General features: G+C 47.5%; 2 protein-coding genes and 2 long non-coding RNA genes across 5 annotated transcripts; 3 read left to right on the forward strand and 1 right to left on the reverse strand.

The window, feature by feature from the left end:
- Positions 1 to 10730: 10730 nt before the first annotated feature.
- LOC135376052 (uncharacterized) lies at positions 10731 to 30849 on the reverse strand. 2 transcript variants are annotated; one of them, XR_010417507.1, is made up of 6 exons: positions 30687 to 30849; positions 30219 to 30362; positions 29791 to 29924; positions 27215 to 27374; positions 22538 to 22644; positions 10731 to 11025 (listed from the first exon to the last, which is right to left on the reverse strand). It is a non-coding gene; the product is annotated as an uncharacterized LOC135376052 (long non-coding RNA). The 2 variants fall into 2 exon arrangements; XR_010417508.1 differs by lacking the exon at positions 10731 to 11025 and adding an exon at positions 20852 to 20923.
- A 9498-nt stretch (positions 30850 to 40347) lies between these two features.
- LOC135376050 (uncharacterized) lies at positions 40348 to 46399 on the forward strand. Its single transcript, XM_064608652.1, has 4 exons — positions 40348 to 40738; positions 40784 to 41575; positions 41623 to 45120; positions 46296 to 46399. Exons 1-4 carry the CDS (start codon positions 40348 to 40350, stop codon positions 46397 to 46399), a joined length of 4785 nt encoding a protein of 1594 aa, XP_064464722.1.
- Positions 46400 to 69352: 22953 nt separating this feature from the next.
- On the forward strand, positions 69353 to 115561 carry LOC135376048 (uncharacterized). Its single transcript, XM_064608650.1, has 13 exons — positions 69353 to 69362; positions 71217 to 71296; positions 71684 to 71822; positions 71879 to 71964; positions 72575 to 72794; positions 99415 to 99651; positions 99772 to 99940; positions 100047 to 100185; positions 101262 to 101404; positions 107500 to 107629; positions 108596 to 108763; positions 110445 to 110591; positions 115289 to 115561. Exons 2-13 carry the CDS (start codon positions 71231 to 71233, stop codon positions 115472 to 115474), a joined length of 1830 nt encoding a protein of 609 aa, XP_064464720.1. The 5' UTR covers positions 69353 to 69362; positions 71217 to 71230; the 3' UTR covers positions 115475 to 115561.
- LOC135376047 (uncharacterized) lies at positions 92126 to 92918 on the forward strand. The gene is made up of 2 exons (XR_010417506.1): positions 92126 to 92214; positions 92738 to 92918. It is a non-coding gene; the product is annotated as an uncharacterized LOC135376047 (long non-coding RNA).
- Positions 115562 to 144179: the final 28618 nt, after the last annotated feature.

Raw genomic sequence — 144179 nt, forward strand, 5'->3', positions numbered from 1 at the left:
GGGAGATGAAACCCGACAGCCCTAGCGAGACGTAAAATCTGTCCAATCGGCTGTGGCGACCCCGGAAATCAACCCAGGTGAATTCATAGGCATTCCCGTTGACGCGCGACCAAGCATCAATGAAACCAACAGAATTCACTAAGCGCTTAAGTTCTCTATTCGCTTGTCTGCCGTGCTGTCGGTCTATCGTGCAGTTGAAGTCATATTGCCAACTATAGGATGGGACAAACGAAAGCTTGCCCACATCACATTTCAAAAATAGTACTGCTCTCGCCCAAAAACCGAAGAGCAGGATCAAGGATCAAGTTGAAGTCGCCCGCAAAGAGTATACTGTTAGAGAGTGTATTGGCGTCAAATACTGTTACTGCTGTTACGGCGGCAATCACCGCAAACACGAAATTCGAGTCTGGGAACGGCTACATACCATCGGCGGCAGTTATCCAAATTTGCTGGTGTGGCGGATGCGTTTAGAATAAAGATGTTCGTCACTGCCACTCCCCTCGCGGTAGGCGATGACGGCGACACTTGAGCTAAATGGTTCTGGTGGCAGCATTCAGTGAAATATTGTATCGAACCTCCCTTTGGCCCAAAGATGTTAGCCTTTTGGGAAGGTTACATACCAATAACATAAATTACCAATGACAGTAATTTGGTACAATCACCCGCCTATTTTAAACTTGGCGAAGCCATACTTTTTGAAGAAAATCTTATCAGTTTAGGTCTTATAGGTTTTTACTAGATTGGTATTACTAGTACATTCCTACCGAAAGTTCTGTCCAAACCATACATGGTCGATTTCTAATATGGTGCTTTCAATGCCAAAAGCAACGGTCTAGTAGCAAGTAGTCGCAAGCTTGGTGATCTCCCAAGGAAATTCGAGCGAAGACCCTCAGAGTGCAGAGGCGTTGAAACGGAGCTTTTTAGGTCGTCCTTTTCCGCAGTTGTTAATACGTTCCGAACTAATTGACTAAAAAATAGATCTGACTGACGTGCAGTGCGACCCACCGATAAGAACAAGGCCTACGAGACAGTCGAGTGCTGAAATACTTGCATTAACCGGCGCCACTGCAAAAAAGGAACGTTACAACGCCTAAAACAGTACTCTGCAGTTTCACGCATCCCACAAGGCGGGCAACCGTCATCAGAGCGGGAGATGTAAAACCGGCGTAGTTCGCTCGCGGAGAGGAAGACCGTCGTGGGCAAGCTTCCATTGAATACTCGAATGGCGCTGGCATCCAGAGAGTCAAACCGAACCCGAACCGAACACCGTAATTAACCGTTATTTTTGGCCTAACCGGAACTGAACCGAACCGAAAGAGTCGACGCCATCTTGGAGCTGAACCGGAACTAAACCGGTAAAAAATACCGGTTGCCGGTTCAAATAGCGGTTCAAACGGAATTAAGTGCGAAACGTTGGATGTTGTGCATGAATACAAAAACTATTTTTCGTATTTTTCTTCATTTACTAGTGTCGCGACGTGAAGAAAAGAGTCGAAGACAGGCAGCAGGAGGAATAGCCAGTTTACTGGGCAAGAGCGCGACTAGAATGAACGCGGGTGAAGATGATGCGTGCCGACGAGCTTGGCAGGTCACGAGGGCGTGGCCTAGCATCGTCGTCAGCTACAGTTACCCCCTCCCTGGACCGTATGCCGGCGAGGTATGAGACGGACAGAAGGTAGGCCGGGTGCCCAATGTACCGAACGTGACGGATGCACCGGTGAGGGCGGGCAGGGGGACGAGGCACGAGAAGGCTCGGGCACCGGGGTGATGGCAGGCAAAAAGGCAGGCTTGACACGATCCACCGAGACCACCTCGAGCCGGTTAGGAAGCCTAATAGTGATGGTCTTCGCTTGACGAGAGTGGACGGGAAAAGGGCCGTCGTACGGGGGTTGGAGAGGTTTACGAACCGCGTCGTGCCGCAGAAACACATGGGTTGCGGAATGAAGAGCCGGATGAATGAAGACGGGACGGGACGAAGAGGACTGTGTGGGCAGTGGTCGCAAGTCAGCACAGTAAGACTGCAGGCGAGTGGCGTAGTGACGAAGGTCAGGAGCGGGTTGGGCGAGAGTTGCATGGTCGAAGAATTCTCCTGGTAGTCTTAACGGCGCGCCATGCACGAGCTCAGCAGGTGAGACAGGGGCGTCTGTCTTGATGGCAGCCTTGACGCCAAGGAGAATTAGTGGCAGGCGTTCCACCCAGTGGGTGGGGTCGTCATGTGAGCGCAGGGCGGTCTTCAGAGTGCGGTGGAGCCGTTCTACGAGGCCGTTGGCGCAAGGGTGATAAGCCGTCGTCTCTCGATGTTGGGATCCGAGAAAACGGCACATCTCTGCGAACAGACGGGAGGTGAACTGGCGGCCTCTGTCGGTGGTAATCGTACCGGGCGAGCCGAAGCGGGCCACCCAAGTGTCGAGGAAAACGCGCACCACCATGTCAGCAGTTATGTCGGCGATGGGAATGGCTTCCGGCCAGCGGGTGAAGCGGTCAATGCAGGTGAAAAGGTAGGCTTTGCCGGCAGATGTCGGAAGGGGACCCACCAGGTCCAGATGAACATGACGGAAACGAGCATCGGGTGTAGGAAACGGTGATGGAGGCGAAAGTGTGTGGCGCTGGACTCTTGAGCGCTGACAGGCCAAACATAGGCGGGCCCAATCGCGGACGTCTCGGTTCAGCGAGGGCCAGGCAAAGCGACCCGCAATGAGCTTTTGAGTGGCCTTGATTCCTGGGTGGTGCAGGGAGTGTAGGGAGTGTGTCGTCGAAAATCTTGCGGAATGAGGGGTCGTGGGCTGCCGGTGGAAACGTCGCACAGCAAATGGTAAGGCGTTCCAGGGAAGGGAATTTTGTGGATGGACAGAGATTGTGGACAAGCAATGAGGTCTTGGATGGCAGCATCGTGGTCCTGAGCTTGCTCAATTGAAGCGTAGTCGACAGTGGTCGGAAACGTGAGGGCGGAAATCCGTGCCCGTGAGATAGCGTCCGCTGCGACGTTGCTGGTGCCAGGGAGGTGTCGAATATCTGTGGTGAATTCGGAGATGTACGCGAGATGGCGCAACTCCCAAGGCGAATGAGATGAGGAACCGGATGACATGGCATACGTAAGGGGCTTGTGGTCGGTGTAGACTCTGAAATTGCGTCCTTCGAGAAAGTGGTGGAAGTGCTTGATGGCGAGATATGTGGCAAGCAATTCACGGCCAAACGTACTATACCGGGCCTCCGCCGGCTTCAGAGGCTTTGAAAAGAAGGCGAGTGGCTGAAGCTGTTCGTCGGGGGTGACTTGATGGAGGGCACCACCAACAGCTTCAGAAGACGCGTCGACGGTAAGGATGATAGGGGCGTCAGGAATCGGGTGAGCGATGAGCGTAGCCTCGGCCAGGGCACGCTTGATGCTGTGGAAGGCTGTTTCGGCGGCAGCAGTCCACGCGAGCGGTTTGGAAGGTCCACCGGGCCCAGAAAGGAGGGAGCAGAGCGGGTGGATCAGCTGGGCACAATGGGGGACGAAACGGCGGTAAAAATTTATGAGTCCTAAAAATTCTCGGAGCTTGCGTCTGGTGGCAGGACGCGGAAAATTGTCGATGGCTTCTACTTTGCGGCGGAGTGGGGTGATTCCTGCGGCGTCTATGTGATGGCCAAGAAACTCGATGGTAGAGACGCCCAGTTCACATTTTGCAGGGTTGACGACGACGCCATACTCTTGTAAACGCTGGAAAAGCTGCCGGAGGTGACCTTCCTGGTTGGAGGGGCTGGAGCTGGCCACCAGGATGTCGTCGAGATAGCAGAAGCAAAAGTGGAGGCCGCGCGTGACTTCGTCAATAAATCTTTGAAAAGTCTGCGCCGCATTTCGCAAGCCGAAAGGCATCCGGATGTACTCGAACAATCCGAACGGCTCCTTATGGCAGTTTTTGGGATGTCGGCGGGCTCCACGGGAATTTGATGGTATGCCTTTATGAGATCAATTTTGGAGAAGGTAGTGGCTCCATGAAGGCGGGCGGCGAAGTCATGAATATGTGGCAATGGGTATCGGTCGGGAATGGTCACAGCGTTGAGAGCGCGATAGTCCCCGCATGGGCGCCAGTCCCCTGGGTCTTTTTTGGGAACCATATGAAGCGCAGACTCCCAGGGGCTGCTAGAGGGACGAATGTAGCCAAGCGCGAGAAGATGGTCAAATTCGCGTCTGGCGATGGCGAGACGCTCAGGTGGCTTCAGTTAGCAGCACTGAAGGCACTGTGCTGATGTAGTACCGGGATCGGCTTGATGCACATTTATCCTGCCCAAGGCATCGTAGATGACGACTAGGATATAACGTCGTGAGCAACGGTTCTGTTCTGGCAACTTATCCGAAGCTGAGAGCGACGATCCCGCACGGGTAGCATTCGTGTGTAGTTTTATTAATATATTCACAAATAAATCATAAAGAAATGTTGGAGATACTCTGTGTCCTTCCGCATTTGGTTCAATTTGGAACTGGCAGCGACAGTGTCTCCCATGTGTCTCATCACTGATGACCTCATCTCGTGGGTCGTCCTCCCGATTTTCCAGATCTTCCAACCGATCTTGCGGCGTTTCTCACTAGCGCGGAGTGATGCGAAAACTCGTCTTGCTGTAAAACTAACTAAAGAGCGAATTATAAAATGTTTAATGCCGATGACGCTAGTGCTGCCACACCCTTGATCTGGACGGGAGTAGGGCTAGAACGATTCTTAATAATTTCACGATTAAAATAGTTAAGAAAATAACCGTAAGGGAGGCAGATGTGGGGCTTTTAGAGGAGAAAAAATGATTACGATTCGATCATCTGCCTGTCCCTCGGGTGGAACGGATGTGGTAACTCTATCCCCGCTTCGTGTACGAGTATCGGTGGCGTTCACAACCAGCAGGGCGCTGGCTGTTATTGTTCCTGTCCGCCATTTTCTGTCTTTGGCAAAACCTGCCTCAGCCTCGAGATCAAGAGTATCACTGGCAGGATTCTTAATAATTTAACCACGGAATTAATAAATGTAATTAGTTCGAAAAGTACCCACTAGCGGGCAGATTCGTGACTCTATAGAGGAGAAAGAAGCATTATGATTTAGTTCTCTGGCATGGCTGTGTGTGTGTTGGCACGTATGTCTCGTTCTGTTTTCGTGACTGTTGCTGTGGTGGTATGATTTGTTGTGTGCTTAGCCCTTTTTGTTGTTAGCTTTTGATGGTGTCCTTTTTTAGCATATTTTACTGTTCCTTTCACCGCTTTTTGCATTCCTCTGTCCTGATTATACGTGTTTTTTCTCCTTATTCTGTTCTGAGCTGTCGTAACCTGTCCCGACATGCCATGATGATGTCGGACCTAACGTCCCGGGATGTACAAAACTGGTGGCCAAAAGATACGGTGTCGCCACATGGTTGTGATGCTTTGCAACTACGTAGTCACCTGTGTCTGTAACCAACGGCCAAGCGATGGTCAGCAGCCGTTCCGGACAGCTTTCTTCAAGATGGCGTTGTTGATCTTCAAATCCACCGCTTAAGTAACATAAACGTCTATACTATTCCGGAAAGCTTGCTCTTCACAGGGCACATGACACTGGCAGACTTCGTAGGAACTGCTAGCATACACAGAACTCCTGTTAAGGCAGCCAAACCGGTATTTTACTCTGTAACCTTGCCTCATTTAGTAACAACAACACAAAATAATTTTGTAACGCTGTGAACAAAAAGGATCGTCAATCAATAACTCTCACTGATGATAACAGCAAGGCTTTGCATCACTTTTCAGCTGCCGACGTCCTTAATGACTTCTTTGCAAGTGTATTCTCATCTGTAGGTAACAGTGTCCTCATTACACCAGCAGCGGTAAATTTTACAGCCATGGACTCCATCGTTCCAGAACAGCTTGGCGTAGTCAAGGTGATAGACACACTAAAAGTATCATCCCGTGCCTGCGTAGACAACTTCTTGACAAGCACTGAAAAGTATTCATCACTGATACTAACCAAATATTTGAGCAATCCTTGGAAGCGGGCGAGTTACCTGATGCATGGAAAATTTAAAAGATCATCCCGTTTCACAAATTAGGGAGTAAAAATCTTACGATAAACTACAGGGCGATATCACTTACCAGTATTCCGTGCAAAATGCTCGAGCATGTCAGTTAGTCACATCTTATCCACCATTTATAGACGAACTCATTCTGTTCATCTTTCCAGCATGCTTTTCATATATAATATTCATACGAGACACAGCTGGTATCTTTTGTTCATGACATTCGCCAGTTATTTGACAGGGGCATTAACGTTGACTGCATATTTCTGGATTTTCGCAAGGCTTTCGATAAGGTTTCGCACAGTCGCCTTATACACAAGTTATCTTTTCTTAACTTTCACCCTAATACTTTGTCCTGGATATAGTCTTTCTCCGAGTTAGTTGCCGCTCTAACTTTCACATTTTCTGGCGTGCTACGAGCCATCATTGCCATTGCTTTTGCCATCACTGAGGAAGGCTTTGAACATTTTTAATTGTAACTTTTTTTCAAATGAACTTCGAAAATTGCCAAGTGAACCTCACTTTTTTACAGAAATACGATGTCTCCACGGATCACCGTAGACCCAACAACAACTATGCACAGTATCAACAGAAATAGTCGAAAAATAGAAAAGTAGTGGAAATGACGCTTTAGCCCCGTCTGCTTGATTTTCGCAGAGAAGCGCGTGCGAAATCTGCCTCTAGACGAGAAAGTGACCCCGCCTTCAATTGCCTTGGCTTCTTTGTGATGAGATGGTTTTGTTTTCTTTTCGATAAGTCGGTTGTCACCAGCATCAAGGTGAACGCGGCGCAAAGAAAGGTGAAACAACCAAGGCAGCACACGACATCGGGCCGATATCGGCAGCAAGTTGGGCATGTCGGCCCAACATATCCCCGACACTGCCAACTTGTGACCGATGTACGACAGAAGTTGGCAATGTCGGCTCGATGTTGATGGAAAAACGCGACATCTAGCCGACACTGCCAACTTGGGACCGATATCGCGCTGAAGTTGGCAATGTCGGCTCGGTGTTGACCGAAATAAGCGACATGTAGCCGACAATGCCAACTTGCGACCGATATCACTTTGAAGTTGGCAATGTCGGCTTGATGTTGACCGACACCAGCGAGATGACGCTGAAATGTCAACTTACGATTAACACCCCACAGAGATTGACAATGTCGGCTTGATGATCATACAAACCAGAGACATGACGCCGAGATTGCCAACTTTCGACCAACATATATATCACACTGAAGTTGGCAATGTCGGCTCGATGTTGACCGAAGCCAACGACATGACGCTGACACTGGCTTTCCATGGACTTACTTGGTGTCTCGCGCGAAAAGCAAGTAGGAAACACATTCGTTACGTTGATGTCGAGTTAATATTCGAAGCAATTCCTCACTTGAGCCTTGTTTGTATGCTTTAGCGAATTAAACTGAGACACGTCACCTCCACCATTTTCATTCCGAGACGAGCAGGGCTCTCGAATTTGTGGAAGCTCGTAAGACATTAAATATATAGTATCTGTTTTCGCTTCGAAAGGAATGCCGGTACCTTTTGAAAGCTTCTTGCACTTCGTGGTCCTAGGAGCATTTAAACTTCTTTTCGTCTTGCTTTTTGTAACGCCGCGCTCATGCATTGCCCGCCATGGGAAATACGAGGAACAAAGGAAACCATCAGAAGATGAAACGAGTAAGAAACAATAGCAGAAATAAAACGTTATGTCCTCGCAAATAACCAGTCTAAAGTTGTTTTTGTAGTTACGATCGCGAACACGCGAATACAAATACAAAATTATGTTGGCGCAACATCAGTCACAAATCGGTAGCATGTCGGTAGCATATCGAAATGACATCGGCGGCATGTCCAAATGATATCGGACCAATATCTTGACCCGACATCGGCCCAACTCTGGGCGGTGTTGCAAAGTGTATGTTGGGCCGATATCTGGGGTGTCGGCAGGAGTACATCGGGCCGATGTCGGCCCGACATCGTGGTGCTGCTTGGGAAGATGCGGGAACGCTTCCCCCTCTCCCTGTAAACAACGTGCGCTTTTCTTTGCGACAATCAAGCAGGCAGGGCTAAAGCGAATTTTCACTGATTTCTTAGACCATTTCTGTTGAGATGCTGTGCATAGTTTCGGTTGGGTGAAATTGAAAAAAGTCCGACAATCCTCCGGCGAATACATAGCCAGTGAGAATTTTTTATCACCTTAGGTGAAACACCCTGTATATTAGCGACTTACCTGACTGCGTTGCCTGTCTATTCGACTCTGCGCTGATGATTCTATAATTGATCAAGCTATAACCAGTCCTACTGACGTCCGTTTCCTTCAGCCCGACCGCAACTCATTACAAGCATGGTGCTCGACGTGGTCAGTGGAACTGACATATGTAAACATTGAAGATCACGTTCTCTCTTTCACGTAACTCGTCGCTCCATCCGATGTAGATTATTAACAATGATGCTTTCGAGTCTACTGCATCTTACGTTCGCCATATATTTGTTTTGTATTACATTTGTTACACATTACTATATTACTTATTTGTGTAATAGTGCGTGTTATTCCAAATCGTACGATGAACTTGCCACGCATGTAATCGACTCAAGATATTTTTATTACTGTCTTGCTTATGTATGATGCCTTCCTGGCCCTGATGGCATATAAATATTTTAATAACAGAATTTAACAGAATTTCCTGAACCCACGTCCTAGAAGTATTTGTTGGCAGTGCGCGAAAAAAACTAAAAGCCGATAATTCGTCCTTTGAAAATATATTGAATGCCAAAATCGCTCTACCGTCAGACCTGCCATATTCTTCCGGATTTTTCTTTTTCGGGACCTGCGGCAACTAGAGAAGAAATACTTTATCTTCTATGCTCAAACTGAGTCAGGCTACAACATATAGTTTATTTTTTAATAAAAATCACTGATGGTGTCCGGACCACCTTGCCTACGTTGAGATGCAACACACACTTTAGACCGGCCTCATTTCACCACACAGAGAGCCTAGGCGCCCCCAGTCTACATGTCTACAGGGTGTTTCACGAAAATCCCTTTGCTGAATAATTCGGTAAAGACCCGTGGGACATCGGCTATGAACTGAGTAGTGAGCGGCTGATTTGCATACGCTCATTAATGAAATAAACATCATAACTTTTAAATTTCACTTCGCACGCTTACGGAACCCTTGTTTTACGCATCGGGACCTTCAGTGAAAAATATTTTGAAGCAATTAATTGGTTTCGGTTTACATATTTCTTGCGCGGAGCAGCGGACCAGTACGCTCTTTGAATCAGCTATCAGACTGTCAATTTCGTGTTTATTCGCCTGGAATGACACGATGGTGACGGAAGATAAGGAAAGGCCGCAAGAGAGGCTTCGGTATTCCTCCTTAAAGCGACTGGTGAACAGCACCGGAGATAACGTGCTCTTATCATTGACTATGACGAATGCCCCGCGAGCACTGAACTAGTTGGATACTGCACCAGACAGCATGCCTCTAGCCAACTATCCTCCTGAATGGCAACGATTTATCTAAAAGGGCAGGCAATAAACAAAACATTTGTTTATTTTTCCTTATGTACGGCATCATTTGTACAAAAACAAGAAAGGGAAGAAAAAAATACACGCCTCCCATATTCATCAAATCATGGGAGAGAACGTTGTCATCCGGGATGATGGTTGGCTAGGATTGTGCTATGTGGTGAATTTTCAAGAGTATAGAGAAGGAGAAGGAACACCACAGCATCTCCTGCTGGCTTGCGGCTGTTCCTTATCTTTCGTCACGCCGGTGTGTCAAACAGGCGGATGAATATGAAATTGACAGCCGGATAGCTGATCCAAAGAGCGCATTGGTGCGCTGCTCCACGCAAGAAATATATAAGCCGAAACCAATGAATTAATCGAAAAATCAACAAGTGTCGACGCGGCTTTTTTCTTGCAATATTTCTCGATACGTAAAACAGCGTAATGAGCGTATGCATATGACCCGCTCACTACTCAGTTCATAGCCGATGCCCTAAGGAGATTTACCAAAAAGAAATTTCTTCCATAACGCCACCTGTTCACGAATTATCCAGCCGGGGGATTTTCGTCAAACACCCTGTATAGAGTAAAGCTCACTGTATCGCCCAGGAGAAAATCTCTTCGTCTGAAAGGGCAGAAAGGAGAAACCTCTGTTCGCGGAAGTGTCGACCGATTGGTCGATACCGAAAACTATAAAATGTCGTTACTGCCCCACTCCGCTTTGGCTTGGGCTTGGGCTTTCTCATTTTATGTGACATCATGATTTGGGTCGTTCGCAGTATCGCATATATGCGAATTTTCGCCTTCTTTTGAATACCGAAGCGAATCATATCCAATACGGAATTCTCTATTCGAAATAATTTTGGATGTTTTAACCCCACCAGGATATGAAGTGAAACCTACCATGGTCCATTCATTCCCTGGCTCATTCATTTCCATAGCAAAATTGGGGTTCACGATTTTTAGGATAGAACGGCTTTTGCCCTACGGTATTGCAATATACGTACTGTCTACGAGAGGATATCCGCCTGGCCGTACTCATAACACAAATGCAAAGGAGACACTTCTCATAGCTTTATATTAGAGTCCATATTTATGGACTTCGGCTTTCCAGGTTTCGCTTAAGACTTTGGCTCAGCCATCACGCGAGGCAGCATAACACAGCCCCTACGCTGTCTAACACGGCAGGAATACTGCTGGCAGGAGTCATGGATGGAACATCATATATTGCATCATATCACATCAGATTGCTTCACGGCCATGTAAACAATACTCCGCATCCAAATGATAATCACATTCTTTGCCCATGAGCTTATCAGCAGAGCTTCTCGCAATGTAACCCGGCGTAGTTCTTGTGCATATTAACTTTTGCCCACTTCACAACGCCAAAGTCACCCTTGGAATCTACGAATGCTGGCGGTGCTGAACACAGGTAGTGGAAGTGGACGTCAAAGATGACGTAGCCGCCCGTGAAGCCATAGGTATTGAAAGGCAGACACATCTGTCAAGAGAAAAAATATGTTGTCAGCAGGTCGTAATGCTTCCTCGTAATTTGCTTCCTCATATTTGAGGGAATGAGTGAGTTTATACAAATTACGTCTCCGAAGAATACTCTTTCAGAGTCGGAACAATTCCGCGTCCACATTTTATATCCGGACTTTTCGCCAACCGACATCCATTCATGTTAACGAAACCCCTAGACGAGAGACAAGGGACACACACACACACACACAACTTCTCCCTTCAAGAACCCTTCTTTCCCCTTGTCTTGCCACCACACCATCATTCACAGGCACCCACCTCCCACTTTAGTGCTTGTAATTCTGGAAGGTCGAATATTCCGAATAGAAGGGAGGTATGCCAGTTATCTGAAGCAATCAGAACAGTCTTCGCCTTATAGCAGAGTTTGAAGTAACTCGTTACTGTAAGTATGTTCTTTTTTTTGGTAGCTTGTAACTTCCTTCGGTACTTTTGCGCCGTGGTAACTTTCAGAGGAACTCGTTCCTTTTTCAGGTAACTAAGTTAAGTTATCAGTTACCTTAACTCGTTTTTCACTCACGTCCACATATTTTCTTGCTTTCTCTCCGGTTCCTTTATCGCGTTTCTTTTTTGCCATAAAACGTGATATTCAATCAATTACATTTTATTCAGGAACTAAGTAACGCTGTCATTGAAATGAAGCTGAACCATTGTGCGCCCACCTGGGGTAAGACGCAAAGCGTTCGGATAGACCTCTAAGAAAAACGCCATCATGACATTGGTAGACAAAATTAGACCGAAACAAATCGGAAGGCGGGCTAGGTTCCACGAAGGGACACACGCTGCGTCCCACTGAAAGACAAGTAGGCCCGAGGGTCGCATCCCTTCAAGGGACCATGTCGTAGTTTCCTCAAGACCGTGGCTTTCGGGCGCGATCTTGTTCACCTTTAGCTTCGAGCGTGGTTGAATTCTACGGAATTTTGGCGCTGTCGAAGACTACGACGTAATTTGTTTACAAACAGGAAGAGGTCTATTGTTGGACATAAACGAAATAAACGTGTGTTGGACATAAACGTGTTGCACTCCTCCGCAGGCAACACAACGTCTGCACCTGCGCAATGTTATTTTGTGTCCGGAGTAACTTGGAAATAACTTGGAAGAAACTCAGTAACTGCGAATTCATTTCATGCTGAACTTCGTCATTAACTTAGTTTCATTTCGCACACGGAAACTTGTAACCAGTTCTTTTTGACGGGTAACTTCTCAATCTATACCTTATATATAGAGTCGCAGCAGGGTATAGGGACGCTATTCGGACAAAGTCAGACAGCTATACTGCTCAAGTGCAACTTCTATGTGTTTTCCTTAAGCGGTTCCTGCACGTGCAGAGGTAGGGCACCTGCACCTTTCCCCCCTATTTTCCTAACTCAATATTTGCTTTCGAAGCTCGGACAACACGGCTTCGGTTGGCTTCCCAGGAACAAATTTTGAGAGACTATCACATTACAGTTTTGAACGAGACTTTTGCTTTCCAGCAGCGTGTCTGGTATTTTGAGCCTAACTTAGTGGTGGTTAACCTAAGTTTGTGGTGTAGTATGTCAAACATAGGAACACAAAAAGCCACATAAGCGTATATCGTAGAAAAACACATAGGAACACCGATCTAGTCGTAGAAGTTCCAAAGTTTGTTCTCCCGTTCTCCCTCTTTCGAAGGCAGTGAGAAAATGATTTAGGCTTGTGGACACAATTCAGCAAACGCTACCAAAGTACGACGGTTACAGTGCGGCCATTAGAAGGTTGTGTCACCAAACTGTGGGATCGTACAGGAGATGTCGTCGAGGCACAGGTCAGTGATGAAACCAGGTTTATCGATAGCGCGCGCGAAAAATTTAAAAGTCGCCGCGAAGACGACGACGCTACGCGGCTGGCGGGCAACTGTGGTGATCTAGATGGACTGGTGTGCTATATACCGGCCTATTTAATCTATGGGAGCGCGTGGTCACGGAAATGACACCCGGTGACGTTTCATTGTTTACGTGTATGCGCTGACGCTCGCTGCGCGCGGAACGATTTTTGTGGGGCTGCGAGATGCTCTTCTGCTTCGACACACGTGTCTTCCTGTGAAAGGCAGAACCTTGCACCTCGTCGACTAATACCCAAAACGTACTGATGCAGGATGCTCATCGCAGCAATCATGATTAGGCAGCGATTGTGATATCCCCCAGGTATGGATACAGCGAGTCTCGGCGACAGAGATCAACAACGCAGACACTTTACACACTCGTCGGGATGATTACACACGAGGAGGGTTGGCGCAAGCGGAGTGGTTCGCCCTCGCCTTCTCGCTGCTCGCACTGATGCTTCCAGGTTGGCAAGATTGCAGCGATGATTGCGGCCCGCACTAAGAAAACAGACAAACGCTGAAACAGACGAAATCGCATTTGTATTAATGTAAATTTCTTTCAAGTAGACATCTTGGACCAGTGTTTTCTTTTAATTTCAAACTTCAGGGGTATTATGCATGGCACGGCGTGGCCAGCGGGATTTCGCCGACGAGGATCGCTGGCCTATCCATATCGTGTGCGACAGGGGGAAAGCAACTGGGCCGGTGGATGGCCTGTAGCGGCATCACGAGCCACGAAGTCTCGCGCAGTTTCACTTCGTTTTCGGTTGCTTTCGCTGTTTGATCCCTTTTGCATGATGTTTGGAACGTAAGATTACGAATACAGACGCATTATAACAGGCGCAAAATAAAGATGTTGGTGTGTACTGTTGGTGTCACACGCCTTTTTAGGTATCAGATACTCGACAATTTCAAACACTATGAACGTAATAGCATGTATCGCTTTGTGGGGGGCGCTGATAAACCGGCAACTTCCGACCGATAGCGCAGATAGCGCAAGAGATAAAAGAGCGAGCGCTCGGGAAAAGAAGATATTCGTGCGGCAAGCAGGCTGGCAGACGGTCACAGAAGCGAGGAGCGACGAAGCGGGCAGACGGCCAGCAGCTCTGATGTGAGGCAATAAAACTTTGTTTCTTTTGTTCACCTGCTGTGTCAGTGTTCTTCGGGGTTACGGCGGGGTCGAATACGGAACCACCCCGGGTTTGTGGGCCGAGGTTCCCACAAAATTGGCGCCCAACGTTGGTGTTTTCGACCCGTCGTACCGTTCCCCGGAGGGCACGGCATAGCTGCAGTTAGTGTGCATTTTTGTTTGTTTTTTTTCGTTCTGCCGCCGTCTGCGTTGGAACGCAGGTTCTTCGACCGGAGATGCCTCCCAGGAAGAAGCACGAACCAGACAGTGACGAGGACGAGCCTGCGCCAGTGGCTGAGGACTTGCTTCGACAGATAGCATCCCTCTATACGTTACTGAGGCAGCAGCTTGGTAGCAGCACGCCCGCCGCCCAGCCGTCCCCGGACACGCAGCTGCGCCTGAACTTGCCGGTACCGACATTTTCAGGCTACAGCGACTCCAAGTCGGCTGAAGATTGCCTCGCCGACTTGAGTGCTTACCAAACTGCCGTTGGAGCCACCGACGACTTCATTCTGCGTCGAGTACTTCCCGCAGCGCTGGTAAGCTCAGCTGCTTTGTGGCGTAGGTCCCAGCCCCCATTTCTCTCGATGAGCGTATTCAAGCAGCAGTTTCGGGACGAGTTCCTCCCCCCAGACTACATGATGCGTATGCGCGAAGAGCTTGAAGCCCGAACGCAGCATAGTGATGAGAGCCTTTTGGAATACATCCGGGCGATTCAGGAACTGTATCGGAGAGCGGACCCTCTCGTAGACGAAAAAGAGAAGGTGGCACGCGTTATCCGACAGTGCCACCCTCGGTTCAAGCCATATTTACGGGGTCGAAATTTTACTTCCCTGTCGGAGTTAGCTACAGAAGCGCGCAGCATTCAGGCCGACTTGCTAGCTGAGCTGCGTTACCGCCCACCTCCTAGACCGGAGGAGACTCTTGAGCCTAGTTGTGCATGGGGCGGATCGGTACAGGCAACGGAGCTGCATCCCCGTTGGCCTGCGGAACCGAATAGCGAAGCATTGGCAGGTCCTTCACACCGCTCACTCGATCCTTTTGCGCACGAGCAAAGGAACCGAGCGAGGCTTGTTGAGGAGACTTCGAGGAGCGCAGGACAGACCGGTAGCGAACGTCGCCGAACGTCAGGATACCGGAGTAACGACAGGATTGAGGGATCAACCCCACCGCGCTCTAACGGACTAAACGTTGGGAGACCACGTTGTTACGGTTGCGGGCAACACGGACACATCCGTCGGGACTGCCCACATCGTACTTCGGCCACCCCCGAAAGAACCCCCCAGGGAAACTCGGAACGCCGATGGCGGTAACCGCAGATTACGAATTCCCGTCGTCGGCCGGAGCGAACATTGATAAGAGGCAAGTTACTTCTAACCGTGCTATCTTTTCTGATAATACAGTGGCCTTGGTCCCGCTTGCGTGCCGATTGCAAGATGACATCTGCAACATCGGACCTTTCATCGTGGTGCGCGTTCTGGGCAAAGACGTTGCAGGTTTGGTGGACACCGGAGCAGCTGTTTCCCTGATCGGCGACACCATCCACGACTGGTGCCGGGAGCGGAACATCTCGGTACGGACGACCAGGACTCTCCTAAGGCTCGCCTCTGATGCGGTTGTACCTGCCGGTGGCGCGGTGCGCCTTACCTTGACTGTCGATGGACATCGGGTCAGACAACGCTTTGTTTACCTTCCTGGGCTGGCAGGAGCAATGATCCTGGGACGCGACTTCATTATCCGGATGGGACTTGTCCTGGACTTGCGTCGCGGAGGTTCCAGCATGCATGCAGCAGTGCCTTCTACCCATTCCTGGAGTGGACAACCCCTGGAGCGGACCAACGCCGGACTGGCGAGAGAGCCCAGGACGACTGCTCAAAGCGAAACCGGGAACCGACTGGCAACAGCGATGAACCTAGGCAGCAAGCCGCTGAGTACTTCGCGGCGCTGCAAGCATTGCAAGCATTGCTACCCTTTTCCCGGATGTTTACGGAAAAACCCGGCTTGACCGAAGTCTTGGAACACGGCATAGACACCGGCGACGCAAGGCCTTGGAGATGCAACCCGCGGCCGCTTAGCGTCCACAAGCGCAAGCTGCTCGATGCTGCGCTGAACGAAATGATCGAGACGGGTGCCTGTGAGACCCTCGCGCAGCCCGTGGGCCTTTCCGGTGGTACTCGCTCCGAAGAAAGATGGAACCGCATGGTTATGCGTGGACTACCGCCGGTTGAACGAGGTGACGGTGAGAGATTCGTATCCATTTCCCTCTATAGACTCGATCATGTACACGTTGGGATGAGCCCGCGTGTTTACAATCTTGGACTGCAAGTCGAGGATTCCTGCAGATACCGATAGCACCTAATGATGTCGAAAAGACAGCCTTTACCTGTCATAGGGGACTGTTTGAGTTCGTCCGGCTTCCCTTCCGACTGTCCAATTCCCCGGCTAGTTTTCAGCGTATGATGGACGAGGTGCTCGGCGATGCGAAGTACTACTTCGCTATGGCTTATATGAATGACGTAGTAATTTTTTCACGTTTATTCCAGGAACACCTTTCACACCTGAAAGTGGTGTTGGGGACGTATGCAAGCTGCTGGGTTGACGGTCAATCCTCGAAAGATGCAGTTGGCGACTAACCGCATCGACCTGCTCGGGTTTACATTGGAGTCCGGCACGGTCAGGCCGAACGAGGACAAGCTGAAGGCTATCCTAGACTACCCTCGCCCGCAGGACGTAAAGAGCTTGCAGCGCTTCCTTGGTATGATTGGATTTTATAGACAATTCATACCGCGGTGTTCCGACATGACGCAGCCACTAACCTGGCTACTGCGGAAAGGTGCGCGCTGGTCATGGGGAGAAGCACAGGAGAATGCATTCTCCGCCCTGACGGAAGCGATAGCGCAGATCACCTGTCTGTATCTCCCAGATCTTAATCGCCCATTTGTAATGCAGACAGACGCGAGCGATTATGGACTGGGCGCAGTGTTGTTACAACAGCACGAAGGTGAACTTCGGCCGGTGGCATTTGCAAGCCGCACGCTGACATCACCTGAACGAAATTACACCGTGACAGAGAAAGAGTGCCTGGCTATCATGTTCGCACTGAATAAGTTTGACATGTACCTGGATGGTGCGAAATTTGCAATCGAGACTGACCATCAGGCACTCGCCTGGCTGAGTAGATTGAAAAATCCCGCCGGAAGACTTACACGTTGGAGTCTGACGTTGCAACGGTACGACTTCTCGATCGAATATCGGAGGGGGACCTCTAACAAAGTGGCAGATGCGCTGTCTCGAGCACCTCTGCCCCTGGAGGACGTCGTTACCACGCAGGAGCTCGTAGCCGCGGTTGGACAAGCCGGAACGGACAGAGAGCAGGCGTGGGGACACATCGTGAGCCGGAAGGACATCGTGGAAGCCCAGAGGACGGACGGACTCTGTCAGCGTGTAGTAAGGTGGCTGGAGACAACGGGCCCAGCGGACGCCGGAGACGCTGAAGAGAGGTTCGACTCCTATCAGCTGAGCGAGGATGGTCTTCTGGTGAGGTATATCCCCCAGGCGGACGACGAGGAGATCGGCGGGAACCCTTTCAGGATCGTAGTACCACGAAAGCTACGTAAGTTATTCCTCAGATATTTCCATGACTCTGCGTTGGCAGGTCACGGTAGCGGCAGCAAGACTTATTCTAAGTTATGTCGTATCGCGACGTGGCCAGGCATGAGACAGGATGTTTTGCGGTTTACTCGCAGCTGTCCAGTGTGTCAGAAGTCGAAACCTAGGGGCGGACAGCCGCCGGGATTGCTACAACCGATTGTCAGTCAAGGGCCTTGGCAGATAGTCGCATGTGACGTAATGGGGCCATACCGCAGAAGTCCCCGTGGTAACCAATACCTGTTAGTCATTACAGATCACTTCACGAAGTGGGTTGAGCTCTATCCCCTGCGGAAATTGGTGTCAGCTCGGATCTGGGATCGACTGCTGGATGTCTTTTCGCGGTTTGGATTCCCTGACCAGCTTATCACGGATAACGCCTCGTACTTTACAAGTAAGGGTGTTTGCCGACACATGCTCGGCATTGAGTATTCGACATAAGAAGACGTCCCCTTATCACCCTCAGGAAAACATAACAGAGCGGGTCAATAGAAATATCAAAATGATGATGGTAAACACTTACCAGCAGGCATAAGGATTGGGACGCGCGTCTAACGGAGATTGGCTTCGCCACTCGTACGACGGAAAATAGGTCTACTGGGTTCACCCCTGCCTATTTGAGTTTTGGACGGGAAATAGTATTCCCACTCGAAAACACGCTACGAACACTGAGGGAACAACCCCTTCGCCCGTATGCACGATATGCGGAAGACATTCGCAACCGTCTCTCAACTGCAGTTCGTTGTGCACGTGAGAATCTTGAGGTCGCACGACTGGAACAAGCATCCCAGTACAACAAGGGTCGACGCCAGGTAACATACCGCGTAGGAGACTTAGTCTGAGGCGGACCGCATCCACTTAGCGACGCGGCGAAGGCTTCGCAGCTTCTCTCGCGGACCGATGGGACGGGCCTTACCGGGTAAGTGCGCAACTTACACCCGTAACTTATAGGCTTGAACGTTGCAGTACAAGCCAGGAGTCCGGCTCAGTCCACATCACAGACCTCAAGGAGTTCATCGATCGCATCTTGGAGCAAGATGAAGGGCAAGAGGACTCCGGCACAAGTTCGTCGCAATCCCAACCCTTCCGGCGGCCCCATCTACACGGAGTCGCAGCCCGCTGAAGATGGGACAGTCGGGGGCGGTTACCGGGGTCTCCTCGTTATTAGCCTCCGCCTACTAGACCTCCAAGGTGATGCTTTTTCATTTTTTTTCCCTGCAAATGCCACGACCACCTGCAGCAAGAAGCCGTTCTCGACCCCAACCACGTGCACCGAGCCCTCAGCGATTCCCTGGGAACTCTCCTGCTCGGAGGCCTTCCCCGTCACCCAGATCCCCAAAACAGATCAAACAGACACCCCACCGAGCCTCCAGCGGTGTACACGGAACAAGAAAGAAGCGCCCTCTGCCCCTTCTGCGGTGTTCCACTGATCCACCCTCCGACCCATAATGCGGGAGCCCTTTACCTGCCATCGTATCCAACAATGCCGCACAGCCGAGGGACAGCAGCTAACAACGTGGCCTCCGCTCCTGCACGTCGGACAGTAGTCGCTGCAGTGAACCTACTTCGGCAGCTGGCCCCCAAGTTCTCGCTCGGCCATCCTTCTCACCGGACCCTGAGGATATAATCCTCGACCTCCCCCCAACTTCCGGACATTTGCCTCAAGGGGGGAGAGTGTGGGGGCGCTGATACCCGGCAACTTCCGCGCGATAGCGCAGATAGCGCAAGAGATAAAAGAGCGAGCGCTCGGGAAAGAAGATATTCGTGCGGCAGGCAGGCTGGCAGACGGTCACAGAGCGAGGAGCGTCGAAGCGGGCAGACGGCCAGCAGCTCTGATGTGAGGCAATAAACTTTGTTTCTTTTGTTCACCTGCTGTGTCAGTGTTCTTCGGGGTTACGGCGGGGTCGAATACGGAACCACCCCGGGTTTGTGGGCCGAGGTTCCCACACGCTATGTTTTCGAAAATGGTTTTCGAAGTTAAAGACAGGTGTTTAAGCATGGAGTACACTATGCGATCAGGTCCAGGTGCCGAGTTTTTAGGGGATGACAGAGCCCTTTTTAGCTCCGCCATTGAAAAAGGTGAGTTGTAACCACATCTCTCATCTGACCCACTGTCAATTGCTTGCCTTTCAGCAGATGATTTAATTTTTAGGAAATCTCTGCTGTAATGGGATGAACTTGAAATTTGTTGGAAATGTTCCCCGAGGGCCTGCTCCTCCATACTTTGACACACTGTACCATTTATTTCTAACAATGGCACACAGAAGCTTGTATAGTCGCTATTAGTTATTTTTGATGGAGTGTTATTCTTTAAGGATGATACGAAATTTCTCCAAGACTCTTTCTTTGCTTGCCTTCGCGTCCAACGTGCTTTCGCTCGAGCTCTCCTGAAAGCAATGAGATTTGTTGTTAGTGGGGTGCCGTCGAAAGACACCCCACGCCCGGTTTTGTTCTTTGCGTGTGCTTCCACAATCGCTCGTCCACCATGGCTTGGAGCGCTTGGGGAGTCGGCCAGATGTTTGCGGAATTGACTGTTCAGCGGCATTTATAATTGTATGAGTGATCAACTTATTTGCCTCCTCAACATTCAAACCCTGAAAAGCAGAAGACAGGAATTTGCTTCTCTTTCAAATATGTCCCAATTCGCCTCGTGTAATTTCCACCGTGGTGGACGAGTTTTTATGTTGTTAGTGTAACCATGCAATTTAATAATGACCGGAAAATGATCGCTACCTCGGGGATTCTGTTCAACTCTCCAGTCCATGCACTGGAAAAGAGAAGAACTGCACAAGGAGATGTCTATAGCGGAAAAAGACCTTGATGTACAGTTTACATATGTTGGCAATCCCGTATTTAGTAAGCAGACAGGCCTTGCAAGGAGGACTCGTTCCAACATTCTCCCACGACTATCGGTTTTTTGGCTACCCCACAAGATGTTGTGTGCATTGAAATCTCCAAGCAGAATGAACGGTGGGGGAAGTTGGTCCAAAATATCTTCTATTTGTTTCTGTTCAACAGCTATCGAAGGTGGAAGATAAAGAGAACATACAGTTATTACATTATCGAGACAAATGTGAATAGCAACAGCCTCAAGTGTTGTGTTTAGTGGAATGTACCTTGCAGGAGGTGTTTTCGTGTGAGAACGACACCTCCAGAAGCCCGTGCTGTGTTGGATCGGTCCTTTTTAAAGAGATTCCATTGTCTGAGTGGATTAGGGTTACAGGGGTTCAGGTAAGTTTCCTGCAAGCAAATACAGGCGGCAGTGTGTCTTTCACAAACAACGTGAACATTATCTATATTTGCGAGCAGGCCTCGGCAATTCCACTGAAGGATATTGCTAGGATTCATTAAGATAATTAGGAGGAGGAAAAGGAACACCTGCATTATGTAGTGTGTGTATTTTGTGTTGTCTCTGCATGGCTATATGGAGCTTGTATTCTTGGTGGGGGTATTTTCTGCTGCTCCTTATGCTTTCCTCTATCTCTACCACCTGACTTCTCCCGCTTGTCCTTCGCCTGAGAAGAACCAGCTGGAAGACTCGACGACGACCTCTGTGATGAACGGTCGTCGTCGTCAACTTCCATTGTTATGGCTTGGGACGGATAGCTTGTAATCTCGTCCCAAACAGAAGGGGAGCCAGCAACCTCTGATGAGGTTGTTGCCGCCCCGTTTGGGCTGGCACTTTGGCCAGCCTTAGGGGACATTTCCGTGGCCCTCTCTTTTCTTTGGGGAGTGTGGAGTGGAGGTCCAGGAGTCTGGGTCTCCACAGATACTCCGAGTGGTGCAACTCCCCTGCGCACCACTTCGGAGAAAGTGCCTTTTTTTGTGAAATTCCAGTTGTGTCTTAGCTGCTTTGTATGCGATGTTTTGCTCTGTCTTTATTTTTAAGATTTGTTTTCTTCTTGAAATCGAGGGCACGACCTGGAGTAGACGGGGTGCTCGTCACGACAGTTTACGCATTTTACGTTGCTTTGGCAAGGCTCTGGCGTGTGGTCTTTCTCAGCGCATTTTGGGCATGTTGCATGTCCCCTGCAGGTCTGCGAGCTGTGGTGTTGGCATTTAAAGCAGCGCCTAGGGCTAGGAACATATGCTCTTATTTGACAGTTGATGTATCCTGCCTTCAAGGAAGAAGGAAGTGTATGGAGCTGAAAGGACAGGACTACATGCTTAGTTGGTATTTCCTTGCCTTCCCTGCGCATTACAATTCTTCTTGCGAGCACGACTCCCTGATCTTGTAAGCCTTCTTCTATTTCGGTATCTGAGCATGGGAGCAATTCATTCACAGAAATCACACCTTTTAAAATGTTCAGAGTGCGATGTGCTGTGACAGATACAGTTGCATCGCCAATTTTCTTTAGTGATTGGAGGGCTGCGCTCTGTTGTTTTTACGCGCGGTTCAGCTAAAACGTATTTTTTTTTTCATGGCCTTCCTGCTTCACCAACGTGCAGAGTTTCTGGAGCTTTTCTGGAGAGGTGGCCACCGCTGCCGGTTTAAATATGACCACCACTCTGCCAATATTACACAAGATCCTGTGGGTCACCACTCCCTCGTTATTTGCAACTCTCACTGGGGTCCTTCCACCCCTTTCGTATTTATAAGAGAGCCGGTGTATTAAAATAGTCCCTCCGTCCAGTTCTCCTACCCTATCTCGTATTTACCCAAACATCATGTCACGAACATAAAACATAAGTAATTCAACTAATCACTCGCAAGAATTTTGCAGTTACACACTCGGCCCGACAGCTGCATAACCCTGCTGTGAATACCGCATCTAGGTAGCACTAATCAGTTTTGTTGTAAAAAAATATGCCGAAGATAAAAACACATAGTAGTATATCCTTCAGCACACTCACATCATAAAGGAACTTTGCATCGGGCTTCTTGTGAAAGTCGTCGATCATTCGAGCACAAACTTTAAAGATCTGGTGCGTGGATCGTCCAATCGCTGTGTGAAACATCGCTGCGAAACAAGTACAGAAAAGAAGAGTGTCACGAACGCCTTTGTTATGTTTTTTGTTCGTCACTGAATGTAGTGAGCAACACAAATAAATTGTTCAGTACAACGTCATGAGAGCACACATGTGCGAAAACATGAAACATGGGTCACATGCACAACGTCCGGCAACAGTGTGTGCTTCAGCCACCGAGGGCGTTACTCTTCCTCCTCCGCCTCTCATCCTGGAGAATGGGGCGAGCGGGAAGTGTTGCCACTTTTGCTCTGAATGTATCGCTAAATTTGGTCTAAAAATTTGATAAACCTGGCCGAGCCTGGACAAAAAGTAGCAAAAAGTCGTCAATCTTAAGATACTCGCGTAATTATACCATCAAGTGCTGTCATTGGAAGCTTTAGAGAACTAAGCAGCTCACTGGTTTATCCAGAATTCCGAGCACGGAGAGGTGTTGGGGAAAAAAATGGGGGGGGTGGCATTATTATAGTTACGCCATTACACCTTAAGGTATCATTACCGACATATGTCTAAAGTTGAACTGGCAAGGGCGGGCACCCCGTGTAGGGAGTACACAGGTCAAAAAGTTAGGGGGTGTCTCTGAACATTTTTGGGTGTCTTAGAGGGACTCTGGATAAATCACTGGACTACCTTTCCAACTATCTTTCTTACAACTGTTCTTTGGGGCGGAGGGGAGCCTTTCTGGTTGCATGCGATATTCTGCAGAACCAGTTAACAACAATTTGGCATTACGGTTATTGGCGTGCGCATCACAAAATACGTGCTCTAGGCGCACTGCACTCTGCACTGGCTTTGGAACTTCACACTAGGTCGAGTAATGTGAAGCTATGAAACATATTCTAATTTGTTTCCGACCGTGATATCGGGGAAAAGAAAACTTTATTTACTTCCGCGCTGAGTACTGAATGGAGAAACTGCACGGACGGACGGCTTTAAAAGGCAACAATAGAGTAAAAGGTATATTAGATTAGATTAGATGAGAGCAAAAGAAAGGGTGATGATGAATTCAACAAGACTCAAAAGGGGATTATAAGCACGTAAGAAAGAGCTATGTGACGGCAAGAATAGAGTTACTACATAGGGGTACAGAGTATCTCATTCCTTTTTCGCGCCGGAGCCGCCGTTCGATGTCCGCGATTGGGCTGATCGTGTCACGCGGTTTCTCATTTCAAGAACACGCTGCCCATGTTGAGTCCCCTGAGTCCAAAACCGGTTTCTCCGGTTGCGAGCTGACTAGACTGCGTGCTGTTCCCCAGGGCGGAAGGGGGAGATTGGCGTCTCATTGCTAGTCGACGCAGCCGCGCCGGACCCAAGATGGCGCTGTCGCTCCCCGGCGTGTCTCAGTATCGCTACTCTGCTTTCTATTTAGTGACTCTAGGAATAACTGGAAGCTCGTTACCAAACACACCTTCGCCTCTTTCTGGCTGTCATATATGCATAACACCTAATACCCCTGCCACACGTGCACTCTTCAATCATCATCGAAACCAATCGTCATTGAACACGCGCGTGGCGCCACGAAGCGTGTAACGTGTTAACTTCGCAAAAAGCATTGGATCCAATGCTCCCTGAAAGGTTGACACGTTACTCCCTAGATGGCGCCGCACGCGTGTTCAATGACGATTGCTTTCAATGATCATTGAAGAGTGCACGTGCGGCAGGTGTATTACATAAATGAATTCGACAGAAAACAACAACAACAAAACACCAGCACTTATGCAGCATGTGGAATTTGGTGCAGAGCGGGCTATTAGGGACTTGTAATGACTAGAATTGGGGATGCATACCGAGAAACAGTCTCTTAGCACCATTTGACTAGTCCTTCCACTCACATTATCTCGCTGGTTCAGAGTAATCGAGCTTATGTTCGATACGCACCTCGACGCGCGCTGGTTACAAGCACACCATATACCACATTAACTGAGCGTCTTGCCATTGCACTGTTGGTCGAATTTCCTGTTCCTCTCAGGTCGTCACCGCATGCGCACGGGTAGGCTCAGGGTGCACTGTCATATCTCTCAGTGGTCCACGCCAACGCACCGTTACTCATTCGGAGGAGACACTGATAACTGGCCTCCTGGCGGAGCGCACAACAAAATTGCTAGCTTTAGCGCTTTCAAGTAGCATACGAACCAGAAGCAATTCCCGTCGTTTCTTACTTCTACGTTCTATCAGACTGACGCAGTCGAGTCTTCAATGCTGCACGAACCGATTTTTTACCCGCGTTTTTGCATTTTCACTGCGTTTAAAAACCTCATGATCTGCTGGAGGAAGTCGCTAAAAGAGCCGCTAAATCCAGCCTACAAAAGAAAAAGTCGCTAAGCAGAGCAAAAAGTAGCGACAAAGGCGATAAAGTGTCAGCGCCGGAGCGGGAGCACGCACGTCGACTTTTGGGTGCGTTCTTTTTTTTTTTTTTTTCATCGAAAAATATATAATCGGGGATTTCTTTCGTGTTTTTTGGTATTGCTCTCATATCTTCTTTCGTATAAAAATATAGCTTAAAAAGATAACGTAGAAAGAAAGGGAAACAAAACAGCCGCGAGAACTCAGGGTCGAGGGTGGAAAGAATGGATGTACACACAGCAAGAACTGCTGCCTCCTGTAACACTGCAAATAATCCACGGCTAGGGAGGTGATCGAGGAAGGCCGTATTTAGAGTTGGCAATCCCGAGGCCTTTTCACGATTGGGGATTTAAAAATTCTAATCCCGGAATCCAGGACGGGTCCAGAATTTTCAGCAGCGGGTTTCATATTGCTATTTCCAGGGGTCATTACAAATGGCAGACACTGTCTAAGGCTGAAAAAACAGGAGGGGTTTATTATATTATCTTATTGCCTGCTTTGGTTTTCGACGTTTTAAAGGTTCAACAAACAAACCTTTCCCGCGCAAACAACGCGACCTTATCAGTTGTAAGCCCTGTCTCTGTCCCAATCACAACCACCACGTTGCTCAAAATAACCTCAGGAAAGACAGATCGTCGAAAGAACTGTCGTCAAGGCGTGATCGAACTTTTGTGCAAAGGTTTCGTGCCGACCTGAAACATATTTCCGATCCCACGCGGGTCGGAACAATTGATTGCAGGCAGATATTTGCTTCTATAAGTCTTTATCGCACCTCTTACATTTCGCCGACTGTCCATCTACTGCACGCGAGTAGTAGTACCACGCACTGCTACTATCATTACGTTTTGGCTCAACTTCGAAGTCGAGAACGGCGGAGATTGTCACGCTTCGACCATTTACTGGTGATGGAAGCACAACATGGGGACGCTGGGCTTGCGTCGGCGAGGCAGTCGGACGCCGGAATGGCTGCTTCCTCCGGCTAAAGAGAGAAAATCAAGCGATGGCCGGTCCCTCCCCGGCAACAACTGTAAGCTCTTGCGTTGCGCTGGCAAGTTTTTGCCGACGGAAGCTGTGCAGCTCCTGCACAGCTCATGCAAGTTGAAGTCATAGGGGGTGCTTTCGATATCCCGGAATTTCGGGATCCAAAAATCGTGGGGGATCCCGGATTCCCAACTCTAGCTGTATTATTCTCACATTCGTAAAGTGCAGCCGCCGTGTTAGATGTGTCGGGCGCATAGTAAGCACTGGATCATCACCCATAACGCATATGGGGTATTTCTGCAAGAAAACGCAGAAATGTCCAAAACCATTGTTATCCTTTGCGAACCATGTTGTATAGAGAAACGAAACAACTCATTTTTTTTGCCCGAGAGGCTAGAATGTACTCAAACGCGTGTTTCGTTTCAATAACATGGAACCACAAAGGTGTCTAACTAATTGTGCCTCAGACCTCCCGGGGAGAACAGTCCAAGTTCTGCGATACACATCGAAAGAAGAGTGCACAATGACGCTGTGGGGACATCCTGAGGGGAACGTGTGCGTTCATGGCTAAAACTGAATGGACTTTACCTACCCTGAAGCTGTCGACCCACAGCTCGTACGTACCTTTAACTCGTCACCCATGGCCAATTAAAAACCATGTCAATGGTGAGGACGGTGCCCACAAGATGATTCTCTGTTGGAAATATCGCAGGTCCAGTCATGAGGCATTTCCCTTATACTTCCTTAGAAATAGATTGGAGTTTCTATCCTTCTACATTTGGACATCAGGATTGTGTTCTGCAATGCTTTTAAGTTAAGTTGCGTTTTCTTCAGTTTTTCATGTCTGTGCCTCAACTGTATTGTCATCTAGCAGACGAGTTACCTACGGAGGTAGTGCTGCAAATCAGCGCAAACAGCGCCTGTTGCAACTAGTTCGATGTCTATTGTACCCCGTTTAAGCGTTTTTCGGATTATGCAGTCCAGAATGGACTGAATGAATGATCGTGTCCGTAAACAGCAGTTTTACACTGGAAGAAGCCTAGTGAACTTATCCTGCATCTCCGTGAATGTAACAATTGTAAACCCCTTCTCTGTAAAACCGGTATTTTGTACAAAGAAAATACCACTTGGCAGGCAATCCTCGAGGAAACTACAGCGACGACCAGTTTTCATCTACATTCATTACCATCATGTCGCAGCGCGACTTGAACGGCCGCTTGCACACGGAAAAGCGCTTACCAGCAATGTTCTTTGTGCATCTCCTCCCGACTCAGAACTCTAGGTTGTAGGTCTGCACGACGTTTCCAACCTGTTGGTTCGTGTGCTTCTTTATATCTTTGCTCGCAAATGAGCCTGGCGTCTGATAAGATTTTATCATTGCACTGTAGTGGAGGGACGCCTGAAAACGAAAGATGTGGTATAAGCATAGCGCCCCAACAAACATGCGTCAAGGATTTAGAAGAGATTGTGCTCCATAGGATTGTACTCTGTCCCAAATGTCAGTGGCCCTCTTCGTCTTCCTTTAAAGGGACGGTCTCGTACTCCCTGCCCCTTTCATAAAGTGTACCATTCGATTGCCCTTTGTTGAAAATGGAATACTGCTAATTTACCCGACAAAACACGCCACAGTTATTAAATAACCGAATTAAATTTATAAAGATTGCAGAGCATGCCGCGAACTGTGTTGGCAACAATAAGAACGGCCACGTCGCCCTGCGGGTAAGTCCGTGATAGGATACAGAAATCGTCTGCTCTGCGCGCGTAAGTGCATCGGCGTGAGCAGACGGTTTTCAGAAGTTACTGGGCACCGCGGCAACTCTCTACATTTTCTTTCAGTTCTCAGGTGAAAAACACGCATTCTAAGTAGTGGCAAGTATGGTGGTTCAGAACAACTATGTTAACCCTCAGAGACAAATTAAAAGTCGCAGAACAACCCCATCCACAATCACAAATTTGAAGTCGCTGGCCATCGGCGCGCGCAGTCGCATTACAGCTCCGACCAAAAATATATTACGCGCGCTTTCATTACACTCCCCGTTGTACACTGATCATGCTTCGAAATGAAGTGTCGCTGACGACGTACATGGAGAAGGAGTGCGTGTTTATTTAAAACCGCATTAAATACTCGCGGAAAGAAACACGTGACCTAGCTTCCACGTATCGGATTATGCGCCACATTATCGGAGACTCCACAGTCAATGCTCGGACTACATTCTCCACTCGCGGAGGTATATGCCTGACTGTCCCCATTTCGAGAGCAAAGGGTGCTTCTGCAAGCTACAATTACCATGACAAACGACGACGCACCCGCAGGCCGACGTCATACGTGACGTATGCACACCGCAACCTAAAACACCTGGGACACCGCAACCTAAAAGTGCAAATACCGAAGTGGGTAACACAAACAACATAGACAGGCAGCGAATCGAACTTGTTTTTTACCCACGAACGACAGGCTTAGAAAACATGACAAACTACATCTCTCTGCTTCAAAGTCCACAGGCCAATACGTATGGGACTTTTTCCCCCTAGCGAAACGACGAACACACGCGAGGGACGCCAAGCGTGTGCAGCGTTTGCGACTGTTCGAAACGCATGGAAAGTCTCTAGAACGTGCGATCTCGCGTGCGACGCCGTACCCGATTTTATTTCTTTAAACCCATGTTGCAGCGATACGGATGTCGCCTGGTCGCCTGAAGAATGAATATTTCATTGCCTCGAGTGTCCTTAGAGTCACTAAATAAGCATGGCTTCAGAGAATCGACACTAAGGTCCAAGGGAGAGCAGCAGCGCCATCTTGTTTCCGCACCACACCTGTACCATCCCCAGTTGAAGATATAAGACGACTAACATAATCCTCACTGTGCGATAGAAAGCGTGTATGATTATTGTGCGATAATCCATGTGTTGTCAACCAGAGCGTCCCGAGGGTGTCAAGGAGAGCTCGGGGGCCTTCAACCTTGATGAGCTGCTTTAAAGAGAAAGGGAACATTTAACCTGCGTACGATACATGGCATCGTGCACTAAAGTGCGCGTGCGCTTGGCTACCGTGGCGTGGAAACAAGATGGCGCGTGCTAGCTCTTGGAACTCAAGTGTCGATACTGTGAAACGAAGGTTATCTAGTGGCTCTAAGTGTCCTAGTGTCATTGCAATTCTTCTGTAAGCACTTGACGGGTGTGCGCGCCAGGAATAGCAAAGTAAAACAAATTGAAGCCGGGAAGTGAGGGAGAGAGGATGACTGAGGGACATCCTCGGGGACGTCATTTCATATGCCAAAATTGCAGAATGATGATGCTCTGAGGATCAGATTTTCACACCACAGGGATACCATCCCTGTCCCCATCCGACGACCTTAGAGTAACCCTGGGATGATTGTTTTCCTGGGGTGCTGTAGGGTTCTGGGCAGTTCCGGGCTTCGAGGCCGAGTGAACTGAACTGTTGAACTAATGTGTTGCTTGTCGGTGAACTTGTTCGTTCAGTTCGCTCGAATAAATAGTTCAATTGGAAGGGTTCGTTCAAGAACGAGACGTCAGTGCGCCCAAACACTCCCCCCCAAATGTCAGTGACACCCCCTTTTTCACCTCTGTACCCCCAACAGGATTGTCCTAGCAATTTCTGCTTTAGGGGTGGGTAATGGGGAGGGGATGTGGGTAATGACATGTTAAGCTCAAATGACGTAAATATAATACTTACCCCCAATTTTTTCAACACCCCTCCATGCTTGGTATTCCGGATAAACCACTGCTCGCAATTGAGCCACGGAGGCCGGTAAAAATGGCAAAGTTTTCGGAACCATCCCTTCTGTAATACTCACACTTCGGTTTGGACGATGGACAAGTTGTTTTCATTCTCGTCTCTATCGCCGTACCAGAATGTAGAACAGCGTCGGGGTGGCAGCCTTTTTCTTCTAGGAGTTTCGGAACGCAATACTTGTTGTATTTTAACATACTGGAAAAGATAGCATTTACACAGCCCTTAAATGACAGAGACCTTCTGATGGGCAACGTAGCCTGACATAGCCTTCGATCGGGTGTATTTAAGGTGACCTACCACAGATGAAGCAACAAACAAGATTATCGGGGTTTCCGTCTAGGGATGCTACATTTACATTAGAGTGGATTTCTGTTCGCTTATTGTGACCTTCCATTAGCGTGGCCTTCACTTCCTGCGATGGGTAATACTTTGTTTCCTTTTGATGGCACCGCTCTAAGACCATGGCCTGAACCCTGAAACAGCGCTTACCAGCAGAGTAGTTCCACATCCCCACTTGGTTCAAGTGGGTCACTAGGCTTTCGAGTATCGACGCCGTGTTCCTGGTTATATGTTTGTAGCAATCAGTGTTCGCGTCGGATATTATTGGGGCGTCGCACTTTGCTTCAAGAAGGCCTGAAAACGAACAATATGATATGCGAACACACAGGATACAAAGCAGACCTCCGCATAGATCTACAGTGGAAAGGTGTAATTGCTAATACTGTCATCACTCATCAAAGGCGTATCGATTTTCTTAATCGAATCTCAGGGCCTAAGGTTTATTCCTCGTCTGAAGTTCGGTTTGAACCAGTCGATCTTTTTTTTTTTCATGAAGTAGACTGACACCAGTCATGTACTACACTGATTCTAAAATGTGGATCTTCATCACCGACGTCACAGAGACTCTATGAAGGACAGATTATGCGTCAAGCAGTCTTGTAGCACGGTTGTACTCACAGTTCCAGTTTGATGGTTCACATGCAGCCTCTATTAGCTTGCCCCACATCTTATTTAAACGCGCAATATTCCACTGATCGCATCCTTTTTCTGAGAGCCGTAAGGGAATGCAAGCCTTGCCGTAAATCAGCATACTGGAAGAGATGTATACAAACGAATTGTATTGTTTACCGTTATTTACTGTTGGGCTGTAGCGCCACGAAGCCGTATATGCTGTGAGTAAGAAGTACTCAATACTTCGAATGAATGTAAACGCAAGGACACGTAAATCCCCAATGAATAAGTCATACAGTGCACATCGGAACGATCAAAATTAAACGCGATTTACTAAAGGAAATTAATTCTGCCGACACGAATTAACGTTGGTAATTATCACTGTTGAAAGAATGACAAGAAGTCTGGCGAGGGGCGTCGCGCTGTGCTGCTTTTTGCGGCAGATGTCCAAAACAACGCACATAACACACCAATGATTCTAGAAAAGGATTGCTTCAGCACCTAATTCTGCGTCGCGCGAGAGCTGCTTGATCGGTTAAATTCAATCCGGTTACGGCGGGCTCCGCTGGACGCTGAACGTGTAACCCTATGTCCTCACGTGCAGCCACGGTCATTCTGTTCATTTCTCTGTTTGTTAACTGTACTTGCTAGCTTTGCACTGCGGCTAATACCTCGGGACGTTGATGTCACCCCGAGAGTCACTGTTGGTATCGAGCCTAAAGCGTGTCACATCCCAACGCTGTGTCGATAAGAGCCAGCAAATACGAAAGAGGAACTGACTGTGATGATCCATGCTTACATAATGCAAGAAATGTACAAGTCATTGCTCATAAGTTTGCACCCACAGTTGCCGATTCCCAAAGTAGTAATATTTCCTAAAAGGTTTTCAGCTTCCTTTCGCACATTCGCTGCACACCGTATTTTGGAGACGAAGAACTGCAAAAAGGTATCTTCTCAAACTAGATGATAAGTAAATGTAAAACCCAGCAGCGGTTGCCAATGCTAGTAACAGACGGTTAGGTGGTCTGTGCAAAAGAAAAACAGTGCGAAATTGTGTGTTGAGAATGACAACCCAGGAAGCACACCAATATTAGCCGAATATCGGGCCAACGCGGGCTGCGCAGTTCGCCATATAGGTCCCATATGGGTTGCCAATATTGGTCCCGCGTAAAAAGTGTAACCGTAGGCTCTCGCCATTGGGCCAATATGGGCTGCCCATATTGGCAAATCCATTCTGCCCGTATTGTGCCAATTCTGCCGTGATAATATCGATATGAGCCGGCGTAATAATAATGCTTTTCTTTTTTTCGGTATTATATCCAGAAGTAAAAGTGACGTTACTTATATCGTCGTTCTTTTATTTGTTTCGTGCTGATCTTCTATCTGAACCACGTTGCATCGCATTAGAAAATAATGCCTCGTCGTAAGAACGAAGAATAGGCACAGTGCCAGTCTCGCTCAATGACCCAGGTAATCCAGCAGAAGTAGGGTCATGGAGAACATGCTTCGCCATCATGCAGAACATCCCTCAGAAGCCTGCGTTCTGATCGAAATATCGTGACTAGACTGTGGACTTCCATGCACATGCATGTTTTTCGTTTATATATGCTTTCCTACGTTTACAATGAAAAGCAGTCTTTGTCCAGGTTTCGAACTGATTAGAAGGATGCTATATGCTACATAAGAACGAATATTTTGAACGCATAGTTTGTATCAAAAAACACGAATACTGATTGTTTTTTTTTTTTTTCATAATTCGGTAGAGACAGATGTCAGAGAACCAGCTTATCCAGAGTCTTGCTCTGGTGTCCCATTGTCGTGGAATGTTTTGCTTCCCGACTTCTTTGGCTAAATCGGGTTGGAATCCAGTATTTTCGACGCTTCAGAAATATTGTTGTTTCAGTTGCATTGTCTCCACTGCCCACTTTGCCTTCCCAGTGCCGTGTTCAGTAAACTTTTTCCCCCACCCTATAGGTGTATTTTGTCCCACTGCTTCAAATAGCTTCTTTAGCACGAGTCGCATGTAATGAAGAAGTAGCACGACAGTGGGGAAGCACAACAGATGCTTGTTTATACCCATACTATAGCATGTGTGATTTTGCAGCACGTTCGCTGACAGAATGCTAAAAATGCAGATCGCTATTTACAAGAGCAAGGAAAAACATCGCGTACTCTGAGCGCTTTCACTACAAGTTCTGGAGATTTTTAGTTTGCAGTTTGATGTATATTTGAGGGTTTTCAGTGTACACTCATCCGTGCTCTAGTGATAACTATTGCTTTGTACTCGTTGAAATGTGCGATGTTACAGACTGCAATGCCTCAGATATTCTCCCCACAATGTTAATACTCTCCAATTCGATGGACGTGCCGTTTCTGCTTTGGTCGACACTGGTGCTTCTCTCTGCTGTATCCGTTGGAGGAGCTATACAAATTGGCAACTCCTTTCACCAGCCGCTAATAAATATTTTCATAGGGGAACCCGTTTTGCCAATCGCAGTGCACACCACCAGGCTTAAAACTAAAGTCGTCTACTACCCGGCTAAGTTCCTACTTCTTCCTATGCTTGTCATTACGACGTATTTCTCACTTCAGACTGTCTGTGCAATGACAACGTATTCGTCGACTGTACCCACAGCGAGGTGCGTTCATCTGCTATGCCGAACTACAGCGATCTTGCACGACCTGGTGATTTATTTTAGCTCTCTCAAAGGCACTTTGAAAGAGGTCGCCGTTATGGGCCGAGATGGACAACATCACAAATAAGGCACCGGGGAATATGCGTCCTAGGCAGACTTCTAAGGAAACGGAATTCTAAGGGAACTGTGCCGACGTATGTCCGACAGCGTCTGAGGAAAACCGTGCAAACACAGCAGGCACCAGGGCTGAAACCCTGGTGCCTACATGTCCCGACGTGACATGGACAGCACGTCTACCACTCAGCCCCGTGAACTTGTCGTCTCTTGCGCCACCTCCTGTGGGGCTGAAATACAAACGCAATCGTCCGGTTATTGCGATCGTCCCCTCGCTGTCCTGTCGCGCCCAAGAAGTTACGTCCTGTGCTATTTCACAGTCGTTTTGCGCGCTGCTACGCGGGCCAAGCGATTAGCCGTACTGCTCTGCACATAACTGTGGCGCTGTGTATCACAATGCTGCTTCGGAGCCCCTGTCTAAATATGGAACAATACTTGCCAGCATCTCGTGATGTGAAACAAATCTGAGGGTTTTCTAGTACCGAGACCGTGTTCCTGTCTATATCTTGCATCGCACTCAGCCTTGGCTTCAGATAACGACTCCAGCATATCTTTTGCGCACTCTGCTGCAGTGAAATCTGGAAATATTATATCGGGATACATCGGGATACAGAAATAGAAAGCAGTGCTTGGCATTTCCGTACAAGAATCAGTTTTAGGAGTCTGCTAATGCCCTCCTAGGGATTGCCCTTCAGCATATGCTATATTGCAATTGATTTCATCTAGAGAAAGTAATAGATACATTTTTTTAAAATATGGTCACATTTAGCTGGGACACCCTATATATAATTATTTATATAAATATACAAGCTGACAACGAAGGTGTAGGAAGTAAGGAAAATTTATTTATTTAAAGCTGGAAACTGAAGGAGCTACATTAACGTTGCGGCGGAAGCCTCGGCTGGATATGTACTAAGGATCTACCTTGGGACATACTAAGGATCTACACGGATCGATAGCATCAGGATACATTTGGTACGTGGTACATAGTACAACATACACTCTGTACTAGTGCACGCGGTACTTGTTAAGAATTGACACAACGCGGGGTTTCTGCATAAAGGTGCCAATTGGTCATTGAATGTAGGCTGCATCATCAGGCGGCAAGCGCGTTACTCTCATCTCACAAGGACACGCACTCAGACTCTTATCCATTTAAGAGGAACGCTTAATAATCGCCCGAAGTAGGCGAAGATGCAAAGCATGTACAGTCAAAAAGCTCCGGCTATTGAAAGGTTTTTACTGGACTCACCTGAGAAACAGAGTGATACAAGAGCAAGGATAACTAGCTTCATTTTAGAATAACTTGCTTCGTCCAGCACTGACCCAGCATGTGTAGTGTACTGTTCAATCAGCACATGCAATGTTCCATACCCGCACGTGCCTATACGTACAGTCATACGTGCCGACAATCATAGCAGTAATGATAATGATGATTGGGCTTTATATAGCTGATAACCAACAGAGAAACTGAGACTATAGTGTGCCAACACTATCATAAGCCATAGTGTGGTTCATAGCGGGTTACTTATAAAGCACCATAATCATCATATCTGCCATGGAATTTTGCAGAGGCAAAGTTCCCTTCCAACAGTATCCTGACCTCGCAAATGGCTATGCGATACCCGGTTTTGTGAAGTACGCATGTCCTTCCATACTTCCTCGTTTTACTTGCAGTGCACATTTGCCTCAAAACCACGTCTCCGCATCTCAGCTGTGCTCTGCGGCCGCCGAGTTCGCAGTTTTTCAGAACTGCAACAGGGCAAACACACGCTCAAAGTCGTGTGCGCATACGACAGGCCTGACAGATGAGATATGATTTTACTAAGAGGTTTTCCGAAGGGGACCAGAGAAACACATCTGGCTCCACTCCGAACTACGTGTGACCTCATCGCCCATTACCTACAGTGGCGATGGAGCAAGGGCCAGCGCAGTGAACTCGTTGTGGGGTATTCCTATGACGGTGACCTTCTAGTTGCAAACACTGGAGAACATGCGTAGCAGAATCCGTCCCACACAAATTTTAATTGGAGACACTTGACATTAATTGATTAATTAACATTGATTAATGGCAGACACCTGTGTATCTGGTTCACTCCACGTCGCTTTTCTGATTGACGTTTTCTTTATTGCTTCATTTTATCCGGATGCCGACACTGCTCTTTCTTAATTTTGTTGCCGTTCTGTAGACTTTCTACAAAAAGGTGCATACCGGGTATAGACAAGAAATAGAGTTCATATTGAGTCTTTTGGACGGCAATCTACCACTTCATTTTGCCTCTGTATGACTGTTTGGTGCAGGTTGTCCATGGAGGTTCCTTTAATGGAAAAGTTGTACACCGTTTGTCCTTTGCGATTCTACATGTAACAGTCCCGTAATCTGTAATCCGATTACTGACCACGTGGCTCACTCCGGGCAGAAACCCATACTCCAAGGAGAAGTTCCAGAATCGTGACACGCGATCTACACGAGCCACTCACAGCGCTAACGAATGGCCAGCGCGGCAAAAATGTCCGGTAAATTGCGCATGCGCAGACCGATCTTTCTTAACCTCCCCTCCGTTTTTGTTCGTGCTCCCCCCCCCCTCCTCCAGCTTCGCATATTCTTTTCGGCTGTTGGTTATCAGTAGACCTGCGGTTAGGAGCACATGTCCCACATGAGTCGACAGCACAGTTGACACTTGAGCCTTCTGTTCTTTTTTTTTTGTCTTTTTCAAATAATAACCATGTTCAAGCATTTTGTCCGGCTTTCAAAGCGTATTGTTCTTTGAGACCGCCTCTTCTGAGATGCTCCATCATATCCATCTGTGCACAATCCGCAGTAAGTGTCTTATTGAGATTTAAATCATTGAGAGATAGTGTTCTTCCGAAACGCTTCTATTCGGTGTTCCTGATGTCAGCAGCACAGTCGACACGGAGTGCTTCTCAGACGATATGCTTCTTCAAACCCATTGTCCGCGCACAATATCGCTTCATTTTCAGGAGGTCGGCTGCTCTGTGTTGTTCTGTTACGTGAGCTCACAGTACAATGTAGTATGCTAAGGGTGGCTGCTTTTCTGTGACACTATGCTTATTGAAGCATATATGTTTTGCGAGGCGTACCGTTGTGTACTGTTGAAAGCGTTTGACATGTAAACAAAACACGGGATATTGTTTGCAAGCTTACCCAAGCAGCAAGCCAATATTGGTCCAATATTGGACCAATATGGGCTGCCCATATTGCAAAGCCCATTTTGCGCCAACATCGCCAATATTTCTGTGATAACACCAACGGGAAGGCCGTGTAATAATAAAGCATTATTCGAATTAATATCCACCACTGACATTACTTCACTCTTCTGTTTGCCTTCTGATTTTTGCAGATCTCATTTATCCATGTAGCATACAATTAAAGGAAAACACTGCATCGCCCCAAAGACGAAGAACGGATGGTACGCCCGTATTGCTGACGGACACAAGCAGTCCCACGCTGCGCAGGCAGGCAGCGTTTGAGCGGATGGCGTCAGAAGGTTACGTAACACGTGATTCCTCCCGGCAGGGTGAGCTAACTGACCACTGAGAGCCCAGTGCAACGCCAGTTATGTATACTAGAGAAAAAATAGCCGGAGCTCTTTGGCCGCACGTATAGCACATGTTTTAACTCAAACGTCGCCATGCCAGTACTGGACAGCTGTTTCGGCCTTCTTGGGCCTCATCAGCAGTACGCAGGCTGGCAGCGTTTGAGCGGATGGCGCCAGAAGGCTACGTAACACGTGATTCCTCCCGGCAGGGTGAGCTAACTGACCACTGAGAGCCCAGTGCAACGCCAGTTATGTATACTAGAGAAAAAATAGCCGGAGCTCTTTGGCCGCACGTATAGCACATGTTTGTAACTCAAATGTCGCCATGCCAGTACTGGACAGCTGTTTCGGCCTTCTTGGGCCTCATCAGCAGTACGCACGCAGGCAGCGTTTGTGCGGTTGGTGTCAGAAGGTTACGTAACACGTGATTCCTCCGTTAGTGTGAGCTAACTCACCACTGAAAGCCCAGTGCAAAGTCAGAGAAGTATACTAGGGAAAAATAGCCGGAGCTCTTTGGCCGCACGTATACCATATGTTTGTAACTCAAACCTCGCCATTCCAGTACTGGACAGCTGTTTCGGCCTTCTTGGGCCTCATCCGCAGTACGCAGGCAGGCAGCGTTTGAGCGGATGGCGCCGGAAGGTTACGTAACACGTGATTCCTCCCGTTAGTGTGAGCTAACTCGCAACTGAAAGCCCATTGCAAAGTCAGAGAAGTATACAAGAGAAAAATAGGCGGAGTTCTTTGGCCGCACGTATAGCATATGTTCGTAACTCAAATGTCGCCATGCCAGTACCGGGGAGCTGTTACGGCCTTCTTCGGCCTCATCAGCAGTACGCAGGCAGGCAGCGTTTGAGGGGATGGCTTCAGAAGGTTACGTAACACGTGATTCCTCCCGTCAGGCTGAGCAAACTCACCACTGAAAGCCCAGTGCAAAGTTAGAGAAGTATACTATGGAAAACAATAGCCGGAACTCTTTGACTGCACGTATATCATATATTCGTAACTCAAACGTTGCCATTCGTATATGCAGTATATGCAGTATATATACTCATTGATCGATGCGACAGCACCAGAGGACACGTGTTTCGCCGTGTTCGCGGCTCGTCGGCCCTGGGTAGCTGCGCATCGTTCGGGATTGGCAAACCAGGGGTCACTCAGGGGTCAGGGGTCACTCGCTCGCTGAGTGACCCCTGGTTTGCCAATCCCGAACGATGCGCAGCTACCCAGGGCCGACGAGCCGCAAACACGGCGAAACACGTGTCCTCTGGTGCTGTCGCATCGTTCAATGAGTATCTGTTTCTCTACGTGCAGCCATAGAAGCCATCTTAACTGTAAGTTTGAATTTCAAACACGTCTAGCATCATTTACCTATTTTTTTAATGGCTTTCCCCCCTCTTTATATATATATATATATATATATATATATATATATATATATATATAAGTGAAAAAAAAGAAGCATATGCTCTTTGGCTGCACGTTGAAGGTATGTTTATAAGTCCCAAACGACGCCACACCAGCATTGGACAGCTGTTTCGGCCTTATAGGCACTTAATCAGCAATGCGTAGGTGGGCGACGTTTGAGCGAGTGGCGTCGGAAGGCCACGTGGAACGTGATGTTCTCCCGTCAGGGTGAAAAACTCACCTCTGAAAGCCCAGTGCGAAGCCAGTAAAGTATTAAGCGAAAAAAAAAGCATAGGCTCTTTGGATGCAGGCTGAACATATGTTTATAAGTCCCAAACGTCGCCACACCAGCATTGGACAGCTGTTTCGGCCTTATTGGGCCTTCATCAGCGATACGTAGGCGGGAGACGTTTGAGCGAGTGGCGTCGGAAGGTCACGTGGAACGTGATGTCCTCCCGTCAGGGTGAGAAACTGTGAAAGAAGTGAAAAAAAAAGCATAGGGTTATAAACATATGTTCAACGTGCAGCCAAAGAGCCTATGTTTTTTTTTTTATTTAATACTTTACTGGCTTCGCACTGGGCTTTCAGTGGTGAGTTTCTCACCCTGACAGGAGGACATCACGTTCCACGAGACCTTCCGACGCCACTCTCTCAAACGTCGCCCACCTACGCAGTCATTATTTGGGTCTGTGGAGTGCGGTCGCCGCTGGCTTACAGCGACTCGGCGTTCTGATCATGATCAAGGTGAGAGGCATATCAAGTTCTAGTAAGCCCACTAGGACTGTACTGCTCCCTCGTAGCGACTCTTCTGGAGTTTCAGGATTGTTCGCAGGGTGTGGCCCGTACAAAAAGCAATCTCCCTTTTGAGCGTTGTTATCTGGTATGTAAGGTAGAGTTTGTGTAAAACAGGCTACCTCCATAGGTAGTTATATTGCTTGATGACAATACACACATACATTTAATACATGCCAATACATATATCTAAATAATCTCCCAAACACGTAATCAAGTCATTCTGTTCTGTGTAGTATAGCCTTCCTCATGTGCTGTTGTTGGTGGGATTGTGGCAGTGTGTAACTCCCACATTACCGAAGCTGTCGGTGACGAGGATGAGAGTATGTTGTGTCCTCAGACTCCGAGCGCTTGGTGATCGATGAGGACCATAAGAGAGCGCAAGAGGGTGATAGGGATATTCGCGCTTTTGTCGCTAAATGGACGGTCCTCAAGTTAAATTCGCTGTATTTTGTTTTCTTTCAATGTCTATGTTCAGTCTTGCAAGCTTAAACATCCGGGGGTTTAGCAGAGAGGCCAAGCAGGTGAGGTTGTCGATTGGGCAAAGTTGGCTGGTATGGAGAATCTCCTTCTTCAAGAGACTGGTTGCCTTTCCGGGCGCATGATCAAGACCCTTGAAGATTCACATAGGCTAAGAGCTTTCTTCAGTCTTGGCTCGCCACACAGGGCAGGCGCGGGTACTCTAGTGTTCTCGTCGTTCCGGGGTACCGTCCGATGGTGCGACACAGACACCGAAGGTGAGGTGACGGCTCAATTTTAACTGATCCCGCTAACATTCAGGAAGCAAAGCGTGAGCGGTGCACGGTACTGGAATCACCTCGCGACGAAGCTGTTGTCAGCCGAGAGTGTCCATTGCACGCGAAACAAAAGGAGCATGTTGTGGTTTTATTTGGTTTGCGGACTAAGAGTTGATGAGGAAAACGACGTGAGCTTATTCGTCTTTGTGTACGCCTGCTTACGGTTCGATTTTTGTTTTGTTTTTTTTACTGTTGGACGATGTTCTACGGAGTCCATTAAAGATAGTCTTATAGAGCAGTGCTGCCAGTCATTCTTTTTCTGAGTGGAAGCTTAGGTTTTCACAACACATCTGGTGCCGAAACCCGGGAGACTGACGGCACTGCATTCTAGACTTCAGTTTTCGTTTAGAAGACAGTCAGCATGGAACGTCTGAAGCATAAGAGGGCTGCACGGCGTGCACAAGTAACCAAGCTGGTGAAGGAGGTCGTCGAACTACGCAGCGACCAAACAGTTAGTACAACTTCGCTTAAAGGATTACTGGCCAGACTGTTAGCTAACGAAGGCGACCTGAAGAAGATTGAACCTCTGATCAAGGAAGATGATTTCGCTGCCGAATATGAAGCAGTTATCGACTACGAGGAACAATCGGCGAATGCCATTGGAGAAGTCCAGGCCCGATTGGATGAACTTCTGCTGACGGAGAGGCCCTCTACAGCCGCCACGCCACTTCAAGCTGCGCCTTCTACTACAGCGAGCCAGCCCAGCCATGGTGGCATAAAGTTGCCGAAGCTACAACTTGACACTTTCACAGGCGAGTTGACAAAGTGGTTGACTTTCTGGGAATAGTTCCGAACAGCTGTTCACGAGAATGGAAGGCTGTCGAAAATAGAGAAATTTCAGTATCTGAGGACACTGTTGAAAGGAGATGCTGCATCGGTGATTCGAGGTCTGCAAGCCACTGAGTCGTGTTACGACGACGCAGTGGACATCCTGAAGCAGCGTTTCGGAGATACCGCACGAATCGAGAGGGAATACCTGACCAGGCTGAGGAAGCTACCCTTGGTGAAGTCGACGTGTGATCTATTGGGGCTTCGACTTCTCTATGACCACGTTCAGGCGAACATGAGAGGACTTAGTGCGTTAGGCGTGCCAATTACAAGCTATGCCTCCATGATGGTTGACATCCTTTTGTCATCACTACCCACAGATATGGTTGTGGAATACCAGCGGATGGCAAAATACGGCACAAAAATACTTGAAGACAACGGAGTCGATCAAGACGGATCAGCACTGGATCGCTCTGAATCTAACACAGGGATCGAGGCAAAGGAGCAGAAGGAGCTCTCAAGGGTGCTGCGTTTCATTCGTGTGGAAATAGAAAGCCGAGAGCTCTCTGGACTCAAAGCCCGGTATGATTCTCAAACTGGTCAACGCAACCCGATAGGATCGAGAAACCGAAAGGTACCAACTGGAGCGGTTCTTCATGCAGCGGTGGGAGTCGATACCAAGTGTGTCTTCTGCGGAGCTGGCGACCACGAGACCGCAACGTGTCCAGCGGATTTTCCAATGCCGGAAAAGTTGGAGAAACTGACACGTCAAATGCGTTGTTTCCGCTGCACAAAGAGAGGACATCGCTCTAAAGACTGCCGTATGAAAAAGCCGTGCACCATTGCGGGCGACGACACGCACCGTCAGTCTGTGGCACTTCGAAGGAAACTACGCCCAAGACGACAGTCAACGAGGTGGTGACCACGACAAACGTCACGGCAGCGAACGGCGTGCCAAAGAAACAAAATACGGAAGTGCTACTTCAGACATTCCGAGCGTGGGCGTCATCAGATAAGGAGGGTGCACTTGTCCGAGGCATTATCGACGGTGGAAGTCAGAGGACTTTCATACGCGACGACATAGCCAGGAAATTGAAGCTAAGAGTTATTAGGGAAACTACACTGCAGCTCAACACCTTTGCCAACGAAACCGCGTCGAAACGCGTACGCAGATGCAAAGTAGTCGAGGTTCGACTCAGGAGTCAGCATCACCCGAAAGAATACGTCGTTCAAGCCACCACAATTGACTTCATCTGCGAAGATCTCGCTGAGACTCCCGCGAACGACGACTTCGTGAAGGCTATTCGCCACACTGGAAGTTTTATCGCTGACGACATGCTAGTTCCGGGTGTGAAACATGAAGGTGGTATTGGACTGCTAATTGGCTGCGACGAGTTGTGGAAGTTGCTGACCGGTGATGTCAGAAGATGCGAGAACAACGAGAAATTAGTTGCCATCGAAACCGTTTTCGGATGGACCTTTCAAGGGCCGTCTTCAGTATCAGGCTACTGCGCCGAGCGGTCGACGACAGCCGTCTGCGTGTTGAGAGCTGGAGTTGGAACGCTGACAGAAGACGACATTCTGACGAAGTTTTGGGAGTTAGAAAGTCTAGGCATCACGGGCGACGCCTCCAGCAAGACAGATCACGACACGGCGGTTTTGGAGGAATTTGAGCGCAACATTCAGATGACGGACGGCCGCTATGAAGTAGCTTTGCCCTGGAAGGCACACATGTCAGCCCTAGAGAACAACTATGAGATAGCGAAGGACAGACTATGGAGCCTAGTCAGACGGCTAGATAGAGACGGCTTCAGGGCGCAGTACGACGAAGCGATCAGAAGCTACATCAATAAGGGGCATGCAGAAAAGGTGACTGAAGACGATAATAGCTTCAACACTCGGTACGACATGCCTCACAGGGCCGTAATAAGAAACACTTCAGAAACTACGAAAGTCCGGATAGTTTTTGATGCGTCGTCCCATAGCAAAGGGATGACGTCTCTGAATGATCATCTGGAGAAAGGGCCGAAGTTGAACGCCGACCTGGTAGGCGTTCTATTGCGGTTTAGAAGACACAAGATTGCGTTAACGGCAGACATAGAGAAGGCCTTTCTACAGGTAGAAATTCGTAAGAACGACAGGGATGCACTGAGGTTTTTGTGGTTTTCCGAAACTCCAAGACCGAATGAACAATGCCCAGACGTGGAATGCTGGAGGATGAAGCGAGTGCCATTCGGGACCACAGCAAGCCCCTTTCTTTTGGGTGCTACACTGCAGCACCACTTCAAATGCCTTTTGACATCTGACAGGGAGCTGGCCAGCTTACTATTGGAGTCGTTCTACGTGGACGACCTCCTTACTGGTGCCCCCACAGTGAAAGAAGCCCTGGAGATCGTCCAGAAATCTCAGGACGTGCTGAGACAAGCGGGCATGAATTTGACAAAATGGACATCTAACGCCGAAGATTTACAATCAATGTTCGATCGTAAGAGCGGTGCCTTAATCACCGAAAAGGAAAAGCCGTTTGCAGAACCGGCTCAAAGTAAGGTTCTGGGAGTGGTGTGGACCCGAAGCGATGATCAACTGAGGTTTTCCGCAAATCAACTTCTAAATGTCATCGCTGGCATGCAAGAAACTAAGAGGTCCGTGCTGCAGGCCTCGGCAAGAGTCTTCGACCCGCTAGGCTTTCTTTCACCGTATACCATTCGCGTCAAGCTCCTGTTTCAGGAGCTGTGGAAGACAAGGTTGGATTGGGACGACCCACTCCCGAGCGATCTGGCAAACTCTTGGCGCTTATGGTGTTCCGAGCTGCCCAAGCTGTGTAACGTCGCTGTGGACCGGTGTGTGCTGCCGAAGACAGGTACACGATACTGCTGCGAGCTTCACATATTCACGGACGCATCGCCACACGCGTATGGAGCATGTGCATATCTGAGAACTGTGAGCGACACGGAAGAAACTAAGGTGCGGCTGGTCTTCGCTAAGTCACGTGTCGCGCCGCTTAAACAGCTCACCCTTCCCCGCCTGGAGTTGATGGGAGCTTTGATAGGTGTACGCATTTCTAAACTGCTACAGTCGTCGTTGAAACTGGCCAAGTGTAATATCAACTTCTGGACTGACTCCACGGTCACGCTGAACTGGATCAGAGGCGACGCGAACAGATGGAAGCCCTTCGTTCGCAACAGAGTTATTGAAATTCAAGAAGGCTGCAACAAGTCTCAGTGGAGGCACTGTCCAGGGAGCGACAATCCGGCAGACTTGCTAACGAGAGGATTGCCCGTCACAGCATTAATGGGGGACAAACAGTGGTTCGAGGGTCCGCCATGGCTTTCTAAAAGTGAGGAATTTTGGCCAATATCTACTGAAAATGGCTGTGGTGACCTCAGCCACATCGAAGAAGAAAGGAAACGTGGAGCTATACTGACGACGTACGTCCAAGCAACTGTTCCTGCACTGCTTGACCTCGGAAAGTACAGCGATTATCAACGCATAATACGGATCACAGCGTGGATACTGAGATTCATAGAGAACAGCCGTGCGACGTCGAAGGTTACGGGCCCGCTGACAGCTATGGAAGTTGAGAAGGCTGAGATGTTCTGGATTCGGCGGGCGCAAAATGAATCATATCCGGAGGAGTTCCTCGCTCTCCGACAGAGAAGAGAGATCGCACAGGGATCAAAGATTGCACGATTACGACCGTACCTAGACGGAAAGGGTGTGATGCGTCTATCGGGAAGACTTCAGTACTCGGATAACCCCGAAGAGGTGAAGCATCCTATACTGATGGCAAAAGAGCACCCACTATCAGCACTACTGGTCGACAGCGTCCATCGACGCGGACTACACAGCGGAGTCCAGACAACATTGATGATACTGAGAGAGCGATGGTGGATAACTCAAGCGAGGCAGCTAGTCAAATCTACCCTCTACCGCTGCAAGGTATGCAGGAGACTCCGTGCGACTAAGGCAACAGCCCCTATAGCTCCATTGCCCGTTGAGCGCCTCAACCCAACTCACCCTTTCGACACCACCGGCATCGACTTTGCTGGGCCTCTGTATCTCAAGACTAGTTCGGGTTCGGCGAAAGCGTACATTGCGCTGTTCACTTGCGCCACAACAAGAGCTGTGCACCTCGAACTAGTTACACACTTGACAACCAACTCTTTTGTCATGGCCTTTCGGAGATTTATTTCAAGACGCGGGGCACCTTCTACAATTTACAGTGATAACGCGCTCACTTTCAAGAAGGCGGCCCAGGACATCAAAAAACTGTGGACTGTTGTTAGAAGTACGGATGCACAAGACTTCGCCGCAAAGAATCGCATCAGCTGGAAATTCATTGTCGAAAGAGCTGCCTGGTGGGGCGGTATGTGGGAAAGGTTGGTGCGATCGGTGCAAACTTGCTTGAGAAGAGTACTCGGACGTCAATGTTTGACATCCGAAGAAATGACTACATTACTTCACGAAGTGGAAGCAGTGGTCAATTCACGACCACTTACCTATCTACACTCTACGCCTGACGAGCCGAGCGCTTTAACGCCTGCACATCTACTGATCGGGAGAAACTTGTCAGCGCTTCATGAAGTCTCTGCCACAACTGTGGTCCCTCGATCAAATTCTACGGTAGTCAGTAGAAGATGAACACATCGACAAAAGTTGGCTGACCAATTTTGGAAGAGATGGAAGCATGAGTATCTCCTGGAATTGTGGTCAGCTCATCAGTCGGACCCCAAAAGCAACACAACGAGACTGTCTCAAGGAGATGTTGTGCTAGTACAATAGGATAAAGTTCCGCGGCACATGTGGAGACTGGCCCGGATAACCCAGCTTTTCAGAGGACGAGACGACCTAGTGCGGTCTTGCGAACTGCGACTTGTATCTGGAAGGCTGACTCGACGACCCGTCCAGCTACTGTACCCGTTAGAAACAGCAGAAAAATGAGCGACGAACTTTGGCTCATTTTTGGGGGGAGGATGTTGTGGTTTTATTTGGTTTGCGGACTAAGAGTTGATGAGGAAAACGACGTGAGCTTCTTCGTCTTTGTGTACGCCTGCTTACGGTTGGATTTTTGTTTTGTTTTTTTACTGTTGGACGATGTTCTACGGAGTCCATTAAAGATAGTCTTATAGAGCAGTGCTGCCAGTCATTCTTTTTCTGAGTGGAAGCTTAGGTTTTCACAACAGAGCATATGGACTCAGGGCCGCACACGCAAAATGACGTTTGTGCGTCTGTCTCCTCAATGACGAGGGCAAAGTGTCTCAGCATTGAAGTCCTCCCGGTTGAGTTCTACAAGCGCTTCGTGAGCGTAATTGGTTCTTGCATGCCTCGGGTTTTTAACATCTACTTATCCCAGGGGTTGCTATCCCCTAGTACGCAGAGTGTTGGTGTTGTTCTGTGTAAACACAAGCTTCGGAAACTGGAGATGCTTATATTTTACAGACCAGCGATTATAAAATAATAGTTAAAATTCTTCTGTTACGCGTTTCAGCTCTGTTGAGAGAAGGTGCTATATCCTTACCAATCATGTTCTGTCCCCGGCAGGTCCTCAGCCCTTCATAGAGTCGCTCTTCGCGATGCCATCCACTGGATTAAAAGTGGTCATCCCCCGCTGTGGTGGCATCCTTCGATCAATCCAAGGCGTTTGATTGTGCGCGACACAAATACCTATTCTCTCTGCTACGGCATACGGGCTCGCCATTGCTTGGGTGAGGTATGTGGAAACGTTGTAATAGGGGCGCTAGGAGCGTTGTCTCTCTCGCTGGCCGCCTGTCGTCCCCCTTTTATGTAACTTGTGGGGTCTGTCATGGATGACCTCTCTGTCCCGCCTTGTACGCCATCGCCATCAACCTTCTACACAAGAGACCGTGCTGGCTTCCTGTTACACTGGCACTGCCCAATGGATGCCCTCTACCTGTTTTTGCGTTCGGGGATGAAATCTGTGTGATCCTTCGCCGCGAGTGTTCCCTAGGGCCTGTTTTGAAGGCGTTTGAAGATTACGGAGCTGTTTCAGGCGCAAGACTGAATAGATCAAAAAGTGCAGCACTGTTTTTGAACCTCCAGCCTTCCTGCAGAGCTCCTGTCCTTGTTCCAGTGAGGCAAGACGTCAAAACTCTTGGTGTGACTTTCGATTGCACAGGCATATCTAGCGTAAATTGACCACGCGTGTTTTATCGTTGCAGAGCTGTCCTGCGGCAGCTTAAGGTCGTTGATTTGCCCATCAGTTTTCGCGCTCACCTGCTAGTGACCTGTACTACAGTTGCTTGTGGTTCCTAGGAGTCGTTGCCACGCCGCCACCACTAATCGGTACTGCCGTCACTAGGCACGCGTTCCGTTTTTCTCGCGTCGCGATATTCCGCTTGCACCGTGCACGTGTCCAGGGCGTTTAGCGTTGTCGGTGGTGCTCGCCAAGTACCTTGCACCTCAATCGTGCATTTATTTCGAGGCATGGCCTGATGTGGATGACTGCCTGATGATTGTCTGATGTTTATGATTGGTGAGGCAGTCCTGCCTCACCAATACAGTGACTCCGTTGATGTTGTAAGACATTTACGACTCAAGGTTCCTGACGCTGACATCCAGTTATGGGCTATCAGCGATTTTTATACGGCTATAAGGAAGTTGCAGTCCTGTCCCGCAGCCCCTGCGGTGGCGACGAAGCTGCCTTGGCGTCGATTCACTGCGGGCTAGCTAAATGCCCGCCGCGCCTGTCCTCAGTGGAAGATAACCCACGATGTTCTTCGTCTTCGCGAGCGATTGCGCCGTTTTCATATTTCTCGTACTCACAGTTGCCCCTCTTGCGGAATGTGTGAAACGGTCGAGCACTCTTTTGGGCGTTGTCACGTTCCTGTTTTTCCACGACGCGCGTTAACACAAGTACTTCTGCTCTCGACTGTTCCCTGGGCCACCGTGCGGCTCGTAGAACGGTTGCCGGTTCCGCGCACTCAGCGTAAAGAATTTTCTTTATTAATTAAGGAGATAAAAAGAAACAGATATTAAGAAACAGGAACAAGGGCGGACACAGAAGACACGCTAACTTTCAACCAGGTTTATTACAATAGATGTGGAAGATCTTCATAGGCACATGCATCATCCGGTTATCCAATGGCAGCGTTATACATACCAGGTTTTTGAGTTGATAAGGCCAAGTTGCTTATCTGTGAGAAGCGCTGTTGATTCGACTACGTGGCGTGTGTGCAGGTCCTTTGGAAATTTGATTGTTTTCGTGTCTTTATACAACGGCTCACATCCACACACACCAACGTGATGTGCCAATTGGGAGCCAAAACCGGTATGGATAACGCTGCCATTGGATAACCGGACGATACATGTGCCTATGAAGGTCTTCCACGTCAGTTGTAATAAACCTGGTTGAAACTTAGCGCGTCTTCTGTGTCCGTCCTTCTTCCTGTTTCGTTGCATCGAGGGAATAGAATATATTACCTGCCGGGGTCGTCAAGGCAATATCGCTCGTGGTTCTGTTTCGGAAAATTTTCTGAATAGAGGCTGAATACTCTAACATAGTTGACTGCAGAGACCGCTGCACTGTCAAAACCAACTCTCAGGATTTTAACCTGAGGTCTTACAGGGATTCAAACGGTGCACCGTAGGTTGGACAAGCTTTTAAAATAAGAGCGACACTCTTGGATCTGTTCAAGCTTGCTCCGGAATCTGTACCGTAGTCTTCAAATGCTTGCAACACTTGCTCTAGGGAACTCTCCCGCGGAGTCTGATGGAGACATCGTCAACGGTGGACATTTATTAGGCAGCCTTACGATAACTGGGACAGAACGCAGTCTCTCAAGGAGGGGGTTGGTTGCAAGGGCATACAACGCGGGGGAGAGAAGGCATCCTTGTGAGACACTACACGTTACGTCAAACGAAGACTACATACCACCAGCTACGGAAACGACACTTTTTTGCACCTTTGTATAGTACCTCAACAAAGTGCTCAAAACCATCGGCGATACCCGACGATCCTGACGTCACTTGACTATCTATTAATTGTATGTTTGTGCTCTTATTATGTTCTTTTTGTTTCCTTGCTTTGCAAGCGAGCCAAACGACTGGATGCTACCGACTGGGCGAAACCACCCGGTGGTTTGACAACGATACGGATGGGAGAGTAGCATCTTGGAGCTTGAGCTTGACGACAAATGATTTCGAATTGTACATGTTTACGCGCGGCTACGTCGTATTGAGCGATCGGACTTCTTCCGTCGATTCACTTTGGAACCAATACTTGATACCTGCAGGCATTTTTAATTTGCTCGATCGACCGCCAACACGGTAGGCTGGCGTGCAGAGAACTCGAACGCCTTGTGAACGCCATTGACTTAAAGGGACCGAAAAGTGAAAAATAACCCCCATATTTTTGCCCACTGTCGTGCACAACATCGTTGTTTGATAAGATACAGAAAGCATTACTTCTCAATTCGGCATATTTTTTATGTATAAATATTTTGAAGATGGCCGGAACATGGACGGTGCTGCCAGCGAACGGCGAAAAAGAGCAACTTGGGTTTCAGGTCCAAGGTTCCCAGGGATTGGTCAACCCTTACCACGTGAGAGTTAATTTTGTAAAGAACAAAGCTGACGCACATTATCTTACAGCTAAACGCCATTTTAAAAATGACGCTCACTTCCATAGTCTTTACGTTAATAAAGCATTCAGCTACTTCGCCGCTACGAGCTACGATCCGCCGCGCCATCTGCAAGGCCGTCTGTGTTATCGCGTTTATTGTTTACGTCGTGGGTGGTCGTGTTGGTTGCGCGAAGAGAAGTGAATGACATGTTCGTCGTGGTTGTGTCAATTATTCGAGAGACCTACATATGCCTGGTGTAGTTTTGGTGTTCCGGGATGCAAAAATCATGTTTGTTCACCATCGGCGGCGGGAGTTTTCTACCACAAGATTTAACAGGAGAGTGCGCGAAAGCGAATGTGGTTCGAAACACTCGGTTATTAGATGTAGCAGTCGTGTCGTGTGTGCTGTTCTCATTTTGCTGCCGATGACTACGAAGATGCCGTAGAAGGCGAATTGCGAAGACGTCCGAAGCACACTGATGCTCAGTACCCAGTGATTTTGCTTCACCGAGGTGACGAGTTCAACACAACGTCTTAGGTATGTACCATTCGTCACACATGTATAAATTATAATATAGCGACGACGTATTCCATTTCACTTATGTTATCCTACTTGTCCCGTACTCAACATTGTCAACATCAACAAATTTAATTTTAGGGGCCTTCCAGTGTTGAAGTGGCGCAAGACTGCTTCGTGTGTGTGTGATCCAGGCACTGAAGTTGACATGACAGAAATAGCTGAAAGGAGGTACGCAAAGTCCACAGATGGAACCACTAGATTTGTTACGTGTTGCAGACTTTGCGACATTTTTTTAGTCTTTGGACAGGTGCAGAACATTAGTGTGACGTCAACAAGGGGAGAAGAAACCGATAAGAACTACTAGCTTGTTTGAAGGGTATAAGAATACTTCCTGTTGAGATGTAGTTATGACTTTATGACTAAGGAACGCTAATTAATTTTCTAGAGATGCATCCTCTACACTTGAATGCCCAGTGAAACAGCAAACGTTCGTTGTCTTTGAAGCCCCACTACTGGAATTGTTCAATGTGTGTCAGAGCTGCAGTGAGCCATGCAAGGTTACCACATCATATTGGTCCTAAATTTGCAGAGTTCCCCTATCTAGGACGCAACTGTCATTTCTCTTTATTGCTTTTCCGATCCTACCTTTTCGGAGATTAATGTGATTCACCATACACTGCATGGCACTGCCTTTCTCTATACTCATGCTTTCGGTTTCTTGTTCTGTTGAATAAATCTTCACTTGAGTTTGCAGCCATCACGCTGTCTACTGTGTTTGCCCCTCGTCAACATTGATGTGCTGTAACGGTATAGCACATCAACATGCCAACAACTTACCAACAATTACCAAACAACCTTGCCTAGTCCTACTTTTGGATGGAAACTACACGATGTGGTAACATCCACATATATAAAGTTTTAGTCGACGGAGATTTGCTGTTTTTGTACAACCTTCATTGTACATTTCTTTTGTCTCACTTAGCATGCCTGAAGAAATGTTCTGATCCTCATCAAGATGACAGGTCATTCTTTGATCTGCAGCATTATTGTTCCTGTAATCTTTTCACCAACAGAGAATACAAAAGTGAACAAATGGTAAAATATAACTAGCTCGTTAAATTCAAAAGGGAAAGACGAAACTGTTTATACTTCTCGTTTATTTTGTTGCAGGTTTTACAACTCTATCAAGTATGTCTAAACATCAGAGGGCAGGAAGTCCAACTCTGTTTCCTAAGTCCCTGGACAATAAAAAAGAAAGATATAGTTTGAGTTGTGACAAAATGTTGCTTCTGCTCTTATATTATATTTCAATTAAATGTTACGATGCATTTGTAGTGTACACTGAAGCCAGTTTCAATTTGCAGGGCTGTCAAAAGTACTTTACAAATGTACATCTGAATTACAGTAACAGAAAACTTATGCAATAAATTATTTAGCCATTTTGGAGCACTATGCACACCAATGGTGCATGGTTAACTTTGAACCCAGATCAAGAGTTAATAATACTTGGAAGTCAGCCCTCAAGTCCTTCTTTACAAATGTTAGTTGGTGACGTGATAATGAATCAGTTACAAGTACTCCGTTTCGCAAAGTTAAGTGTTAAATCCTGGTTCAATTATTAGTTGACATTTGGAAACGTGGTCACTAAGAAGTATACTAAAAGGTTATGAACACAGTTCAGCTGAATGACACTGATGAAAATTGTCTTACTTACTCCTCACATATACAATTGAGACATGAGTATAACCTACAAATACATCTATGCCCACAGGTTATTTAACCCTCCAGGAACAAACTAGTAATTATAATATGCTGTGACAGCAAACAAAAAGCAATGAGAAAAACTTGCAGCAAACAAGAAATGAAAATCTGCTGATAACGTTTTCTACAGGTCAACGCACTGATGGGAAAGCATCCCTAATAGCATGCATGACGCAGATCGAGATCCAGTGGAGTACTTTCTATTGTATTTTCTCAGAGCACCCCCATATCCTTCTTGTGAATGGCCGACAGGTGGTATAACGGAATTTCCTGCGGAAATAAGGGTTTTCCGTCCAGTTTGCCGTTCAAGTAGCGCGTAAAGACCACACGGCGCTGCCGTGTATGTTGCTATGCTCTTCGGTTTCTCGGATGTATGTAAAAGACACTTGCAGTACTTCGGTGTCAAGGCACAGTGTTTCGAAATATTCGTTAGTTCTGATGCAATCGTCTGTTCTTTTCACACGCATTCTCTGCCTCTCGGTAGCAAAAACCGTATTATCCATCCGTAGTATCCGTCGGTTTGCATTTCACACATGAACACCAGCACGACGAAAAACCAGCGCTTGTTTCGGCTTGCACAAGTGCTTCTCCCTGATACATGGAATTTTCACAAAGCAGTCCATGTTCACGGCACGGTGAGCTACTGCTGAGGACGAATGTGACTCCGATTGATCTCTGGACGAGGAATCTTCTGCTGCGAAGAACACACTTTCCAGCACGCTAACGCACGAACAACAGTACTGTGTGCGCGACAGTTCTCGAATGTGAAATTCATGCGCACTCATGTTCAAGAGGCTCGACATTCTCGACGTAGAAAGTGGCCACGAATGCCCACTGCCATTTTCGTTTTCGCCGGATAAGCGCCCGGAAGTGCGCGTATTACATGCGTCCTCGACAGATGGCGCGGGGTCATGCAATTGTTGACAGACTGCACGGTTTCCTACTAGGTCCCTGGACATGCAATTATGGAAAATTCGATTACAGAAAAACTACAGCGACTTCAGCGGAGTTCTTTGATATTCGAACTTTTGAAGGTTCAAGCTTTTCGCTGAACATAAAGTTTCGATAGGTTTATATTCACTTTTCGGTCCCTTTAAACTGATGCCAGCTCTCATGTTCATGGCGACAGATACGAATTCACTTCGTTCAACTGCCGTCGCCATCACAGTAGCCTGTCTCGCTTCTATGTGTCTCCTGGAGTGCTGATGGTTTTCACGTTTCTGATTCCTATTCTGATCTTTCTTGCTCAGGTATAAGCACTCAAGTCATATCCACATCAGAAAAGCATCTGCATGGGCAAGCAACTCTGAGCGGTTGAAGGACCTTGATCTAACGACATACCAGATGCCATAAGTCCCTCTGTGACGGGTCAAGAGGCGCCTACGCAAGCAGAAAAGAGATATGGACCTGTTCTCTATCATGCTGCATCTGTCAGTGGGTCCACCTGTGCAGTCAATATACGGTTGCTCTACTGTGAAATCTTACACTTGAGACATCAGCTATGAGTGAACAGAAAGTTGCTTCGCCATAGCACTCGAACTTCAGAAACGATGTTAATCTCATATGCGTGTGTGGCTGGCCTACAGCAAACTCCATATTTGTAACTTAAAAATGCCTATCCCCCTCCCCCCCCCCAAAAAAAAGAAAGCTTATTGTGTGACAGGAACAAACTTCCTCGTTTTCTTATTGATTTCACTCGACAGGAACGAAAGACGACACCGGCAAACCAGCGGAGCGCGGAGGGGGAGAGGGCAAGTGAGAAATGGAAAGCCTTGCCAGCGTCACACGTACGTCGCCCAGGGAGACAACATAAAGCAAAGCGAAAAGCTACTCAACCGTCGTCCAACGATTACCACGACGCTAGGGGTCGCGTGAGTTTTTCGCAACAATAGAATTATCCTTCCGTTTTGATCCGGCTGTCAGGGAGTTGCAGTCGGGTCCCGCAGCCCGCGCCAGTACTCAATGGTCCACGAAGGTATTCTTCTCCGCGAGAGAACTACGCCGGTCTCACATCTCTCGCTCTGACGGTTGCCCGCCCTGCGGGACATGTGAAACAGCAGAGTACTGTTTTACGTTCGTTTTTATGCTGTTGCGCCTGTTAACACAAGTATTTCAGCTGTCGACTGTCTGCCTTGTTCTTATCAGTGGGTCGCACTGGAGGTCAGTCAGTTCAATTTCTTAGTCTATTCGGCAGGAACTTATTAACAACTGCTGGTAAGAACGCGCCAAAAATCTCCGTTTCAAGTCCCCTGGACTCTGAGGATCCTCACTCGAATTTCCTTGGGAGGTTACCAAACCTGCGACTCAACTAGACCGTTGCTTTTGGCATTGAAGGCACCATATTACAAATCGACCATGTAGGGTTTGCACGGAACTTTCGGTGGGAATGTACTAGTAATACCAATGCAGTAAAAACCAGACGCAAGGGCAGCTTTAGAGAGTCACCAGTGAAGACGAAGAAAGCAACAGATGGACGGACAGGGAACGTGGAACTTTCAACCAATTTTCATGTGTAAAGATTGGTAATGATCAAAGGTTGAAAGTTTCACATTCGCTGTCTGCGTTTGTGTTACCTTTGTCGTCTTCGCTGCAAATTGTCATGTGCCAACAACCCACCTCCCACCCCGCGGGGTTCCGAAAGCCTCCTTTGTAGAACTTAGGAGTTAGGAACTATATTTATTGAATAAGCGTAGCTGATGAGTCACTCTTTGCTTAATACTGGACCGATGTCTCAAGAATGCTCACTGAAGAGAAAACCCTTGAATAGCGCCACCTGTGTACGAACTAGGTAGCCGAGAGTCATTCGTGAGACACCCGGTATGTTTAAGCTCAAAGCGGCATTTCGGAAGTCTTTTTTTCTCCCGATATCGTCAACCAGATTAAAACAGTGCGTTTGAAACCTTGGCACAAAGCTGTACGTATATATTGTTTCGGGTAACAGCTGCATTTCACGAAAGCAAAATGTAACAACACACGCACACATACGTAGGATGATGAGGACGAGGGCGATTCACCGCCGCTGAGGCGGTACACTGCCCTATTGCGCGTCCTGAGCGGATATAACGGAAATGTAACAAGAATATGCTAACTCTCTGCAAAGTCTGCTCCAGATATCCCGTTCTTTCGTTGAATACGACAATAGGTGGAGTTGACAACGGCAAGCTTATTTCCGTCGTGTCCATTCTTATAACCAGTCAATTACGCGAAACTTATTGTCTGCGTTTTTTCATTGAATTTTGTGAGTACTATTTACATCTTCACTGAGACATGGTGACGAGTATTTTGTCAAAGTGTGTCAGTTTATAGGGCGTCAGCTACCCTATTATCTTGTGGTTTCGCTATTCTGCTCTGTACACATTCAGCCTATATGTCGACTCTCATGCCGCTTAACTCAGAAACTGTTTCAAAATCATCGTCTTACTATACTTCCACGACGATAGTTCATACTATGGCACACTAGAGATTCAGCACCCCTCATACCGCTATAATCAACATTGGTATTTCACTTTTCGAAACTCAAGTGTCGTCGTCACTACATACCGCTACGGTGGTGCCAGAGGCGAAGTCCCTGTGCGAGAGTTTGTACACAGTATGTGTTTGAAACGAAGCGTCGAACCGAAACATTTTTCGGTTTGTTTCGGCTTCGGCTTCGGCCATAAAGGTTCGGTTCCGGTTCAGCTCCGGAGCTGAATCGGAGAGCTCACATATATCGATTCGATTAACCGGCTCAGAGGCTCTACACCGGTTGCGACCCTGTTCGAGGTTCTGATATGCAACAAAATTATAGGACCATATTCATCCTTTCCACGAGCAACGGGCAGCCAATCTAAGCAGACAGACTGCTCGAATCCCCCCCCCCCCCCTCCTTCACCCTCCCACACGAAACCGATCCCGTAACCGAAGTTTTTATATTGGTTCGGATCTGGCTCAGCTCCAAGGTGGCGCAGTAATTAAGCTTCGATTCCGGTTGAGTTCCAGCTAAAAATTACGGTTAATTCCGATTTTCGGTTTCGGTTTCGTTCGACGCTCTGGTTTGAACAACGCTGAGATGCCACAGGAAGCCTGCCCATGAAGTTGGCCATTCTTTTTTTTTAACAAATACACATGTTTTCGGGGTTTCCTTTGGATCTTACCGGGAAGATTTCTGAAAAACCATTTTCTTAAAAAGTGTCGTTTCGCCAGGCTTAAAATAGGCACGTGATTATACCAAATTGCTGTCATTGGTAATTTATGTTATTGGTTATCTTATCCTCCCAACAAGTTTAACGTTTTCGGGGCAAAGGGAGCTTTTTCGCTCGATACAATATTTCACAGAATGCTGCCACCAGAACCATTTAACTCAAGTGTCGTCGTGATCGCGTACCGCGAGGGGAGTGGCAGTGACGAACATTTTTATTCTAAACGCATCCGCCACACCAGCAAAGTTGGATAACTGGCACTGATGGTATGTAGCAGTAGCTAGACTCGAATTTCGCGTTTGCGGTGATTGCCGCCGTAATTCTACACGATTATGGATCGTCGTTCAGGGAGAGGCCGGGTCAGGGCGCGTGGGAGGTTCGGAGACTCCGTGGTTTCCTAGTGATTCGTCGCTGGAGAGCATGGAAAGCGCAGTTAGTGCGGACAATGCAGCGGTAGAGTCCCGCCACGGTGTTAAGAGGAGGGTGTCCGATTCTGTGGTTGCCCTCGGTTCTGATGCGATGAGTGGTGTAACGGGCTCAGGGGCTTTGCGCTCGCCCAGTGGCTTGCAACCAGGAAGTGTTGACAATGATGGTCGGGGCGTGAAAATGTCTCGCACCGCAGTCAAGCGCCGGGCGTCTCTCCCTGTGGCATCTGGGGCACTGTTGCCAGTTGCTTCTTTAATGCTACAATGAGTTATTTCTTCTTTTGCCTTTGGTTTTTGATGGCCTGCTCTCTGGCAACGCTCAATTGCAGGGGCTTTCGCAGCGGCCGAAAGCAGTTTTCCGTTATTCAGTGGGCACGTAGTTTAGGTGTTGATGTCCTCTTGCTTCAGGAGACCCGCGTGTTATCGGCATGGACTATTAGGCACTTAGTAACAGACTATGGGGTGCGCCCTTTCTTCAGCCACGGATCTCCGCATCAGTCTGGTGTTGCAATTTTATTATTTCCTTCATTTCGAGGCGACGTACGCTGGTATGATCGTGATAATGATGGGCGTGTCATTTCTGTTGAATTACAACTCGGCGGGTCATCCCTTCGAGTTGTTAATTTGTATGCCCCAGCTCGGCGGGCTGAACGGGCCGAGTTCTTTCGAAGTCTCGACTGCTTCTTTCTTGGCAATTCCAATCTAATTGTTGCGGGAGACTTCAACTGCTGCATTGACGGCCATGGTAGTGGTCGTCGCCCTATAAACGCGGAGTTGTCTCAGTTGGTCCGGGATTTAAGTCTTGTGGACGCTTTCACGCACTTGCAGCCGGGGCAGTACCAGTATACCTGGTCCAACTCTCGTGGTGCACATAGTCGTATTGACCGTTTCTACGTGTCTCCCGCACTTGTGTCGCGCATGAGTGTGTGTGCTGTTGTTCCGTCTGGGGATCTGTCGGATCATCAGGGGGTTTCTCTCGTCCTTCATGGCTTCTGCAATTATCGCGCAGGATCAGGATGTTGGAGGCTGCCTGTCACGCTATTGGAAGACTCTGAAATTCGCAATGATGTGAAATCATGGCTTGAGGCTCGTTGTGCGTCCCCTCCTTTCACGCCAGGCTGGTGGGAGGAGACGAAGATCGGGGCCGCGAGGCTTTTTCGTCAGTGGCGGGCGAGACGTGCGCGTGAGGGTCGGCAGCTAATGCAGCATCTACGGCAGGTGCTATCTATACTGCGCCATCCGGGGTCTAGGAGCCCTGGAAATGACGAGGCCATACAGGAAGTCCTGCGAAGGATTTCTGCCTTGCAAATGCAGGCCTGGGATCGCTTTGCCTCGCTCCAGTCAGTTGAGCGTTGGTCACGGGAATCATGCTGTTCCCGCCTCCTCCTTGGCCGTTACTATCGCCGCCCTCAGAGTGTCATTGGGGAGCTGTCGGCGTCTGACGGGTCTGTCTGTGGGCAGCCCGATGGCATTAGGTCGCTCTTTCGAGAACATTTTGCGACCCTATACGACGCTGCGATCCTGCCCACTGAGGAGGCCCGCTCTTTCTTGCCTTGTGCAAAGCACTTTGCTCTCAGTGCCGACCCTTTTACGCGAGCTGAATACTCGGCTGCAGTCAAGGCCCTGCACACTGGGAAGTCTCCCGGCTCTGATGGACTTCCTGCCGAATTTTATAAATGCTTCTGGTCGACTTTGTCCCGTGCTTTGACAATCCTTTTCAATAGCTGCTTGGCGGGCGGTCTCTTGTGTCCTTCCATGCGCGACAGCGTTATTATCTTGCTCTGCAAAGACGAGTCTCGCAGGCTCGACCGGAACGCTTATAGGCCCGTGTCTCTATTGAATACGGACTATAAGATTATTTCTAACGCGCTATTGCAACGAATTTCTCCTGTTTTGGGCCTTGTTATTCCTCCTTGGCAGGCCTGCGCTGTCCCCGGACGGTCCCTCCAGCTCCACGCTTCTGCGTTGCGTGATGCCCTTTATTGGGCTCATAGTCGCATCCAACCTGCAGTTTTGGCCTCTTTTGACCAAGAGAAGGCTTTCGACAGGGTGCACCACGGGTACATGTACCAGGTCCTGCACGCTTTTGGTTTCCCTGTTACGGTTATTGACTGGGTCAGAACTCTGTACGCCGGAGCTTCAGCTACGATTGGGCTAAATGGGGCTCTGTCTGACCGTTTTCCAATAAAGTCCGGTGTGCGGCAAGGTTGCCCTTTGTCTCCTGCTCTCTACGCCATGGTCTTTAGTCCACTTTTGGAGTCTCTTGCAACTTTCCTCCCTTCACGTATGCTCAAACTACCTGGCTCTACAGCTCTTCCGCTTTTTGCGTACGCGGATGATCTATCTCTAATACTTAGAGATGAAGCTTCTGTTGCCGCTGTCCTAGGTGTTCTAGATGCCTATGGCAACGTATCAAATGCGCGCATTAATCGGGCGAAGAGTGTTTTGCTCTTCCTTAATGCTACCCCTTCGTGCCCTGCGCCCTTTGGCATTCCTGTTAAAGACGATGTTCGCATACTAGGATATAACTTTAATAGTTGCGGACTGTCGCCGTCCTCATGGCTGAGGGTGCACCAGCGCAGTGTCCCCGTTCTCGCTGATCTCAGAGGTTTGGTGCTCCCTATCACGTGTCGAGCCCGTCTTGCCGCCTCATGGTTTTTCAGTAAGTACTGGTACCATGGCAGTGTCGTTATTCCCCCTCGTCAGATCTTGGTAACTGCTACTCGCACAGCTTTTCGTTTCATCTGGGGTGGCAGCGTGGAATGGGTGTCACGCGCCCGCATGTGCCTGCAGCGGGAGTTAGGTGGTCTATGGGTTCCACATATGAAGACCAAGTGTCTCGCCCTTGGTCTTAAAGGTATTTTCGATGCGCTCATGGAGCCCTGCCACCCTGCCCATGATCTGTTACAGTTCCTCCTGGGTCCTGATGTCAGGTTTTTTTCGGCTTTTTCGCTGAGTAGGCCTCGGTCTGAGTTTGTTGCACCTCACCTCAGGGAGTATGCCTCCTCCATGCGGCGCCTGTGCGAGTCCTACCCAGGTGAACGCATTTCTACCTGGACTGTGAAGCGACTGTACAAATCTCTCTTGGAGCTTCTTGCCATGCCTCCGCCGGCTGTGGGCCTTGGTGTGCCCCGGCAGGTTGCTTGGCGTCTTGTCACCGCGGGCTGGTTCGACGCACGTCGGGCTAGCCTGCAATGGCGCTTGGCACACGGCGTTTTACCGCTTCGGGACCGTCTGGCTCGGTACGGAGTCACCACTCCTTTCTGTCCATTCTGTGCTTGTCACGAAACTGCGGAACACGCGTTTCATCAGTGCCTTGTGCCCGATACTCTATGGCACAAAGTTGAAGTCCTGTTCGGTGTGTCACACATTCGGTGGGCTGTCATTCAAACGCTCTTTCAGCCTCCCGTCCCGCATCGCGATAGGAAACAGTTCCTCCTTCTGGCAGTTGAGATTAACTACCAGGTGTGGATTTCTCGCTGCATTGCAGCACAGGGTGGCCGCATCCGTAGTGTAGCAGAAGTGCTAAATCTTGTTCGAGCAGGGGTTCGTCGCGCTCTTCGTAGAGAGAGAGCTGTGCTGGGAGCTGTGCACTTTGCAAGACGGTGGCAGACATCTTCGGTCCTCTTTGAAGATGATAGAGGTACGTATATGCTTCACTTTTAGGTGGCCAAGTACAGTGTGCCGTTGTCACGTTCGCAGCTTTCCGCGAGTCTTCGTTCGTTGCATGGTGACGTCCAGCACACATATTAATCTAGAGATCATATTGCTCTAGAGTTGGCATCTACGTAGCCTTACTTTAGTCCGTGTGAAACGTTAGAGGGAGCCAGTCTGTGTGGCTGGTCTTCCGCTCCGATGCCAATACAGATGGAATTTTTTAGGGGACTTGATTATTTCATGGTGGGTAACCCGAACCTTGTGATTGCGGGAGACGGTCATGGGAGTGGAAACAGGCCTGTAAACTAGGGCCTGTTGCAATTAGTTGGCGGCCTAGGACTCATAGATGCATTTTCGCATATAAATCCTGGAGTTTACCAGTACACGTGGTGCAATGCTCAGGGTGCACATAGCCGACTTGACCGTTTGTTCGCTTCTCCTTGTTTGGGTAGGCATGGTTTGAAATGTGATGTGCTTGCCCCTGGAGATCTTTCTGACCATGAGGGTGTGCATCTCTCGCTCACTGGGTTGCGAGGTTCTCGCTGCGGATCCGGCTGTTGGAGGCTTTGTGCCGAGCTACTGCGAGACACAGAACTTCGCAACGACGTCAAAGCGTTCCTTGTTGATCGGAATGGTGGGAAGAGAACAAATTAGGAGCCGCGAGACTTTTTCGTCAATGGAGAGCTAGGCGTGCAAGGGAGTGCCGGGAGGAATTTGTGCACCTCCGGCAAGTGCTGTCTATTTCACGCCATCCTGGGTAGCGAGGCCCAGGCAATGATCAAGCCATACAGGACGTGCTAGGGAGGCTAGCCTCTCTGAGGTTACGTTTCTGGGACCAGTTTGCGGCAGCACAGACTGTCGAGCGCTGGTCGCGAGAAGCATATTGCTCTCGCCTTTTACTTGGCCGTTACCTCCGTCGGCCTCCCAGTGTCATCGAGCAACTTGTTGCAACCGACGGTTCGGTTCAGGAGCACCCTGATGGAGTTCGATCACTGCTGCGTGATCATTTTATGGCGCTTTTTGACTCCGTGCAGCCTGCCGACGTCGAGGGTCGAGCTTTTTTGCCGGACGCACGACGTATCGAGCTCACTGCAGCTCCGTTCTCTGTGGACGAATATACTGCCGCCGTCAAAGCTCTTCACAGAGGAAAGTCTCCCGATTCCGATGGCCTCCCAGGTGAATTTTATAAATGCTTCTGGTCCACTCTTCGGAGGTCTTTGACAGTTCTGTTGAATCAGTGCTTGGCACGACGTCTCCTCTGTCTATCCATCTATCTGTCTGTCCATGCGTGAGAGCATTGTCACATTGTTGTGCAAGGATGCTTCCAAAAAACAAGACCCAAATGCCTATCATCCTGTTTCACTGCTTAATACTGACTACAAAATTTTATCAAAATCGATTTTGCAACGCATCTCTCCAGTTCTTGGTACAGTCATTCCTCCTTTCCAGGCCTGTGCTGTCCCTGAGCGGTCCATCACGCTTCATACGCAGGCTTTAAGAGACGCCTTGTACTGGGCACATAGTCGGCGGCTACCTTGTGTTTTAGTGTCCTTTGACCAACGGAAGGCCTTTGATCGTGTGCTTCATGAATACATGTACCGTGTGTTGGAGGCGAGTGGGTTTGATCGCGAGATCATAGCGTGGTTCCGAGCACTGTATGCTGGTGCGTCAGCTTTCATTGGTGTCAATGGGGGTACCTCTGCTAACTTCCCCATAAAGGTTGGCGTCCGCCAGGGCTGCCCCCTGTCACCGGCACTGTATGCCCTAGTGTTTGGTCCGCTTTCAGAGTCCCTCGCATCCTCGGTTGCATCCCGGATGCTTGCCCTCCCGGGCACATCCGCGTTACCGCTTTTTGCGTATGCAGACGACCTATCTCTCATCCTGACCGACGAGGAAGCTATCGGGAATGTTCTCCAGGTAATTGCAAGCTACGCTAGGGTTTCTAATGCACAGATCAATAGAGATAAAAGCGCACTACTTTTCGTCAACCTCATCCCGTCGTGCTCCGCACCCTTTGGTATTCCTGTGAAGAATGCCATGCGCGTTCTTGGGTATGATTTCCTGCCTTCAGGAATATCTCCCAGTACCTGGGCACGTGTCCATATGAGTAATATTCCTGTGCTCCGGGACTTGAAAGAGCTCGTGCTCCCCATTACCTGCAGAGCGCGCCTTGCTGCGTCTTGGTTTCTGAGTAAATATTGGTATTTAGCCAATATATCCATCCCTCCGCGGACTATTCTTCAGGCCGCTACACGTGCGGCGCTTCAGTTTATCTGGGGCGGTTCTGTATAATGGGTATCAAGAGGTCGTATGTATCGGCCTCGCGTAGATGGCGGCCTTCTGGTGCCCGATTTCAAAGTGAAGTGCCTTGCCTTAGGTCTGCGCGCGAACTTTCAGGGTCTCCTAGAGCAGCGGCATCCTGCTCAGGGTCTGCTAACTTTTCTGTTAGGACCCGACATTCGTTTTTTTTTTTTTTTTTGTCTGAGCTGACACACACTCGCCCGCGCTCAGAGTGCGTGGCTCCCCACCTGAAGGCATACGTTGTGGCAATGCGCAGCCTGCGAGCTTCTTTCCCTGTTGATGACATAACATCATGGCCTGTGCGGCGCCTTTACATGGCACTTCTTGCGCTTAATCGGCCACCCCCGAACTCGGCGCGTATTCAGCACCACATAGCGTGGCGTACGTCCCTTCCTGCCTGGTGCCGTGGATAGTCCTTCCGGAAGCGCTTGGCGACGTATCACGGCTGGCAGGTTGGACGCTCGTCGAGCGAATCTCCAGTGGAAGCTGGCTCATGGTGTCCTCCCGCTACGTGAACGTTTACACCGCTTCCATATTTGTCGCACGGATAAGTGCGCGTCTTGTGGCATCTCGGAGTCACCAGAGCACTGCTTCCTTCAGTGCCAGATTCCGCTGCTCCTGTGGAGCAGAGCGCCTGTTGTTTTTGACCTTCCAAGAGTCGAATGGTCCACTGTAAGATTCATGGAACCGTTGCCGGTGGCAGCAAGGGATCGGAAACATTTGGCGCGTTTGATTGCGGAAATACATTTCCAAATTTGGATACGCCGGTGCAGGTTGTCCTTCGGTGACCCCGATTGTGGGAGCGTAGGTTTGTTTCAGGCAGTTCGCACTAGACTACGGGCGCTGATCACCAGGGAACAGGCAGTGCTCGGCTCAGTCGAGTGATCCCGTCGCTGGCTCTGCTCCACTCGCATCTTTCGCTATCATCAAGGTGAGTGGCATATTCTGTCCTAGCCAGTTTGCTAGACTTGTACTGTCCTCCGTCGCGACTCTCATGTATATCATAGATTGTTCGCGTGGTATGGCCCGTAGAAGCAGCAATCTCCCCGAAGAGCGTTATATTCTGCCTTTCAGCATAGCGCGCGTCTAGTGTGAAGGAGCCTACCTCCATAGGCAGCTCTCCTGCTTGATGACAATACATGTTCCAGTTGCAGTTCTTCGTTTTGAGGGCGAAAGGGCTAATATTTTTTAAATGTGATGTGGGCAAGCTTTCGCTTGTCCTATCCTACGGTTACCGATCGATCGTGCAATTAAAATCACCAGCAAATATCAGGTTTTGGCTGCTCTCTAGGCAATCAAAACCTGATACTTGCTGGTGATTTTAGTTTGATGGTCGACCGCCAACACTTGAGGCAGGCGTGCAGAGAACTGCAACGCCTATTAAGCGACATTGGCTTAACTGACGCCTGGTCTCACGTTCATGGTGACAGATACGAATTCACTTGGGTTAACTCCCGTGGCCATCACACTCGGCTGGATCGCTTCTATGTGCTTCCAGGAATGCTGAGTTCTTTCTGTGGGTGGAACACGAATCCGGGCCGGGGACCTCACTGATCATCATGGGGTCGTTTTATCTCTGTCAGGGCTGAGGAGTTTTCGCTCCAGTCCCTCCATTTGGCGATTGAAGGTGTCTTTGCTAGACGACCACGAGATTAAAGAAGGCATGCAACATTGGCTGTCGGAAAAATGTTTCGTACCCGATTTTGGGTCCGATCACTGGGAGGCTTTGAAGCTGGGAGCCGCCGATCGCTTTTGGTGTTGGGGTACACGGCGCGCGCGTGAACACAGGGAATGTAGAGACGCACTCAGGCAGGTCTTAGCTATTCTACGCCACCCTGGCTCTTGCAGCCATGACACTGCATCTGATATCGCGGATGTGCATAGGCGCCTGATGGCTGTAGTGTTATCTGCTTGCACTATCACCGAGCCTACGAGCGAGCTATCGCTATCATATCTTTGTGCCCTTGACAGCTGGTGTTCGTATGTTTGGAAGAGCGAAAAAGGCTGCGCACGGGGAAATAAAGATTGATTCTTGGTCTGGCACTCATGTGGGCTGTTACCCTGCTTTCCCGTCCTCGAGACGTTAACGCGACATGATGTCAGAAGTGGCTGGGTCAGCATTCCACCTAACATACCACAATGGCAAAACAGTCAACGGCACCGACAGTTAGCTGTGCACCTTTCGCCGCACGGCAGCCGGAAGCATTCAGTTTTGACAATGCAGTGGAATGGGAAAGTTGGATCCAAGAATTTGACAATTATCGCTAGGCCTCGGGACTTAGTGAACGGACGAGCGAAGCACAGGTTCGCACACTTCTCTACACCATGGGACGCCAGGCAAGAAAGATTTTCAGTAAATTTCAACTGTCGGAAGCTGACGCCAAGGACTACGAAAAGGTCAAAGAGAAATTCGACAAGCACATCCTCAAAGTAGAAAATGTCGTCTACGAAAGCTCTTGTTTCCATCGCCGTTCCCAAGAGCCGACGGAAACAGTTGACCAGTGCATGACTTGTGTTCATACGATGGCGGACAGATGCAAGTTCGGCGACTTGAAGGAGAGGATGCCAAGAGATAGATTTACTTTGGGCCCATCTCTTCAGATGGACTCGGAAGCGACCGAGTCGTCAGCGCTGGCAAAAGCTCGACTAAGCGAAAGCATCCTTAAGCAGCAGCATGACCTACCCAGCGCAAACACAAGGAAGAAGTCTTCAGCCGATGCAAGGCGTCGACAACGTCCACAAAAGGAAGTCTGCACGAGCTTCGCACAGGCGGAAGCCGAGTCAAGACAGGAGCTTCAAAACTGCCTGCATACGGTGTGGAGGACCAGCTCATGCTGGAGTATTGTGTCCTGGAAGATCGGCGACAAAGTTCAGTTGCTCTAAACGTGGGCACTTCGCCAGAGCCTACAAGAAGAAGACTTCAGAAAGTCGTAAGCTGATGGTTTCGACAGTTGCAAAGAATCCCGACACGTACGTTGTTGGAAGCCTGTCGCAAGTGTCACGAAAAGTGCCCGCAAAGTTTGTACAAGTTCTCATCAATGGCGTTGCGATAGAAGCAAAAGTGTTCTCTGGCGCCGAAGTATGTGCAGTACCTGCTTCCTTTCAAGGGATTCCACAGCACCTTGTGGTGTCAAGAAAAGTGCTGAAAGGCCCGTCAGACCAGATATCGCCGGTGATTGGGAAGTTCACGGCCGAGATAGCCTGGAAAGACAAGAAGTCTGAGCAATATGTGTACGTGATTGACCTTTGCACGTGCCATGGTTGGGACTACCAGCACAAGAAGCTTTGGGGTATCGTCAAGTTCGTAGAGTCTATAACGCCAGACAACGTGGAAAAGAAATACCCAGAACTATTTCATGGCCTTCGGACCGTAGAAGGGGAGCATACCATTCGCCTCAAGGAAGGTGCGACCCCGTATGCCCTGTACGCAGCAAGGAGGATACCCATGCCCTTGAGAGCTACACTAAGACGAGAACTGGACAAGATGAAAAAAAAAAAAATGGAGCCACCCGACCAGTAGAAGGGCCGACTGCTTGGTGTGCCGGGATTGTTTCGGTTGTAAAGCCATCGGGGGACGTCGAATCGGTGTCGAGCTGACGACACTCAGCGCTAGTGTTCTACGCGAACGGTACACGCTTCCAACGGTAGAAGAAACCCTAGGGCTACTCGGAAACGCAAGCGTATTTTCCAAGTTGGACGCCAACTCAGGCTTCTACCAGGTCAAGCTATCGCCAGAAAGTCAGGAGCTGACTATGTTTATAACTCCCTTTGGGAGGTACTGTTTCACGCGGATGCATTTTCGCATAACGTCGGCTCCAGAATACTTTCAGAAGAAGAGGACCGAAGTGCTCAGTGGATTGCCGGGAGTCGTCGACATGATGGTCTACGGCAACGACGCTGAGAAACATGACAGAAATTTGCACAAGGTACTGCAACGAATCGCAGCAGCGGGAGTGACCTCAACGAAACAAAATGCATGTTGAAGACGAAAGAAATCTCGTTTTTTGGATACGTCGTAAACGAAAATCTTCATCGTAATCGAAAAACTTTACTTTGATCCGGGCATCGGCCCGGATCAAAGTAAAGTTGAAGCGATACCGAAGCTTCCACCGCCAACAAGATGTTTGCGGCGTCCGGAGAGTTCTTGGGATGGTCACATATATGAGCAGGTTCCTGCCTCACCTTGCTGAAAGAACTATGCCTTTGAGAGCACTCCTCCGTTACAAAAATGAACTTTGACTTTCTACAGACTTCTTGTGTATGTTTTGTTTCCTAATTTGACAGGCTGTTGACTTTGACTTTTTGTTGAGTAAGGCAACAGACATTCCTGTTAACTGTGAATGTACAACCTGTTGAATGCATTTCTGTGTACTTCCTAGAAATGTAGTCCACATGTGTCTGTGTTGAAATTTTGTTGACATGCCAAATTCTTTGATTACGTGCAATATTTTCAACTGGGCTCCTCCGTAGTGGCAGTAATGTTGAAATATGTTGTCACCTTGATACTCCAATAAGTTTACAGTATTTGAGAATGAGACAGTAGGAAGCAGAATAATGCAGTATGAAGCAAAATTTAATGTTGACAGAGTTATATATGTGTTTACGTTGCTTGGCTTTAGCAATAATGCACTCAAAAATTTGTCATGCAAGACATCGCATAAATGGTGAATAGAGCAGCATAATGAAACTTGTGAAAGGTGCATGGTCAGGTAGCCTCAACAACAAGATTATCATGCAACGCACACAAGTATATTGACCTGTCAATGGCCAAGGCAATGCATTTTTCGGCTTGTGACGCATCAATCACGATAACTTCTTCAGATTGTTCGACACATGCAAAGCTGTCTATGCAGAAGTCATTGTGCAGAACATGAAGGAATGTTTGCTTTGTCCGGAAAACTTGCAATTTTAACATTACTGGAGCCGTTCTTGCTTCTACCGGAGCCGCACCTCTTTCCTCACAAACGTATATTTCCAAAATCTGTCCAAACCTCTCTCCAGCTCTGACATAAGAATTCGATCGCCGTGATTTATCCAATCGAGGAACACAAAAGGTGAACGGGCCACGAGTGAACTTTCTATAAAATAGCTTTCCATAGAGTACAATATTACTAGTAGCACGAATTTTCTTGTGGGGATTGTATGCCTTCAGTAACTCATCAAGCAGAGGCTTGGCACAACTTGAGTCATGGTGCACTGGGATGTTCGACAACTTTCTTGATATGTTTTGCATAAACAAATATCTTTGAGCAATTTGTTCCGCGGCGTAGCGTGTTCCATGCACCAGATTAAGCAGCCGGCCGTTCATGTTCTCGAACGTGAATGTGGAGTAGTCCCACAAAGCTCCCCAGTCCTTCACACACTGCACTAAATGGATCATTAGGTGTGTGTTGTATTTCATGTGCTTTTTACCATACAACTTTTGGTATTCCGTCAAGAAGGATACCATGTGTTTTTGCAGGTCGGCCAGCTGTCCAAGAGGTACATCCTTTCTAAGTAGATGATGCATGATACACACAAAACGGAGCCAGTTCTTGTAATACTTTCGGGGTAAAATGCCCTTCGGTACCAGTGGTGAAAAGTAAAACAGAAAACTGCGCCAGCCCGACGCTTTCCGATATTTCCACTTCTTGACTGACTGAGGTAGACGCGATGGTTCCCATACTGACTTCAAGCTCCTAAGTCTGCCGTCAATTTCATCTAGTCTTCCCCCCAAGTGGTACGGATGTCTTGCTTTGTTGCTGAACCATATGGATGCCGTGCTTCGAACAAAACCAGCACAGACGGCGTGCATGTAGTCCACAACACACCCTGTCACAACGTCGAAGAAGGTTAGCAGGAACAGGATGTTGTGCCCCTTGATGCCATGAAAAGGCTGCCTGTTTGCCTCTGCAATTTCAGCGCTGTGCATGACACTTTCCTGCGTCCTTGGTCGAGGCAGATAATTTGTAATAGGGTAAACCCTCGCATGGCCGCTCTGAACCTCTACCACTTCTCCTTTGTCCTCACATCACAAGCAGCCATACTTTCCATTGAACTGGGCCATGTTTAAAACCTGGTACCGTGCCACACTATCGACTGTGCAGGGACCAGGGAAGACTCTTGTTGTGTGTTGACCACCAGATTTGCTGGTCCAAGTGAACCCAGATGATGAACGGTTGTTCATTGTGTCAACAAAACGTCTTAGAAAGCACTGCAGATGCGTTTTGCCACTTCGAAACCAGAGGCCCGCCAGTAGCACATTCTGAGGCCGCAGTCTATACGGGAGCTCGTTCACTTGCACAAGTAACGGCCATATGGAGTATTGTGATGATTCGAAAACTTGGCCACCATCTGTGTTGCACGTTATGGAAATATCATTTTCTGATATGGGTAGCATGGGTACCATATGAAGTGCTGTTGGTGATGCCTCCAACGTCGTGTTGTGAGGAGTTACGTGACAGCAACACAAACTCATTTGTATTCATCTGGTACGCCAGTTGAGCCTGCAGCTCAATGGGGGGGGGGGATATGTTTAATGCAAAGTAAGAAAAAAGAAAGGGAAAGGTTAGCCACGGTGTGGGCTTGCTATTCCCTAATGCTTTCAAGCAAACAAATGAAGCCACAAACAGCTGGGATACAGAAAATTATCAAAAAATACAGAAGAAACAGCTCCTTCACTAATGCGTCTCAGCTGCCCTCGCCACTCTACGACGTCACCGTCCTGACCTACTGAGGGAAACGGGAACCTCTCCCCTCATGCGCCCGCAGGTGCCTACCACCTTCCCAACACCCGGCTCCTCCGTACCTCGAGGCCCGGCTGGCGATCACATGGACGATACGGTTCTCGACATGCCTGATGAAACTGTAACGATGTGAGCTGCTGGGGATGTGTGACATTTTTTTCGTTTTAAACTATCAGAGTTGCATTTGTATGCAATTACTTGTTAACGTATTGACTTTGTATTTTCTTCATGTATTTTTTCTAAACATTCTAAAGTTTCAACATTCAAGTTTCAACATTTCAAGTTTCAAGTTTGTATTCAACGTTTTGCGGTGGGGGAAGTGTGGGGCGAAGTAGAGGAAGAAGTATGGACGTTGCGGGACGACGAGGAAGTGAGAGACTTGGGGATAAAAAGTAGAACGACGAGGGGTTTGTGTGGTCAGTGTGGACTTGGAAGCGGAGAAGAAAGGACACTGTAAGATGTGAGTCATTAAAGCAGCGGTTGTTAAGTATATCTTGTATTTGCATTTGTGCCAGCTCAATGGTTATGAAGTACTGTCCATTCCGGAGCTTCTCCCGAGAGTCACATGGCTCGTTGCATATAGAACAATTAAGTACACGGTCTGGGCCACTGCAGTCCTCTTCCTTCCCCACGTATGCTCCACATGCAGCACACCAAAAGTTTGCAGATATTGAACTTTTTGCATCATCAAATTCTTTGAAGAACAGATACTTTGTCAACGGCAAGGTGGTAGTGATTGGCAGACGTGCTTCTAATACCTTCAGGATGCTTTCTGTTGCCTAGTTCAATAACAGGTACCGAAGCGAATGTGCCATGATGAGGAGTAGACTTTCACTGCGGGAAATCCGTGCGCCATCATAAAGCAATTCATCCTGCAAGAACAACAATGAAGAAATTAACCAGTGTTTGCCCAGGGGGGGGGGGGGTATATATATATTGAATGGAAGGCCCAGGTTGTGCTCGTGCACTGCACTTGCCGTGACGCCCTTCGCCCCAAGTAACATTAAATCGCTGACTGCCTCGGGAGAAGTTGATGTACATGCGTGTTCGAAATTCAGCTAGTTCTTACACTGGCACTTACATTGCTTGGTGTTTCCCTATCAGGCTGTTGTGTTTCGTCGTCACTGTCAGTGAAGTCGGAGCTGTCGACATCGGAATCTGTCTCACTTGAAGTGTTCGGGGTCTGTGCAAAACCTCGACGTTCTCTTTCTTCGCAACTGTCCAAGAAACTTGTTTCCGCAGAGTCACCGCCGCAATTGCTGCTAACACCATCATTACAGAAACGCCCATCATCGTCACTTCTCGGCTCCGTGGTAGCAGCTGCAGCCTCCTGCTGACGAAAACTCTGACTTTCTTCTCGCAACTGTAGTCTATAGTTGGTTGTTCGCGGGAGACTTACGCTCGTGTCGTACAGATACTTGCATCTCTTCGGCTGCGACGCCATGCCGGCGCACTTGTAATATCTTAGTTCGGGACGGGAAGCACACACAGCCCCAGTGCACAAGCTGCTCACATCACCCGAGATCCCGCTGCTGCTAAGTTGATGTCGTCGTTTCGAGATTCGAGCTGCTTGAACTACATAGTATCTGTGTACAATGTTCACTCACGCAAGAGAAAGAGACAACAGTGGAAATCGCTAATGGCACAAGCTTGCAGAAACAGGAAACCGAAACTACAAAAAATATTCGGAATCACACACAGACTCTATTCATAACCATCATTTCCTCTTAGTTTTAAACGCTTGAATCTTTCATCAAATTTGGCTGATAATGGATAACAACAAAATATTTGTTCTGAATTGTCGTTGCAACAGCAGATCGCTATGCGTCGCTTCGTACGCGCCCCGATTTTCCCGCCGTGAAGCTGTCATTTGGCGTGGTTGCTATTTTCGGCTATTTTGTTCTCTCGGTTCTGTTCGTTTTGTCTATAGAGTGAGCTTTCAAGATGGTGCACGTGATTGTGATGTGGCCGGACACCACACTGTTTGACGTGTACCCTATCAGCGCACTTTGCGACGCTGAGACCTGAGACCTCAAGAGAATCTCAAAAGCGTTTCTGAACTGAAAGGGCAGTTGGTTGAAATCAAGTGGCATGCAAAGAGGCACCCGTCGTCTCGTTACATATTAACTGCAGGCAAGTGCTTACTTCTATCTTGAAAGCTCTCTGCCGACAGCGTTTTTTCTGTCCTGTTTATGACCAAATTCATGTGCGACGCCTCTTTGTCTTACTAATAGACACTGATTATCAACGATCGCGGCGTCATGCTTGTGTAGTCTATGTTTTACTTTAGAAAGGTCGCACTTATTCCATGCAGGTTCACAAATCGAAATGGAAAGAAAACGGGATCGGTATGCGAAGGCACTGCAAGTGGCAAGGGAAATCAGTTCCATGACTGTTAGTTTCACTCAGTTCGAACTAAACAAAACTGCGTGGCCTTCTGTTGACAGGCAGCGAGCCTACTCTTCTGAGACGTCACTAGATTGATACATATCAATCTAGTTAGGGTGTTCGTGCCGCAGCTTAGTTACTGTTGGGGTTGTCGTTACTGTTACAAATTTGCGTTCGTATTTTTACCGTGTTGGTAATGGGTGAGCGCGATTCGAAACAGAAATTAAGAGGAAGCCCGTACTGTTTTGTGATCAATTTCATGGTTTTGACATGCGGAGAAGGCTCGTTTCACCCTGCCCTGTTTGCAAAATTCCAGTACTCCCAGGTTTATCTTGGGAAAGCTTCCCCCTCCACCTAGAGTTATTGTGTCAGTGATTGCTTGACTCGTTCTAGCATGAAGCTAAGAGGGATAGCTGCCAGGACTGTGAAGAACTGAAAAGACAGCTGAAGGGCGCAGAGGAGGGGCAAAAGGCAAATGCAGAGGAACGTGACCAGCTGAGAAGAAAATTGGAGGACTCAGAGGAAAAATACGGTATTGTATGGGGGGGGGGGGGGCATCCAACCTGTTCCTGACTATTGATTTTCTAGAATTGGGACGGATGCTAAGACTCATGAAGAAGATTGTGAGCCAGATTGAGCAGCTCTTGCCCAATCCGACAGCAGAAGCCAGCAAGGTGAAAAATTGCTTATCCTTGTTGTTGTTTTTTCAATGCCATAAACAGAACACTGTAGTCATAAGGGACGCATATACAGTGGCGTAGTCAGACCTCCAAGGTAGGGGGACTATGTACCAAAACTCCCCCCCCCCCCGCTGATCCTGTATGCGACACACACAGAAACCTGTGCACACTGCAAAGTGCGGATGAACAAAAAAACGTTGATTTGGACGTTCGCAATACGATTACATGTAAGGCTGCCATGGTGGTGTCACGAGATTGGAAATATTTTGAAAAGCTCATACATTGAAAACCATTCAAGAGTGCTGCTAAGCTAGACGACATGATGTGAGAGGACTTTTGCGATCGTCACACTACCCCCCCCCCCCCTGTATTACGTTCTTCTCGGATTTGCACATTTGCATAGGTCGGTCCGTGGCAGGTTGGGGGGGGGGGGGGCTCGAGCCCCCCCCCCCCCCCTGGCCCTCCCGTGGCTATGCCACTGCGCATATGTGTGATACCATGGCTCTTGGTGCAGATATCGCGATAATGATTACTGTCCGCTCCTGTACTTATCATAGGAACACGTGAGGAGATCAATAACTCATTGAGGCGCATCCACTTTCAGGTTGACATCGGATATGGAGTGCTTGTGGAGGCAACCACTCTTGCAAGAATCGAGTCTCAATGTGCAAACCCTGCCAACACATATGCACGGGTGCTATTGAGCAATGTCTTTGGACGGGAGAACCTTATTGGGAAGTCGCTCTACGGAGTGCAATCGAATGCCAACAAGGGCAGTGATGCGAAGCCGCCATTGGACCGTGAAAAGCTGGATGCTGTTCTTGGTACGTAGACTCACTTCTGTGAGGCCTACAATGGTGAGCCGATTCTGTCATTACCTCGCCCTATGCCCAGTACGTAACCTAGGGTAGTAGACCTCCTCTGACACAAGTTAAGAAACGATAAAAAAAGATGGGATAACGAAGTAGCCCATAATGCGACGATCCGAGGTGGTCAGTGTCCAGACTGGTCGGGTTCCGAGTACCTGTGGTTAGGTTAAAATGGGACGTGGTCAAGCGAAGAGTCACGATGTTTAGTAAAGACAACAATTTGCATGTTTATCCAAGACAGGATTCTATTCCAAAGTCAGAATAGTATAGACAAAGCCCAGCAACCTTGCTTAAAAGGGTTCCAAACGGGGGTATCACATGGTCACACAATATCCGCTTACAACATAAGGTGAACAGAATAAGCCACCCATAGTTAAATAAAGAACCCAAACTCACTTTAAAAATGATGAAAGATTAAAGTCACTGAAAAGGTTAGCCAGCTGTAGGATTCGAACCCACATCTTTTGTATTACCCGTCCAGGGCTCTACCAATTGAGCTAAGCTAACACGCCTTCTCGCGACTTCCAGGGTGCGTCATCTGAAGGGACAAACCAGTCACTCTCTCTCACTCATCCTCCTTTCACTCTTACATTTTTGCACACTCATACGACAGGGATCGACGCAAGCGGCAAATGTTGAACAAAAATGTAAGAGTGAAAGGAGGATGAGTGAGAGAGAGTGACTGATTTGTCCCTTCAGATGACGCACCCTGGAAGTCGTTGAGAAGGCATGTTAGCTTAGCTCAATTGGTAGAGCCCTGGACCGGTAATCCAGAATACGTGGGTTCGAATCCTACAGCTGGCTAGCCTTTTCAGTGACTTTCATCTTTCATCGTTAATTTCTTAGGCAACTTGAGGCCTTGTATGTGATTGTCCTTTGAATGTTGTTCCAGCCTCAGAACATCAGTTCTCTCTTGTTCACTTTAAAAAATGATGACAGACAAGCAGACCAATGGCCGTCTTTTTCCCATTTTCCACATGTGGTCATCCAGATCTCAAATAACGGCTAGGGGAAACAAGTGTGACAAAATAGTCTGAGCACAGCTGACCATTCCTGACCGATCCTGACTTACACAAGATACTGAGAAACACCGTCACACCCTGCAAACACTGACAAATGGCTTCGGAGGATTCAACCCACCATTTGTCGAACAGCCATTTACACGAATCAAAAATAATATATCACAACATGATAGAAGCGTTGGTGCCTCAACGAGCCACGCTGAGTGCGAGACATAAACAGTCGTAGCTTGGAGCACCTTCAGTGCTAAATGTAATAACTGGGCCATTTTTTCAGCAACTGAATACTTCATTGATGTCATTGAGATTCTAGGCCATTGGGTAGGGTACCAGGGGTAGCCTTGTCTAAATGGAATTGAGCCGGTTAGTAAACTTCTAGAGTAAAAAAAAAAAAGCTGTGACCGGTATGCCCAACACGCTGCACAATGACCTGCCTCACCCGGTTCTCCTACCCTGTGTTGTACTGAACAGCATAAAATAGTTGTACCACTTAACAGCAGATACATAAATTACAAGATACACTGTACTGTTTTTATGAACCCCATAAAATAGTTGTACCACTTAACGGCAGATACATAAATTACGAGATACACTGTACTGTTTTCATTTTTGTTGTGTATGTTATAACACTGGCCTCGCACATTAATTGTACCTGTTACATTTGTGCTTCTTTTTGCTAGCACAGCACATGTAAGTAGAGTGACAGCTTCCAAATACTTACATGGCTTCGGTGACAGCTAGAGACTCCTTCCTAGAGACTCTTCGAATGGAATGCGTACTTCTTGCAACTTCTTTTTGTTTCTTCTTCTTTTTCATGTTTACTTCCACACTTCAACATGGTTAAGTGACACATTGCAGTGCTATTGTTGTCATTTAACATTCACTAATGCCTTATTCTTTGCAGGTTACACATGCCAGAAGTTCCGCCAGCTTGTGGGGCCGATCAAGAACAGCCTAGCAGCGATGCTTAGTAAACTGTCGAGGCCACAGAACTGAGAACGGAATGTTTCCCCCACTTCATCTCAAGTCAAGTGCACCAACATCCAACATATGTGTGATAATGCTGTGATAACGCCATCAATATAGTCATTTTGCTCGTTTGGAGTCCACTGTTTTCCTTTTAGCTGCATGCATGATACACAACACAATTGCAGTTGGTTTTATTGAGCAATGCACGTGTGCATGGCAAATGCTATGTGCAGCGGCAGCTGAGTCAACAAGTAGTCAACAGAGAAATTGAAAACATATATGTGAAGGTCACAGGAAACTTGTGGAAAGGGTATGCAAAGTCTACAGAAAAACTTGTTACCTTCCTGGGAAAAATTGTCTACAATACTTAAAGTTCCATAAGTCAATATAAAATCAATATCTGATGTAAACATGACTTCAATGGAAAGTCTACTGAATGTCTGTGTTCTCTGTTGACTGAGTTCTGTAGAATGGAAACAAAAAGTTAACAGCCATTTTTGTAAGGGCTACGGAAAAACGCTGTTTGGACCTGAGGTCCGAACCAAGAAACTGCGTTCAACGAGGTTAAAAGCTTAATTTCATCAGCTTGCTGCACCGCCCGGTATCACCCTAGGTTTCCCACTATTCTATCAGCGGATGCATCGTCTTGCGACATCGGGGCAGTTCTGGCACAAGTTCAGCCAAGCGGAGGAAAAGGACCAGTAGCGTCTGCACCAAGGTCGCTGACGCCGACGGAAATGCGCTACGCGCAGATAGAAAAAGAAGCATTGGCTCTGACATGGGCAGCTGAAAGGTTTCATGAGTACCTTTGTGGACTGACTGAAACGTTTGAAACAGATCATCAACCGTTGGTCACTCTTCTTGGAAAATCTGCGCTCGACGCACTGCCACCAAGCATACAACGTTTTCGAATGAGACTGATGCGCTTCAACTTTGACATTGTGTACGTGCACGGGAAAGAGTTCATCACACCAGACTCATTGTCCAGGTCGCCAATCACCGCTCTTGACAAGCAGCGGCAGAGCCTCTCGGTGCACAAATAGAAGAATTCGTCATTGTGTCCATCAGCGGTCTGCGTTCCGATATTCAAGTGGACAGGATAAAGGCAGCGCAACACTCTGACGACATATGTAAGCTGCTAAAACTTTATTGCGACACTCAGTGGCCAACAAAGCTGTTCCTCTCAAGCTATCACGTTACTGGCAGGAACGTGGTTCCGTCACCTGCTGCGACGGACTACTTCTCAAAGGAACCCGTTCGATCATACCAGAAGCGCTGAAGGCTGACATTTTACGTTTTCTTCACGATGGGCACCAAGGCACCGCTAGAACACGAGCCAAAGCTCAAGAATCCGTGTGGTGGCCGGGGCTGAGCAAGCAGCTGTCAACGTTGATAAGCAACTGCGACACGTGTTCGCAATTTCGTTCACAATCCGCCGAGCCGCTGATATCTTCGGAAACTCCCAGTTACCCTTAGGAGAAAGTGGGAGCAGATCTTTTTGATCTCGGCGGAAGAACTTATCTTCTTGTTGTTGATTATTTGTCGCGCTTCCCGGAGATAGCACTACTCTCGAACACAACGTCATCGTCTGTGATCCGAGCGATAAAAAGTATTTTCGCCCGCCACGGCGTAGCAGGACTTGTTATCCCTAATAACGGACCACAATTTGCGAGCAGACTTCGCACTTTCGCAAACTTCGCCACGTAATATGATTGTCGTCACCAAACATCAAGCACACGTTATCCACAAGCGAATGGTGAGGCTGAACGAATGGTACAGACGGTCAAGAAACTATTGCAAAAACCCGAAGATCCATATTTCGCACTCCTAGCTTACAGAGATACGGTTGACAACGAGATTACAGAGATACCCCGGGACCTGCTGGAACGAGTCTAGCGGAAATTTCCATTGGTAGAAGGCTTCGGACGAGAGTTCCTGTGTATGGAAATCTCCTTCAACCAAGACATCGAGCCTTCGCAAAATTCCGAGAGGAAGACAAAAGAGTTCATCAGAAACAACGGCAACACTATAACAGGAGGCACGCTGTCAAGGAACTTCGTCTGCTAGAGCCCGGTGAGAAGGTGTGGGTGAAGGACCTGAAGAAAAGTGCAACGGTCGAACAGTATGCAGGGACACCTCGCTTGTACTTGGTTCGAACTGTGAGTGGGTGCTTCAGAAGGAACCGAAGATACCTGGTGCCGCTAGGTTCCACTCCGTCGGACTCTACGAGGACTCTGCTTCACCTTCCTGTTCTACCTTGCACAAGTCCGGTCGTCAACGTAGGAGAGCGTCGTACTCCGGGTTTGGAAACCCCAAGAGCCGAACGTCCCACTCCTGTCAATCAGGGCGACAGAACGCCCGTAGCAGTAACAATATACGGACGTAAAGTGTACCAGCCGGTAAGATTAGGAATTGAAAAGTGAACTGTACGTGATGTGCCTACGCCGCCTGTGTTATTTTTGCAGTTAACTTTCCCATGTGCTTTGAACGCTTGGACAGTTCCCCAGGTTGTTTATCGGAATTCGCCAGTGCGACAACTTATTCATTTTGTTAGTTTGTTCGCTCTGAAGAAAATTGAGATGTGGTGTTATCTGCTTGCACTGTCACCGAGCCAACGAGCGAGCTATCGCTATCATATCTTTGTGTCCTTGACAGCTTGTGTTCGTATGTTTGGAAGAGCGTAAAAGGCTGCGCACGGGTAAATAAAGATTGATTCTTGGTCTGGCACTCATGTGGGCTGTTACCCTGCTTTCCCGTCCTCGAGACGTTAGTAGTAAGTACTGACCACGTTTATCCGGAAACGCACATCTTCATCTGGACGCCATTAATTAGCAATTAGAGCTAATTGGGACCCCCCACATTAATCAGCACCCTCCAGGGAGCCATCACACTAATTGGGAAATGTCTATCTCGCGTCCAGACCAGTTGTGCGTTTCCGGATAATCGTGGTCATAGAAAATAAAAAAATAGGCAGAAAATAAAATAAAAAGATAGAAATAGAGTGGAGAGAAACAATTTATTCGAAAATCAACGATGCCGCGGCGAAGAAGCCGCTCCGCAACTCCCGAGTGACCAGCGTCCGCCATGTTGGTAGTTTGCACCCAGCAGTTGCAGAGATCGACGACAGGTGGCCACTTAGTTGCAAGGCATCACACCAGATGGCGCCACCATCATAGCTCTAGACGAGAAAGACAGAACAAGATACTAGCGGCAGGTAAAAATGACAGCACTGCTAAGCAAGTCTAGGCATGCGAGAGAAAAGGTCTAACCGCTACTGCTAAAACAGAAAACAGTACACATCGGGGAAAAAGGCTTACGGGGACGATCGCTTAGGCCTAACCTCAACACTATGCAGCTAACACAAGGCGGGAACCACACATCGCTAAACATGCGTCAACACGAACAAAAGGCTTGCTCACCGCAAAACAAGTCTAAACATGCGAGAAAAGGCTTAACACGAGCGCGGTCACCGCTAAACACGGCAAACATACGAGGAAAGAGGCTTACGGGGGGCGATCGCTTAGGCCTAATCCCAACACTACGCAGCTAACACAAGGCGGGAACCACACATCGCTAAACATGCGTCAACAGGCTTGGACACCGCAAAACAAGTCTAAACATGCGAGAAAAGGCTTAACACGAGCGCGGTCACCGCTAAACACGGCAAACATACGAGAAAAGGAGCACGTCAAATCACTCACGTTTTCCCCCGCGGCAACTTCCAGGCAGAAACTGAGCGAGCGCGGAGAACATACGTCTGCTCTCTACGAGATCCAGCCAGAAAGTGAGCGAGCGCGCGGAGCGCACGTCCGTCTTCCGCGACGGTCCGAGAGAAACTGAGAGAGGCGACGCGCAGCGGCCGCTATGGATGCGCGCGCGCCCTCTGCTCCACCCGTCCGCGCATGCGCGCGCGCGCTGCTAGCTCCCTCTGCGCCGGCCGCGGGTGTTTTCGGTTTCGGCTCTCTGCTGCGCGCGCGCTCCTAGCGGCGACGGGTGGCTTTTCAGTTTCGCTTTCATTCTCCGTTCTTTGCGCGCGCGCGTTTATCTCTATAAAGGCAGCGCGCACCGCGCTCGCGTCATCACTACGTGAAGATGTTCAGCTACCACTCTTTACAAAATTGTTCCCGTACCCACGCTTCTTGGGAAGAAGTGGAGAAGGAATGTTTCAACGGCGAAAGTCCCCGCAACGAGCTCGTCATCACTGCTTTTCGCTACGTGATAGACATGGTAGGCTTTGGCAATATAGGAGAGATCTCGCCGGGGCCGCTGCAGGAGATGGTGCGTCGGATCTACGCCCGTTACAAGAACGTCTGCATAACGGTTCCTGACGGACCCCTGGGACTGATGAGTGAATTTGTGAGCTTGGCCAACGCAGAATTCAACTACATCGCTGCAGACATCGTGGACCTTCTCGCTCGTGCCATCGCTCATATTAAGCACGCCCTGCGGAAGCAGCGACATTTGCAAGCAGTTTACATCGCCAATTTGGTCATTGATTTATTGAAATACCGATTGGTTATTGACATGCAACGCATTAAACAGTCCGAATAACTTTGACGAGACTCTGCGTGTTCTTTCACTGAAACATCTTTATTGAATACATACAAAAGAGTTGGTCAACAGATGCCTGCACCCTCCCTCCCTTGTCTGATCATCTCGTAATGCTGCGTTCGTGAGATCAGACGTGCCAGAAAAGGGGAATCTTCATCGCAGCGCCGTCATTGCGCGGGTCACTGCGTCAGCATGATGACGGAATGGTAATTCTTTTCGTACACCCATTCCGCTACCACACTGCCACGATGTCCCGTGCTTCTCCTGTCTGCGAGAGAGAGAGAGAGAGAGAAGGATGTCTCGACTAGAACTTTTATTCTCGATTACATGCGCGTGCAGCTCTTTGTTCCGCGGTTACTCGATGCCTGACGTCGACGGTCTCGGGCTCTCTTCCGGGTTTTCCGGTGCTGCACAAAGAGGGAGTACTATCGTAATGCGATACGCGTCAAAACACTAGGAAAGCTTACCGTATTCGCAGCTCCCATAAGGGAAGGAGTGTACGGCATCCACGAGATAGCGTTTGTCGTCGTAGGGGACCAAGCTCTTCTTGAGTCTCGAAATGGTGTACATCGTTTGCTTTATACTCTGGATGGTGCACTGCTTCTGAGAGACCGCCTTTTCATTGAACAGAGAATCTCGGTACACTTCGTGCAATAAATGTTTCCTCACCACGTCTTTCTTAACTCCTTTGGCTCTCGCGATCTGTTTGTGTGTCCCAGCCAAGAGAATGCTGTACATTTTCGCTCGGATGGCTACGACTTCCTGAATAACTCCGCCCCCCGTCTCGTCTTTGAAGTACCCCATCTGATTCGCGTGCTCGTCGTTGAAAAGTGGGTGGTCCGGCGGATAGGAAGACAGATCTAACTCACTCTCAATCTTCATCAGCTGCTCTTCCAGGCTTTCACACGTGAGAGAAAAAATTACGCTGTCCGTGTCGCTATAGATCAATTGCACTGGACATGTCAAGCGAGAAAAGAGCGACTCGTAGATGAAGCTGTACATTCGGACTTTGGATATTTCAAGAATGGCAAAGCCCACGTAAAGGGGGTGCGTGCATTTGATGCGGCGTTGCTTCATCTCGTATAAGATGCACTTATCACTCAGAATGTGAAAATGCTGACTGTCGACGGAGCTAGCTTTTCGGAGCGCGCTTTCTTTGTCGTAGGCTAGGGCATACTTTTTCATCCGTCTCACATTTTGTATCGACTTACCGAACGTGCTGTTCGACATGGTTTTGTACAGAAGTCGCTCGAATTTCGTGGTCGCGGCATTCCTCAACGCGACGTTTCTCTGCACGAAGGTTCGCAAAAAGTTGTCTTGGTGAAACGAGAGGATGCTGTGAACACGTTTTATTTTCATGCCCAACCTCACGTACAGAGCGAGCAATGCATAATGAATGACATAGCGTTCTTTGTCGTAGCACGTCAGCAAGAGTTTCTTGGTGGAAGGGGCGTTCAGCGCCAACGCATCTTTCGGGTGGCGTTGGTAGGGGGAGAGTTCGTTCTCGTCCACGCACCTGTGTTCGGGTGCCAGGGGAAAATCCCTGGTGAGCGCGTGCAGTTCTTCTGGATATGACAAGTCTACCACGTACACGTAACCCACTTCCGAATCGTGAGGAATGTTGAGAAAATCGATCTCGCTCCACCTCGAAGGATCCACCCACTCAAAACCTCCTGTTGGGAGATGAAAAGTCATCGCGTATGGGTACAAACTGTTCACGTCGAGGTACTGGATAAAAGTCTTTTCTTGCTGGGGATCGTAATCGTCACACCCCTCGTGATTAGCCCTACAGTATCTGTGGAAGCTGTTACAAATGCCTCCCCTGATCCCCTTCTCGATCGTTTCATACATCTCGCGATCGCTCATGAGCTCGAGTTTGACATTGGTGAGCTTCAGAGCGCTGCTCCACGCGTAACTGGCGAGGGACACTGTGCGTAGGATATCCATCCCATCCGTCTCTAGCGCAATCTTCCTGAAATACAGTACGACGTCGCAGAGCTGACAGGCGTCGAGCGTGACGTAGAGACGCGTGTAACCGCCGAGGTTCTTACATTCGAACAATTCGAAAATCTCGAGGGCGTACTGATAGTCCTCGTCCGTGATCTCTTGGTCGTTCAGGTCGCTTTTGAAAGCTTCCTTTGGCGGTAGTGCGGGCAAATTGTACGCTTCGAAACTGTCGACGAAGGTGTACGGGTAAATGCCCTTCCTGAGGAGGCGTCGGAAACGGTCACCAAACATTTGACGGGTACAATGAAACGCGCTTTCACCACCGCTGGCGAGCAGGGTTTCCACCAGGTTCGACAAGGAGAGGTTGAAAAACTGCGTGGTATCGCGGAAATGGAGATCGCCAATGTTGAACCCTCTTATCTTTTCCGAGCTCGAAGCTAAGATCCACGGCTCGCCCAGATTTAGAACGTGCATGTGGTGGAGAAGGGAGCTCAAATCGTACTGCAGGTTGTGCACGCACACGACGAGTTCTTTTGTATTACGACACGTAAGGTTACACGTATCACACAGCGTCGCGACAAAATTCGAAGAACCGGACTCTACGAAGCGGGTGTGGTCGTGATGCGATACCTTCCGCGTATGTCGGTTAAATTCGATTCCACAAAATTCGCAGTGTGTAGCGCTCGCGTGCCGAAAGTGGTCTTCCATACTCATGACCAACGGCGCGGGACAACTGTTCAACCTATCGATTTGATCACTAAATCGCTTGAGCGAGAGCAAGCATTTCTCTGCCGCGTTGGGTCCCAAATAGCCATCTACGTCCATTATTTTCGCATCACAACTTCTCACTAGCACAATGCTGTACGAGCTCATCCTGTGCACACTCGAGGCGTCCTTCACGAGCGCGTTTTTTTCCAAAACGCTCTCCGTGTCCAACACCGCGAAATAGGGGTAGGGATGCATGTACTGTATCTTGTTGAAGGAGACACACTCCCCCGCTTTTGGCATTTCGAGAATCACTTCGTTTACGTCTCGACACAGACGTTCGTGTTGCTGCAATGCCTCTCTCGTTCCGTAACCGGACGTGCATTTCTCGCAATAAAAGTAGTCACTTCGTCCCATGAAAGTGCTAAATTTTCGGATCCCATAGAAATGCTCCCTAACCTCGAGCAGGTGGACTTTATCCTTATAGAGCGTGCAGGGAACCCGTCCGGTAGATATCGAACTCGTCTGCTCGTCGAACACGTAGATGTAGACGGAGATTTTGTTTTTTCTCTCACACAGGGTAATGTCTTCGTAAGTGACTGGGAAGCAGGGCGGCCAGTACGTTACGCGCGTCTCCGGATGGGAAGGATTCATGTACTTGTGGTATCTTACATGCAGGTTTGGTTTGCTCCTCAAAGGATGTAAGAGTGCCAGCACGCTATACTTGAAACACTCGTTTTCGTGATTTGGCGGAAGTTTGACGTTTGTGAGAGTCTTTGTTTTTCTCTTTAGCAGCTCGGGAAGCTCGATCGTGCATCCTATCCGCTTCGGTTTTAAGCGCGTTAGTTTTAAGTCGACACATTGGACGTCGTTCGAGGTGAAACCAGACCCTTCTCTCGCATAGTTTTCAACGCGTTGCGAGGACTCTGCGATGGCAGCATTTATCGCGCCTTCGATTTCTTGGCGGTTATGAACGACTCTCATGTGAAGGCTCACGTGAAGGAGATGCGAAGTCAACCCGTCGGCTCCGTCCTTAACCATGAGCGCCTTCGAGCACAGACAAAATTTGAAAGGCATGGGATAAGCTTCGAGGACGCGCGTGATTACTGGAGCTATGCTCGGTAGATAGAGTCGCAAATCGTCGACGTTGTCGTCGTGCGGGGAACAGAGAAGCGTGTACCTAGTAGCCGTTCCGTCAAATGCCTCGTCTGTGACAAAAAAAGGAAGGAATCGTCTCTCTGTGACGGAGGGATGATTCTCTACGACGTGTTCTCTCAATTCAACGATTCTACGACCCTGGACAGGCTCAGCTTCGTTTCGAAATTCTGGGCTTGCATCTGGTGATTCATCTCGAACCCTACCAGACAGAGGAATGAAATCTGCATACGACTGATCCCCTTCCCACATGAGCAATTCGTCGTCGTCGTCCGTTTCAGGTATTACGAAAGGCGAACTACTGACTCTGTCGTCGTCGTCATCTGAAAGGACGACTGGGCTATTACCGAGATTCTCTATTCTAGCTTCGTCCTCTCTTTCTACGGCCACGAGCATGGCATCGATGGGGTCGTACTGACATACGAGACAGCGCGGCACTGCGGTCAAACAAAATCAGTACGAGATTCCCCCTCACGAAACAATGCTCACTTTTCCCTTCAGTTGAGGAACGCTTGAGATTGATGATGATGAGAGAGGATGGGATGAGTCCCTGTGGTCAGTGTCATGCGGTGACAGCGGCTATCGGTTCCTGAAAAACAATGTCATACATGGAATACACTCTCACAGCAGAGACGGTCAACTTACATTTTGGTCCACGAAACGCCTCGTGTCGTGGATGGATGCCCCTCGTGGGCTTCCTGTCAATCGTCGTAGAACCAGCGCACCTTTTATAGTCGCTACACCGCTCTCCTCCTCCTCGCATTGCGACGGTGTCGTCTGTACTTTGGCCACCCCGCCTTCCGTCTTTCGCGCCTTTTTGCGATGTCGCATATGACAATGATGTCATCGACGTTGAATAAAACATTACACTAATTTCTAGCTAACACTCTGGGACGACTTGTACATGACGACAAGAAGACCCAGAGTGGGATTCGAACCCAGGATCCTTCTACACTGGGCGCGACACACTAACCACCAATCTAATTCGTACTGCGTGACGTTTTTCGTATGGCGGGGTTCGTGTCTACACACGTCACAACATGTTCAAACATGTTCAAACATGTTCAAACACGTTCAATGACGTCATAGAGAGGAAGAGAGAGGAACGAGTGTGTCCAGGGGCGACTTCGACGCCTGTGTCTAAACATGTTCAAACACGTCCAAACATGTTCAGACACGTTCAATGACATCATAGAGAGGGTGAGAGAGGAACGAGTGTGTCCAGGGGCGACTTCGCCGCCCGTGTCCAAACATGTTCAAACACGTCTTAACATGTTCAAACACGTTCAATGACGTCATAGAGAGTGAGAGGCAAAGCTTTACTATAAATGTCGAAGCGAATGGTCGATCGTCATTCCATCATGATCAGCTTGGTAGATCCTCGTAAGTAATACCCATGACGTCATCATCATCGTCGAAATGTTTGAAGAGTTTCGTTTCCAGTGTACAACACTTTTGCTGCGCGTGAAGTCGGTTTTTTCCCGCCTCACATATTTCGGGAGATTGGCAGCGCCCGCTTCTTCTGCACCAATTGCGGTGGATTGTGGTCCAAAGGTACGCTTCCTCGTTATTTTTTTTTAATACGTTCTATAACCGTTCACATTTTTTTCAGAGCAAAAGCATTGGACGGACCGATTGATTCGCCCGTTTCTCGGCTGTCGGACGGTACCGTTCGACGTACGTTGCGAAGGACTTCGACTATTGAAGGAAGATGGAGAAGATGGACCATCAGTGTCACTCTGTGACTGAAGAAGATTGTACGTGTGTGTGTGTTTGAGTTAAAAAAAAAACACGCGTTTCTCACACTCCTTTCGTTGCAGATTACGAATGGCTACTGACGGGAGATCTACCCCTGGTCCTAACCTTCAAGCCTCCTCCAAAGACCTTCTTTTTGCGAATCGGCGATCAACTGACTACCTGTCGCTGCGGTGGACTCTGGTCGAGAAACCCCAGCCATTGGTTAGACTCGAGCCTTCGTCCGTATTTGGGCTGGCTTCCCGGCTACGAAACCAAAGCTGGAGCCTAATTCATGTGTAACGAGAAATAAAAAAAGGTTGTCTACTCTCATTCCGTCTCAGTCATGATGACGCCCGAGCAGAGGTTTGCCACCTTTGTGCAAACGCGAATGTATCGGGACTTGCTGCGATTACGCGATTATATTCACGGCGATAGCTGCGAGGGAGACTTTCGCTCGATTCTCAAGACGATACCCTTACGTCTGTTCACCGTCAGTGGGAAGATTGCAAAGAAAATGAAGCGTTTCGTAGATTACAAGCTCGAGCTGTTGGAAAAGTATAGACGAGGAGAGACAGTCGACCCGTGTCTCATCAACGCGGGTTTCAACCGGCCTATCGTCCGTCGCTACTGGCTTCTCCACACATCCCTCGACGTCACGGTGCAGACCGGCGACGACGGCGGTGAGCGTCGCGTCAGCACGTTGGAAGATCGTCTCGCAAGGGTCTTGTGTATGTCGTGAATAAATAAATAGTCTATTTTTTACGAAACGAGTTCGCTCACGAGGAGACGTTTTATTGTTTCGTCATTCTCTTCGAGGTTACAGGAAAACATGGATACACAACTTTTCAAGCTGTAGCGTTTCGACATGCGCGTGGCTACGTAGATACAAAACAGCCCGCAGTAAGGCGAAAAAGGCGATTGAATACACTTGTCGTTATACTCGTCCACTACAGGTAAAGTCTTTCGAAGGTTTGCTTCGATGGGGGGAAGTCCGTAGCTGTCGAAAAACACGGCAGACCCGTCGTAGTTTTTCAGGTAGAGCACCCAGTGCTGCCCGCGTCTTCTTCGCTCTTCCGTATTGATGATTAAATAACCGAGCTTGCGTAAAACGAAGGCTTCGTTGGAAGCGCAAATGCCTCTCAGCATGGAGGAAGCGAGGGGGTTCAGGGACACGAGTTCCAAGATGTCGCTCTCGTACATCTTTTTTTTTTTTTTTTATGGGAAGGTGACCGTACGGTCCTTGTCAACGTACATGAGCTTGGGACACTCGGAAATCAAGAGGACGGTGACCGCGTGTGGAAGGGCTTTAGCAAAGCGTAATTGCAGGCGAACGTTTCCTTTTCGCCACTCGTTCAAATGCGAAGGAGAAGAACACTTGTCCACGTCCAAGTTAAAGTAGAGGAGGAACCCGTTCGTTTTAAATCGCTCGTAGCTATACTTGAAATGTTTCTCTCCCAGTTCTTGCAAGAAGTTAAAGTAGGGAATTTTGACGAGGTCGTTCTGAAAGTCGTACTCGGCTCGCACTTGCTGCCCGTCCACGGAGAGCATCGAATGAGACAGGTCGTAATGACGGAATTTGTAGGGGTTCGATTGGATGTCGCCGAGAAAGTCGGACGTGGCGAGCAGGGCGACGCATAATTTGGAAGGCACCCTTTCGGGGTAAACGTTTTCAAAGTGAGCGTCCAAGCTCCCGGCACTCAAGCTCCGCACCTTGGTTTCCAATCCGCGTAACACGTAGATGGCCGGCGTGGTCTGAAGCCGCCACTCGTATTCCAAAAACAGGGAAGGTGCCAGTGTCACCTTTTTCAAGTGTAACGTCATTTCTTTAATGTACACCTCGTAATTGTACGTTTTCTTGTCTTTGGGGACCGATACGAGTTTAAATTCGTCGTTGTTTAATAGGAAAACGACGCGAATTTCGACGGCAGGTACCATCAGGCGCGGCTGTTGAAACAGGTCGGTATTGATCTGACCGACCAGGTTAAAGTATTTGCCACCCTTCGTCGCTTCGTAACGTTGTTTCGGACCGCGAGACGAGACGTCGTAATCGTCCTTTAAATGTTCGTCGTCCTCGACATAAAGTCCAGCCGCGTGCACTGTTTCTTGAGCCGTGGGCGTGGAATGAAGCACGACGTCCAAAATACTCCTGTAGGCGTACAACTCGTTGGAACTGACGAGTTTGTTGTTCGCATAAACGGTGACCGTCTTAAACATGCCGCTCAACAGGTGGTTTATTGGGAAAACGACATCTTTCTCGTCCATTTCTTCCCCGTCGTCGCGAACAATGCGCACGGTCAAAGACACGAAACTGCCGTAGAGATCCAAGTGTGCCCTTTGCAAATTTTGAATACAAAACTCGATCACGGAATTATTTACTCCGTTGACCGGATAAAAAAGTTGGTACGAAGTATCTTCCACGCCGTATTGAATGGAAGGGGGTTCGAATATCATCACATCACTCGTTAGACAGATCGGCGTCTGTATTTTTCCTTTCGTTGACGTCATTACGGAGCGCGCACAGCGGATGTGTGACCTTCACGGCGTACCAAAGATATCTGCAGGTGCGTCATGTGTCGGCGCCTTTTGTTGTCTTTTGCGGCGTTTCTTCCCATTGTTATTTCCAGAGCCCTCCATGGAATCCAGCACGTCTCTCCCCGTTGCTATGGCCGTCTTTTTTACTGCGCGCGATATTCCTTCGCCATCGGCCAAATTCCGCGCCAAGCGCTTCAACGTTCTCTTAGCGATCGGTTTTATTTGCTGCCAGATGGGAACGATAAACTTGGATATGTTGCTCAACACACCGCCCCCTCGTTGGAAAAGGGGTCCCGTGTACACGGGAATTATTTTGGGGGAATTACGGTACATATTTGAAATGCAACGTTAGATTGGTTCTGCCTTTGGACCGCAACGGCAAACGTCTTCCCGTTTCGTCCGCGAGAACGATCGTCACTGAGGGAATTTCGAATTGAGACAGGTTAAAATACTGGATGTTATCTAACGTGTAGGTGACGACGTGCTTGTCTTTCTCGTAATAAAAGGGTAGTATTTTTAATATCGTTTTTTTCCCGCTCCCCACGTACGTGGGTTCCACGATATCCGTGTACACGATTATGTTGTGAAACGGGGGTTCCAGGAGTGCCTCGACTGAGCTCGTGGCATCCTCATCCCCCGTGAACACGGTACGCGATTCGAAGCCCAAAAGCACGGCCAGGTACTCGGAAAGTCTTAGGGTGGAGGTGCCCTCGGAAAGCCGAATTTTACATTTCTGTTCGGTTCCGTCGAAGCTGAAGCGCGCGCGTTCGCCTACGCGCTGGTTAATCGCATTTAGAAGTGCTTGCGGCGTCGCATAATAGCCGGGAGGCACATGTACTTGCAAAGATCGAGGAATTTTCGTCTTGACCGTGAAAGAAAATCGGCGCGCTACGGGGAGAGAGACGCGTAGCGTTTCTTCGTGTCCCTCGACGGGTGTGAGATGTAGCAGCTTGACAAAGTGTTCCGCCACGTGCAACCCTTTCGGTGTTTTCAGAGAGTACACGTTATCCGCGAATTCTAGCGAGGCGTCCAGCTTGTGCGTCTGGAAATACTTGTTGAGTGTGTTCCGTAGGGACGTGGTTTCCGAATTCAGAGTGACGTCGCTGAAAGCGACAGGTGCGGCGTGCTCCAATAAGATGGAGGTGGCTTCGCGTTCGCTCAATTTGGGGGGTTTCACCGCACGACCTGCTTCGCGGGACGCTAGCGAGGCGTCGAGCGCCTGTGCGAGCCAAGGGTCCAATTCCACGGCTTTCACGTCCACGGGTAAGACGAAGTCGTATCGCAATTTATTGTACGCGAAAGAAACGTTGAATTCCGAAAGGGCTTTTCCCAAATCCCTCTCGAGATCCGAGGTGATACGAAAAGTTCTGCCGGCTTCGACCGTGTCCTCGAAAGAAACCTCGATTTTCGCATCTTGCCTTTCGTAGCCGATATTTAAAAAATCGTTACTTATGCTGAGATCCATCAGACCGACTTTATACCGATTCGAGAGCTGAAGCGGACTATCGAAAGCTACCGTGAAGGCGTTGAGTTTATTCGAGGGAAACTTATCCATGCTGGCGTTCGAGAGCAGGTGGACGTAGATGTCTGACATCATTTCCCAATCTTGACCACTTCGCTGCTCGGAACCCAACTGTCGTGTTCTTTGTCGTAACCGAACCAGCGAACCAAGGAGAAGCTCTGACCGTTCACTTGCTTCTTTCTCAGCACTTTCGTTACTGGCCACGGCTGATTGGCGTCTCGGGTTACGACGAGTACCTCCTCCGGGTAGAAAGATCCGTCCACTTCCTTACCCCGGTAATCTTCCAGGTGTACGACGGGAGGAGAGGTGTCTCTCAGGCGGGAGACGGTGAAAATCTGAGGCGACCAACTCCCTTCCGAGCTCTTATGAAAACCTTTTCTGTGAAGTAGGACCCTCACTTTATCCCCCAGTTTGAGCTTCTTTTTCACGGAGGGTACGACGGGCTTCCCATTTATCTTATTGAACAGCTCCAATTTGTGGTGTTGTAGTCGCGCACGATCTTGGGAAGCGCGGAAACGAAGTGGTATTTTCCCGTTACTCTAAAATAACGGAATATTCTGTCGCGTAAAGTGCGTATGACGCGCTCTGCCTGCGATGCTTTGATTACTGGAGAGAAGGTAGAATACATGTGTACCTTCTTTCGTGAGAGATACTCCTTGACGGTCTTGTTGTAGAATTCCCCGCCTCTGTCGCAAAAGATGCGTGTAGGTACGTTACCTCCCCGAAAAAGTCTTATCATGGCCCTTTTCATTTCGGCGGGGCGCTTCGTCTTTAGCGGGAGGGTGCGCAGAAAGCGGGAGAGGGAATCGATTGCTACGAGAATGTAGCGGTAGCCACCGTTGAATCTCTTGTATTTTGAAAAATCGGCGAGGTCCATTTGCCACACGTCGTTGATCTTGAGCGCGATGATGCGCCTCCTATTAAACTTTCTTCTGACCGGATGGTGGAGCGTGTAGGCATCCAGCTTTCTGAGAATGGCGAGAGCCTTCTTTTTGCTCAAGTGATGCGCTTTTCTATAGCGTTCCACACCCCCCAAACCACCCTCTGGTTTCTCATATCCCTCCATAAGTCGTCCACGCAATGGAGGCCTGCTGCTGCTGCTGCTGCTGCTGCTGTTGAGGCTCGCGAGATTTGGGTAGAGAAATCAGACGCAATAGTTTCGAGACTTTGGGGAACCAGGAAGGTTTCTTTCCCGTCTTACGTTGCAACAAATAATTGACGAGTTCGTAAACGGAGGAGTGTCTGATGGGCTTGCCCGACACGGAGACACAACCCTCGCGATCCCAGGAAAGAACCTTCTTTAATTCCGAGACGACCCTTTCCGCTTCCTCTTCGTCCACCTCTGGAGAGAGGAGCGAATAGTCAAAGTCATTTGTAGCGTCGGACGCCTTGTTTTTATTGTCGTAGGGGTCAAATCTGTACTGCTTGAGTATGCGATACAGTGCTTGCAGTATGAGTTTCACTTTGACGTCGTCACTCTCCTTCGAGGAAAGAATGTTTCCGATGGAGGAGGTCACTTCAATTCTCTTGGCCATTGGCGAAAAGGTTCAACACGGCGGAAAGCAGGAGAGGAACCACCGACGAAAGAACGCCCTGTCCTCGCTGCTGAGACAGATAGCGCTTCAAACGTTGCGGATTCTTGTGAATCTTTTTGTAGGCGAGCCGTCGTAAAAAGCGTTTGTGCTTCTTCAAATGCGCGAACGTATCTGGAGCTAGAGCCACCTTTCCGTTCAATACATTGAGGCAAATTTCGGAGAGGTGTTTCATGTCGGACGAGGACGAACGTCTCAAGACGTCGCGACGGCGTGGAGGGGGTAGAGTGGAGAGTACTTTGAGTAAAGTGAGGTGAGGGCGGAGATTCATTTCGGAGCGTAGATATATTGACGTTCTCCCGGAAAGATATTGCTACGCAACCTGTGATCCTCGTGCGTATAGTTGTGAAGATCCACGAGTAAATATGCGTGGGGCGACGACGTTGCTTGTTTATATGCGTTCAGAAAATACTCCAATCTTTTTCTGCCAAATAGCTGTTGGCCGAAATGTTCCATCTGGTGCACGCTGCGCACGGTGCGCCACAGGACGACGTAACTGGCATTGTAGGATATTGTTCTAAAATGGCTACTGTCGAAAAAGATGTTTTGAACGAGTAAGAAGATCGACGCGTTGGCGTGGTGAGAACCCCGAATGAAAAGATCGGTCACCTCCTTCAAGGAACCGGCGTCGGTCATGTGATCGTCGACGACGATCAGCGTAGCGCGCGACGTGTCCCACTCTCGCGGTAGCTCCTTGGTAAATTTTACGGAGTCCCCGAATTCGTCCTGCATGCTCGGCGAAGCATATTTCTGCACGTAGAATATTTGTGACGGAGGCTTGTCTACCACGTCGTTCAGGTTCCTCAACACGTTAGCAACGAAAGTAGATTTGCCGCACATGGAGGGGCCGCTTAAGATACAGCGAAAGGGATGACGGAAACGAAAAGGTTCGGGGGAAGACATGTTACGTGCGTACACGTTGCACGAAGAAAAAGAAGAGACTGAGACTCGAAGAGAAATGCATCGCTTTTATTTACACATCCTCGTCGTCGTCCTCTACATCGGAACTGCGTTCCCAATACAGATTGTCCAGGCTAAAGTTGGACTTCTTTTTCGCCAGTCTGTCCGCCGCTAAGATGCGGTCGAGCGTCTTCATCTTGTCCTGACACATTTCTTGACGCGCTTGCAACCATTCCAGACGGTGGACTTGAAAGGCTTCCTCCACGATGCCGCGTATAAATTCGCGAAGTTCTTCGTTTTTTGTCTTTTCCTTGGGACGACGAGAAACGCAGGAGAATAAACCACACATGGCGTTTTCCACGTATCGGTCAGAATGATGACGCGAGCGCGGTGCGCGCTGCCTTTATAGAGATAAACGCGCGCGCGCAAAGAACGGAGAATGAAAGCGAAACTGAAAAGCCACCCGTCGCCGCTAGGAGCGCGCGCGCAGCAGAGAGCCGAAACCGAAAACACCCGCGGCCGGCGCAGAGGGAGCTTGCAGCGCGCGCGCGCATGCGCGGACGGGTGGAGCAGAGGGCGCGCGCGCATCCATAGCGGCCGCTGCGCATCGCCTCTCTCAGTTTCTCTCGGACCGTCGCGGAAGACGGACGTGCGCTCGCTCACTTTCTGGCTGGATCTCGTAGAGAGCAGACGTATGTTCTCCGCGCTCGCTCAGTTTCTGCCTGGAAGTTGCCGCGGGGGAAAAGGTGAGTGATTTGACGCGCTCCTTTTCTCGTATGTTTGCCGTGTTTAGCGGTGACCGCGCTCGTGTTAAGCCTTTTCTCGCATGTTTAGACTTGTTTTGCGGTGTCCAAGCCTGTTGACGCATGTTTAGCGATGTGTGGTTCCCGCCTTGTGTTAGCTGCGTAGTGTTGGGATTAGGCCTAAGCGATCGCCCCTTGTAAGCCTCTTTCCTCGTATGTTTGCCGTGTTTAGCGGTGACCGCGCTCGTGTTAAGCCTTTTCTCGCATGTTTAGACTTGTTTTGCGGTGAGCAAGCCTTTTGTTCGTGTTGACGCATGTTTAGCGATGTGTGGTTCCCGCCTTGTGTTAGCTGCATAGTGTTGAGGTTAGGCCTAAGCGATCGTCCCCGTAAGCCTTTTTCCCCGATGTGTACTGTTTTCTGTTTTAGCAGTAGCGGTTAGACCTTTTCTCTCGCATGCCTAGACTTGCTTAGCAGTGCTGTCATTTTTACCTGCCGCTAGTATCTTGTTCTGTCTTTCTCGTCTAGAGCTATGATGGTGGCGCCATCTGGTGTGATGCCTTGCAACTAAGTGGCCACCTGTCGTCGATCTCTGCAACTGCTGGGTGCAAACTACCAACATGGCGGACGCTGGTCACTCGGGAGTTGCGGAGCGGCTTCTTCGCCGCGGCATCGTTGATTTTCGAATAAATTGTTTCTCTCCACTCTATTTCTATCTTTTTATTTTATTTTCTGCCTATTTTTTTATTTTCTATGACCACGATTATCCGGAAACGCACAACTGGTCTGGACGCGAGATAGACATTCCCCAATTAGTGTGATGGCTCCCTGGAGGGTGCTGATTAATGTGGGGGGTCCCAATTAGCTCTAATTGCTAATTAATGGCGTCCAGATGAAGATGTGCGTTTCCGGATAAACGTGGTCAGTACTTACTACTGACGTTAACGCAACAATGGCCATGAGAATGCGTCCCTGGCGCAATTTCGCTGCTCAGCGAAACGTCGAACGCTGGTGTTGGGAAGCATACCGCTCCCGCTTACTCCTCCGGCGCTATATGGCAGGAAACCCGGCCTCGGATATCCCCGTTGTCCGGTCAGCTGACGGCTCACTTCTCACACAACCTGATGGCATTCGAGCTGCAATGAGTGAAAATTGCGTAGCCCTTTATCAAGAGTCATCATCCAACAAGCCGGTGGTTAGCCCGGAGTGCCCACTCCCAATGAAACAAATGGAGTTCGCAGACTCAGGGCCGCTCACGCAAAATGAACTTTTTGCCGCTGTTTCGTCAGTACCGAACGGGAAGTGTCGCTGCATCGATCGCCTCCCAGTAGAGTTCTACAAACGTCTCTGGAGGGTAATGTGCGGTGCTTTAACTCGTATATGTAATCAATGCTTGTCGCGAGGAGCGTCCTGCTCCACAATGCAGAGTGGCATAACTGTCCTTCTCTGCAAGGGCGCGCGTCAAGAAAGCAGGACCCGGACGCGTATCGCCCCATGACACTTCGGCTTGCGACTACAAAATTCTAGTCCAGGGACTTCTCCTAAGTGTTCCGCCGCTGTTGGGGAAGGTCTGGCACCCATGTCAAGCCTATTCGGTCCCTGGCAGGTCATCAATCCTCCACAGGATGGCTATTCGTGACGCGATCCAGTGGTTAAACCTGAGACAGCTAACAGGTGTGTTAGCCTCGTTCGACCAGGCACAAGCTTTTGACAGAGTGCGTCATTCGTATCTGTTTTCCATGCTTACAGCTTACAGTTCCCATGAAGCGTGGATTGGCTTTGTGGAAGTGTTGTACCTTGGTGCAAAAAGCCTGGTCTCCGTTGCTGGTGGTCTATCGCGTCCTATTGAGATTACGCGCGATGTACGGCAGGGTTGTCCCCTTTCTCCTGTATTCAACCCGCTCCTGGTACGTTTAAGCTCCCTCTATGTCCTTCTTAGGTTGCCCGGTGGTTGCCCCCCGCCCTCCTGTTTTTGTGTATGAAGATGATATATTTGTCATGCTACCAGGGCAAGCTTGCCTTGAACCTGTGCTGAAGGCTTTCGACGATTAAAGTAAAGTGTCTGGCGCACAACTAAACGGGTCTAAGCGCGGTGCCCTCTACATTAATGCGGAACCTTCCCGCGTTGCCCCTACGGCGTACCCTCGAAAACTCTAGTCAAAATCCTCGGTGTTGTCTTCGATGGTAGTGCTGTATCTCCTGTAAACTGCCCTAGGGTGCTTAAACGTTCCTCCGTGTTCTCCGTGAACTCAAATCTGTAGACCTGCCCCTCACTTTCCGTGCCCCCTTACTGGCGTCTAGGTGCTACAGCCGTCGCTGGTTCCTCGCCGCTGTATGTCTGCCATGTGCAGTCATTCGATTCGTCATAACTCGCAACTCATTGCGTTTCCTGTGGCGTGGCCTAGAGCGAAAGGAACTTTGCCATTCACATGTGTACTGCGCCTGTGACCTGCTCCCAGCCTCGGAAACAAGTCTGCTTGCGCTGATATCATATATCGACAAAAACCAGCCTGACTTCTTCGGGACTCCTCATTCGGCGGCGATCGTGGCCCGAACCAACGCCTTGCTGTTACGATTCTAGGCTGTATAAGTCACACTGCAGATGGCGTAGACAGGAACACACCGGGACCTACAGCGAAAGGAACTTTGCCATTCACGTGTGCACTGTGTCTGTGACCTGCTCGCAGCCTCGGAAACGAGTGTGCTTTCGCTAATATCGTACACCGAGAAAAACCAACCTGACTTCTTCGGGACTCCGCAGTAGGCGGCGATCGTGGCCCGAACTAACGTCTTGCTGTTACGATTCCAGGTTATATATGTCACTCTGCTGAGTTACACTGCAGACGGCGCAGACAGGAACACACCTGGTCCTACAGCGAAAGGAACTTTGCCATTCACGTGTGCACTGGCTTTGTGACCTGCTCCCAGCCTCGGAAACACGTCTTCTTGCGCTGATATCGTACACCGATAAAAACCTACCTGACTTCTTCGGGAGTCTGCAGTCGGCGGCGATCGTGACCCGAACTAACGTTTTGCTATTACGATTCTAGGTTATATATGTCACTCTGCTGAGTTACACTGCAGACAGCGTAGACAGGAACGCATCTGGACCTACAGCGAAATTAACTTTGCGTTGTGAAGCGCGACTGTGATATTTGGAACATGTCCCCCTTTGTTGATCGATTTGTTTGCACGAATTTGCAAGCAATCAATCAATCAATATCACGAAAGACTGGGTGGTCTAATGTTCTGTTTTACTTTGTTGAAACCAGTGTTCTTCGTCATCATTACTATTATTATTCAAAGCAGCTTCACGCCTTCAAGCGATTCAGGCTTACTCTGCATTGCTTGGTCTGCAGACTGGACCCGCTCGCTGTAATTCCTTCCTTTCCTAAGGACTTGTTTGCCTAAGAATATCTTTAACGCAAGAATTTATGCTTTATGAGGTATACAATGTCGAGCTCGTCGTAAATCTGAACATTTAGCATTAACACGCACCATGCCTACAGAAAGTCAACTGCAGCGTATTCTAGAAGAGTATTGTCCACATCGTATATATTTCTGATAACTGTTTGTTGTTTAACACATTTACTGTTCAACCATGTTTCGAATACTGTGCAATAGATCCATAACCCAGAGACTGACGGACACAATCCAACGACACCAGTTCGCCTTCGTCATTGTCACTTTATATTATTGTGGTACATAAGTCTGAAGTCACGAGTTGAGGTAACTGAAAAGAATCAAGAAGCCCCAGTAGTCACGTAGCATGCCCTATATTTCGCAATTACCAAAACGACAAGTAATTGATACTGTTTCGAATAAGCTGCTTTTTGGTCTTCTGGGAGAAACCTGCTTTCTTCGTGAAAGAACTATTCCATTTGCCAGCTGGACAGGCTGTGCAGGCTCCACTAAGGGTGTGGACACTATGCTCGAGCAGCTGAAATGTCCACATTTAGCTCACACAGTACAATAAAACTAAAATACGTAAGACCTAACATCTGCATACACATATTATATGCTACACATGCATAATTTTTATGCATATGCAAACACAGGATGTATTCTATTACACACTGTCACTCAGCTCAACTAACAACTGTATTGGCACAAGTGTTACCAGCAAATAAGGGCCGAAGTAGCTGCACAAGGTTTACAGGATTCCCAGAACACACTGAACTGGTTGAACACAGCAGTACTCCAGTGATATGGGAATGGTTGGTAATGTTCTTTCTTGGTAACGTGAAACAAAGTGCATAATTGTAGCAAGAACAAATCTCAGAGGACGTGCATCATGTGCATCAAACATGTGCATCAAACGTAGGTTCCTTCAATTTAGAGGTGACCTGCAGAACACTTGCTGGAGTTGTTCTCGCCTTGTTACCCTGGTGAAAGACTTCAGCTGCCATACACATGGGCTTCCCTGGTTTGAGAAAAGGAAATGAATAACACAGAATGCAACTCAAGTTCCGGTGAATAAAAATCGATCTAGTCCACCTTAGTAATGATTATAACATAAGGAACAAAAGTCTGCAGCCCTTAAAAGCACCTTAGCTTATTCAGGTATAAACAAGGAAATGTCCCCTTCAATATCATATGATATGTTAAACTGATATGACTGTGCATATGATCAGGTGAACTGAAATAAATCACACACAAAAAACGTGACGAATACACAGAGCCTGGATGGGAGGCAAGATAATGCTGCAAAGAGGAATATGGAAGGGGGCTGCATATCATTTGTTCACTCTGAATAGAGGGTTGCAGCTCTTGGCCATGCTGTCTCAACTCAGGGGTTTCCTGCTCTGCTGAGGAAATTACCTCTAAACATGAAAGCACATAAGTGAAGGAAAAAACACTGTTGCATATGTTCAATATGTTTAAGCATGGTTTCTAAGGTCACGCTAAACGACGTCTATTTCTATCAACAGTGCATCACCTGAGTTTGGTGACGAGATTCGGTAACTTCCATTTTGTCTTTTTTCTACACTTCCCGCCTCTCTCTTATGTATGCCCCAAGCGACAACAAGGTTCCAACCTCGTTAGCCCCAATAACGAGAAATACTCACACTTTTGCGCCTTTCACCGGTGTGGACAGGTGATGGCACTACACCTTTATTCAAACGACACTGGGCTCGGTATCCAATATGTTGAAGAGCTTAAGCATCTCTTTCGTAATCGCAATCATGGAAATATTCGCTACAAACACGGGCAGTCGATGGCACTGCGCCTTCTTTAATCCTCTGGCGATCCGATTGCTTCCTGGCACCAAAAGCTGTCCGTCTCGTCACTGAGAAGCATATGACGCTGGATGCTCGGCGGATATTGACGTGAATTCGGGAAACCAACTACCCAACATCGTCTCAATATATCGGCAAAAACCACAGGATGCGACTGCGATAGACTGCGACCATCGCGCGGAAGCTGGCGTCATGTAGAATTCCATTCCCGATGAACGCATAGGCCGGATCCTACGGCGCATGCTGCTGGCGGGACCACGACACGTCACGATGACGTGTCGCGGACCCGATCGTGGTTCGCGTCAAGTTACTTTCGGCGTCTTCGTGCGGCAGCTCGACACGGCGTGGCGCCAGCTGTACTGCCTTCGCGCACCCGAAAAGACTCCTCGCATGACGAAGGTAAAATTCAGGTTCTAGACTCAGAAAATTGTTTTCTTTGTGCTGAAAACGAGAAAACTATCAAAATATCATTTCATAGTTCCTTTAAGAGACTCACGATGGTGGTGGTGGTGGTGGTGAAAGGGCACGCCCTTGTCGGCCTCACAGCGGTGATTCGCCCTGCCACAGCAAACGTGCCACCAGCGAATTACAGCGCTGTCAGCAGAATGTGTTGCACGGGCTTTTAGATTTCCAATACATGGGCCCTATTGAGATATGAACAGGTGAGGCCTGCTTTATGTTTTGCCTGGAATCCTTGCGCATGGTACAACCTGCATCCACCTATTGTTTCCATTGGCACATTGGCCTCCACCATGCGCAAGGACACTAATCTAGGCGACAAACCAAGACTTGATGTGGCGTCCCGCTGTACACTCTCGTTTGTTTAATTATCGCGGCGCCGGTTCAGTAGGGAGGTTAGATGGATTGCGAGGGATCTAGCAGATTGGAACATTTTCACACCCCGAAGTTGCTGCCGTCCTCGGCCGGGTTCTAAGCCACGAGCTTGAGCTCAGCAAGCCAACACATCACCGACTGAACTACCGAGGAGGGCGGTGATCTTTAGAACCTTCCCGTTAGCAGCTGGCGCTGTGAAAGCAAACATCTGTTGAAAGCGGCCGGTATCTGTCACGAAGAAGAAGCAGAAGGAAGCCGCGCGAGCTCATGCAACAGGACGTGCAGAAGTTCCTACAGTCCAGTCGTGCATGGACCTCACCGGATGTGGTTCCTTGGGCTCACATAATCCCGCTTCACGTTGCACCTTCTGGAAGGCGAGTGTTAAGAGCTTTGTGTGCATGCTGGTATAAGATAAGATAAGATGGTAAAGCACAGTATACACCGTTCGCAGTTTCGCGAATGTTGGTAACTCCCAAGCAGAAGCCGAGGCGCACTTTATGCATTCATTTTTCTTTCTTCGAACTATTAGTAAACTAGAGCACCTGGTTAAGGCAGGGGTATCGTTGATATAGATCGAATCTATGAATGGGAAGACCTAACACTGTAGTAAGTTGTATGCCTGTTACACCAGCACCAACACTTTTTTGACTATTAATGTAGTATGTGTAACAGTGGATGCTATGCCAGATTCATTCTATGGTATACGATGTTGTCGAATGTCTTCTTATATTCAGTGTTGCGACTATAATTTCGACACATTTTTATTTTCAATAATATTTTCAATAGTTTTAATTTTTCGTAGGCTACATCACCCGCGGGAGTCTACAGCTGAACAGCAGCGGCGGACACTGTCGACCCCTCGTAGATGAACAGGTGGAGCTGTGTACCGTATCATTGAGAAAATAAAGTGGCTTTTCTGTTCGGTCTGGACATTCCTCATTGGCCCGTAACGCGTGCGTTTTGTGAAGGCCAGGCACTCGGGTCACCTCGCGCCGTGTTATTCTTTCACCGCTGTGGTTTTGAGATCACGTTATCAGTGCTGTTTTCAGGGAATATCGCAAGACAATGTTTTAGCGTAACGGAATTCAAGTGAAGCGATTGTGTCGTGGCTACTAATTTTGCTATTCGTAGGAGAAGGCCTAACTCTGACCACGACGGAGGCAACCACTCAGGAAGTTTTCCTTGATACTACGACTGCGATTACTACGACCTTGGTGCCAACTAAGACTACCCATACCACGGCTACTACGACCACAGCGCCAATTGAGACTACTACTACGACTACCACCACGACTACAACCACCACGACTACCACCACTACGACGACAACGACAACCACGACTACTACTACCACCACCTTGAAACCACGTAAGTGGTTTATATTGTGAATCTTTGATATTGACGATTATCGGTGCAGAAGTGTTATTTGCACGTTGTGAATTCCGTTCACTTCGTCACTGCAAATCCATAATGTCCTTTCTTGCCCAGCTTTGCCTCATAAGTTTCTTGCCTGCGTCAGTTCAGTCGTTCAGGCAATATTTCACCCACTCGATGATGTCTGTTACTTCATGTTCTTCACCGTCCAAGACATCAATCAACTAAAAAACAAGAATCTCGGTCTTGCGAGAAGCAAAGTTGGTATCGACATACCGAGCTCGTAAGTGAAGTAGTTCTATCTCTGAAAACCAGCATGCGTCGAGTTAACCTTTAGTGTGCTGAGAAGTGCGTGCCCTGGTGCATTGGTGGACGTGTTGATGTTTCAGAAAAGCCAACGCTAATCAGGGCAAACTTGAAAGTTCCATCGCAGCGTACTGGCCAAAGATCAGAGACTTCGCTGTCCTGGACATGGAAGTCCGTCCAAGTGTTTCAACTTATGTCAGTCATGTCCAAGCATTTCTAACAGTAAGCCAGGAGATTCGTCTTACCCGCTTCGTTCGAAAAATTGTGCTGTCAAATAGGAGAGCTGACGCCGGCCCTGCACAAGGGGGATAAGGCTGCCGAAGTCAAGGACGGATTAAGATATGGGTGGGGGGGGGGAGATCCGAACGTCCCGACATCCCTCACTCTCTGTCGTTACATAGTTTCGATTAACCTTGACTATGCAGCAGCATGCTATCCACGACAGGACCCACTCCCCCGCGCTCAGAAAAATCCTCGATCCTGCTTGTAGTACCTATGTCTTTTCCCGGCGTGCCCTTATTGTGTCCATGACCGTGAAAACGGTTTCATCGCGGCAGTTGATTCGCGCAGGAAAGTTATCATTGAAACGTAGCACATCACATGGAACATTGCCTGGAACATGGAACACTTGCCTGTTGTCCCGTTTCATCCACGTGTTCGTGAACCTTCCATTTTTCTGTAACCGGTCTGTAGCCTAGATCACTACGTTCACATAATCCCCTCCACACTCTAACAAAGCAGCCATTCACTCCCGCTGTAGAAGCCCGTACGGACCCTTTCTTCCCTCCGGGCTGTTGACCCACAATTCGCATGAACCTTTAAACACGTCACACCTAACCCTTTAAATACCATGCCAATGATGAGGACGGCGCCCAGAAGAACAACAGTCTCTGTTCGAAATATCGGCGGCTTCTGTCCTGAGGCAACTCCCTTCCTATGTAATAAACATAGTCCGGTGAACTGTTGTCAGCATGTGGGCCCTTTAATGTCCTATTGGGAATATTACGGGGCGTCAAAAGGTGCGTTCTAGTATCCGCCGCGTGATAGTCGACAATCCGTTACTTGATTCCTTTGTCGCGGATCTCTGAAGCTGATACATTGGTGATTTTGCCACAGGATGGAATTTTATGCGCAGCGTGCCGAAGAAGCCAGCATTACACAAACCTAACCATTCGTATACCACTCGCTCATTTCAAACGCCAACTGAGTTGAGTGCCCTGCGCGTGCGTTGTCGAAATTGCCACCAATACCAACAATGACAACGTTGTAGTGACTAGGTGTTGACTGAATTCTTTCAGGAAACGGACAGACTTCTAAATATCCATATGAGAGCAGAACCAACGCCAAGGAGGAACGTTGGCTACGTGCTTCTAGGTGTGGCCATACTCCGGGGAAGCCAACAACCAAGCATCCTCATGGCTAACTTCAATCAACTTGTACAGTGAGTAGACCATATGTGTCCGACGTGAGGGTCCGGGGTGCTGCTTATACGAATATCTTAGCGGCAGGCTTCGAAAGGATGGAAATGTTGCGCTGATTACACTTGCACACACTTGATGGTTCAACGAAACCGCGTTCAAGTCATACGTACCAACACTCACATAAACATACTTTTTCTACCTGGTCGTTGTCCCGAAAGAGCCGCGGGTAAACTCAGTTGCCCGTATTCACCAAGCCACTTAAACCGTTGTTTAATGACGTCGGGTTTAAATCGATCACGTAGTCTCTCCGGCTCTGAAGCTGAAACGCACGCGCACTATACACATTGTCACGAGCTGATTGAGGGGAGGGAGAAAGTAGCTCACAATTTGCTCAATTTTTCACGCAGGATCTGCAGACTGCTAACCGTGGTATCGACATCATGACTACATGGGCTGCTTGACGCTCTACTGGTTATATGCCCCTGTGGAGGCTCTAATTTGTCCATACAAATCTGTTGACACAAAACACTATCCGCAATATTTGCTTGTATGCCTCTGCGGGATATTTCTACATGTACATTTATCGAATAACCAACATGCTAAAGACATGCTTGCTTTTTTTAATCAAAATTTCTCCCAGTTGACATGTACAGCAGCACCATGGATTGATGCCGACAAGCATAACCCGATCTCACCAGCACAAAATTGCGCCGAGAAACAAGCTCATAGCGATTTCGGAAACATAGTGCTTTCATAATGACACAGAACGCAACAGTGCTTTCCTAGGGAGCTTGCATCTTTCTGGGCAAGCAAACAAAGCTTTCAAGAGGATGTAGAGCTTCCTGCATGTGGTGCCTTTTCCAGAGTGAAACCTGAAATATTGTACCTTGTTAATGCACTGGGACGTCCCACTTATAACACCAGGTACCCTCCAAGTACTACTATTCTGGGACGTCACTCTTAACATTTCACAGGCGAGCAACGTGTTCGATATTTATGCCTTCACATTCTGGGCAACATGTACCATCCTCCGCTGTATAGCTGCACATGCAAGTACATGGAGGTATAACTGCTTCATGCGACCACCCCCTTCTCCCTCGCTCTTGTGACCTCCGTTTACACGACTGATGCATTTTTAACAGGACACACTTAACAGTAAACCAGGAACACAAAGATCTTTCACAAGTACCGGCGATCACTATAGTGTGCAACAAATCGTTAAATGTATCAACCAGAACCCGCAACGGCAGCACAGCAAACACTATTGTTAATGATGCATAGCAGAGGCACTAGGTGTTGTATTTAAAGGGACCGAAAAGTGAAAAATAACCCCCATATTTTTGCCCACTGTTGTGCACAACATCGTTGTTTGATAAGATACAGAAAGCATTACTTCTCAATTCGGCATATTTTTTACGTATAAATATTTTAAAGATTGCCGGAACATGGACGGTGCTGCCAGCGAACGGCGAAAAAGAGCAACTTGGGTTTCAGGTCCAGGGATCCCAGGGATTGGTCAACCCTTACCACGTGAGAGTTAATTTTGTAGAGAACAAAGCTGACGCACATTATCTTACAGCTAAACGCCATTTTAAAAATGACGCTCACTTCCATAGCTTTTACGTTAATACAGCATTCAGCTACTTCGCCGCTACGAGCTACCATCCGCCGCGCCATCTGCAAGGGCGTCTGTGTTATCGCATTTATTGTTTACGTCGTGGGTGGTCGTGTTGGTCGCGCGAAGAGAAGTGAATGACATGTTCGTCGTGGTTGTGTCAATTATTCGAGAGACCTACATATGCCTGGTGTAGTTTTGGTGTTCCTGGATGCAAAAATCATGTTTGTTCACCATCGGCGGCGGGCGTTTTCTACCACAAGATTTAACAGGAGAGTGCGCGAAAGCGAATGTGGTTCGAAACACTCGGTTATTAGATGTAGCAGTCGTGTCGTGTGTGCTGTTGTCATTTTGCTGCCGATGACTACGAAGATGCCGTAGAAGGCGAATTGCGAAGACGTCCGAAGCACACTGATGCTCAGTACCCAATGATTTTGCTTCACCGAGGTGACGAGTTTAACACAACGTCTTAGGTATGTACAGGCGTCACACATGTATAAATTATAATATAGCGACGACGTATTCCATTTCACTTATGTTATCCTACTTGTCCCGTACTCAACATTGTCAACATCAACAAATTTAATTTTAGGGGCCTTCCAGTGTTGAAGTGGCGCAAGACTGCTTCGTGTGTGTGCGATCCAGGCACTCAAGTTGACATGACAGAAATAGCTGAAAGTAGGTATGCAAAGTCCACAGATGGAAGCACTAGATTTGTTACGTGTTGCAGACTTTGCGACATTTTTTTTAGTCTTTGGACAGGTGCAGAACATTAGTATGACGTCAACAAGGGGAGAAGAAACCGATCAGAACTACTAGCTTGTTTGAAGGGTATAAGAATACTTCCTGTTGAGATGTTGTTATGACTTTATGACTAAGGAACGCTAATTAATTTTCTAGAGATGCATCCTCTACACTGGAATGCCCAGTGAAACAGTAAACGTTCGTTGTCTTTGAAGCCCCACTACTGGAATTGTTCAATGTGTGTCAGAGCTGCAGTGAGCCATGCAAGGTTACCACGTCATATTAGTCCTAAATTTGCAGGGTTCCCCTATCTAGGACGCAACTGTCATTTCTCTTTATTGCTTTTCCGATCCTACCTTCTCAGGGATTAATGTGGTTCACCATACACTGCATGGCACTGCCTTTCTCTATACTCATGCTTTCGGTTTCATTCTGTTGAATAAATCTTCACTTGAGTTTGCAGCCATCACGCTGTCTACTGTGTTTGCCCCTCATCAATATTGATGTGCTGTAACGGTATAGCACATCAACATGCCAACAACCTACCAAACAACCTTGCCTAGTCCTACTTTTGGATGGAAACTACACGATGTGGTAACATCCACATATATAAAGTTTTAGTTGACGGAGATTTGCTGTTTTTGTACAACCTTCATTGCACATTTCTTTTGTCTCACTTAGCATGCCTGAAGAAATGTTCTGATCTCAGGATGACAAGTCGTTGTTCGATCTGCAGCATTATTGTTCCTGTAATCTTTTCACCAACAGAGAATACAAAAGTGAACAAATGGTAAAATATAACTAGCTCGTTAAATTCAAAGGGGAAAGACAAAACTGTTTATACTTCTCTTGTTTATTTTGTTGCAGGTTTTACAACTCTATCAAGTACGTCTAAACATCAGAGGGCAGGAAGTCCTACTCTGTTTCCTAAATCCCTGGACAATAAAAAAGAAAGATATAGTTTGAGTTGTGACAAAATGTTGCTTCTGCTCTTATATTATATTTCAATTAAATGTTACAATGCATTTGTAGTGTATGCTGAAGCCAGTTTCAATTTGCAGGGCTGTCAAAAGTACTTTACAAAAGTACATCTCAATTACAGTAACAGAGAACATATGCAATAAATTATTTAGACATTTTGGAGTACTATGCACACCAATGGTGCATGGTTAACTTTGAACCCAGATCAAGGGTTCATAATAGTTGAAGTCAGCCCTCAAGTCCTTATTTACAAAAAGTTAGTTGGTGACGTGATAATGAATCAGTTACAAGTACTCTTTGGCAAAACAGAGTTAGGTGTTAAATCCCAATCTTGGTTCAATTATTAGTTGACATTTAGAAAACGATTAAATTTAGAAAACGAAAAAATTTTAGAAGCTTATGAACACGCACAGTTCAGCTGAATGACACTGATGAAAATTATCTTACTTACTTCTCACATACACAATTGAGACAAGAGTATAACCTACAAATACATCTATGCCCACAGGTTATTTAACCCTCCAGGAACAAGCTAGTAATTATAATATGCTGTGACAGTAAACAAAAAGCAATGAGAAAAACCTGCAGCAAACAAGAAATGAAAATCTGCTGATAACATTTCTACAGGTCAACGCACTTATGGGAAAGCGTCCCCAATAGCATGCATGACGCAGATCGAGATCCAGTGGAGTACTTTCTATTGTATTTTCTCAGAGCACCCCCATATCCTTCTTGTGAATGGCCGACAGGTGGTATAACGGAATTTCCTGCAGAAATAAGGGTTTTCCGTCCAGTTTGCCGTTCAAGTAGCGCGTAAAGACCACACGGCGCTGCCGTGTATGTTGCCATGCTCTTCGGTTTCTCGGATGTATGTAAAAGACACTTGCAGTACTTCGGTGTCAAGGCACAGTATTTCGAAATATTCGTTAGTTCTAATGCAATCGTCTGTCTGCTTTTCACACGCATTCTCTACCTCTCGGCAGCAAAAACCGTAGTATCCATCCGTAGTATCCGTCGGATTGCATTTCACACATGAACACCTGCACGACGAAAAACCAGCGCTTGTTTCGGCTTACACAAGTGCTTGTCCCTGATACATGGAAATTTCACAAAGCAGTCCATGTTCACGGCACGGTGAGCTACTGCTGAGGACGAATGTGACCCCGATTGATCTCAGGACGAGGAATCTTCTGCTGCGAAGAACACACTTTCCAGCACGCTAATGCACGAACAGCAGTTCTGTGTAAGCGACAGTTCTCGAATGCGGAATTCCAGCGCACTCATATTCAAGAGGCTCGACATTCTCGACGTAGAAAGTGGTCACAAATGCCCACTGCCATTTTCGTTTTCGTCGGATTAGCGCCCGGAAGTGCGCGTATTACATGCGTCCTCGACAGATGGCGCAGGGTCATGCAATTGTTGACAGACTGCACGGTTTCCTACTAGGTCCCTGGACATGCAATTATGGAAAATTCGATTACAGAAAAACTACAGCGACTTCAGCGGAGTTCTTTGATATTCGAACTTATGAAGGTTCAAGCTTTTCGCTGAACATAAAGTTTCGATAGGTTTATATTCACTTTTCGGTCCCTTTAAGGAACCACGCATAATCAGCGCCGCTTTTGTTGCTGGAGGTAACAGCTGTTTGTGCACGACTTCCTGTCAGCTTTGGATCGGAAAGCGACTTCTGTGTAGCTGCCAATGTTGACATCACTAACGTGGACGATATCTGTTCTAAATTTGCAGAGCGGATTTCAAAATCCCGCTCCATACCGATAGTTATCTTTTTTTGGCGGGGGGTGTATTGCCTCACATACTTCGCTCACGGGTCCATCACAACGTTCTTTTTCCTTAATTTCTGCAATTTCGACTTGAAAAGTAGGCAACAGTATCTAGCAAAAACTATTTGGGTTTTTTCTCGAAATGCTCAGTTACAGCTGCTCCGCGCTAGACCGGCTTTAAACTACCCCCCCCCCCCCCCCTTAGTTTAAATCCGCCCTATGCGAATACATGAGAGTTAGACCATTACTAGATCGCCGGGTTTACGCCGTGTGAACGGCGAACAAAATGACATTGCGGGCAAATATTCATTGGAGTGCAACCACATCCGCCAAACGAACGCTTCTAGTCGACAGGTAAGTCTAAACTTACCAGTAATTCGCCTAAAAATTTCCGGCGAAGCGTAGATTAGGCCTATGCATTGCGCACACAAACTCCATGGAGGCCACCAAGGGCCTCACGGCAGTCGGCTTAGAACAGCAGGGTGGTGATTGGTGGTTTGCGGACGAAGTTCTCAGACGTCACTAAACCAGTGACTAAGTGGGACTGCTGAATACGGGAAAGTAAATTCACTCTTCCCGGACAATAAACCGCATCGTCTGCGTGTCATCAGACGCCAGACAATGATGGATAGCGTGGGAAAACCAATCTGAAATGGCGCGCTCACCCTGCGATTTCCTAGTATCTGGTACCATCTCCACCACAACACACTAACAGCTGCGACTTCGCTCCAATTTCCAGCTACCGATCATTTTTACTATGTATCCTAACGTATGCATTGCATTGTCGTGGTCATCACGTGCGTCCAGGTTCGTACTGTGCGTGTCTAGACGGTGTGGACAAACATTACTGTTCGGTCGCTGCTATTGAATAGAATAGGCTCCCTAGTGCGCCGAAATGAATGTCTCGTAAGTCTTTTGTCGATGTCTACTAGCTAGAGAGTCTGCGGTATGGGCTTCTGGCTGCTTCTCATGGCTGGCTCTCTTCTGTTTACAGAGTAATTAAGCCAGACGCATTGGTGTACCGAGCAACTCTTAATCGTAATATAATGGACCCAAACGTATGCAGGGCTACAGGACCGTCACCCTTGCAGGGACCTGGCATGCCGTCTATGCAGTCATCATTCGTAAGCAAAGTTATCTAATATTTCGAAACTGAACAATTCGTCGCATGGGTACTATGTACGATGGAAATAGTGCCACTCGCAATATGACATTGGCGCGGTTTCACCAACGCTGCTTAGCTTCGAACTAAGGTCAAGGGTAGCGAAAAACTGAAATTAACACTTTAATTACTTTTAGCAACATTAGTCAGATATGTGCTGAGTGTTTTAGTGACAATAACTACTCTTGATGAAGTAAAGGTGAGGGTTACAGACAAGTTCAGGGACTGCTGATCTCGGTTGAAATGTTAATCTGTGTTGGTGAAACCGGGGTACAGTAAAATATTCAGTCGCAGACCCAGACCAGAACGCTGGCAGGTTGAACGACCTAGTACGGGAGAACATTTATAGCAATTGCGTCGTCTACTTGATAGATAAATGCGCGTGGGAAACTTGCACAGGGAACTGGAACGATTCCCCAGTCAACTGACGGAGACGCTGTTATTGCCGCAAACAACTGTTTCTACAGAGTATACAGCCGTGCACAGCTGGACAGAACAGTTGTGACGAGCAGGTTAGTACGCGTCGTGGGCCAACTTCACAGGTCACTGTGCCGACATGCGTCTGGAAGGTCTGCAGGAAAACCGCAAAGAGCACATCCGCAGGAAGAATTCATTCCCACGACCTCAACCAAACGAGCCAACCAGCCATGCCATTTAGTCTTTCAGCAAAAATCGAGGAGCGTTCCCAGCTCGACAGATGGCGTCGATAAGACAGGTGCCTGGCCCAAGACAGGTGCCTGGCTATGCACGCGCGCTAGATTTTGCCCCGTCTTTCCCAACTGTGGTACTGCGGTTCAGGTTACGGCAAAAGGGCAACTGCCACGAGTTTTGCTGAACGAGGTGTTCATACGCTCTTAGCTAAGCAAGATGTGTGCTCACCCTATGCATATAAGTATTGATGTTGAAGCTACCATTACTGTTCTTGCAGGTTGAGTCGCTGTCATTCAGGCATGTGACTGGGTTCCAACCGCTGCCTTTGAAAACAGCGGAAGTGCTCTCTTTCAGCGCTGCGGCCCTTATAACTGCCTACACGGATGCTTATAGACCACTCACAGCTCCATGCCGGAGTGTCACCCAGGCGAATCCAAAAGAATTGGTAAGCCGAGATTGACTGTCATGGTTTGGACAGTGAACGTTATAGGGGTAAGGAAAAAGGACATCGAAAAAAGGTGGCAAGAACGATACACAGAATACAGAATCCTCACTTCGGTTGTGTCGTTTTTGTCCCGTGTCACTAGGTCTTTTCCCCTTTAATCGTTATCCCAGTCAGTCTGCGCCCTACATCGCCTTCTAAAGGAAAGGAGACAGGCTTTCAGTGACAAGTGTCCTTGTTGAAAATGAGGAATACTAGATGCAGCATTGTTCTATGGGGAAACGGGAAGCACCCAACGTCTTCCGGAAAAAGGCAGTTTGGGAAACAGACCGCGAATGACACACTCCACAGCCGCTGGCCATGGCCGCTGGCACAACGCTATGTTGGACATAGGCGCGGATCAAATGAGTGGGAAAGTCTTGACCCACGTATCTGCCGGTTTTTGCAACTGACCGTAGTGTAGTAGTATGCTGCCCAGTGGTGGTCCCCCTACAAAAAAAAATAATAATTAAAGAGAACGGTCTGCCTCTGGTAGTATCCAATTGTTTCCTAGTATCCAGTATTTGCGCGTTTGTGCTCCTTATTATTACAAACAGCAATAAGATGTGGGAGCCAGAATGAATACCGCCACCCGTTTACGCCATCAATTCACGGCCGCTCACTTGGTCAGATTATGGTTACATACGTACAGTGAACTATGCAAGTGTCCGTGGTAATAAACAGCGGCAAGATAAAGACGAACAGCCGACCACATTTTTCGCTGGTCATTTCATGACAACGGGGCCTGAGCTGGGAAACTGCTAGGTGTGCGACCACGCTAGATTGGCCACCCTAATCCCGGCCACCCGAATCAGTCGGGAATCTAGCTATTTTAACAGCTTCAATCGTGTTCGTCTTCGGCTATCGTCGTCTGCTAACCCACGTGAACTTCGGCGTGTGGGCCAATGCAGGCTCTCGCCACATTCTCAGTGTGAATGTGACTACACCTTATATAGTTACCGTAACTCACTGCCCGGTTGTATCGAGGCTGGGTGAAAAAAGTGTTATGCCTGCTCGGATTCAGGCAAAAAAGAGAAAGAGAATGGCAAGGAAATGACTAGGCGAGTTCCCCATTACAATATTGCGGCGAAAACTGGAAGCAGACGAGACAAGCGTCTGGGCTGCTCTCCCGTTAGCGTGCCCTACTTCACGTCCTGAGGTCCTCAGCTGCAGAGGGAGCCGAACATTACCATATTGTTCCCAAAAAATTAGTGATTAGTGATTTTTTATGTAAGGGTTGTCTGCATGTTGCACGTACCACAGTGTTGGATAGCGGGTGAGTTCGACCAGCTGGGGTTCATTTGACGTGCGTCGTAAACCTCCGACAGACGGCGCTGAAATCAATGTTTATCTCTTCCACATTGCTACAGTCCTCGGTCGACTTTCCACACGTTACCGATCTTTCTCGTGCACATGTTAAGTGTGACGTGAAAGGCGTTTTCACTGTCACAATCCTGTTTCGAACATCAGGGGCTATGTTCTCTGAGATCCGGCAGAGAAATTTAGTTGGAAAGTTGGGTTGGTTCGTAAGCGATTTCAGTAGTGTGTACGTGTTCTAAAAACGCTAAATGATAATGTATGCCATTTGATCTGTTGCATTAGTTTTGTAGTAATTCTGACTTCTACCTTGAGTCCTTATTTACAGGTGTGCCAAAAGGAACGATATCATGATATAGTGATCAAACGTAATTTGTACCTTGAAACCGACACCATCCGATTCGACAAATGGGGCGGTACGTTCGACAGCACTGTCAAAGTAGCGTACGACTCGGATTGCACTATGTCGACAAAGGTATGTATACCATTGTGAAGGTCCTGTATCTTAGTAGCCTTACCACAGCCAATTCCTGTATATATAACTGTATAAGTGTACGTAAAAGTGTATATTTTATATTCCCTGATTCTCTCTTACACTATCTTTTTACATTTCTGGTGATTCGCTTATACAGGTTGCCCTAGGTAAATGCGAACATATTCAAAAAAAATATATGCATATGAGGTGCCATATAGCATATGCTGAAGGGTACTCCTTAGATGGGCATTAGTAAACTCCTAAGGCAATGTCTTAATTTACTTTCAATAATTATCTTTTTAATTATTATTATTATTCTTTTCAGAAAAAAGAAATCCGTTCGATAGATCATCCGCACAAAAATCGTGATAGAAAACATTTTTTTTTGTTCATTAAGCATCTCGGAGACGCGTCTTTCCTTCACTCCCAGTGTGAGAGAGGGAAAGACCACGCATTCGGCTCTTGCGTGCTGGAAGAACATTAACAGAAAACATAACTTTAACAGAGCATTAACAGAAAAATGCATTACAAGCAGCAGAAAACAGCAGAAAACAGAAAAACAGAAAAAAAAGCATTAACAGAAAAATGCAACCCAACATAAGGGCAGTTCCGATGTCACAGGGTGCATTTGTTTTTGTTTTGTTTTTGCAAGTTAGAGCTCAACAGACGCCCTCAACGTATGAGACAGCACTGCGCTCATTCACCCTCTCACACTGGGGGTGATGGAAGACGCGTTTCCGAAGATGCGCGATGAACAAAATGAAGAAGAAATATCGTTTCTTCACGATTTTTCTTTTTTTGCGAACGATCTATCACAGATTTTTTTTTGAAAACTGCTCTGGTATCAGGTGACCGAAGGGACCAGGTGTTCTCATACGGACAACTTCGAAGCTGCGCTTTGATTTCGAGTTTGCTAATGCCCTCCTAAGGCGTACCCTTCAGCATATATATATATATATTTTTTTTTTCAATATATGTTGGGTGCGACACCCCGTATTCAGTGTGTATCACAAGCCTCTGCGGCGAAAGTTCCAAACGATAGTTTCTAATGTGTATTCTACAGAAGCGCCGTGTCAAATGGCATATTTCATAAAACGCAACGGGTGTGCTCCACAGCGGTGTTAGCTTTCTGCCTGAAAGAGGAGATTCATTTGCAGACACTTCTTCTGTGCTCTTCGTATGACAGCCACGCTGCCCTTGCATGTCGGTATCTCGATCAATTATCCCGGATAGGCATGACTACTAATGAAATAAATGAGTTGATCGATGAAAGAGGTTAGCCTATGGGTCACGCCGACGTGCCTGCCGACAGGTGGCTACGAAGGGCTCTGCTCGCTGTCGCTGCACGCGCCCTCGTAGCCCCATGTGCAAGGAGCACCGCGGATAACCCGGGAGTACCTGCGAAATTGAATCAGTACGCTGCAAATTCGAGGGAAAGGAAGATGTGGCGTACTGGTGCATCACGCTGCGCACTTATCATAATCCTGATAATCTAACAACGGCCGAACTTGAAGTCGTGCAGGGGTCCACCCAGCAGTTGGCAGTAATGTGTTCGCTTTTAATGTATGGTAAAGGTAGCGCCTCAAAGTACACGAAGAAAATGTCACTCGGCGATTCTCCTGAAATGTTCGCTACAGCATTTTGAGCTACTTGGTTGCCTGCGTCCCACGCTGCTTGTAGTGCGCATGTAGTGTAGTGTGCATGAATGAAATTTGTGTGGGCACGTACTCATCCTTGGAATTCTTTTCGAGGAATAAGTTTCGCACATAGCGGCAGTGACACGCTGAGATTTAATGCAATATATCAATTTAAGTGGAAAAGTTAAACATCATGGTGTATGCTCTGTACGTCACGTAATTTCTTGTAGTTCCCGCTGAGATTAGCTTCTAGCTGCGCCATTTTCGAAAACATAGCGATACATGCTACTATATTCAGTGTTTTAAATTCTCGAGAATCTAATACTTAAAAAGGTGTGTGGCACCAACAACTTTATTTTTATGGTGAGCAATGCAGAGGTTCACTAGGCATTCAAAGATGTTATGCGTTTTGTAATCGTAATGTGACGTTGCGAACACCATGCAAAAAGCATCAAACACCGAAAGCAATCGAAAATAAAGTGAAACTGCGCGAGACTTCGCGGCTCGTGATGCCGCTATAGGCCATCCACCAGCCCAGTTGCTTTCGCACTGTCGCGCACAATCTGGATCGACCAGCAATCATGGTCGGCGCAATCCCGCTGTGCGCGCCGCGCCGTCCGCACTTCACGTTCGTGATCTTGTTGTTTCGTTTGCAGCCGTCTGGTGGAAGCTTTGCATAATGCCCCCTGAAGTTTCAAATTCAAAGAAAACACTGGTCCAAGATGTCTACTTGAAAGAAATTTACATTAATACAAATGCGATTTTGTGTATTTCGGCGTTTGGCTGTTTTCCTAGTGCGGGCCGCTGTCATCGCTGCAATCTTGCGAAACCGGAAGAGGCAGTGCGAGTAGCGAGACGACGAGGGTGAAAGGAGCCACTGCGATTGCGCCAACCCTCCTTGAATCTTGGACTGTGTAATCATGTTCCCGAATGGGGGACAAGTGTCTGCGTTGTTTATCTCTGTCGCCAAGACTCGCTTTGTCCACACCTGGGGGAGATCACAATCACTACCCAATCATGATTGCACGCGATGTGGATCCTGCATCAGTACGTTTTGTGTATTAGTCGACGAGGTGCAAGGTTCTGCCTTTCACAGGAACACACGTGAGTCGAAGCAGAAGAGCATCTCGCGGTCCCACAAAAGCCGTTCCGCGCGGAGCGAACGTCAGCGCATAGACGTAAACAATCTTACGTCACCGAGTGCCATTTCCGTGCTCCCATAGGGTGGATAGGCCGGTAAGCACACCAGTCCTTCTCGCTCTCCATAGTTGCCCGCCATTCGAGGAGCGTCGTCGTCTTCGCGGCATCTTTTAAATTTATCGCGTGCGCTATCTAGTACGATCCCACAGTTTGGTGACACAACCTTCGAATGGCCGCACTGTCACCGCCGTACTTTGGTAGCGTTTACTCAATTGTCCGCTAGCCGAAATCATTTTCTCACTGCCTTCGAAAGAGGACATTTCGGGACATATTTCACGGGTGAACAAGCTTTGGAACTTCCTGTCGACGACTTCATCGGTGTTCCTTTGTGTCATTCTACGATATACGCTTATGTGGCTTTTTGTGTTCCTATGTTTGACATACTACACCACAAACTTTATGTTGCGTTCAAAATACCAGACACGCTGCTGGAAAGCGAAAGACTCGTCCAAAACTGCGATAGGATAGTCTCTCAAAATGTGTTCCTGGGAAGCCAACCGGAGCCGTGTTGTCCGAGCTTCCAAAGCAGATATTAAGTTGGGGAAATAGGGGGAAAATGCAGGTGCTCTACCTCTGCACACACAGGAACCGCTTAAGAAATTTACTTATAAATAAGTTCTGCAATAGGGCAAAGAAAACGCGTGCAAGATGCACTTCAGCAGCATAGCTTTCTGGCTTTGACCGAATAGCGTCCCTATACCCTGCTGCGTCCCTATATATAGGGCATAGATTGAGAAGTTACCCGTCAAAATGAACTCTTTGCAAGTTCTAGTGTGCAAAATGAAACTAAGTTAATGATGAATTTGTTCAGCATGAAATGTAATTCGCAGTTACTGAGTTACTTTAAAAAGAATACGTTACTTCCAAGTTACTACAGACACAAAATAACATTGCGCAGGTGCAGCGCGCGTGAGCAGTTGAGTTAGGCCTTGAGTTGCCTGCTGCGGAGTGCAGCACGCTTAGATCGTTTTCGTTTATGTCCAACAATAGACCTCTCCCTATTTGTAAAAAAATTACTTCGACAGCGCCAAAATTCGGTAGAATTCAACCACGCTTGAAGCTAAAGGTGAACAAGGTGCGCCCGAAAGCTACTACCTTGAGGTGACTACGACATGGTCCCTTGAAGGGAGGCGACCTCGGGCCTATTTTTCTTTCCATGGGAGACAGCGAACAAGTGTCCGTTCGTGGAACCCAGCCCTCCTTCCGATTTGTTTCGGTTTCATTCTGTCGACCAATGTCATGATGGCGTTTCTCTTATAGAGGTCTTTCCGAACGCTTTGCATCTTACCCCAGGTAGGCGCACAGTGGTTCAGCTTCATTTCAATGGCAGCCGTTCTTACCTCCTGAATAAAATAATGTCACCGGTTGAATATCACGTTTTATGGCAAAAAACGCAATAATGGAACCGTAGAGAAAGCAAGGAAATATGTGGACGAGAGTGAAAAGCGAGCTAAAGGTAACTAGGAACTTTGGCATAGTTACTTGTAAAAGGAACGAGCTCCTCTGACAGTAACGCTGTCACTCTGCTATAAGGCGAAGATTGTTATGATTTGTTCTATTCAAAATAGCGAGCTCGTAGTTGTAGTAGTGGTGTGGTGGCAAGACGAGAGAAAAGAAGGGTTGTTGAAGGGACAAGTTGTGTGTGTCCCTTGTCCCTCCTCGCGGGGTTTCGTTACCATGAATGGATGTCGGTTTGCGAAAGGTCCGGATATAAAATGTAGATGCGGAATTGTTCCGACTGTGAAGGATTACATACTGTACAGCTATTAGTTCGAAGACCTTTTTGAGGGAATGAGTGAGTTTGTACAAATTACGAGGAAGCATTACAACCTGCTGACAACATATTTCTTTTGTTGACAGATGTGTTGGTCTTTCCAAAACCATAACTTCACGGGCGGCTACGTCATCTTCGACGTTCACTTTCACTACCTGTGTTCAGCACCACCAGCATTAGTAGATTCCAAGGGTGACTTTGGCGTTGTGAAGCGGGCAAAAGTTAATATGAACAAGAACGACCAGGGGATAAAGTGCGGGGACTCGTGCTGATAAGCTCATGCGAAGAATGTGATTACCGTTTGGATGCGGAGTATTGTTTACATGGCCGTGAAGCAATCTGATATGATGCAATATATGATGTTCCATCCATGACTCCTGCCTGCAATCTTCCTGCTGTGTTTTGCTGCCTTCCGTGATGGCTGAGCCAAAGTCTTAACCGAAAGCTGGAAAGCCGAAGTCCATAAGTATGGACTCTAATATAAAGCTGTGGGAAGTGTCGCCTTTACATTTGCGTTATGAGTACGGCCAGGTGGATACCCTCTCAGAGACAGTACGTAGATTGCAATATAGAGCAAAAGCCGTTCTATCCTAAAAACCCGAATTTTGCTATGGAAATGAATCAGCCATGGAATGAATCGTAGGTAGGTTTCGGTAGGTTTCACTTGATACTCTGTTAGAGTTAAAACATCAAATTAATTCGAATATAGAATCCCGTATTTGATGTAATTCGCTTCGGTATTCAAAAGAAGTCGAAAATTCGTATATATGCGCAATAGCGAACGACCCAAATCATTAGCAATGTCGCTAACATTAACAATGTCATTAAGATGAGAATGGATGTCAAGCGTGCCATGCCCAAAGCGTAGTGGGGGAGTAACGACATTTTATAGTTTTAGTTTTCGATCAATCTGGGGACACTTCCGCGAACAGAGGTTCCTCCTTTCTGCCCTTTCAGACGAAGAGATTTCCTCCTGGCCAATACAATGAGCTTCAGAAAGAGGATAGAACGGCTTCAGTGGCGGATTTAAGGGGGGGGGGGGGCGCGATCGCCCCCATACGGTGCCGTTCCCTATGTAAAAACCCTATCTCCTGGACGATGCTGCGCCGCAAAACACGAAATTTCCTTAAGACCGCGTCCCCCTCCCCCCCATGACAGACCCTTAAATCCGCCTTGGTGAGCTTTTTACTATATACAGGGTGTTTCACAAAAATCCCCCGGCTGCATAATTCGTGAACAGGTGGCGCTATCGAAGAAATTTCTTTTGGTAAAGAACCTTGTGACATCGACTATGAATTGAGTAGTGAGCAGGTCATTTGCATGCGCTTATTAATAGAATAAACATCCTAACTTTATATTTCACTTCGCACGCTTACGGAACGCGTTGTTTTACGTATCAGGAAAAATATTGCAAGAAAAAAATCCGCGTCGACACTTATTGATTTTTTTATTAATTAATTCGTTAATTGAATGTTCATCCGCCTGTTTGACACACGGGGGTGACGCAAGATAAGGAACAGCCAGTAGGAGATGCGTTGGTGTTCCTTGTCCTTCTCTATGCTCTTGAAAATGAACTTCACCACATAGCACAATCCTGGCCACCCATCATCGCGGATGACAACGTTCTCTCTCTTGGTTTGATGAATATGGGAGGCGTGTATTTTTTGTGTGCCAAGGGTCGTTACCAGAAAGCAATTTCTTCGCTAGTACAGTCTGTTCACGAATTATTCAGCCGGGGGATTTTCGTGAAACACCCTGTACACACGAAGGCTGCGGGCGCGTAGTGTGTGTGTGTGTGTGTGGTGAAATGACTTGGTGGTGACTATTTTTCCGTGCTCTGTCAACAAATGTTAACTTCTAGGACGTGGGTTCAGTTACGGCAGGTATTCTGTTATTTTATTTATTTATATGCCATCAGGGCCAAGAAGGCATAATACATAAGCAAGACACTAATAAAAATATCGTGAGTCAATTACATGTGTGGCAAGCACATCGTACTATTTGAAACACACACTATTACACAAATAAGTAATACAGTAATGTGTAACATTTAATACAAAACAAGAAACATACGGCTCACGTAAAGTCGAAAGAGTTAATCAATCAGTGCATCTTCGAAAGTTGAGACGTCACGGATGGTGACGATGTTACGGGGAAGAGAGTTCCACTCCCTTGCCGTATGAATGTAGAAAGAATCGTTCCATGAATATGACACTTGCTGTTCGTCAGTAGTAAAACGTGCCGCGCGGTTCTCGACAGAATTCAAACACCTTGATAAGGCTATCACTGCAGGGTTCCCAGAGGGAACCCTGTCCTGTATAGATGTAACGTAACACTTGATGGTGCCCAATAGAAGCAGCGTCGGCTAAAGGCCAGATGTAGGAGGAATGAAAGGATGAAAGGGAGTAAAGCCATGGATAAAGCATAACGGCATTACAGGAGGAGGAGGAGGAGGAGGAGGAGTGTCGTTGGGAGGAACCCGAGAGGTCTGCCTGCCTGATTAGGCGGCATGTTTCTCGAGAAGGGAAAGCTGGTGGAGAGGAGGAGAGGAAAGGGTGAAGTGGAAGACCGAGCGGAATCCGCTCGGGGGAGGATAGCTGCGTCCATGGGCCGACTTCAGGGGAACCGTGCCGGCATACGCCTATTACACATCTGAGGGAAACCCAGGAAAAACCCCAGACGGCACAACCGGCCCGCGGATTCGAACCGCGGACCTCCCAGCGCACGCGTTACCGCTGCGCCACCGGAGCTGGTGCGGCATTACATGTGTGAGTGATGTGGGTTTTCCATGACGGGTTGGATGGTGTATGAACACCAAGGTACTTGAAAGATGTAACAGACTCGAGAGCATCATTGTTACTAGCCTACATCGGATGTTGCGACGCGAGAGAATCAATGTTTACGTATGTCAGTTCCACCGACCACGTCTTGCACCATGTTTGTAATGAGTTTTGGTCGGGCTGAAGGAAAGGCATGTCAAAAGGACTGGTTATAGCTCGACCAATTATAGAACCACCAGCATAGAGTCGAATAGATAGGCAATGCCGTCAGGTAAGTCGTTATTACACAGGGTGTTTCATCTAAAGTGATAAAAAATTCTGATTGGCTACGTACTCTCTGCAGTTTTGTCAGTACGTCGCCTTTGAAAATTTCCTAGCGAACCCCACTTTTTTATGGAAATATGAAGTCCTTCACAGATGCCCACACACCCAACAAACTATGCACAGTATCGAAAAAAAAGTCCTTTAGCCTGATTGATTTTTCCAAACAAAAGTGCAGGGTTTTTGTAGGGAGAGGAGGAAGTGTTCCCTGCCTCTTCTTTTACCTTCCTTACCACGTTGACCTTGATGCTGGTGACAATGGACTTACCAAAAACGAAACAAAACAACCGCCTTATCACAAAGAAGCCGAGACAAATGAAGGGCGGGGTAACTTTCTCATCTAGACCCAGATTTCGCGCGCGTTTCTCCGCGAAAATCAAGCAGGTGGGGCTTAGGCATAGTTTTCATTATTTTTCGACCATTTCTCTTGTAATACTGTGCATAGATCTGGTTGGGATTTGCGGTTATCCGTGGAGGACATATTTCTGTACAAAAGTGAGGTACATTTAGCAAAATTATAATGACGGGAAAAAAGCCATTAAAGAAATAAATAAATGACACTAGACGTGTTTGAAATTCAAAATTACAGATTAAGATGGCTTCTATGGCTGCACGCAGAGAAACAGATACTCATGGGTATCTATGTATGTATATATATACATATACGGCGTACATATATATATATATATATATATATATATATATATATATATATATATATACGGCGAAACACGTGTCCGACTTTCACTGGGATAATGCTTTCCCTCTCCCAATTTTAGGAACTGTTACTTTTTCTACTCTCACTCTGTGGGCTGGCTTCGGAGCCTCCTTTTGTCGAACTGAGAGCGATTGCGCTCAAAAAGTCATCGCGCGCTATGGTCCGCTTGCTCCGAAAAGCATGATATTCGGCTTTTTTTTCCAATGGGATAACTCGCGAATATCGCTGTGAGTTATCATGAATTTCAGTGAATTCGGCACGCTCTGGCTATTGGTGGAGCAAAAAGTGACCCTTACTTAGCAAATTTCCGAGTTCAGTTCGCAAATATTTACATAATTAGACTTGGAGTACATGACATTCACATTAGGAGGTGGCAAAAACGTAATAAGAACAAATGTTGTTGACCGCATGATTCCAGGTGGCGTAGCTTTTTTAGTATAATTCAACGACACGTTTTCTGGGACACCCTGTATACATATATATATATATATATATACAGGGGATATATTAACAAATAGGTTAATATATCAGACGGCTACAAAGTTGAATAAAAGTGAAATAATAAGACGTGGACTACAGATTACAGAAATATTAACAAAAACTAATTTATTTAATGGGTAATTTAACACATGCATTAAAAAAGAATGGTCGACATTTCAACAGTGGCACTGTCTTCCTCAGGACAAAAGAAAGATGACATCAAGAAAGATGACATCACCACGCGGACTTAACCTTGCGGAATGTTCCAGAATATGACTCACGGACAACTGCCACATGGCATAGTTGCACCGATTGTGACGTCACTCAGGGAACCTATTTAAGCAATATGCAACCCTTGTACCTCTTTTGTCCTGATATATATATGAGTCAAGGACATCCGCGTGTACATCTTACAATCTGGTTTCCCCTCAGACCGTTGCAGGCAACAGCGTGAATCATTCCTAATCCACAAATTCCAGTCTATGTTAAACGAAGACCCCGGCGTATTATCAACAGTTCGCAGCCTTAGCTCCTAGACCAAGTCCGCGGACGCTCTTTCGTTCTCTTTGCCGTCTCTTTTTTTATCATTTCAGGTTTATCAGACGACCAAGGATAACCTCCTGGAACGCCCCTGCAAGTACTCAATGGACCATTAGCAACAATGTCCTGCAAAATCACCAAGTCCGCTCCACGTGCACTGTTCCCCTCTCATTTTCCTCCTTTCCCGTGTATATAAGCCCTTGTCACCTATTTCCAAGTTTAGTCCTGTTGAAGGCAGCGCTGACTGCCGAAACATCGACCCCTAACTGTAAATCTATTCTGAGTACCCCCTTAATTATTAATGTAAAAAAGTAGCAAGTGTTTTAACACTTACACGTCCTCCCAAGTCTCTTCATTAGTTGTAGTGTATATATATATATATATATATATATCCCAAACGTCCACCACACCAGCATTGGACAGCTGTTTCGGCCTTATTGGGCCTTCATCAGCAATGCGTAGGTGGGCGACATTTGAGCGAGTGGCGTCGGAAGGTCACGTGGAACGTGATGTCCTCCCGTCAGGGTGAGAAACTCACCTCTGAAAGCCCAGTGCGAAGCCAGTAAAGTATAAGGGGGAAGAAAATTAGCATAGGCTCTTTGGCTGCATGTTGAACATATGTTTATAAGACCCAAACGTCGCCACACCAGCATTGGACAGCCGTTTCGGCCTTATTGGGCCTTCATCAGCAATGCGTAGGTGGGCGACGTTTGAGCGAGTGGCGTCGGATGTGATGGATCGTCGTGGAACGTGATGTTCTCCCGTCAGGGTGAGAAACTCACCTCTGAAAGCCCAGTGCGAAGCCAGTAAAGTATTGTATATGTATTGTAATGTATAGTAATGTAAAAGTATTGTATATGTATATGTATTGTATAGTATTGTATATATATTGTATGTAAAGTATATATATATATATATATATATATATATATATATATGTATATATATATATATATATAGGTTGAAGAGGAAAAAATATCAGACGGCTACGAAGTTGAATAAAAGTAAAATAATAAGATGTGTACGACAGATTACAGGAAAGTTAACAAGAACTAATTTATTCAATGGGTAAATTAACACACAGATCATAAAAGAACGGTCGACGTTTCGACAGTGCCCTGTCGAAACGTCGACCGTTTTATATACTTACTATGTAAATATAATACATACAATGTAAATTCCTTGTCGAAAATTCCTTTCTTCTGTTTTACGTGCGAACATTATGATCGGGCTCAGAACATCATTAAAATGCTGCTGTTGAATATACACTGAATTCGGGCTATAACAAAACTGGCAGATAGGTCGTGGTTAAGACCTGTATATGAACTAGAAAATAATTTTCATAAGGATGGGAAGTTGTTTATGGCGCTTATGTTACGAACAGACGGTACTGTTTGTATATAGTTTCTGTTTGTAACACCAGCACACAAAATAGCGTCAGTTCTTCCTTTTAGTAACCTGGGTTCATAGTTTGTGAATCGTTCTGTGTCCAAAAATTGTAAACACATATGCATTTTAGTAATATACCTACCACTTGCGCTTGACCCTGCCGAACTACCTGCAGCTGTAATTCACGTGAATACCAAGCATGTCTACCACTTTCCACAAAGGGAGACGACGACGCGACGGAAACAGAGACAAGAGGAGACCATTTTGTATCACCAATAGATATGCATTTATCAGAATATGCGTGGCTAATAGCTCACTGCTGTTGTCTACATTGAAGTTTTTAGTGGCGGTGGTGGAGGTGACGTTATGGAAGAAATGGATGAACACACACAAATAGCATACATGCTGATAAACCGGTGTAGTACTGATAATTTCTGTTCCCAAAATATTTTATTCACACACACAGTGCCAGCAAGGTACACTTAAAGGAAGCCGAATAGGATGGACAGTATTTTACATACAAGGCGGTACCTGCCAGTTACTCCACAACACAAAGGCTAACGTGTCACGACACAATTGCACTACCAGTAAGGAGAACTACATTTACGTTTCAAACCTCGCCCAATCAAACAGGCACTGTTGTGCGTGCCCTCCATCTCAACTTTTACTGCTCACGTGTAAAGGGAAGTTCTGGGCTGTTGCTTAATCACTATATTCGTCCTATAGAGCTACACAACTGGCTTACTGAATTCCTGGTTCATACGTCCGCGTGGCGCTTCCTCACTGAAGAGCAGACGCCACAACGCGTGACTGGGAGCTTGCCGTCACACTCACAAGGATAACGCGCTTCGACATGTTAAAGAAGAAGATGAGTCCTCGTTTGACTGCCAGGTGAAAATTTGCGAAATCCATGATATGTAGACCAATGTGTCCTCGTTCGGGTATTATGAAGCACTTGAGACTTCGGACTTCTTTTACGTCCAAACCGTTTTGTTGCGAACTGGATACCGCTATTATTTTCGGTGCGGTTCAACAGTGTCAAGACAATTTCGGTTCGGTTTCAGATTCAGTTGCGGCAAAAATAATGATTCGGGTAAGGTCTTCGGTTCGGGTTATAATGGATGACAATATGTTCTAAATACCAAATGTATTAATTAGGTTCCGTTTAATATTCGGACACAGAAGTTCGGTGCAAATGAAACATCGGTTTCCCTGTGTGCCGCTGCCCTTTCCAAAAAGCACGCTCGAGAGCATTCAGCCCGAGGACATGGCCTCGAAATATATGCTATGTGATGGTAAGTTATTGGAGCGTTCTTTTGCCCTTCACTTGCAAACGATGGAGAACTGCAGAACACTATGCGATGGAGAACGCTGCAGAACTGCAGCCGGCGCGTTTAATATAATGTCGCGCAGGATGCTAGTTTTGTAGCGATTTCATATTTCAGCACAGTATTTATAAGCTGTAAAAATAGGTGCAAGCCCAGTAAGCCACGAATATCCTGGAGACGTACAAAATGTGCCGCAGATGTCGAAGACGTCGAGACATGCTATGTACGTCCCATGAATATTCTTGATTGGGTCCGAACTATGTCGCAGATGTCACAACTATAGCTATGTTCCATGGGCGTCACATGGACGTCCAGTATGTCTTCTCAAAGTATTTTAGTTGTTGGGGATATCCAATTCTGTACACCCCCTGTACGTCCCAAAACGAATATCTTGGGTACATCGAGATTAGGATATTATGCGTTGATCGCATCACGAAGCAAAAAGGACGTGCAGACAGGGGCTGAATGACGCTTCTCGGAAACAAAGGGTGGTCTTGCTTCTTCCAGAACTGACCGTCTATATGTTACGTTGAGCACCTATTGCGAAAGCGGCAGGGATACGGAATTCTGTGGCACTGTCAAATTTGACTTTTGATGAACCTACTGAGTGTCTCAGACCAAGAGCAGTAAGAAACACAGGCATTATCTTGTTGCAGAGTTCATACACTATGCAAGTGCTCACTTGACTGCTGTTTTTGTGCATAATCGCATTAGACTTAGACAGCTCACCCACCGTTTTGTTTCGGAGGCGAGCAGTACTCTCGAAGTCGCGGAAGCTCGTGCGACAACCAATGTAGTATTTGTTTTTTCATGGAAAGGGAATGCTAGTACCTTCCGCAGATTTTTGGACTGTGAGCGTTTCCATTTCTCTGTTTTCTTTATTGAAACCGCCACGATCTGTTTGCTTTATGGGAAATACCAAATACAGGCACAAGGGGACACGGGGAACGAAATAGCTATGTGGTGGCCACTCTCTATTGTTACGTGCCCGTTAATGGTGCCGAGACCAGCCCACCTACAACTCTCGCAAAATGTTTCAATATATTGTATTAGTAGGAAATATGCATAAGGCTCTGAAACTAGCTAGCTTTGAAGATGATAAAAGCAGCTTCAAGGTCCCAATAAATATCCACGTGGCGTCTCGACCTCAAAGCTGTCAATATCCCACGGACGTCTACTGTATATTTGTGGGATGGTCGTGGAATGTGCAACAGGGGAACATTTTTTGTCCCCCGGACGTACAGATGATGTCTGTGGGATTTGTGGCATGCTCCATGGGACGTTCAAATCTCCAAGTCAGGATATCACATGTATGTTCAGGGGATGTCTCTGGTTTACTGGGAGGGTACCGTTGCATACAATGAAGTAGCTGGTACCGTAACCTCAAACCTTCAAATCTCTTCTTTGCGTGGGTGCTTAGTATAAAGAGTGATCTGGTAATAAATGTACTTGAGGATTTCTGAATCTGAAGATTATAGGAGATAAAGGAAGGCAAACAAATACAGCAGAGGGTGCCCTTCATTTCTCACACTTCGGATTTCAGTTACTTATTAATTGCTTTAAGTATTATGTCTGTATACATCTCTTGCCGCTTTTCCATAGCAAATCGTTGTCTAGGAAGGCGTGATTTTAATATAGATATACCTGAAATTATAATCTTATTTCTTTACACATTAAGATTACCGTCTCCTGGTTACTGGAAATGAAGGCACCTCTGCTGACTTAAGTTAATCATCAGAAAAAAAAATTTTTTTTTCTTGCTTTGAAACAACAAAATGTTTCTTTACATTGGTGTGCAGCTCATTTGTGGAAAGTCATTTCGAGTGTACCAGCTCCCTGCATTTATCATAACGTAACCGCCCAAAGAAAGCCACACGGGCAGGTTCCCATTTCACGGCTCTACGGTTCTAAGGCTGAAACACACACATACGGACAAGCACAACACATCCACGAGGTACCGGTATCTGGCTTTATCGTCGATCGTCATTTCTCAAGTCTCCGATTTCACAACCGAAGCAGCTCTGTAGGAGAATGGCGATGTCCGCAGCAATGTTCACAATATAGCAGGTGCCTACCATAGCTGGAGCCAACACTGGAACTCATTTGGTGACTTACGACACGATTTCAGATTTCGACATACTCAAATTTGACAGGCGAGCAACAGAACAAAGCACTATCCGTGATGTCAACAGAATACTGATAGCCGGCGAAGAATACAGCAAACGATTCGCCCAGACTCGGTACTCTCGTTCCCAGGCCACCGCAAAGAACCACGCCCTGCGGGGAACTGTTTTCAGACGCGAGAGCCAAAAGCCATCGTTGCTCTGGGGCTGTCCTGCCTGTCGACCAATCAGAAAGGATTTATTTTGAAAGTTTTAATCTTGAGCGTTTACATCGCAATAGTTGATTTTACGGCTTTATCATTACACCGTGGATTTTTTCACGATTTATTTTCAGGAGTTTATTATCGAAGTTTATTTTCCGAAGTGTAAACCAGAGTGATCCCGCTCTGTATACATTCAGCCTATGTCGACTTTCTTGCTGCTTAAGTCAGAAGCTGTTTCAAAATCATCGTCTTAGTTTCTAAATACAGTTCCACGACGATAGTTCATACTATGGCACATTACGGATTGAACACCACTTATATCAATATAATCAACATTCGTATTTCAGTTTTCAAAACGCAAGCGTCGTCGTAACCGCATTCCGCTTGGGGAGCGGCAAAGGCGAAGCCTTAGACCCTGTGCAAAAGCTGGTATTCATAATGTGTTCGAAGTCGAGCGTCAAACCGAAATGTTTTTTTCGGTTTCTTTCGGGTTCGTCTGTAAAGGCTCGCTTCCGGTTTAGCTCCGGAGTTCACATATATCGGTTAGATTAACATGCTCTGAGGCTGTCAACCGGTTCGGAACCAGTTCGAGGTTCTAATGTGTATACAAACTTAAGGCAGCCAGTAAAAATGATGCAATACATTTACGTTACGTTTTTTTTATGAATTTATTTCCGTTCAACGACCAACAGGACCCCCTTTCATCCATTCCGCGAACAACATGCCGCCAATCTAGGCAGGCAAACCGTTCGACTCCCCCCACCACCCACTACCACACACCAACCCGAACCTGACCGGTATCCCGAACCGAAAAGAGAATAAACAGTCGAAGCTCTTATATCGGTTCGGTTCCGGCTCCGCTCAAAGATGGCGCTAGTAATTTCGGTTCAGCTCCGGTTCAGCTCCGGTTCAGCTCCAGCTAAAAATTACGCTTAATTACTTTTTCCGTTTTCGGTATCGGTTCCGTTCGACGCTGTGGTTTCAAGGATGTTTGAGATGCCACAGGAAACCGGCGTCTGATTTTGGCATTCCTATTTTTATGCAAATACACATGTTTTCGATGTTTCCTTTTTGGATATTTTCTTAGATTATGTATTCTGGAAAATCATTTTCTTAAAAATATGCTGGCACCGCCAGGTTTAAAATAGGCGAGTGATTATACCAAATTACTGTCATTGCCAATTTATGTTATTGGTATCTCATCTTCCTGACAGTTTGATTAACATCTTTGGGACAAAAGAAGCCTTTCTGGCTCGATACAATGTTTCATAGAATGGTGCCACCAGCACTAGTTATCTCAAGCGACGTCGTCATCGCGTATCGCGACGGGGGCAGTAGTGACGAACATCATTATTCTGAACGCATCCGCCACACCAGCAAAGTTGGATGACTGGCACTGATGGTAGGTAGCAGCCGCCTGACTCGAATTTCGCGTTTGCGGCGGGCGCCGCGGTAACAGTTTGATCGAGTATTGATCTTTCGATCTATCGCGGTGGAGGGAGGCGAAAGGGAGCCGGTCCTTCATATTTCGAGAAGGGCCCCTTGATAACGCGGTCCGCCCCCGGGTGGGCCGTGTCTTGGAATGCGCGGCCCGTAAAACGGTCGTCGGGGCAACATCGCTTGCGGTGTTGTTTCCGGGAAGATTTTTTCTAAAGATCGAGCCGCATAGACCGTTTCTATGTTTCTCCCTGGCTGATGTCGCATATGAGGGAGTGTTTTGTTTGTCCGTCCTGTGACTTGTCGGACCATGACGGAGTCCTCCCGGAGTTTGGCACCTCCGTGGTTGTTCGGGTTGTTGGAGGCTGGACGTCAGTCTGTTGAGTGACGCTGAAATTCGTGGCAGTGTAAGTAGTTGGCTGGAGGCTGGGTGTGCTATGGCTTCCTTCTCGCAAGAGTGGTGGGAAGAGACGAAAATTGGGGCCGCGAGGCTTTTTTGTCAGTGGCGGGCTCGGCGGGCGCGGGAGAGCCGAGAGGAAATGCAAAACCTTCGGCAAGTGCTGTCAATTTTGCGTCATCCGGGGTCGAGGGGCCCTGGCAACGACGATGCTATCCACGACGTTCTGAGACGTCTTGCCTCTCTAAAGATGCGTGCCTGGGAACACTTTGCGGCGTTGCATGCAGCTGAGCGCTGGTCACAGGAGTCCTGCTGCTCGCGACTTCTTCTTGACCGCTTTTTTCGTCGCCCTCCAAATGCTGTTGCGGAGCTGGTGACCTCTGGCGTGTCTGTTCAGGTAAGTCCTGAAGCCGTTCGGTCAATTTTTCGTGACCAGTTCGCCGCCTTGTACGGCGCAGTCGTGCCTGCTGATGACGAAACGCAAAGCTTTCTGCCGACTCACAAGCACTTCGTCCTTAGCGCAGATTCGTTTACTCTGGACGAGTATACGGCCGCCGTTAAGGCCCTGCGAACTGGAAGGTCTCCCGGCTCCGATGGTCTCCCCGCCGAATTCTATAAGTGCTTCTTGCGTACGCTCTCTGGCCCGCTGACAGCGTTATTCAATGGTTGTTTGGCGGACGGCCTCCTCTGCCCGTGCATGCGAGAAGGTGTGGTAACGTTACTATGCAAAGACCCGTCTAGGAACCGGGACCCGAATACGTATCGGCCTGTTTCCCTACTTAATACGGACTACAAGATAGTTTCGACCGCAATGCTGCGTAGAATTTCCTTAGTCCTGGGTCTTGTAGTCCCCCCCTGTCTGGTCTGTGCTGTTCCTGGACGGTCAATCAACTTGCACACACAGGCCCTGCGTGACGCCATCTACTGGGCGCACAGCCGTCAGCAACCCGCGGTACTGGTGTATTTTGACCAGAATAAGACGTTTAACAGGGTGTATCATGGGTATATGTTCCGTGTACTGGAGGTGGCTGGCTTTCCTCCCGTAGTGGTGGGCTGGATTAAGGCCCTACACAGAGATTCCTCTGCCGTTGTCGGCGTGAAGAGGGGCGTTTCCGGTAGGTTCCCCATCATGACCGGTGTGCGGCAAGGCTGTCCTTTGTCCCCGGCGTTGTATGCCATGATGTTTAGTCCTCTCTTAGAAACCTTAGTAACCTGCCTTCGACCTGTTATGTTTCCGTTGCCGGGTTCGTGGAACCTCTCTCTTTTCGCGTATGCAGATGACCTCTCCTTAATCCTCAGTAACGAGGACTCGATAGGTCGTGTTCTCGTTATTTTAGAGAGATACCGTCGAGTATCGAATGCGCGAATCAACAGAGAAAAAAGCGCTGCGCTGTTCATTAATGTCACTCCCTCCTGTCCGTCTCCATTCGGGATCCCTGTTAGGAATGAAGTGCGGATTCTCGGTATTCACTATAACAGGACTGGGGTCTCTTCTCTTTCTTGGTTGCGTTTTCACGAGCGCAGCGTCTCGATTCTCACGGATTTAAAGGGCCTAGTGCTCCCTATCACCTGTAGAGCTCGCCTGGCTGCGTCGTGGTTCCTGAGCAAATACTGGTATCACGGGACAGCTTTCCTTCCTCCTCGTCAGGTTTTCCTTGCAGCAACTCGTACGGCCTTTCGGTTCATCTGGGGCAACGGAGCTGAGTGGGTATCCCGTGCACGAATGTACCATCCGAGAGCGGTTTGCGGTTTACGGGTTCCGCACGTAAAAATCAAGTGTCTTGCGCTCGGGATAAAGGCAATTTTTGACGGCCTTAGTGACCCTGGCCACCGCGTCCACGATCTCCTGCAATACTGCTTAGGTCCAGACGTACGTCTGTTTCGCCCGCTTGTGCAGAATAGACCGCGCTCTGAGTTTGTGGCCTCGCACTTGAGAGAGTACATTTTGAACGTCCGTCGCCTACGCGCATCATTCCCGTCGGAGGATTTCTTTGTCTGGTCCGTCAAACAGTTTTATGCCGCTCTTCTGGAGCTCCTTCCGACGGCGAGCTCGGCTGTGCCTCGCCCTATCGCGTGGCTTCATATTACGGCCGGCTGGTTGGATACGCGCCGTGCAAGCTTGCAGTGGCGTCTTGCTCACGACGTTTTACCTCTCAGTGACAGGTTGTCCCGCTTCGGTTTGACCAGGCCTTTTTGCCCTTTCTGCCCTATACTTTTGAAACGTCGGAGCACGCTTTTCGCAATTGTCTACTCCCAGATTTTTTGTGGCACAAGGCTGAGGTGCTTTACGGCATTCCGTTCATTCGGTGGGGCACGGTCCAGTTACTGAGCTCGCTCCCAGTTCCGGTCGGCGATAGACGCCAGTTTGTACTCCTGGCGGTAGAAATAAACTACCAGGTCTGGATAGCACGCTGCATAGCTGTGCGCGGTGGCCGTTCTCGCACCGCCGTTGAGGTACTGAACAGGGTCAGAGCGGGCATCCGTAGAGTGTTATACAGGAAGAGAGCAGTTCTTGCGGCCGTCCAGTTGGGTAGGCGGTGGCAAACATCAGCGACCCTCTTCGAAGAAAGCAATGGTAGGTATGTCATCCGCTTCTAATATCCTTCCTGCTGCTGTCCCACGAGCAACTCTCCGTCAGTTTTGGTTTGTTGCGAGTTGGCATCTAGCACGTATATCAATCCCAGACCTACCGTGAGCTCGTCTTCGGGTGTTGGCATTGCGATTGTTGTAGACTAGTGCGTTTGTTGCGTTAAAGTGAGCCAGCCAATATGGCTGGTCTTCCTTGGTGATGCCAATACATATATATGTATATGGGCCGGCGAGTCATCGAATAAACGCCAAACGAGAGTAATAGCTCTCCTTACACAACTGCATGAAAACTGCAGGAAAATTACGCTGTGCTGATGAGAGCCAAGAAGCTCGAAACGGCAGTCTCCCTTCAGATCGGCGTTCTAATGATCGCCGTGGAGGGAGACAATGTAGTGCATGCCTGCTCTTCGTTTTTAAGGCGAGGGCAGTACTATTTTTGAACCGTGATGTGGGCAAGCTTACGCTTGTCCCATCCTACAGTTGGCAATACAAAAGCACAAGAGTGATAGCTCTCTGATAACAACTGCATGCAAAGCCTGAATGCTCCAGCCTGGAGCGCACAAGCATTTAAGCGTCGCGCGTGGCAGGTGCGTTTGCCAGAGAGCAGGCGATATGTCTGGAAGCTTCTTCAGCACGGCCCGGGAGTCACTTGACGCCCCCGGGAGTGCGGGACCTTCCACCCCCACATAAAAAATGCGCCAAAACGAAGCACTGTTGCAATAAATTCTGTTTCCCTGCAGTACTCGCTAACCGCACCAGTTCCTGGCCAGAACGTACAAATATGATTTTAGTTTGGTCACTTACATCAAGATGTACTTGCGTATTAGGCGAACATACAGCAGAACTACATAATTTGTTGCAAATGGTATTCAACATGTTTAACAATCTACTGAATGGTTCCAGACTATAGGCTTAACATAAGAGATTTTTGTTGCTTTGACAATTAGCACTCCTTTGAGACAAGATAGCAGCAACAGGCTAGCTGACTAAGTTACACATGTTTTGCTCTTTAAACTGAAACACCTGAACCGCCTGCTCAACTTTGACGTTGTTCACAGCCCTGCGCAAATCTGATGATCAACATCGATTTAAGAACTAGCACTTCCTGAGCGTAGTGGCCATTGACTGTCCTTTACTACTTTAAACCAGTTTCATACAGTTGGAGTGAACAGCTGATTTTTTTTTTTTTTACCAGGATGAATGCTTTTGTTCTCGTTCTTTTTTCACTTGATGTGAGACCAAATGTCACCTACACGGCGGTGCCTTCGAAAACCCACCAGCGTGATATTTCCTGTACTGCAGATACGGAAATGGTACCTGCAGATTTCCGAACTGAGAGAGAACGAGTTCTCATTACCTGAGAGAACAATTCGGATGTGATTCGATATCAAAAGTTGCCTAAAAAATGCACAACATAGAATGCAAAAAGGTTTCTGGCAACAGCACGGACATCTTACTGATGTGTAGGCTGGTGATGATGCCACAGAATTCAAATAATCCTTGCATACTTTCCGTTGATACTGCCATTGTGACTGAATAATAAGTCTGCTAGTCTGCTGTCTTCAAAATCTTTTCGTATCCTGTTTCATACATCCGAGTAACATTTTACTGCTATTCCAGATTAATTCCCAGTTTGTCCCCTGATAACAAGAGCATGTGCTGTAGCACGGAAAACTAACTAAGGGTGGGCTTTCCAAGGGAATCCCCTCTACAATCGAGGGTTACATGAAAATCAATTATTCACAGCAACTAGTTATGGCAACTAGTAGTACTTAATCGATGTACATTATGAAATTTGCGCACAGCGTCAATCTGTATATGCTCCAAACAGTGATCCTGCGTTAACGTAACAGTTAATTAGTTAAGCTCTAGTATTGTACACAACGTTAACGGTAAAGAAGGTAGCATGCCGGATGCCCGACCATGAACCCTTCGGTCAAAACCGAGAATGATGCAGAAGCTTGCAGGTCATCTGTTGTGCGATGGATGATGGGCCTCATGGCTCACACATGGGCCTCTCCCGGCTTCTGCAAGTAAAGTATTTCAAGAGCGAAATTATGAAGAGTGCCAGAAAAACAGTGCCACATTGTCAGATAATAATATAATTTCATAAGTCTATCTCTTCCACAGAAAGTCCATATAACAATTCAGGGCTTAAAATTGAGTTGGTATGTGCTTTTGGTATTTGAATGAAACAATGTAAAAAGATGATGTTTCTCATCAGCAGTGTAGTGATGTGATTGACCCAAGCCATTTTTGAGAACCTACTGCAGGAGGAAAAAAAACTTTTCAAGCAAAAAAAAGTGATGCTTTTGAGCAGATATGCTACATCATCACGTACAGACTATGTACTTTTTTTAATATACTTTCAAAAAAGGGACGTACATGTGGTCATCGAACCGGAAGTCCATTTCCGTGAAGCGACTATCATGTACAGGAATCAGTTGAAGTAGGTTACCTGTAATTACAAAAATTGGACCAGTGTTCGGTGTGAAAATTCGAAAATTCCACAAGTGCACCAAGTTGGGGTAGTTCGTCTTGACATACTGTTGAATGCAGCAAGAAACAGCAAGAAAAAGCAGCCGTGCTGTCACCTTCGTTCTTCCTTGTGCGTTTCTTGCTGCATTCAACAGTATGTCGAAAATTCCAGGTGACGTACAGTACACAATAGAATATAGGTAACTGCCAGTAATTTTCCATTAGTCATTTCCTGCCGTATGTTGCAGCCACAATACCAAATATTAACGAAATAGTCAAAGTAAAATGCCAAAGCTGGCTTACTGTTGGAAACGTACTACTATGTGTGCTCTACACACTTAGTTATTTTCGCATAGTTTCGTTAGCCTCTTGGGCGCTATCCGTGCAGGACTTCGTATTGCTGTAAAATGAAAGTGAGGTTCACGTGGCAATTTTACAAGTTCAATTGACTAAAAATAAATTTCCTGCAATTAAAAATTGTCCAAAGCCTTCCTCGATGGTGGCAGATGTTTTTGAGAACTGGTAATTACCGAAAGTCCCGCAATGCTCCAGCGCCTACATCGCCAGTTCCAAGTTTTTTATCACTTTACATTAAACACCCTGTATATGCAATAGATATTAAAACATAAATGTGTACTGTAGCACAAACAAACTACTAGCGTGACCTCCGAACGTGCATATTAACTGCAGTGAGGCTAACTGGGGTGCTCCAACTCTAGCCAAAGTTTACCTACTCCTAAAATGAATAATTCAAACATTTAGCAAATTGACTAACTCCGATGTCGAACAGCTCCACCTGTAAGGTTCAATGCCAGTAACCTAGGGGCAGTGATAGAATATACTTAAAATAAATAATTTTATCTTATCATTGTACTCTTTTGACCCGGGCGCACCGAGCCCCAAAGGTTGGTGTCAGTCTCTTAGCGGGCTTCCCTGGGGAGGCGGCGCCCCCTAGTTCATGTTCCGGGGGGGTAAGACCCCCCCAGTCGCAGTCGGCACATATGATATTAACCTAATGTATGCATGTTTACGCATAATCTTTGTATGCGCCTTTATGTTCATTATGACAGAAGTTGCATGATGGCTCAGATAAGTGTATAAGTAAATATTCCACATATCTTGGAGGCTCATTCACCCCTTCTCAGCAAATTACCAACTTCTTGATGGCTCCATCTGTCTTCTCGCTTAGCAGTAGTGGCAAGAAGCAGAACATAGCACTTACCGGGGCACCTCATGCGGTGGGGAAATTACAACAGCGACTAAATATGTGACACACCTGTATTATTCAATAAATTGAGATTTTGCAGTGTCATACCTTCAACACAAAGCCACTGCTTTCTCACCAGCAGACACCTTCATAAATAACCACACCAGCAGGTGTACCACTGGGGAGAAGCAGGTATTCGCATACCGCAGAAGCAGGTTTTCTGGTGTACCGAAGAATTATCTGAACTGCTAGAGTAGAAAGGTGATGAGGTGAGGATTACATACGCATCTAAGTTCTGCAAAGCAGGTGCCAAGGTCAACAACAACAAAACCATGGCTCCAGCTGTCTCCTCCCATGTATGGGTGTTGGCACACGCTTACTTCTATTTCAAAGGCAAGGAGCTGGAAAAAGACAAATACATAGTGCATGAAGATATAAAACGCAATCTCAGCTGATGCGGTGTTCTGAAGTACAGCAGAGATGAAGCTGTATACTGTGCAGACATACGTGCTTCATACACACACACAGACACAAAAGAAAAGCTTTCCGTAAAAACAAAACGTGCACAAAATCGTAATATATCTAGCAACTGCATTATATAAAAATCAGACATTATGTGAAAATTTCGTCCTGCGTTGAACTGCGCAAATTCCCCAATCAGTTTGCCTTTGAATAATGGAAAGGCAGACCACAGGCAGACAAGCACATTCGAAAAACGGGGGGAGAAAAAACAACTGATTTGTATGCCCAATTACACAGCAACATGCAGGCAGACGCGACACTGTTTCAAGATCATCTAAGCATGTGCGTGATTACAATCGCCTTTTGCCTGTACCCTTTGACAGAGACTCTTCCTCACACAGCACAACTGTCCCTGTATTCATTGTGCAAAGAAGCGCAGAAAACGCATGCAATACAACGAAATCAGAGGTCCATTTACCTGTATCAGCAGTTTGTCCGTTACGGTATCAAAAGCTTCAGCCCCGTAATGCTTACTTCACGTCATCCGTACGGTGATCGCCCAAAAGCGTCCCACTGAGATTTTGCTTCGTCGACGGCTTGTATTTCACAAATAGAGTGACACTCGTGCTATCCTCACGCAAACGTCCCGCGAAAATGAAGAAGGAAAAGTTACACAACTAGAAGTAACATATGAAGCACCCTCGCGCGTTTCCGCATATTTCAAATCCGTTGACGGGATCCCAAACGTGGAGCGGCTAATACCGGAACCTCAAATATGAGTTGGGAGGCGCATTATGTGTATGGTTTCAGCTTTTAGTTTTACTTTTTAGTTGTCTAAGCGGTGCACAATCATTGTTTGTACACGACACATTAGCAGGGCAAATTTTTCCCCTACGCGTTTTACTGCATGCGAGGAGCCATTTCACGCAGCCCCACGTTTTGATGGCACTGGCAGCGGCTGCACGAGTCCACTCTCCTCCAGTTCCCTCTCCCAGTTCCCACTCTACTCCAGGAGTGTGAGAGAAACGGCGACAGGGAAGTCAGACGCGCATCTGACGCCTCGTGACTCCATTTTTTCTTAGAGTGCATAGAAACATTATGTGAGCGGAACGTGCACTGTGCTATTTTTACTCTGGTTTTAACAGAGTTGTTTCATTGCAGCTGGCTGAAATAGCTCGCACTGTTAGTAAGTGCAAATTTCCTTAAATATCCAGCAAATGGCACGTCGCTGTTTGTCCCCGATGGTTTCAGTGGTGCTTTCCGCGATTTCTGAAAGCGCAGAAACGTTGCGACATGAGTTTTGTTCGGAAGTTATGGAACAGTGTACGGTGCTGGACAAGTACCGAATGGATTTACAGACATTTGCGTGTACGAGCAGGAACCCTAGACACCATTTCGCAACTCGGTACGGTGCCATTCGCTGCTAGAGTGTCACTCCGTGAAACGAATACGCCGGAGCGTGTTCCTAAAGTTTTGTCCATCACTGCAAAATCAACCCTCTATTTATGAATAGTGAACGCTCTGACATTACCAAAAGTACCACCAGCTTAGTTCGGAATTTGTGCCATATTTCATCGGTGTACACTCAACCCTCGACTTATGAACACAGCAAGCGTTTCAGTGTATATGTTTTAATTTCATGTATATAGTTTTTGTTATTTCTGTTGTTTTGCGCAGGGTTGTCCGAATGCGAGAGCGTTGTGGTTGGCCAGGAAATAAGATGACGATGCGGTATAATAATTTCTATCAGCTCAACATCGTCTCATGTGAACCTGAGAAAAACTAACGATGCTGATGGAGAAAATGGGTAGACACTGCATATATATTAAGAAAAGATAGTGCACACAGGTGATCTATGAGTGCCGAAGAGCGTATTTTCAGACAGCACTTCCTCCCATGAATTTTCTTACATACACTGCCATAACACGTCACTCGGCGTAATTTCATAAATACCGCAACAAGAAAATTACACGCGTGAGTAATACCCGTGGTACACGGTCATTCTTACCGTTACCCTACCTAAACGCCGTTATCCTAAACCACCGTTCGCTGCTGTTGCACGAACTGCGCTCAAAGCTCTTCTGACATTTCTGGACACCGTCGGACTTCGATCGTTATTGTGAAGGGGCTCGTTATTTTATTCCCCCCAATTCCAACCAGATGGGGTAGAGTATCGCCTGTGGCGATGAAACTCCCCACTCCCCAAGGTCAAAAATAAAGTTGTTGTTGTTGTTGCACGGCGTGTATCATCACAGTTTGGTGTGGTCACGTGGATTCAATCCCGCGGATTAATATTTACTAAATTGAGCACTTACAAATAAAATTAAGAATTACAGCTACATATAAAATGATCGAATAATCTATTCCTAACATACTTTCCCTGTATCGACCTTGTTTTTAAACTACATAGCCAAATATCCGCGGGAGTTCAACGTGGCCGCGTAAATACGGGAGTTGTTGGAACATAGGGCAGATAAATTGTCTTCCCAGATGCGTATTAATGTCTCTATCGTTGCGACAGGCCAATTAATACGCTTCTGGGGAGACTTCATACCGCACGGTTCCGTCGACATGCTCGCGGCCATATTCTCGGTTTTGCAGCCTAAACCGAGGTTGCCCAGCTCCGTTTGCTCTAACCGCCGTCAGCGGCGTAACTGCAGTTAGGTCGGCCGTGTAACTGTGGCGAACGGCGGTTATCTGTAACCGCGGTTTGTCTAACCACAGTTAAGGATGACCGTGCAACAAGCGTAAGCGACACTGTCTGCACACAGTGGTAGCTGGCCCGCATTGAGTTGCACGTAACGCAAACCTGATTCTGACTCTAAGATATACACAAAATATTATTTAAGGGTTTCGTTTTAAGATTTCGTGCAGGGGGGTAGGACTTCTACCGTCGGCCATTCCGAAGACAGCACTACCATGCCCAAGTTGCCATTCGTGTACGCCGCGCCCAACGACATTTTTGCATTATCACCAACATAACCGATCCTGAGTCTTGGATGTGTTCGGTGTTCGTTTCAGACAAGCACAAGCCGGTGCGCTTCCCTATGTGAGTCACGATGCACTGAGTGGCTGGAATGGCTTATCATCCAATCTCTAGGAGCAGCGATAGTAGCCCAGAGGAAGCAGCTGTGGATGGAACAGCTGCTATTCGACTCGACCTCTCCCTGTTTAAAAAAAAATGACATTTTGATTCGCGAAATGTAACGCGCCGCCAAAAAGCTAAAAATAGTCTTCGTCACTGAAAAGCGCGGTTCTCGAACAAAGAACTGTCTAGTGGTAACGTAAACGCCGACGTAATGTCGATACTGGATGTTCTTCTATCGGCAAAGTATTTAAAATAAAATAAAAATAACTCTATGAGCAGCATACATGCTGTTTTCGCAGTTAAGTTACGCGGCAGGCGAGGTTGTGACTACCGAGGACTAATTACCTAATTTAATTAATTAACTGCTTATTTACGAAATTTCCGGCGAAAGCAGGACAGCTTAAGCGTGAGACATCCTTCGTTGAAACCATTCTATATTTTAATACCCTGAACCGAGCGCGCACCGTGAAGTATTCATCGCCCAACAGCGTTGCAAACAAACCGAAACCGGATTTTCTTCTCCGTTTATTTTCCTTTTCTTTCCTTCCTCTTTCTTTTCTTCTTTTTCTTCAGCCTTTTCCTTCCCTTTTGTTTTCTTCTTTCTCTTTTCCTTTATTTCTTCAACCATTTTCCTTTTTTGAATAGCAAGCCCACCTCCTCTGTCTTTGACTGACCTTTCCTTTCTTAATCAACATATACCCCCACCCGAAACCGGAATAACGCCAGTGGGCGCGCAAGAAAAACAGCTCTCATTGGACGTCATTGGGAAACGTACTTTAGAGCGTTGGTCGTGATTGGAGTACTCGGCCAGCTCTAGTGGCGGTTTCTCAAATACATAGTACAATTGTTTCCTGCAGGAATAAAACGCTGTCGGCATTTCCTTGCTAACACGGCTGTCAAAAAGTCAGTCCCTACAATGGGCAAGTGCTGTAAAGGGGCTAACGCAGACGGGACTTGGTACAAATCGTACGTGCTAACAAAACACAAACGACGGATTCCAGTCACAACATCGCACAGAGGTTGGTTCGCGAATGAGTTCGCAGCTGCTGCACTGTTTACTTACCGCGGAACGGTGGAACTCGGCTGTCCTTCATCTTCAAGCACAGGTACGTGAAGCCGCGAGAAGCCGTAGCTGAAATCCACTGACAAGTACGTACACGTCACAATGCCCGTTCTGGTGCACCTACGTCATAAAAATGGCTGCGCCCATGTGTGTTTCGGGATGAATTATCTATTTTTTTGACATGGTACTGTACCGAACTGAGAGAATGAAGGTGCATTTTGGGGAGAGCTGGATGTGGGCTTTCAGAATATCACAACCGTTTCGACTATTTGGGATATCGGCATAGCTGACCTTTAAGGTTCTTTATTGCAGACTCATGCTGTCCAGTTAACGTTCGCTTCCGGAATATTACTTTTTTTCACGCATACTTCACTTAGAGTGCCGGCCGCATTAATTATGTTCTTGTGGTTAAGGTAACGATTTTGTATTTATCGTCTCGTGGTAATAAGTTTTAGTACATCGAAAGGTGTTCACGATAACAGTTCCGAAAACACGATAAGGCAATCATCCTCCATCTCCGAAGTGAGTGACATCACATTGCCAAGATTTGATTCGATAACTTCCTTTAACGTATCGGCTTTCATATTTCTCTTTAAATCTTACGATGTACTGAAACTCGGTCTCACGATAAGCTGCTTCTTGCAAATGATTTTCCGATCGGAAGACTTCTTCCCACATAAAGTGAAAACCTGCTTGAATTTCGGGTTTTGGCAACCGATGAAATCGAGAGATAGCATTGGGGTAACAAGTCCTTAACTACGCAGAGAACATGTGAGCACCGTAACTACACAGAGACCGACACACATCTAATCACGGAGAACAATCAATTCTTCAGAGAGTCATGTGACTAATTTTGTTCGTTTAATATATTATTCGCATTTGCTAGGCCGAATCATTTTAACTGATTACTAGCCGTCTCTGATGCAAGGTTGTTGTTTTTGCGCGGGGGGTTCGCCGATGAAAATAATACACATATTGCTTTATTCCTTCTGCAAGGATTTCACACGATTTGAGAACTCCTCTATGTTTGTACTGCAAACTGGAGGATTTTAAGAGAAACCTTCCTGGAACTCCACCGCAAAGGGTATTCCTCGACGACAGTTTTATATGCCGCACATTCAAAGACACGGCTCACCCGTGGGCGAAATGCGTTACCAAGGGGCCCTCCTGCAATATGTTAAGGGTATCCTGCTCCCATTTCCCTTCCTCAAACCCGTACGCCAATTTGAAAGGAACAACAACAACTATTACATGAATGACGATGGCATGAGGTGATTCACCGCAAGAATTGCGATACCATACCTCCGGGCCTTGTGGCTTAATATATGAGTGGGATGACGATGAAAAAGATGAGGCATACACACTCGTACACACATATGACACCGGCAAATGCGAGATCACATATACGGGTGCGTCTAACTGATACGGACAGTAGTTCATCCTGCTGAAGACTGGGAGGTGGTGGGTTCGAATCCTACCGCCGGCTGTGCTGTCTGAGGTTTTCCCTGGGTTTTCCGAAGACTTTCCAGACGAATGTCGGCACAGTTCCCCCTGAAGTCGGCCCAGGACGCATACTAACCCCCCTGTCCCCCACTCCTTCCTGCTATCCTCTCTCCGTCTGTCCACATCTGTACGTCGCTCATAGCCACAGTTGCTTCGCGGCGCTAACACCCAATCAAAAAAAAAAGTAGTTCATCCGGTTGGCCACCGTAGATATAGTAGGGCAGTGTAGTGTAGGGTAGTCATTTGAAGGGAGACCAGAACAGCCATGTGTTGCTTTTTTGTTTTTGTTTTGTTGTTGTCGCAATTGAATGTTTCTGTGTCTTTCAAGCTGATGTTCCGCAGACTCTCGTGCTTTGAGGCATCTATGCTTGCAAACACTATACCGTCTTTTGTTTGCATTTCGAACGCTTTCCATAGTACAGAGCAGCATGTCTTGCCAAGCATATGCTTCAATAAGCACACTGTTGAAAAAAGGAGTCACTGTTTGCATACCACCTAGCATATCATTGCGTTGTCAAGCCATGTGACGGAACAACACATAGCAGCCGATCTCCTAAAGATGAATTGTTATAATGCGCGAACAGTAGGTTTGAACAAGCATATCGTCTGAAAAACGCTCAGTGTCTACTGTGTTGTTGACTCAGGAACACATAATTCAAATTCCGCAAGATATGCGTGTGCATAAACGGCCAAAGTGAAATCGATTTGGAGCCATCCTGTTCCAATTTCGTTTTTGCACTGGAACTGCTCGGCCAAGATCATTATATCTACCTGCAGGCATCGTCATTGATGATGGGCTTGGAAATACGTAGAAATAACCGAACATATATGCGGACGATGGGATCCCAATGGCTGATCTGATGTGAAATCAGCCTCCTATTGAAAAATATATCATAGACCAGAGAGGATACCGAGCTGTTGTACCATGATTGCAACCTCTCATGAGATCATCCACGGCGAAGGGTGCTAAAGGTCAGATATGCCGATCTTGAAGTGCCGCAGAACTGAGCGATACTCGCGCTGTGTGTCCATTACCGAACACTGAATATGGGTGCGAAAAATCTTGCTCCAACTGTTCGTAGATTTTAGAAAACATTTTTTTTAGTTCCCACGCCCGGCCGTCAGACCGTCGGGAAACCCTGCGCAAGGGCGCACCGACGTCACTGCTCTCGGTTTATCTGTCTTTGGCTTGGCATGGACTCTTGGCTTGGCCGCTTGGCTTCTTTCGTTTCGTCCTCTGTGCATCGTACATAAGCGAACAGCTGTTGTTGTTGTTGCGAAGCCGGAAACAAAGCATGTGATTATTTTTTTTGGCACGGCATGGTGTGCAAAGTGCACTTCCTTGTTCTGACCTTGCCTTTTATGTGCTGGAGCGATATGATAGTGATATGCCACGGCGAAGTTGTCGAAGAATCGACGGTGCTACGCTGTTAGAACAATTCATCGGAGCATTCAAGTGTTACCTATTATAAGCTGCCAAAAGACCAAGCAGTGCGAAGCTCTTGGCTGACCGTGGTGCCTGCTAATTTCCACTGCAAGGATTTCGTCCATGAATGTTATCATAGGTTACGCGCGACTCCAGAGGCAATTTGGAATCTCGGCACGAAATCGTCTGATGCAAATCTGAGGTGCCCGACGCACAACATTTTGAACGTGCCACGGAGGATCAAGGCAGAAAACGAGAGCAAAAAAGGTAAGTCGAGGTTCAGATATAAAAAATAGCAAGCTTAGTGAATCGATTGTGCAGGAGTCCTACTGCGCCTACTCTGATATATATAACCACGATAAACAACACAATAGTATTGATAATCTAACTTCTGAATTATCACAGGTGCATGCTGAAGGCGGAAATGAAGTATGATCTGGCTTGCATCTGGTGCATGAAGAAATTGCTGACACATTAGTTGCAGTCTACCTCCATCAACAGGTATGACGATGTGATGTTATAATTTGAGTATTCGCCTATGTTCAACTTTTCATGTGCACTCGCATGCAGACATCTTGACACCACTTTTAAATCTGCCCTCAAAGTTACAACCTGTGCTTTCAGGGTGGAAAACAAAGGTCGTCATTCCGATTAGCTGCTATCTCCCAGTTCAAGCACTTTTCCTGTCTGGACACTGGTTCCTGTGGATGGGGTGTTACAAGCTTCACTGTCTGATATAGAAGCTACGTTACATTAGTTCAATTAATTTGTCTTTTGCACATTTTTGTTACTGTTAGCTGGATTACTGTTGGACATACAATCCTTTGACACACCGAAGCTGATGTCGCCTCTGATAACGTTTTAGAATTTTCAGTGTCATCAACGTCCATTGAGGAAGGTGCCTTTACTATCTGTGAATGTTTAATTGAAGAATAGCCCAGAATTCATGTTAACATTGTCTACTCTTATTAATTCGCTGTCTGTGTTCCGAGAGCTAAGAAGAATGGAAACTTGGAAATGGAATGGAAATATTTGTCACAACTTCACACTGGATGTGGTACTGGCTTGACATGTAAGCTAAAATACCTGGATTCTACAATAATTGTGTTGAACTCGGTGCATTACGGTGGGCAATGCCACATTCACTACATTTTTAGTGGGTCCGGTGCACAAATACTGTGTGCATACTGCATACATACATACTGTTCGATAGGCAAAAATACCTGAGTAGTCCTGTGTAGTCTTTTTACCCAAAGTCCATACTCTTACTGCAAAGTCACAGTATGTAGAACAGCAATGCAGGTATGCTGCGATAGAGATTCACAAGAGAAAGAAGACTGTTGAGAGCATCTAAATTTTAATGAGACGAGACTTTCGTGCACAAGGCTGCTCTTGTTAATGTCTAACATGAAGTTACAAAATCCCAGAATATATAAAACATGTTGTAATGTAGAGAGCGAGGGTTGGTACAGGCATAAAAATAATTATACAATCATATACAATAAAATAAAAAGGGGGTACAACTCCCCCCTCAACTCAACTCGACATCTCAATAACTCTACTTATTCACTACCTCACAACATGTCACATATTCTGGAATTTTGTAACTTGATGTTAGACCTCAAGAGGTACAGCCTTCTGTGCGAAAGTCTTCTTTCTGTTGTGCACAATCATTATACAGTAACTACGACTATCCATTTCTTGTCATTAAATGCTTTTTTTTCTTCTTTTTTTTTTCTGCAGTGATGAGCATCCATAAGGATACATGCCAGAAAGGGAGTCTCTTTGGGATGACAAACCCTCATCACCTCATGAGGATACAATGGTTGACGAATGGTTCTCAAGTACATCGAAACTTCAACAAATAATTCATGAAAAAGCCAGTCAGTGCTAGCACCAGGAATTGAACGTGGACCGTCCTGCTACCAGTCATTGTTGATTGATGGAAAATGTAAATAAATATATTTATTTGCTTGCCAAACAATGCACAAATGTCTTCTTTTCTAGTGAGATATTCCCTGTTCACCAGACATAAATGTGGAAAAGTTAAAGGGGCACAATGATGGTAGAGTCTAGCGTTGCTTTTTGCCACTTCACATATATTTACTGTGTTTCGTGTGCACATGTAGGAATAGGAAGGTAGAGCATGCGCATAAAAAATTTCATATGCATCCACACATATGGTTCAGAAGATTAATTAGATGATGCCCAAGCATATATAATTGTGCTTCATGTGCAATGGGTATGCTAATGGATTGCTTCCATTAAGCCTTTATATTTATTTTTTACAAATTATTTTTATAAATGTTATTTTTTATTTTATATGAATTTCATATTACATATTGTATGCTTATATTTTTATAAATTAACAACTCAAGTTACATGGCCCCTGTAAGAGTGCCCTTTTTAAATGGTTTGGTAACGTGTCTCTAACTGTAAAGGTAAGAGGCCATCGAGAATGCTGCAGACAAGGTTGCAACTTACATATTGCTTATCATGTGCTACATACAAAGTGATTTGTACAATAATTCCTGAGCACGGAATTAATTCCGAGGCTGACCAGTGATGTCATACAGGACGACAAGTCATATTGCCTTTAACACTTTTACACCCCATGGGCAGAGTTGTGAATTGAAAGAGCACTCTACAGAAGGATAAGGTGCACCTGATTTCTAGGATCTATGCTATGCCCTAATACTTCAGACACCACATTTCTAAAAACACCATTTCTAAGTGGCAATATGTGCTCTGGTACTTCTTTTGCGTCTGCATAGTGTGCAACCACATAGCTACTGAAGCTTTCGTGTGCATGTTTTTGTGCGACGGTGCTCATTACAAACAATATCCAGATGTTAGACATAAAATGCAGTAGTTTGTAGCGTGCCACACAACTCAGCGTGGCGGTGTGATTCAAAAAAAGCTTCTGGAAAATGCACAGAATCCCACAAAAAGTTTAAAATGTGATTTGTATTTCGTTTTACGCCTCTCGTCGTTACATACCATCGTCAACGCTGTTGCACATTGATAAATCGTACGTAAAACTTGTCCCAGAGCAGTATGCGGTTTCTCAAATGCATAGTACAATTGTTTCCTGCAGGAATAAAACGCTGTCGGCATTTCCTTGTTAACACGGCTGTCGAAAAGTCAGTCCCTACAATGGGCAAGTGCTGTAAAGGGGCTAACGCAGACGGGACTTGATACAAATCGTACGTGCTAACAAAACACAAACGTCGAATTCCAGTCACAACATCGCACAGAGGTTGGTTCGCGAATGAGTTCGCAGCTGCTGCACTCTTTACTTATCGCGGAACGGTGGAACCCGGCTGTCCTCCATCTTCAAGCACAGGTACGTGAAGCCGCGAGAAGCCGTAGCTGAAATCCACTGACAAGTACGAAGGCGCGTACACGTCACAATGCCCGTTCTGGTGCACCTACGACATAAAAA

This window comes from Ornithodoros turicata, unplaced genomic scaffold (genome assembly GCF_037126465.1).
Source record: "Ornithodoros turicata isolate Travis unplaced genomic scaffold, ASM3712646v1 ctg00001005.1, whole genome shotgun sequence".
In the NCBI taxonomy this organism is placed as follows: domain Eukaryota; kingdom Metazoa; phylum Arthropoda; class Arachnida; order Ixodida; family Argasidae; genus Ornithodoros; species Ornithodoros turicata.

Coding starts and splice junctions, on each gene's coding strand:
- LOC135376050 (XM_064608652.1), top strand. CDS start 40,348: ATGGAACGTCTGAAGCATAAGAGGGCTGCACGGCGTGCACAAGTAACC. Junction 40,739..40,783: donor ACAACTTGACACTTTCACAG/GCGAGTTGACAA, acceptor AGTTCCGAACAG/CTGTTCACGAGAATGGAAGG. Junction 41,576..41,622: donor ACATCGCTCTAAAGACTGCC/GTATGAAAAAGC, acceptor ACGCACCGTCAG/TCTGTGGCACTTCGAAGGAA.
- LOC135376048 (XM_064608650.1), top strand. CDS start 71,231: ATGGAAAGAAAACGGGATCGGTATGCGAAGGCACTGCAAGTGGCAAGG. Junction 71,965..72,574: donor CGACAGCAGAAGCCAGCAAG/GTGAAAAATTGC, acceptor ATCCACTTTCAG/GTTGACATCGGATATGGAGT. Junction 107,630..108,595: donor CGTCTATGCAGTCATCATTC/GTAAGCAAAGTT, acceptor CTGTTCTTGCAG/GTTGAGTCGCTGTCATTCAG.